General features: G+C 34.3%; 10 protein-coding genes, 2 long non-coding RNA genes, 1 other non-coding gene and 2 pseudogenes across 23 annotated transcripts; 6 read left to right on the forward strand and 9 right to left on the reverse strand.

The window, feature by feature from the left end:
* Positions 1-751: 751 nt before the first annotated feature.
* Positions 752-1,753, reverse strand: LOC106359156. Its single transcript, XM_022702478.2, has 2 exons — positions 1,421-1,753; positions 752-1,222 (listed from the first exon to the last, which is right to left on the reverse strand). Exons 1-2 carry the CDS (start codon positions 1,751-1,753, stop codon positions 752-754), a joined length of 804 nt encoding a protein of 267 aa, XP_022558199.2.
* A 9,919-nt stretch (positions 1,754-11,672) lies between these two features.
* Positions 11,673-12,788, forward strand: LOC106361640. Its single transcript, XM_013801421.3, has 2 exons — positions 11,673-11,829; positions 12,405-12,788. The coding sequence occupies exons 1-2, from the start codon at positions 11,758-11,760 to the stop codon at positions 12,666-12,668; spliced, it is 336 nt and encodes a 111-aa protein (XP_013656875.1). The 5' UTR covers positions 11,673-11,757; the 3' UTR covers positions 12,669-12,788.
* Positions 12,789-12,813: 25 nt separating this feature from the next.
* On the reverse strand, positions 12,814-13,938 carry LOC106361639 (glycine cleavage system H protein 3, mitochondrial). Its single transcript, XM_013801420.3, has 4 exons — positions 13,651-13,938; positions 13,451-13,539; positions 13,187-13,357; positions 12,814-13,104 (listed from the first exon to the last, which is right to left on the reverse strand). The coding sequence occupies exons 1-4, from the start codon at positions 13,760-13,762 to the stop codon at positions 12,976-12,978; spliced, it is 501 nt and encodes a 166-aa protein (XP_013656874.1). The 5' UTR covers positions 13,763-13,938; the 3' UTR covers positions 12,814-12,975.
* Positions 13,939-38,140: 24,202 nt separating this feature from the next.
* On the forward strand, positions 38,141-39,514 carry LOC106359154. Its single transcript, XM_048759096.1, has 5 exons — positions 38,141-38,591; positions 38,667-38,791; positions 38,904-38,995; positions 39,073-39,159; positions 39,234-39,514. The coding sequence occupies exons 1-5, from the start codon at positions 38,245-38,247 to the stop codon at positions 39,336-39,338; spliced, it is 756 nt and encodes a 251-aa protein (XP_048615053.1). The 5' UTR covers positions 38,141-38,244; the 3' UTR covers positions 39,339-39,514.
* A 3,615-nt stretch (positions 39,515-43,129) lies between these two features.
* Positions 43,130-44,868, forward strand: LOC106359153 (annotated as a pseudogene).
* Positions 44,869-44,930: 62 nt separating this feature from the next.
* On the reverse strand, positions 44,931-45,844 carry BNAC05G24630D. The gene is made up of 2 exons (XM_013801419.3): positions 45,603-45,844; positions 44,931-45,520 (listed from the first exon to the last, which is right to left on the reverse strand). Exons 1-2 carry the CDS (start codon positions 45,790-45,792, stop codon positions 45,000-45,002), a joined length of 711 nt encoding a protein of 236 aa, XP_013656873.1. The 5' UTR covers positions 45,793-45,844; the 3' UTR covers positions 44,931-44,999.
* A 70-nt stretch (positions 45,845-45,914) lies between these two features.
* Positions 45,915-49,049, reverse strand: LOC106445217 (MND1-interacting protein 1-like). The gene is made up of 3 exons (XM_048759097.1): positions 48,841-49,049; positions 47,125-48,694; positions 45,915-46,740 (listed from the first exon to the last, which is right to left on the reverse strand). The coding sequence occupies exons 2-3, from the start codon at positions 48,667-48,669 to the stop codon at positions 46,222-46,224; spliced, it is 2,064 nt and encodes a 687-aa protein (XP_048615054.1). The 5' UTR covers positions 48,670-48,694; positions 48,841-49,049; the 3' UTR covers positions 45,915-46,221.
* A 35,732-nt stretch (positions 49,050-84,781) lies between these two features.
* On the reverse strand, positions 84,782-86,358 carry LOC106447869. Its single transcript, XM_022695132.1, has 3 exons — positions 86,275-86,358; positions 85,995-86,211; positions 84,782-85,929 (listed from the first exon to the last, which is right to left on the reverse strand). The coding sequence occupies exons 1-3, from the start codon at positions 86,356-86,358 to the stop codon at positions 84,782-84,784; spliced, it is 1,449 nt and encodes a 482-aa protein (XP_022550853.1).
* Positions 86,359-89,218: 2,860 nt separating this feature from the next.
* On the forward strand, positions 89,219-99,520 carry LOC111202366 (protein LOL1-like). The gene is made up of 5 exons (XM_048759099.1): positions 89,219-91,217; positions 91,537-91,659; positions 91,724-91,837; positions 95,944-96,053; positions 96,214-99,520. Exons 1-5 carry the CDS (start codon positions 91,136-91,138, stop codon positions 96,250-96,252), a joined length of 468 nt encoding a protein of 155 aa, XP_048615056.1. The 5' UTR covers positions 89,219-91,135; the 3' UTR covers positions 96,253-99,520.
* Positions 99,521-105,550: 6,030 nt separating this feature from the next.
* Positions 105,551-107,786, reverse strand: LOC106350327 (annotated as a pseudogene).
* Positions 107,787-107,861: 75 nt separating this feature from the next.
* LOC106351779 (late embryogenesis abundant protein 6-like) lies at positions 107,862-110,200 on the forward strand. Its single transcript, XM_013791523.3, has 3 exons — positions 107,862-108,011; positions 108,114-109,302; positions 109,394-110,200. Exons 1-2 carry the CDS (start codon positions 107,937-107,939, stop codon positions 108,429-108,431), a joined length of 393 nt encoding a protein of 130 aa, XP_013646977.1. The 5' UTR covers positions 107,862-107,936; the 3' UTR covers positions 108,432-109,302; positions 109,394-110,200.
* A 3,928-nt stretch (positions 110,201-114,128) lies between these two features.
* On the reverse strand, positions 114,129-114,235 carry LOC125588144. The gene has a single exon (XR_007324538.1). It is a non-coding gene; the product is annotated as a small nucleolar RNA R71 (small nucleolar RNA).
* Positions 114,236-124,754: 10,519 nt separating this feature from the next.
* On the reverse strand, positions 124,755-125,361 carry LOC106350324 (TNF receptor-associated factor homolog 1a-like). Its single transcript, XM_048757341.1, has 2 exons — positions 124,987-125,361; positions 124,755-124,910 (listed from the first exon to the last, which is right to left on the reverse strand). The coding sequence occupies exons 1-2, from the start codon at positions 125,359-125,361 to the stop codon at positions 124,755-124,757; spliced, it is 531 nt and encodes a 176-aa protein (XP_048613298.1).
* Positions 125,362-127,404: 2,043 nt separating this feature from the next.
* LOC106347741 lies at positions 127,405-131,611 on the forward strand. Of its 11 annotated transcripts, none has more exons than XR_007324230.1 (9): positions 127,405-127,871; positions 127,939-128,451; positions 128,544-128,600; positions 128,744-129,118; positions 129,194-129,223; positions 129,313-129,387; positions 129,629-129,732; positions 129,822-130,633; positions 131,101-131,611. It is a non-coding gene; the product is annotated as an uncharacterized LOC106347741 (long non-coding RNA). The 11 variants fall into 11 exon arrangements; XR_007324229.1 differs by having other exon boundaries at positions 127,406-127,871; positions 129,822-130,589; XR_007324233.1 differs by lacking the exon at positions 131,101-131,611 and having other exon boundaries at positions 127,409-127,871; positions 128,544-128,679; positions 128,802-128,859; positions 128,932-129,118; positions 129,822-130,078.
* Positions 130,406-131,271, reverse strand: LOC111211227. Its single transcript, XR_007324236.1, has 3 exons — positions 131,155-131,271; positions 130,620-130,950; positions 130,406-130,510 (listed from the first exon to the last, which is right to left on the reverse strand). It is a non-coding gene; the product is annotated as an uncharacterized LOC111211227 (long non-coding RNA).
* Positions 131,612-144,179: the final 12,568 nt, after the last annotated feature.

The raw sequence follows: 144,179 nt of genomic DNA on the forward strand, positions 1-144,179 counted from the left end.
CTTGAGAACAAGCAGCACATGAATAATCATTAGGAAGAATCTTCTGGTTCTTCAGTGGATGCCCACATGAATTTGTGATTATCTTTCGCATCATTGTTGAACCGGGATGACCTAACCGGTTATGCCAAACAGTAATATTTTCAGTAAACTTCTGGTTTACTATGGCATTTGCCTCAATTGCACTAATCTTAGTGTAATATAATCCAGTGGAGAATGTTGGTAGTCTTTCTACTACTTTCTTAGAGCCATGAATAATACTTGTAATGTGAAGAAATTCAATATTTCCTTCATTCCTAGTCTCAATATGATATCAATTTCTGCAAATATCTTTAAAACTTAGTAAGTTTCTTTGAGACTTAGGGGAATACAATGCATCAACAATTTCAAGTTGTGCTCCCATAGGAAGTATTATGTTTGCTCTTCCAGAGCCTTCAATTATCTTTGCACTACCTGTTATAGTGCTCACACTTGCTTCTCTATTTATTAAATGAGAAAAGTATTTCTTATTTTTCAGAATTGTGTGACTAGTTGCACTGTCTACTAAGCATAAATCTCCACCATCCATTTCTCTTCAAATAAATAAATAAAATAAATTATAATCTCATATAAAATAATAAAATAGGTTAAATTCATTAATGCAAAAGAAACAACATCTTAGTAAATAAAAACCAAAGCCAATAACTAAAAGCCAAATGATTAAAAGCCAATAAATAAACTAAAACAAAGCATCTCTTAAATAGTTATTGCTCAATCACTTTTTCTCTTCATCAACGAGAAAATCGGAAAGGTCAAGGTGAGTGGCATCACCAAAATCAAAATCATCCTCTCCACCTTCGTACACCATGTTTGTGTCCACATACTTTCTCTTTTGTTTTACTGACTGTTGATACAAGGCAACAAGATGTTTTGGTGTACGGCACGTACGAGCCCAATGGTCTTTACTTCCACATCGGTAGCATTCATTTTCTTGTTTGTCACCATCTTTCTTTTCCCACTTCTGGTGAGAGTTAGAGTTCTTAAAAGAAACTCCCCGGACTCGAATTTGACCATATCCACGTCCACGTGTATCTCTACGACCATGTCCACGAACACGGCCACGACCACGACCACGAGTGTAGCCATTTCCGCGGCCAGTGTTGTTCTGTTCAGTCACATTCGCTTCAGGGAATGGAGCATAACCAGTTGGACGTAGTCCATGATTTTTCATCAAAAGCTCATTGTTCTGCTCAGCCACAAGGAGACCAGATATAAGTTGGGAATACTTCTAGAATCCATTTTCACGGTATTGTGTCTGCAAGACAACATTATTTGCATGAAAAGTAGAGAATGTCTTCTCTAACTTATCAGCTTCCGTGATTTTCTCCCCACATAACTCCAACTTGGAAGTAATTTTGAACAAGGCCGAGTTGTAATCACTTACAGACTTAAAGTCTTGTAATCTCAGATGTGCCCATTCATAACGAGCTTTAGGTAAAATCACAGTTTTCTGGTGATCATACCTTTCCTTTAAATCGTTCCAAAGGACTTGTGGATCTTTCACCGTCAAATACTCATTTTTGAGATCTCCATGGAGGTGATGACGAAGGAATATCATAGCCTTTGCTTTATCTTGATTTCCGGCTTGATTTCCTTCTAGGATTGTACCTTCAAGTCCCTTTGCACTAAGAGAAAATTCGGCATCTAATGCCCAAGCCAAATAGTTGTTTCCAGTGATATCAAGAACTTCAAATTCAAGACTAGAAATTTTCGACATAGCTCACTGAAATAATAAAATAGTAATCAAATTCTTATAAATAAAATAAGTAAAAATGAAATCATCCTTATTAAAAAGTAAATAAGCTCTATATGCATATATTTACGTACAAAATGTATAAGGCAATATCAATATTTTATAATCAATGCATAACGTTTCTCACAAGTAAAAATAAAAAATTAATTAATTAATAATCGTAGCTCCACAAAACTAAACGTGTTACCAAACTATCAATCTACACGGCAAGGCAATAATGAGTTAACAATCTACATTGTATTAGTGTGCTAAAATAAACTCGTGTCATGTTGATCAATTCGAGCGAAGCATATCTATATGTTAAAGAACAATATTATGGGATGCAGCCATAAAAACAATATTAATAAAAATATGGTATGCAGCCGTAAAGTCAAAACTATGAAATATTCATTTGTGAATGCTATCAATAATTATATGCAGCCGTAATTTTCTAAGATCAATGCAGCTGTTAAAAAAAAAAACAATCGATTCACACATGTGGGCTATATCTAATATGTCTAATCAAATAAAAACATGTGAGGAAAGAAAATAGCTAGCATGTATAAGAATTAAAATCAATGTGTACAAGCGATGTGATTAACTACTATGATTTAAAGGCATTGGTAGTTCACATGTTTAATAATAAACCATGGATCTAGAGCCGTATTCAATTTAATAATAAACCATGGATCTAGAGCCGTATTCAATTAATAATAAACGAGTATTAAGCCATATAAAAGAAGCAATAGCGTATGGTTACTCGTGATTCGGTTCATAACGTCGATACGATCTCAACGAGATTCAATGATTTTCATTCCTTGAAAACAAGGTCGAATCAATATGGTCGACTAAAAACTTATAAACTCAATCAATCAAGTATGAACTATGAATCCATTCTTACAAGCCATGAATTGATAATAAGCATGATTTGAAAAAGGATTGAACAGAAACTAAAAATATAACATAATAAGAATCTATACCTATTAGCTCAAGACCGTTAGAGTTTCGTGCTGATAACGTGTTTTGAATAAAGAAGAGAAGACAAGAGAAGAGAGGAATTTGTGTGTCTTATTCCATGAATAAAGAACTCTTTATATAGGGATACAATATGAGGCTTTAGCTTGGAGACCAAGTACAAGTAAATCTTGGTGAACAAGACTTTCTATAATTGACATCACAATAAATATAACAATTAAATTTATTTAAATTTTTTTTAGATGGCTCCTAGAAGGAAACCAGCAGCACCTACTTATGCTCAGTTGTTTGGCGATGGTTCCGGTACATCTTCTTCCGGTCCATCGTCTTCCGATGCAGTTCCAGACTCTCAGACTTCTCAGAGAGTTTTTTCGAATCCTCCTCTTCCACCGCAGATGCCTCCACCTCCTCCTCCAGCGGCTGCACCTCAGCCTGTCCCAGAAGGTGTAGTTCATCCGGATTTGCGTGTGCCTTCATATGCTCCCTTCGTGAGATATACGGTGGAGGATTTGCTTGCCCAGCCTGGACGGGAGGGTTTGGATGTTCTAGACCCCGATAGACCCCGAGGAACTTATTGGTAAGTTATTAATTTTTATTACATTAAAATTTAATTAATTTTTATTTTCTAACGGTTAAATTGTTTTTTTCAGGTTTGGGGCTAACAACCGTGTTAGCCAGAGCGTTTCGGCGACGATTACGGGTTACTACGACGGGGCATACCCGAACTGGAGCAAGACACCAAATCACGTTAAGATCACGTGGTTTAAATGTTTTGCGGTAAGATTTTTAAATTTAATTAAATTTTCAATTTTAAATATATATATATATATATATATTTTTAATATTTATTATTAATTGTAATTTTTTCAAAATTTTTATGTTTCAGCAAAAGTGGCATTGGTCTTTGGGAATCACCGAGAGGGTGAAGGCGGAATTCGTTGCAAAGGCAAAAATCCGCCTCTGCAACACAGTCTCTGATTGGAAGGACAAGTGGGAGATCTACGGGTATGAGGGAAAGCCCACTGAGCACACGATGGATGTGTGGGATGGCCTCATCGCCTATTGGGAGCACCCCTCTTCGATCAAAAAGGCCAATTCGTGCTCGGCTTCTCGAATGACGAAGGATAAAGATGGTCATTTGCCCATGCTTCACAGAACCGGACAAAAACCTCATGCAGGAGTCCGTCTAGAAGCTGTAAGTTTTGTTTTAAATATATATTTTAAAATATTCAATTAATATAATTTATAATATTTAATTTAATTTTTTTTTTGTAGTTCGAGAAGACGGGAGTCTTACCTTCTCTGTCTGACCTATTCAAGATGACTCACGCCACATCCGACGGAGTTTTTGTGGATCCTGCATCTGAGAAACTCTTCCAAACAGTGGCTGGTCGGATTGAAGAATGGGAGACGCAACTAACCCACGAGTCTCCCGATGGATTACCAGTCACATTGTCCACCGAAGAGGTCGACAGAATCTTCGAAGAGGTACAACTTAAAATTTCTGTTTACATTATTTTAAATATTTTAACATAATTAACTATATTAATATATGTTTTGATTTTATAGGTGGCTCCTAAAAAGAAGGGACGGATAGTCGGTATAGGCTCTGTTAACGAAGTTGCAAGGGCAACTTCGTCATACACTTCGAGACGGGATGAAGAGACTGCTCAGATGAAGGCTCGAATGGATAGCCAGCAGGTTCGTTTAGACTCTCTTGAGGATTTGCTAGACGTGATGGCCGTGGGAAACCCGGTTATGCAGAGAATGTTGAGTGAGAGACGAGCCGCTCTTGGAATGCCACCACGAGATCCCCAAGAGTCCGATCCAACCCGTCAACAGCCGAGCAACCCCACCAACTACTTCGAGAATATGTAGTTTTTTTTATTTTTCTGTTTGTATTATGAATTTAAATATTATTGTATGACTTTTTAAAATATGTTTTTCAATTTCATATTTCGTTTTAAAATTTAAATTATTTTAAATTCTGAATATTAAATATAAATTAAAATTTATTATATACTAATTAATAATAATATAATAAGAAACGATGTAAAATCCTCGTAAACATTACATGGAGTTTACATCGAATGTTTACGAGTGATTAACATCGAATGATTTACGAGGGTTTTACATCGAAATGTTTACGAGTGATTTACAACGAAAGTATTTACGTGTGCTTTACATCGAAATAATTACGTGGGCTTTACGACGAAAGCTTACGTGTCGTTTACGACGAATCCTTTCCCTGCGCTTTACGAGGAATATATTTCGTCGTAAACGTAACGAGTCGTTTACGACGAAACCCCGTTACGACGGACGTTTAACAACGAAACGTCTTTCGACGTTAATTCGTCGTAACACCCCGTTTACGACGAATTTACAACGAATACTGCCCTAGTAAAAAATATGTTTTCTTGTAATGTAAAACACTTATACACTGTGTCTAAAAACCTATAAAATGCATGGTATATCATGTAACTATGTTAAAAATTTATATTATCAATGATTGGTTCATAGCTCAGTAGTTTTCCAAAGCAAATTGTATAAGAAATTATTTGATTCAAGGCAAGGATGCCATGTATTAATATCAATCTTGTCCTCAGGTTAGAGAGAGAGAAGGTTAGAGAGAGAGAAAGAGAGAGGGGGGGAGAGAGAGAGAGAGTTTTTGAAACAAAATAAATTATTATAAGATAGTAACATTAAAACAAAAGAAATTATTATAAGATAGTAACATTAACAGACAGAAAATGTCGAAATTATTAACAAGAAAATTACGAAATTGAGCAAAAAATGTATAAAAACAGTGATTAAAAATATCAAAGATAAGAATACCATAACAATAATATGAATATAAAAATAGAGAAAGAAGAATAGCTAGATATAGATAAATAAAAGAAAACTATGTCAAATGCCAAGATTTTCACGAATAGACAAAGTCAAAGTTGAAAAACAAATTAATTTTTTAGATTTACCAAACTCTAAGTAATATTACTGAGTTATTATGTTATTTTAGTTGAATATATATCCGAAGAGTAAAAACATAAAGAGAAGGAGATGAAAAGAGAGAAAGAAAATTTATAGACCAAATATATTTCAAATAGTGGAAATAGATGATACATAAAAATAAGAGGATACATAAAAAATATTATGATAATAAGAAGCATAAGAATAATATATATGAATATGAAAATAGATAAATAAAATAAAATATGTTGGATGCAAAAATATACATATAAACAAAGTTTAAGTTTCAGGATAAACAATAGATAAATAAAATATAATATGTTAAATAAAAATAGGTAATTAAAATAAAATATATACCATTCAAGAAAATACAGACAATTCTGGAAATTATTTACGTAATACATATCGGTTTAACATAATTTACGTTTAGAATAAAATTCAAATAGTTACAAATTTTACTAATTCAAAATATTTTAAATTTTCGTAATTCTAAATAGTTAATCAGTTATGTACCAGATGAACTTATATTAATTAACTAGATTAAGATCTGCGCCTTGCGCGGGATGAATGTTGTATATACATACAATTTCATGCATGTATTCTTATTTATTTCCATTTTTTACTTATATTAAATTATTGAAAGGGTAAATGACTCTTACATATATAACTAAATTAGTGCGGACATATAAATTAAAATAATCATTACTATTTACAATTATTTTATGGTAAATAAATCTAAATAATAATTGTTTATAATTAAATTTAACTGATATAAACACAGATGTAGAGAGAGAGAGAGAGAGAGAGAGAGAGGGTGTGGATGTGAATGAGAGTAAAGGTGATGGTGAGGATGAGGATAAATATGAGTGAAGGTGAGGATGGTGGTGATAGTATATGTGAGAATTAGAGTAAAAGTAGAGTGATCAGAGTTAAGACAAAGGTGAGAGTGACTGTAAATGTGAGAGTGAATTTGAATATGAGTATAGTGTGAGTGTGAGTGTGAAAGTGAGAATGAAGGTGAGTAATGCAGGTAGATATTTGGCTACATCAATGAGGATGAGAGTGAGAATGAGAATGAAGATGAGGGTGAAGGTAAAAGTGAGAGTGTGAGGATGAGAATGATGGTGAGGGTGAGAGTGAGGATGAGTGAGAGTAAGAGAGTTAATATAAGTAATATATGTCTATATATATATATATAGAGAGAGAGAGAGAGAGAGAGATCTTGAGATCATTTGATCAAATACTATATGAGAGAACTTTGAAGGTGAGGTTTGGGATGTAGGCGTGCGTGTAAGTAAAAGCGAGACTGAGGGTGATGGTGAGGATGAGAGTGTGAGTGATGTTAGGGTGGAGGTGATGGTGAGTGTGATAATGAGAGTGAGGGTGAGAGTGAGGGTGAGACTTATCAAAGTGATTATGAGGCTGAGGATGAGAGTGAGAGTGATTGTAAGTGTGAGAGTGAGGGTAAAAGTAAGAATAAGAGTGAAAAACAGAGTGAGGGTTGGAGTGGGGTGAATGTGGTGATAAGAATGAGAACGAGAGTAAGCGAGTTAATGAGGTTGATTTGTTGTTGATATGATGAATGTATACTGCAAAAATTATTTCTACAAACACAAGATTGAACTAATCAAGTGTTGCTTTGTTTTCTTAAAATTTCACCAACTCAGTTTCCCTTTTTCATTTTTGCTCTAGACACGTTTTTTCACCGCAAAATGATAGTGGTCTAGTACAAAAACAATGCTCTGCAAAAAAATTCATGAGAGTGAGATAACGTGAGACTGAGATAACATGAGAATGAGGATAAGGATAAGGGTGAGGATGAGATTGAGACAATGAATGTAAGTAAGAGAGATTTTAAGATTTTTATCAATACTATGTGAAAGAGAACTTTGACGGTGAAGACGAAATTGAAGGTGAAAATGAGAATGAGGGTGAAAGTGAATGTGAGAATGTGTACATGCATGATTAACAGCCCATATATACTTTACGTTTTTCAGATAAGCATTACGAATATCAATTTATAAATTAAGTTTTAATACGTACATGCATGATTAACAGCATCCATATATAATGCACTATTGATGTTATATCTTTAAATATATTATAACTAGGATAAGACATGCGTCTTGCGCATGATAAATTTATATGAAAATTATTTAACAAATATCGTATAGAAAAAAACATTTATATTATTGATCGAATAAATATACTTGGCCCTTAAACAATTTCTTAAAAAAAAATTTGTTAATTACATAATTTTTTATTAATGAACTGATCTCATTTTTTTAAATATTTTAGGTCAAAAAATTATTTATCGCATAAAAACCTAACGTTTAGGTCGAAGAATCTCATGCCTGCTATTTGGTTACAATGAAACTATGTTCGCTAGGTTTTATATCATGATTTAGTAATTTAAAAGTTAATTATGGTTATGAGAAGTTTACGTTCACATGCCAATCCTATCTATCTTCGATATTTTTCTCCTTTTTTGTGTCATTTTGGTTATTCCTCGATATAAATATTGATTTTTGAGTTTATTCTCATTTCTTTCTTTTATTTTGGCATGAGATTTAGAAAATGTTTAAGATTCAAAATTATTAAAGAGATACATACTTAGGTTAAAATCTGCGCTTTGTGCAGAATAAATACTTATTTTATATTTTTCTGCATAACATGAAATAATAAAATAATAATTATATGTTAAATAACTAAAAAAACAGTTACTATTATGTAATAAATTGGCTTGCACATATAAATCAAATGACCGCTCTTGTTTATTCACAACCATTTTAGAATAAATAAATCAAAACAATCAATCTTATCTACCGTATATGATATATAATTAAATTTAAACGATATGAAGTATATATAATTAAATTTAAACGATATGAATTATATATATATATATTAACATAAACACCTATTAAAATAAAATTATTTATTTATATGATTTTATTATCATTGTATCTTATTATAGAAAAAAATTTAAACATTGATCACAAAAATTTATGTGAGACTTTTAACAGTTTTAGTAATTTATACTCGTTTTGAAAAATTCAAAATACAACATATACAAAAAAATCTAAATTTTTAATCTATTATTAATGTAATTATGTAATTTATTTTAATAGTAAAGAATTAAACAAAAATGATAGAAAGCATACAGATTATTAGCAAATCTTCATTATTTAAAATCATTAATTACTATATATCATAATCACATTAAGTAATTCTGTAGGTTTTATTTAAGGAAATAATATATAATAAATAGCCACATTGCTTTAATTAATATCATATAATATCATATAGTTGGTATTAAATGTTTCTAATGAGATATAAAAATCGAATTGGCCCAACATGTTTTTTAATTTCAATGTGAGGCTGACACGTAAGATTAATTAACTACCTAATTGATTGACACATAAGCAAGAAATTTTTTTAATTATTACAAAATTGAGGTTACATCTTTTTGAATGTTCCTGGATTAATATATAGAGGATTTATATAAGTGACAATTAGGTATACAAAAAAATATAAGTGACAACTATGTACAATATATATATATATATATATCCCCTATATATTATTTGTGAAACATTACAACTTCTTTTTGTAGCCACATGTCATCATTAGGATGATTTTTAGAATTACTAGAGAAATAGGTTGGTCCATCTAATTATATAATAAACTTTTTATTAAACTAACCATAAATTCATTATTAATGTCAATTATTATTTCCTTAAATAAAGATTACGGAATTGCCTAATGTGGGTAAAGTATATATGACAATTAATGATTTTGAATAAAAAAGATCTGATAAAAAAAATGTATCTTCTATCAAATTTGTTTAATTTAAAAATATTAAAATAACTTTAAAAAAACAAAATAACCATATTATAAAAATTTAGATTTTTCTGTATATTTTATATTTTGAATTTTAAAAAATGACTATAAATTACTAAAATTGTTAAAAGTCTCACATTCAAATTTTGCGATCCATGGTTTAAAATTTTTGTTATGACAAAATACAAATGATTACAAAATCATATAAGTAAAAGTCTAATTTAATTAATCATTAAGATTTAAAATATATATGTATATATATATCATTCTAAATTAAACTATAAACCATATTGAATAAATAAATATTTTAGTTTCAAAATTTACTTTGAATAATTTTTTTGATAAAAGTTTTGAACTAACATTGATAATTTTTTTTAAGTTATCAATTACTAAAATTATTAGTCCCACAATGAAAATTTTGTTATCAGTAATTTAAAGTTTTTGCTATTAAAGATACACATGATAAAAAAAAACATATGAGTAGAAAACACCATTAAAAAAAATAGACATTAATATTAAAAATATACTATGTATGTTAATATCATTTAAATTTAATTACATATCCTATCAAATTTTTTAAAAAAATTATTTGTATTGATAAAATTGATTTATACGTTCGCACCAATTTTATTATATATGTAATAGTTACTGACTTTTAATTATTTAATATATATTTATTATTTCATAATATGTAAGAACATATAATACATAAAATAATTTATATATATAATTTTTATCCCGCGCAAGGTGCGGATCTTAATCTAGTATATATATATAATTTTATACTAATCGAATTCATGTCCGCACCGTGCACCGAATTTTGATTATTTAATCTATTTTTGATTTGCTATAGCACCATCGTCGTTGCTTTTCATGAAGTTAGATACATATCACAAGTTGTCAAGCGCACATCATTACAAAGGAAAAGCTGGAACACGATATTGAATGACAGGGTTAAGTGTTGATTCGATCCTACGTGAATTTAATTGACTTCTATCCGTAATTCCCTTATAGATCTAAATTGACTATTCTTTTATAGAAACGTATATTTTTAGTTTTATTAAAATTAATGCTATCTTCACCTAGTGAAAACATAAATGCAAATTGACAAAAAAAATGAAAACATAAATACAAAAAAAAAATTCCTATTCTTAGGGTGGATGTTCGGGTAATCATTCGGGTTCGATTCCGATTTATTAATGTTTAAAATTTTTGGAATAAAGATTTCAGCTTCATTCGCTTTTTTATAAATTTTGGTTTCAATTCGTTTCATATCTTTCGGGTTCGGTTCAGATTCGGATAATTGGTTTAAATTATTTTAAAAAAATTTATAGTTCATTATATGCTTTAAAGGGGACCCTATTTTAAATTTCTCAAAACTTATTCTTAACATATAAATTTGTTTGTATTGAATATTTGGATAGCGAATCAATAGATATTTCAACTATTTTTAGTGTTTTGAGTATTTTTTAGCTATTTTATACATTTATTTTTAACTATATGTATATACTTTCAAGTATTTGGATAATGTCAAAATATCTTATATATTTTGAATATTTTTATATATACTAAATTTTAAAATAATCAATATACTTAGATTTATTAATCTATTTCAGATACAAACGGGTACCCGAAATATTTTGGCTCGGATCATGTTCGATTCCGAATCTCCAGATACCAAAATTTTGAAACCAATATTTAACCGATCTTGATACAAGTTCAATACTATGTTTTCCGGATCGGATTAGATATGTTCTTCGGATTTACATATTTTTCTCAGCCTTATCATATTATTTTACATATCCTATATTTTTCAATCTTATCTGATTGCTATAATTATTTTTTCCAATTATAACCATTGTTGATTTCTCACGTATCCAAACTTTTTTCGACATATCAAATCTAGACTTGATTACACTGAACACTAAAAAAATCTATACATTTATTATGAATTATAATAACTTTAAAAAATAAATCAGTTTTTGGTGGTAACAAATTGGGGGCAATAATGTGAAAGTATAGCATGACAAAAGAATAGTATGCTAAAATCAAACTCAGTTATCCAGAAAAGTCTATTGATAAGAAGATTGAATGCTAAAATCTAGAATAAAAAAAACCCACTTGGTAATTGAATAAAGTTTATCGACGTGGGAATTAGCTGGCAAAGAATATAATTTGGTCAAAAAAACGTGGAATGAAAAAAAATGGCCAATAAAAACCAGTTATCTAATTTTTTTTTGTCTGCGTTTAGAATTGCCGTAGTACGAAACAAAGAGGTATGTTTCTCTCTTCCTCAGCTTCTCCGTCCCTTTCGTCCTTCCTCAGTTTCATCGATCTCCTTTTTCTGTTTTTTCTTCCTTTCGCACTTGTGTTTATAATCAATTGTATCGGATTATTGTTCAATACTATTTTTCCCTGCGAGAACAAGGAGAGATTTGTTCGGAGGGAAAGATAGAATTTGGATAATTCTTTTTGTTAATATGTTTTTGATTTACTGATTCCCTCCGATAACATCGCATGGAAAAAAAATTACGAAAAAAATAAATAAATTGCGTTGACTTTATATTTGGGGGTTAAATTTTGACTCGGTCAACGGAGTTTTAGGGCTTTGTTTCTAGGTTTAGGTTATACGCTTGGTTTGTTAGTGATTGATTCGTTATATGAAATGTAAAGCGTTGACCTTTTAACATATGTTCTGTCTTAAGCTTCTATGTAATTTCTTCATTTCTTTTGGTCAAGACTTTCTTTCTAGTTAGCTTTGGAACGGATCGGGTTTTGTGTAATGTAAATTGTGTTTCTATTACATTGACAAGTATGTGTTCGGTTTCTCTACTAAAAAAAATATATGCAGAAAGCGTGTGAAGGCATTGATTGTTTGATGGAACAACCGAGTAACGATATCTCTCAAGAAGAAGCACGTGAGTCTCTCATTGCCATCTCCTACACTTCACCTGAAGAGGAGCAAGAGTCTATAACGACCTCTGATATGAAACCAACAAACGGACTCGTCACTAAAAGAAACTCTGAAGATGCGGAAAAGCTCAGGTCTGAGCTGATTTCCATCTCCTACGACGAGTCACCTTCACCCTCACCCTCACCAGCTGTAGCTGTCTGATAGGAGTAATTGTACAGATCAAAGTCTTTTCCTTTCTCATGCAGACGACTTTGGTTTTGTTTGAAAGTTAGACCCTCTTCAACTATATATGATTGAAAATTGACGAAAGTTTTTGTTCTCTGTGTTATTCTTAGTTAAAGCTCTCTTGAGACTCATCGAATGATTTTTAACCAAAACAGTATTACAGAGATACAAATTTGATACAGAGGTAGTAAACATTGAGAAGTAGTGAAAAGATTGAAACTTTTAGCATGGATTCTCTTGTTTTGCTTTTTGTTTAGGACATACTGGGAAAGACGAAGAAACCCTAGTGAGCAGCGTCTTCCTCTTCGCAGAACTTGGTGTATTCCTTTGGACCCATCAAGGATTCCAGCTCTGCAGGGTTGCTTGGTTTCACCTTCATCATCCATCCATCTTCGTAAGGGCTTGAGTTGATCTACTCAAATGAAAAACCAACATATAAGTTTTGATACGCACCACACTTAATTTAGCTGTTCAGATGAAGAAAAAAAACTTACCAAGCCAGGTGAATCAGCGAGCTTTGTGTTAACCTCGATTACTTCACCAGAGATTGGAGATATAATCTCACTTGTTGCCTTAACACTTTCCACGGCTCCAAAGTTTTTCTCTTTGGTCACTGAACTTTTTTCTTCAGGCAGCTCCACAAACACAACTTCTCCTAAATGATCCTGCACATCATCAAACATTTTTATTATAATCTCTATTTTTCAGAAAGTAATCTGATCTAAACTAGTTCTCTGATGAGCTCTGGTTTTTGTTACCTGGGCATGGTCACTGATGCCAATAGTAGCCACTGAGCCTTCATGTTTCACCCACTCATGTGAATTTGCATATTTAAGTCCTTCCAACACTTCAAACCCAAAACACCAACCAATACTTTTAAGATAAAAGAGTCCTAAAACAAGAGCAATGCAACACACAAGTTGTGTACAAGGATGATGATGTTGTTGTTTTTTTTTACCTGAGGAGAAGCATCTAGAGATGGAGAAAGCTGGAAGGAGATGAGATTTGGAGGCAGAAGAAGAGAGCTTGAGAGCGTTTGCTGTAGAGGAAGCCCACATTCTCAGTGCCATTTTGGTTCTGGTTTCTTTCTTGTTTTCGTTCTGTTTTATTGCTCAAAAGAAAGTGGGAAAATGGTAAAGAGAGGTCTTAGTGGATTTTATTTAACTTTTGTGCTTTCTATCTTTTAGATGTATGGCAGAAAACGAAGGCCTCATCTTAATGTCATCCTCAAGAAAAAAGTGACCCTAACCTTCACCACAATTCAGAAGGTTTCAGTTATAGTCCTTTTGGAGGGGAAATGTTTAAAAAGGAACAAATAATTGGGTTTATTGTATCAATATTGGAACTTGTTGGCGTTTTAGTAAATTAATGCATGACATTATATTTTTGGATTGATAGTTGAAACAGGAAAAAAAAACTAGATTAGACCGACGTCAAGCCTCTCCGTATACCAGCTCTGTCAGTGTTGTAGGAAAAGTTTAGACATGGAAAATCCTTCTACGTTTTGCTTAATTACTTGTCGCAAAAGGAAAAAGAAAATAAACCTAGACTCAGATTTGAATTTCTTGTATCAGATACTGTATAAGTCACTCAGGGCTGGGCAACCGGGTACCATTCGGGTGTCAGGTTCTGTTTATATCGGGTTCGGGTTTTCATGGTTACCAAAAATCAGCCCCATTCGGATAATTCAAAACTTCAATTTGGGATCAGTTCGGGTGCTATTCGGTTCGGGTCGGAGTTGGTAGATTATTTTGGTATTGATATAACCCGAAATGCTATCGGGTTTTGGTTTCAAATGGACTTTCGGTTCTTGAGTATATCGTTTGTACTAAATGTAACCAATACAAATCTATATAAATTGTAACTTGCAATACAAGTAAATAAGAAAAAGCACCAATTTCATCACTGACCAAAGAAAACAAACTATGAAATGATGCAAGTTTGAAACGAAAGCCAAGCAACTTTATTGATTATAAGTAAAGCAAAACAAATGAGAGAATTCAAAGAAAGCTAAAGCCAAAACTAAAACCAAATGAGAAACATATTATTCAATGAAATCAAAAACCAAAAACTCAATAAAACTTCAAGCTTCAATTGCAAGCATCATCTTCAACCTTCAACCACGAATTTAAAACTTCAATCTTCAAGACGTTGGATTTGAAACTCTGAAACAGATAACCAGAAAAGAGGGAGTTAGACATACATTACAATAGTTATTGAAAAGAAGCAAATGTGAAGAAGCAAAAGTGAAGAAGCCTTTCAAACCTTTCTCAAGTCGATCAAGCATCTCAACTTCAGCAAGCATTTGTTCGTTTGTTTTGACTTGTTCACTCAGCTTGATGTCAGCATGCATCCATTGCTCAGTACACATGAGGACTTCTATCATGTAATTTGTTAGACATCTGCGATATGGTTCCAAGATCCTACCACTTGTGCTGAAGGCACTTTCTGATGCCATTGAGGACACTTGCATAGCGAGGAGATCTCTAGCCATTTCTGCAAGAACAGAGAACTTCATCTTGTGAACCTTCCACCAAGAAAGAATGCCGTAGTCAATACCAATTATGAGATTTGGGTTTTCAACTGGCTCCTTCAAATACACTTCTAGTTCATCCCGTGTATCCTCTCCCTTTTCAGCAACTAGCTCCTTGTACACACAATCCATCCTCTCATAACCAAAATCTTCAACCATGTGCCCTGATCTTGAGACTCTTGAGTCGGCTGAGAAGATGATGCTTGATTTGCCTGAGAGAATTGTCCACATGACCCTCTGAAACGAGTGTTGTACTCAGTGAACATGCCCTTGAGAATATCACCAACAGACTGTAGCATTTCCTTAGACTCCAAGCTGTCCTTCTCATAGAATTTCTCAAAGCAAAGCTTCGCGAATTGCATCTTCTTCCTGGGATCAAAAATTGTGGCTAAGATCAGCATCCTGTTGACACTCTTGATACCATCCCGGTACTTCAGAAACTTGTGCAACATCTCCGATGCTTTAACCTTCAGCTCAGGATCGAAACTGTTGGCTAGTGCAGTGAGATTTCTTTCTATGGTCACAATCTCACCATAGCACTTGTACGAGTTCACCTTCGATGAGGCAGAAACAACCAAAGTGTTGTTGTAGAAGATTACCAAAAATCTATTCAGCTTCTTCCCAGCACTCCAGTCTCTCAAAGCAGGCGGTCCACACCTTTTAACCCCATTATCCATCTCCAAGAAATAGTCATTATACAATCTATCTTCATCTTCCATCTTATCAAATGCAGCTCTAAATTGTAGAGCTCTAGACAGCATGAGGAAGGTTGAGTTCCATCTAGTCTTAATATCCATTGGCAAGCTACCACTGCTCATTCTCCCACTAGTGACTCTCAGATCAAACGCATTTAGCCTAGTTGTTGAAGAACGAACGTACTGAACTGCATTCCTAATGGCTTACACATTCTCTCCTACCTCGGTCAAACCCTTCTTAGCAATCAAATTAATGATATGAGCAGAGCACCTCATGTGGAAGAAATTGCCATCCAAAACTAGAGCATCAGGGCCAACCTCTCTAAATTGCGTATGGAATCTCCTAATGGCAAACATATTAGCAGTAGCATTATCTACTGTAATGCAAAAGACTCTCTCGATTCCCCATTCAGCTAAACACTCTAAGAGGATAGTAGATATGGTCTGACCTTTATGGTCCATCACGTACTTGAAGCCAAGGATGAGCTTCTTGAGCTGCCATGAAGCGTCAATGAAATGGGCTGTTATTACCATATAACTAGCACCTGTTAACCATGAAAAAAAAAACAGGTTACTAAAAATGTTTTAATTCTATAGACAAGTAAATAAACAGACACACCATTACCTGTAACTTGAGAAACCCAAATGTCAGTAGTAAGTGACACTCTTTGCTTCGTTGTACGAAGCATGTTCTTCAAAGCTGTCTTCTTCCTCACGAACATCTCAACAATGTCTCGAGTAGCAGTCCTCCTCGAGTGAGGCTTGTAAAGGTTATATGGTTTATGTACACTACAAACGACGTAACATCACAAGTAGAAGCAAACAGCAACTAGTCATATTAGAACCCGTACAAGCAACAACAACATCTACGGCTAAGATCATCAAACAAGACAACAACTAGGCATATAAAACAATCTAAGAAAACTTTTGATGCTTGATTGAGACGAAACAAAATATAAGACTTGATTTTTACCACAAAAAAACAAACAAAAAAATTGATTTCCCCTAAAATACAACTGATACCCAAAAACCCGAAAGCAATAAACTTGAAGATAAGAATCGAGTAATCTGAATAAGGAGTACCTTTGAATCAAAGGTTTTGATTGATTGCTAGAGCTTTGTGATGGAAGAGACGATGATGATAGAAGACCCATTTATAGGATCGTAGACTTAGGGTTTCAGTTTCAACCGAAGAAAATCAGTTAGGATAATCGATGGAGATATCCGATAATCGGAGTTAGGAAACGAATTCAGTGAGAATATCTAGCGGAATCGAGATTTAGGAAATGTCTTAGAGATTTCGGAGAGATTCTCCTTATTGCTCAAGGGATATGAAAATCGAAAGGGGAAAAGGGGATTAGGGTTAAGTGATTATCGGGTTTCGGATGTAATCAATCGGTTCCTCGGGTTAAACCCGAACCGACCCATAACCCGACAGTTGCAAATAACTAGCTCCATTCGGTTTTTGAAGAGGATCCGAACTGGTTTTATCGAACCGAGTTTGGTTCGGGTTTTCGGGTTCGGATCATATGCCCAGCCCTAGTCACTCTAGTGCACTTATTATTTGTTTCTATGGTTTTGAATTTTGATCCATCTTCTTTTCGTAACTAGGAAGTTCTATTCCATTGGATTTACATGTTTTCACTTTGAACTCAGGTTATATGCTCACCATCCAAAACCCGGATGCGGTCCACCCTGCGTAGGCTGATCACTTCCTGGGAAGACTCGGCGTGACTCGATCTTACCGGCACCACTAATCATATCCCGTGTTACTGCCACAAACTGTGTTTCCTGTCTAGACCCTCATTTCCTTTTTAATCACATTCTTTCATTTCCATACGTCACCCATTCTCGGTGTAACACTCAATCTAGTTCACATTCAATATACATATAGTTAGCATTCATTTGTCTGGTTCTAATAATAAGTTATCCATTATCCTACTCATTCAATATGCCTAGCAAATTAGGTCGTTCATACAATCAATCAAGAAATCATAGCAACCAGTCCCTCAATCGATCCATACAAACAATCAATCAATCTTATCAAAACAAGTCAGTCCATTAGGTCATTTAATCAGTATAGGTGTTCTTATGCAACATGATCCTAATTACTCATTCAACAAGATACATGAACATAAAATAAAACTGGATTCGAGTCACCTCACCTGGATCTCAATCTGAATAGATCTAAAGACAACGGATCAACGAAACAAGAGACAAGCGGCGAACAGCCACAACGCCTCGTTGGTGACTTGGGAACGATGCTGGCTCTCGCGGGAGAGCTCTGGCAGTTTGGACGGTGAGGATGTAGAGAGATGTCGTCTGGGGAAGAGACAGAGAGAGGCGCGACGAGAGAAAGAGAAAAAGGTCTTGATGGCTATGGTTTCCTATCTCCGAGAAATCTCTGCAAGGCTTTGCTCTGGTTTTTCTGATGGGAGAAGAGGGGAACGAGACCTATTTATAAGAAAAGGAAGGGGAAACTTAGGTTTAACCCTAACAAACCATAACCTGACATGCTTTCCCTTAAACCCAAGAATTTTTTTTTTTTTTTGTGATGGGTTTTGAGATGTTACAATTCTCCCTCTGTTAATCGGAATTCACCCCGAATTCCAATCTTCAGGCTTCGGTTTTAACATCCATAACCCAAGGAACATCAAACACACACAATCAAGTGGAGCACTTAATACGATATTGACTCTGCTAAAATATCTCGTTTAAAAAAATAACAAGTAAATAAAGAAGCTCATGTCCTACTCCAACGAAATGATCCTAGAATCTTAGCTAGCTACTACGAATATGAGAAGCGCGTTTTGCTTCAAATCCAGGACCAAACATGCGGGCACCTCTAGCTGACGGTTCTAGATAATCCTCCCATTGTAAATCTTCTGATGGATCCTATTCTGGTTCAGAGCTCGAGACATCAACATCCCGTTCAAAAATTCACTCATTTGCTAAAATGCATGCCCCTGCCATCCTTGCCACTACGGAAAACTACAGAGGTTCCATGGAATCATCAGCTCTCCCCGAATGTCCCTATGGAGTCCCGCCTTATACAACCGTCAGCACTCCTTAGCAGGCTTCGGCTTGTACTTCTTGGCCTTATCCAGGAACTCCTTAGTTTATTATTGGATTGAGCGAGGCTTCTGCACCATTTGAACCAGGATCTCACACTTGAACGGCTCGGAACTTCCTCCCCAGGTGCCTTCATTCGCAATGGGTGTCTCCTGCGGACGACCATGCTTCTTCCATGGCGGCCATTCCACAAATTTCATTATAAAAATATTATAATACGGTGAAATATCCAGATTATAAAGCCAACATCAAATGATAAAAACAAATAAAAATCTAACATATTAAATAATAACTAATTCAAAATCCTATAACATTATGCTTAATCCAACCATAATGTTCATCAACGGATATGATAATGAATACATATTTCATTCCTAGTTGATGAATCATTTTAACCGCATCATAACGTACATGTTCCTCCAAATCAGAAACTTCTTTGACAGCTTCTCATAAGTTATTCTTCTTTTTATCTGCTTCAATTTGTTCAGCTTCTTGTTTTTGTGCTGATTCTCTTTCTTCTGTCAAATTGAAAAGTTTATGAGTGAAAGCGTTAATCTCAGTGCAAGCTTCAACTACACCTTCTTTTTGAATGAATGGATCATCAGATTATGAAGAGAGTCAGCTTTTTTCTCTTTTTAGTAGGATTTTTTCCAAATCAGCGTTTGAAGGACTGCCAAAAAGGATGATTGTGATTCATAATTTTCTTGGACACTAAAAGAAAATTCTGTACCATAATGTTGGTTGTTCCTTCTCTGTTTCCGCAACTCTGTTCCGCAACTCTAGTTGCTCGAGCATCAGTGGTATCACCTAATCCAATTGCACTTTTGGCAGTTGCCAAATTCGTTTCGAATGTTATTTTGAGATAATCATATTTTATAAAAATTTCATTACAAATTTTTTTGCAACTTGTATTTTCGTAAAAGTTTTTTAAAAAGTTAATACAAAGAAAAAATATAATAATATAGTCTTGTATAACTTGTAACCTTTGTATATTCAGTCCATACTTCATCTTGAATCTCATCCAAACCCAGAACTAAAGCGAAGAAGTTCAGGACCACTTAGATACTTTGTTTTCAAAACTTATTTCTGTTTGTGTCATGTTGAAATATTTTGGTGCTCCCATGTATTCGATTGAGAGTATGTAGGATTCTTCTCTCCATTGTGAATTTGATGAATAGACCATTACTATCACGTAAACCTGCAACAATACAATTTAAGGAGGGATTATTGGTAAACAAATTTTAGGTGAGTTACATAATTTTAAGATTCCATGGTTATTGGTTTATGAATTTTTAAAATCTAACCATAATCCATTGTTATTGGTTCGAGGATTTTTAAATTCCATTCAAATCATTTGATGTTCAAAAAGTGTAGTTATCAAAGCATAATCCATAATACATCTGCTCTTGCCTTTTAAAATTATTTACATTGCTATTCCATTTCTTTTACTAGGAATCGTTACCCGCGCCAAGGCGCAGAATTTTTGCATTTTAATCTATTTTTGTCTCTTGCTTACTTATCTAGCATTCAGTTTTTCAAAGCATTTTATCTTCACCATCTCCTCTTGTCTTGTTTACATTTGTTTTCACGTTCTGTCGTTTGATTTGTCTTAGTTTTGGCTTGTGTAATAACTTAACCCTGCTCATTCTTCTTTCATTCTTTATTGATTGATATTTTTATCTCGTTTAGCTCTGTGTTGTCACTAATTTGCTCGAATCATTTTTCATCATCTGCTTCGTATTCTTTTCATATTCATTAACTATTGTCTCCAATCTCTTTAAATCCTAAAAATCCTACATGTTCTTTTGTTTATTAAATCACATATTAAATATTGTTGAAACTGTTTATTTATTCTAATAAATCTTTACGATTATAACTAAGATGATATGGATAAAAGACTGATTATAATTTAGTTGAAATTAAAGTCTAAAGTAGAAGTTATTAAACTTGCAATCCTTCTTTTTTTCATCCAAGATAGCTTTAGTCAAATCAATTATATTGATTTAGAAAACCCATAAGCTATTTCAATCCTAAACAACCAAAAAACAGGCACATTTGTTATTGACGCTGCGGCGGGTTTCCTTTACTATAAACATAATTGCTTGTCACAACTGTTAATAAACCCAAATGTGTTTACAAAAGCTACTCATATAAGAGTTTCATACTCATTTCTCTTTCTCTAGTCATCTCCTATGTTAGTAGCTATCATAATACAATCATCAAACAAAGGACATGTCTCTTGGTTCCATATAGAATATGCAAAAGAACTGTTTTCTGCAGACTCTATGATCACTGAATATTATAAATATCAAACTATGTCTATGGTCTATTTATATGTTGAGGAAATGCCTCGAAATGTAGCTTCCAAATAATGATTTCCAGGTCAACACATTGCATGTTAACCTCCACAATGGGATCAACGGATCTGCAGATACCGCTACATGTCGAGTCGAACGCAGCTACACATATGTTCCATGCTTGTGCCTTTCATTCACAATCTGCAATTCTCCCAAGAACCAAAATCAATGTTAAATGAGGTAAAAGTTTTAGAGTCACAACAGACTTTGTATAGCCAAGCCCAATAAACCAAGCACCCAACGTAACATCCCCACTTGCCTATTTGTGCATAAAATGACTTGATCATTATATAGTAGCACCGAGAAGTTAGATGGAGAATGAGGTATGAATGCAAAGTAGACAAAACAATTAAAATCTTACTGATTATGGGAAATATAAAAAATGAATTCTCTTGAAATGACGAATAACTGTCCAATAGCGTGACAGAAGTACTTGTTCCTGTTCTCACCAAACTTTCAATTCTACATGTATATATAAATCTGTTAGAGTTATTGCCAGCGCTCTGTTGCGATATTTGTTAGCTAAAATAATCCATCCAACATAATGGGAAAAAAAACCAACGAAATTGTAAAGCTAACCATAAGCTGAGATGCTTTTGCTGTCCTGACACATTGCAAACTTAGTGATTTCACTGTCAAAAGCAACAAACTAAGCAATCATATACATCCGAGACATTTATTTACAAACGGTTCCTAGCACAGAAAAAACATATTATTATGTTATGGATGATAAGTTTGATGCATAAATACAGTTTAGAATTTTTTTCAACTGAACATTTGTGCCTACTGAATTATCTTACAACACCCACTGCATTGTGATTTTGGCATGTTAAAGCTGAGAATCAACATTGGAGCTTGCGTTAGCATTTGGAACATGAAATATAGCACCATCAATTTTCAGTGTTAATTTCATTGACAATAGCTGTGCAAAAGAACTCTGCTAGTAAGGTAATCGTGATTAGTAATTCTTTACATCTTAGTGTCGTACAACTTCAAAACGATAGACACTTACAATCGACGGCTCTCAAAGATGGACCGCAAACCATCTAATGATATGCTCGTATAAGTAATCTATGTCACTTCCCTCCCACGGGTAACGTTGCTGGTGCAGATCAATTCCCTCCACTTCTTCCTCATCATTAAGATGCTCTGCAATATACCCTCTGTAAGGTTCAAATTTATGTCGCTAGAATTATCAGAGAAAGAAATATAAAGTACCCTCCAAATCTTCAGGAGCATCGACATTTTCTTTATTCAATGATCTTCATTCAACCTAACAACCATCAAAATAAAAAGAATGTGAGGCACATAATCTTCAAAATCCAAGTTTAATGAATGGAAAAAAAAAACTCAAGAAGACAGAAAATGTCAAACACTCACTGGCTTCTTCTTCTTTTACTTCTTGGCTCCCATGAATGAACTGTCAAAGCCATCATTATTTGCAGGAAAAAAGATTAAACAAAGCAACTGATGGAAAGAAACAAATATGTTTCACAGCACATAAACTCTTCTTGAACAATCAGGCAACAGATAGTATGTTTCCCGTGTGACTCAGCTGAGTCCTCGATGGCATCCTGAACGACAAATGTCTTCTTCTTCTTCTTGGTTAGATCAAAGGGTGCAAGCTAAGGATGACCAAAGAAAATTAAAACCACACAATCATGATTTATCAGGCAAAATAAAATAACCGATGATGAATTTATTAAAGATGGGGAGATGTAGAGACTAAAGAAGAAAAACTGATTCATGAAACTCAAAGAGTCAATCGGTGTTTCTTAGATGAGTCATGAACCGATGATTAAAAATTGAAAGCCCTAAACTTCCATTGAAGAGAACGCTTACAGACCAAAGAGGTTTATTGGGCTTTTTTTCAACGAATTTCATTTCAAAACGTGAGTTATAAAGTATTTATTAAATCATTAGATAAAATAAATAAGTGTGGGTCCCACAGAGAAAACCGAAGAAGCAAAGTTTTCTGACCTTCATGAATATATATTTGTTTCAGCCATCAATGTACAAAGAATCATTTAGCTCAGTGGTATAAATGTTGTTGTTTAGATCTTAATATCCCGGGTTCGAGTCACAGACTTGACACTTTTTCACATTTTTTAAAAGTGGGACCAACATATCGCTGACGTGTCGCATCATAAGTGATGCAACTGCCATATTATAATGTAGATTTGTATTTTTAAAAAATATTTTTATCCACATATTACTCAACCAATCAGCTGCTTTCATTTTAAATAATTCAGAAATTACACCGAAAATGGGCCTGGGCCATTTCTTACCAACATAAATATGAATGTAAAGCCATCATTAAACATATTTTTTAATCTAATAATTTTTTTAGGAAACGAATGCATAATGACAAAAAAATCGTTTTCAAAAAAAATATGTGAGTATTTATTTCTTTTGTCAAACAATAGGTATGTAAAAGAATATCTTAACAAACAAGCTATTAATGTGTATAAATTTCTTTAACTTAACATATCAATAACATTTTTTGGCGGATTTGTCAGAACAAAATTATTTTCCTCGAAAAATATTGTCAAATATATTTTTATCACTAAAAATGAGATCTAGTTTTAAAACATTTAAAATCTTTTAAAAATATTGGAGGACGGATCTAAACAGACAAATTATACTGTATTAATTCTCATATATGTATACTTATATAAAACTTTGAATACATTTTTAAAATTGATAATAGTATCAAATTATATATGTTAACATATGCTAAATACAGGTTATATACGAATTGTTAGGTCTATTTGTTCGACCACAGGTCTAAATCAGATATGGAAGCACTGCTTGAAATTCAAACATTATAATAAAACAACTTTAAATTTATTTGTTTTCTAATAAAAAATTATAGATTCATGTGTATTTTATCAAAATGGTCAATAGAAAATGTCTGCGCTTTGAAAGCACGGATCAAAATCTAGTCTATACTATTAAAATATTAATAGAAAATCATTTTTGATAGAGAAATTCCCTAGGATAGAACTAAAAAATGTTTTTGTCACAAATATAGACCTTAAAAATAAAAATAACCAAAATAGACTTAAATGTTTTACCAAAATAAGTAAATATACATTTATACCCCTAGGATTAATTAATCTAGACATTAGGGTTTAGAGTTAAGAGGTGGAATTTAAGGGTTTATGATTTAAGGTTTAGGGTTTAGGGTTTTGAATTTAGGGTTTAGGGTTTAGATTTGAGGAGTGGAGTTTTGGGAATAGGATTTAAAATATTAAAAATTTAAAAAATTTAAAATTTTTAAAATAAAAAATGCTATTTTGGTCATTTTAATTTTTGGGGTTTACTTATGTGACAAAAACTAAAAAAAGTCTATATGAGAATTGCCCTTTTTGATATCTCGTTGATTCTCTTTAGGTATTACAAGACTGTCATCGCTATTAAATTGATCATTAAGCATTTCATTAAATGACTCAACTATATCCTTATATCATGTCTTGCATCTAACCAATTAATTATAATAGGGAATCTATTCTTTGTTAATTAATATTAACATATGCATCAAAAATATACATTTTAATTATAAGATACTTCAAGTAGAACAATATACGATTCGTCCATACTTACTGGTACTTCTTCATCTAACAAATCAATTATAACTGGATTTCTATTATTTATTTAATGTGCAGTTAATTTTTTTTTTTTTTTTTTTTGATAATCCAGGGGTTCTCCGCTTCGCGGGTCATTCCCCTGGGTCCGGTCAGGCAGCGGTCCACTTCACCCGGAAAGGCTTTACCTGGGCTGGATCGAATCCACTACCGCTTTGGTGTCCAGAAGAGGCAGGGTAATGGGCAGTTAATATTTGCACCAAAACATTAATTTAATTATAAGTGGGTCGCATAACATCATACAATATCATATAATTTTATCAAGATTATTTACCTCTTTCTTAAATGAATATGCCACGACTAATATATATATAATCATTAAACTGAATTTATATCATACTCAATTGTACACCATTGAAAATTAGTTTGATGTTTTAAATTTATTAATAAGTAATCATATTTGTAACCATGAAGACCCAAAAAAGTTTAAAATTATATGATTAAAATAAAGTATCAAAAATCAACTTCCAAATTTGTTATACCACAATACAGAACATTTTTTGAAAGAAAAAAAAAATCAATCCCTAGATTTTATCAATACCTATAATAATAAAGTAGAAGAAAAAAGTTCCACAGGCTGCCACATCACTTCTCATATTTCCATATCGTGACACGTGTCGATCAGAGACAAGAGACAGCTTCTTCTTTACTTTTTTTGCTTCGAACACGCGGTTCTTCTCCTTTTTTTTTTGAGCTTTCTGTTTATTTATTGATCAGCCCGTTTTTTAGAGTTAGTTTTGTCGTCTTCATCTTAAAGCCATCGCCTTCCATCGTCCCCAGTCGTGCATTCCTGTAACGTCTTCAATATTTCTTAAAATCAAGCTTTAATTCAATCATTAAGCTTCACCCCACCTCTCTTCCCACTCCGTCTCATTTATTCTCATTAAGAGCAGCGTTTGTAACAGATCCAATGTCGAGCTATAAATAAGTGTTTTGGAGCGATGAAGATCTGCGCCATTGAGATCTACGTTAATAAGTGGGTTATTATCTCCTTTTGGAAAAGGGATCAATTCCACCAGTTTATCTATTTCCTTGCTTCAAAGATTTTAGACTCTAAGCTTTCTGTATTTTGATGTTAAAGATTAAATGAAAAACCAAAAAGAGGCAATTTTAATTTGTCCAAATAAATCTATGTTGTTTTAACTGTCTTGAATAATTAGCAAAACATATATGAAAATGTACATATCACAGATATAAAAGCACAAATAAAATAAAATATATTCATAATCGTGTATTGAAAAGTACCAAAACACAAGTTAAGCTCCCAAAATACCTTATAATTTATATTCAAACAATTCTCTTTAATCTTTCTCGCAGTCCCATGAAAAAAGTAGTATCTCATATTTACAGATAACGCAACTTAAAAAATGACAAAACAGTATATATATCAATCACCCATCCCCTGCAAAACAAAGCAAAAATATTCCACTACGACCATGAATTATATAAAATTCATGCAAAGCTTAGCTATGACTCAGTTGGTTATAAAACAACACCCCATATACAAACTTTACAATAAAGAGCACAAATGGCTATGGTTAGCTAAACCATATACTGCTTAACAATTTAAAATTAAAGTTATATTATTACTAAAGTCGAACGCTACATAACAACTAATATTATGAAAGTCTCTTTAAAATAAACATAATATGAAAATAATACATAGTCTTGATAAAAAAATCTGTAAAACATTAAAAAAAGTCAATTCAACACAAACAAATAACTCCAAAAAATTTAACACCCATGAATAAATGATCTTTAAAACCAAAGTTAGAAGAAGACAATAAATTCATCTTTTTAACCTCACCCTATATAATACATTTCTACAATACCTTATGCTCCCATAGATACTTCAAGAATGAGTAACCAACCACTTATATCTCATCGGCTCTCACATCAAACAAGTTGTTCAGGTGAAAACCCAAAGCAAACACTACAAGTCTACATCCACAGATCCAACACAGAACAATCCATCATTGATTTTCAGCTACTATCTATCATCGACAACCGAGATAATTTTAATGACTTAATAACTGAGAGCATGAAATACATGTTAACATACCATGACATTCATTACCTCGATTCAACATTCCTCATTGAAGAAACTATCCAATACGTGATGAATGAAGTAAGAGACGGCATCAATATCTTAGCTAGTGATCTTCAAGTTACTCTAACTATCAAAGACTATAACCAAAACGCAACATCAAGACTAGACGTTGATCTGATCATCACCGATCTAGAGGGTACTAATAGGACTCCAACTACGGAAGAGGAAAATGATATATGCATTGTATGCTTCAGAAATTACAAGGATGGAAACAATCTTTGCTCTCTTACTTGCGGCCATAATTTCCATTTTGCCTGCATTGATCAATGGCTTCGTACAAAAAAAAGTTGTCCGGTATGTTGAGAAAGTAATCTATGATGCCAACTTAATTAAAAAAAATTAAAAATGATTTATTGGGTACTAATTCTAATATCATTTCTGTCCTACTCTCTACTTTGATTTTAATTTTAAAAAAAAAATTATAAATGATTTGTCCTCATTAATATATATTTTTCTTTCTAACCATTGCTTTCTCATAAAAACAACAACAACAAGTAACACTTTTATACAACATTCTATAGCTCAAAATATGGCTACATCAACTAATACAAATTACACCAAAAGACAATCGCTCCGCGCGTAGCGCGGACACGCTACTAGTTTTCAATATAATAACTAACATTTTGAATAGGGGTGGGCATATCGGTTTAGTTTCGGGTTCGGTTTGGGTTCGGTTTGGTTTGGTTAATTTGGGTTTTATAAAACTCAACCCAATTAAAACCAAAGTAGCTTTGGTTTGGGTTCGGTTTTGGTTTAGTTTGGTTCAGTTTAGTTCGGTTTGGTTTAGATTTAGTTTGGTTTTCTTTAAAAATCTATGAAAAAAAAAACAAGCTCGATGACAAAACTCTTAACCACGTCAAAGGAAGAAATACATAATAAGCAAAGAGCAGACTATTTGTAATCTAATTAGCGTAACAAAGACTTGTAAGCATTCCAAAACCTATTAACTAAAAGACTATTTGCATCAACCTTTTTGTTTTTATTGATCCTATAATAACTGTTTAATTTTTAAAAAAACTTTCTAAATTTGTGAAATGTTACAATATCTTTGAATATGACAATAACCCAATATTTTATTAATCTGTATATATATAGTTACGATTTTAATAATGAAATAATAATCCGAAAATATATACATAGAAGAAGATACAAATCTTATATATTAAAACATAAATCACAACCTTGATTCATGTGTGTTTTTTAAAAAAATGGACCTATTACTAGAAATTCATGTTACATTTAATCTCTAATCTTATCATTTAAATTTTGGGCCTATCAGAAATTTTTATTAGGCTATCAATAATTGGATTTAAACAATAGACGATCCATTGGATTTATATATAGTATAAATTAAATAGATATAATTTAATGTTGTAATACTATATCTCCATATGTTAAATATTTAAATATTTTTCGATGTTAACTTTTAAAATTATAAAAAAAATTTTAAATAACAAAAATTATATTATCTAACAATGATTAATATTTACTACCTTAAACCAATGAAAGCAAATTTTAAACTATATAGTTTATTTTAAAAATTAAAAAAAAAAAACTAAATGTTTAATTATTTACTCGATAATATAAATCTATAAAGCGAAAGTTTAATTTTTTAAAAACTTTCTAAATTTGTGAAATGTTACAATATCTTTGAATATGACAATAAAATAATATTTTATTAATCTTTATATATATAGTTATGATTTTAATAATGAAATAATAATCCGAAAATATATATATAGAAGAACATACAAATACATGTTAAAGTTTGAAAGAATCTATTTAATGAAAAAAATATACCGTAAAATTATTATGTTTTAAAAATTGATAGACACATATATATTATAATATATACTAATTTAAAATTGAAAACAAAATATTTATATAAAAATAAATGAAAACAAAAATCCGTGCGGTTGCCTCTGTACCAAAAAATCAAACATCTCTGTTTGGCCCATATAGTTTGGGTTTTAAATTATGTTTTTTTTCTAAGTTCGTAGGCCGTAACAATGTGTAAGCTTTAACGAGAAAATAAAATTGTGCAAGTGTGGTTGCGCGGGTTGAGATCTAGTTATAATGTTAACAAAAATTGAAAACAAAAATCCGCGCGGTTGCGCGGATCGAGATCTAGTTACATAATTAAAATAGGTACTCGAATTCGAACCCGAACCGAACTTGCAATGATTCGAACCAAATCCAAATCCAAACCAAATTCAAACCAAAATTTGTAAGTATCTGAATCATATTTAAATTTCTAACTGTAAAAATTGGAAATGCAAATAGATCATCTGAATCCAAACAAATATCTGAATGCTCATCCCTTGAAAATTCTATACGATAAATTTCTTATGACAACGTAAAATAATTAATCTAATTAATTATTTTACCTCGCGTTTAGCGCGGATTACATTACTACCTAGTAATTTACTATACGGAATGTATGCAATAAATATATGAAACTTGGTGCAGAATAAAATATTAGGAAAACCAATAATACAGATTTATCAAAATAATAATGTTGTACTCAATATTTTTTCTTTTGTATTTATAACTTAAAATCACTCTTAAATTCACTCAAATCCAATTGTAAATCAATTTTTTTAAAAAATCAATATTATTAAATAACAATTGATTTTAAAATCTAGTTTGAAATCAGAAAACCGATAACAACGAATTTGAATATATATTTAAAAATCATAAAACTAATATATAAACAGAAAGAGGAAGAACCAATATAGTGTTGTAAAACTTAGGATTGGAATCAATAAGTTCTTATTTCATTAATTATAAAGTGTGCCCTTTATATACGGAATTACAAGATAGATAAAAGGAAATACAAATCATAAACACAAAGGGAAAAGAAAAAAGAAAAACACAAGGTAGTCGCCTCTCTCTCTTTGGCCGACTCTCTCTCTCATCTCTCTCACTCCTGCGGATTGGGCCTCTAATTGATCAGACCGGTTATGGACATCCATCACATGATTTATAACACTCTCCCTTGGATGCCATAACCATACAGAGTTCATAATACGCTTTAGATGCTGCCTCATTAAAACCTTATCAGGAAAACCCAGTGGAACAAAACCATGATGAAGGAAAAAGAGTACAACACGTATTGCTCCCCCTGATGTGAACCTCAGTGAAGGTCTTTCAGTCGACGCATCCCAATCTGATGCGTGAGCTTCCTGAATGTAGAAATCGGGAGTGACTTAGTGAATAGGTCAGCTGAATTTTCGTTGGACCGTATCTAGACGACATGGACCTTGCCGGCTTTCTGAAGCTCGTGCGTGAAGAAGAACTTAGGCAATATGTGCTTCGTCCTGTCTCCTTTGATGTAACCGTCTTTGAGCTGAGTAATGCACGCAACATTGTCCTCATACATCACGGTCGGTTCCTTGCACTCGACCATCCCACAATCTGATCGGACATGTTGGGTCATCGACCTTAACCAGACGACCTCGCGGCTGGCCTCATGAATGGCCAATATTTCCGAGTGATTAGACGAAGTGGCCGCGATCGTCTGTTTCATGGAACGCCATGATATGGCCGTACCTCCATGTGTAAAGACATATCCTGTCTGTGATCGAGCATTGTGTGGATCTGATAGATAGCCTGCATCAGCAAAGCCAACTAAACCATCTTTGTTATGGTTAGTATAAAATAGACCCAAGTCGTTTGTTCCTTGCAGGTAACGAAGAACATGTTTAATCTCGTTCCAGTGCCTTTGGGTCGGACATGAGCTAAACCTAGATAGTAGGTTCACGGCAAAGCTTATATCAGGCCGTGTGTGAGTTGCCAAATGCATTAAAGCTCCTATGGCACTGAGATATGGCATTTCGGGACCTATGACATCTTCATCGTCCATTTTGGAACGGAAGGGATCAGTGTCCAGGCCGAGTGACCTCACGACCATGGGGCTGGACAAAGGGTGTGAGTCGGCCATGTTAAACCTCTTGAGTACTTTTCTGTATATGCCATTTGATGCACAAGGATTCCATCATTTATGTACTCAAGTTGTAATCCCAAACAGAATTTCATTTTCCCGAGATCTTTCATCTCGAATTCTTTCTTAAGGTATTCAACCGTTTGAGAAATCTCTCCAGAGGTTACTAGGATATTCAGATCATCAACATATGCTGCTATGATCACGAATCCTTTGTTTTCGAATTTCTTAACGAAAATACATGGACTGATAGGGTCATTTCTATATCCTTTTTTCACTAGGTACTCACTTAGTCTATTGTACCACATTCGACCTGATTGTTTCAGTCCATTAAGAGATTTTTTCAACTTAATACAATGTTGTTCTCGAGAACTCTCTTTGTTTTTCAATTCGATACCCTCTGGGACTTTCATGTAAATCTCATTATCCAGTGGACCATATAGGTATGCGGTTACAACATCCATTAACCGTAAATCTAGACCTTCTCTCACGGCCAGACTTATTAAAAATCTGAAGGTTGTAGCATCCACCACAGGGGAGTATGTCTCCTCATAGTCTATTCCTGGTCTCTGTGAGAATCCTTGTGCCACAAGTCGTGCCTTATATCTCACGACTTCACGATTTTCATTTCTTTTTCTCACAAGACCCATTTGTATCCAACTGGTTTGATATCATGAGATGTCCGGATTATTGGACCAAATACACCTCTTTTTCTCAATGATTCTAACTCCACGTTTATGCCTTCTTTCCACTTAAGCCAATCTGGTCGTTGCATGCATTCATATATAGACGTGGGTTCATGATCCTCATTATCCATAAGTTCAAGCGCTACTTCATAAGCAAATATATCATCCATGTCGACATGTTTTCTGTTCCATCGTTTCCCAGACAAGACATAGTTTATTGAGATCTCATTATTATCTGGACCACCAGTACCATGAAGCTTGGCGTCCCAAGCAACATTGTTAGGCACATCAGGGCCAGCCACATTAGTGTCATCAGGTCCGGTTATGTCTAAACCCGGAGAGTCGGGTACGGCCACATTACAGGCGGGATCGGCCGCGACCATGTCTGGTATCTTATCAACCTCGGTTTCATTTTATGCACCTTTCTTTGTTTTCCGAGGTTTCTTATCTTTGGAACCTATTGGTCTACCACGTTTCACACGTTGTCTAGACACTGTAGCAACATGATTGTGTTCCTCTTGAACATCAATTTTTATTGGTGCATTAGCAGCTGGTATGTATGACTTAGTCACACTTTTCGGGTCAGCAAAGGAATCTGGCAATTGATTAGCTAGCTTTTGTAAATGTATGATCTTTTGAACTTCTAGATCACATTCTTGAGTTCGAGGATCTTGCCAAGATATGAATGTTTTATTCCATGAAATTTCTTTTACCATTTTACTGCTATCTCCCCCTAATGTTGGAAGTTCGGATTCATTGAAATGACAACCCGCGTATCTGGCCTTAAATAAATCACCCGTATTTGGCTCAAGATACTTTATAATTGTGGGAGAATCAAATCCAACATATATCCCCATCCTCCTTTGAGGTCCCATCTTTTTTCTCTGTGGTGGAGCAATTGGAACATAAACGGCACAGCCGAATATCTTAAGATGGGAAATGTCTGGCTCATGACCCGTAAGCAATTGTGATGGGGAATACTTATGTTCACTAGATGCCCTGATGCATATGAGCTCGGCTGCGTGAAGAACGGCATGTCCCCATGCAGAAACCGGCAGCTTTGATTTCATAAGCAACGTTCTAGCAATGAGCTGTATGCGTTTTATAAATGATTCGGCTAAGCCATTCTGTGTATGTACATGTGCCACGGAGTGTTCCACAGCTACCCCCATGGACATACAATAATCATTAAACGCTTGGGAAGTAAACTCACCAGCATTGTCAAGACGTATAGTCTTCAAAGGAAAATCTGGAAAATGAGCTCGTAATCGAATTATCTGAGCAAGTAACCTGGCAAATGCCAAGTTTCTGGTCGAGAGAAGACAGACATGCGACCATCTAGTGGACGCATCTATGAGGACCATGAAATATCGAAATGTCCCACTAGGTGGGTGAATTGGTCCACATATGTCTCCTTGAATTCTTTCCAGAAAGTTTATCATTTCCTTAGTGACTTTAACTGGTGATGGCCTAGAAATGAGTTTCCCTTGGGAACAAGCAACACACAATAGGTGCTTAGGGATAATTTATTTCTCTTTAAGGGTATGGCCGTTAGTGTTCAATATCATTTTACGCATCATGGTCGAACCGGGATGGGCAACCCGGTTGTGGCATAAAGTGAAGTTGTCGATTGCCTCTTTATTAAAAGTGGCATTGGCCTCGATCATACTGACTTTAGCATGGTAAAGACCAGTAGATAGTGCGGGTATGGATCGATTTCAATGGTCTGAAGGGATTCTTTGTTTCCTTCGCCCGTGGTTTCAATATGAAAGCCATTCATTCGAATGTCTTTAAAGCTTAATAGACTTCTCTTAGATTTAGGTGAATACAAGGCATCTGATATCTCAAGATGTGTACCCATAGGCAACAGGATGTTGGCCTGGCCGTGACCGTGACCCTCTATGAGACTAGCTATACCCGCAATGGTGGAGATGTTGGCATTTTTCAGAGTTAGGTTTATGAAGTATCTCTTGTCTTTTAAGATCGTGTGGCTTGACCCACTGTCCACAACGAGTACATCCTTGTTCTCGTTCATTTCTAAAACAAGATTCGAAAGGATGTTACTTAGAGACTTCATATATAAAAACCATTCATTTATTATTAAGTTTTAAGTTCAAAGGAATGACAACATAGAAATGAAAAACACCAAATCAAAGAACACCAAAATTTAGATTACAAATGTCGAAATCAATCTTCAGTCTTTAAGACAATCTGAAGTTTCATAGTCCATAAGATCGTCCTTTTCATGATCGAAGTCATGTTCATCATCTTGATAGGTCATATGGGCTTCTGGATTCTTCCCTTTCAAACTCTCTTGACAGAGGTCAACTAGATGCTTGGGAGTCCTACAAGTCTTAGCCCAATGATTACTCATTCCACACCTATGGCACACAGATTTATCTGATTTGGTCGAGTGTTGGGGTTTGAATGAAGAGCCACGGCCGCGACCATGACCTCTTCCAAATGAGCCACGGTCATGCCCATGGTCTCTACCATGTTGATTCCCTCGTCTGCGGCCAAAGGAGCTTCGGCCACGTCCACATCCGTTCCATTTTCCTCGACCACGGCCATGATGGCCTTTTCCTTGGACGTGGTTGGACTCTTTATTGTCCTCTGTCGTGTGTGCTTCAGGTAGTGGAGCTGATCCAAGAGGTCTCATCTGACTGTTTCTCATCAATAATTCATTGTTCTGCTCAGCGAGCAAGAGACAAGAAATAAGATTAGCATAGGTCTTGAAACCTTTCTCACGGTACTGTTGTTGTAACAGCACATTGCTTTCATGGAAAGTGGAAAAAGTTTTCTCAAGCATATCCTGATCCGTAATACTTTCACCACACAGTTTCAATTTAGAAACAATCTTAAACAATGCAGAGTTATACTCGTCCACAGACTTATAGTCTTGGATCCTGAGATTCGTCCAATCAAACCGAGCTTTTGGTAAGATCACTGTTCTCTGGTGATCATATCTCGTTTTCAATTTTGTCCAAAGATCTAGTGGATTCTCAATGGTTAGATACTGATCCTTGAGACTCTCAGCTAGATGATGACGAATGATCAAAATGGCTCTGTATCGATCTTTCTCATTAGCATTATTGTTCTCGGTGATACATTCACCGAGTCCCTTGGATTTCAGGATGATCTTAGCATCAAGCGCCCACTGAAGGTAATTATCTCCAAAGAGATTTAGGGCAGCAAAATCAAGGTTGTTGATTTTCGACATCTGAAATCATAGATTAATATTTTTAGATCTTTTAGAAATAGTTTCAATGTTTTAAACGAACAGGTTTTAAGTTTAAACAATCAATCAAGCCTCACGGCCAAGATCTATGCCTTACGGCCAAGTTAAGCCACACGGCTATGTATTCAAGGTAAGCCACACGGCTATGGATGCAATCGGTTCAATCTTATACATTTAGTTTATCATGTAATTGCAATCCTAACATATATTGTTTCTATCAGTTCATATGATGCAATCAATACAAACAAAACTCTCGGTCAAGCAAAAGAACAAGCCACACGGCTACTTGATTTTAATTCAATACCATTCCTAGAATAATGTTCTAAGTGTAATTTGCAATCAATCAATTGTGATCAATTAGGGTATGAATGCAACAAGGTCACACGGCCACGAGGTATGATCTAGAACAATTAACCTAGCATGTAGTTTCAGATTCGATTTTAAAACAATCTAGACTAGGTTATTAGGATTTCAGTTTAAACAAGCCAAACAATCTTAATTTATTCAGATTCGAGTTTAAACAATCTTTAGAAACAGTTCAAGGTGATCAAATCAATCAATCAATATTCAAATTTAAACAATCAAAACCGATTCTTTCAAATTAGGGTTTTAGGATTTCGATTTGATCTTATATCAAAGGAGTTTGATTTGAGATTCAAAACCATTAAAGCTTTGATTTTAATTGATCAATAGACCAATCTCGATTTTAGGGTTTGGGGATCGAACTTTTAGAGCTTCGATTTACTCATTAGGGTTTGATCTATTATCCTATGGCTTTTATCATAAAGATTATATTTTATGGTTTCATTCTTTATCAATCAACCCAATTCGATTCATATGTTCTCAGAATTCGAATTACCTTTAGCTTAGTTGTTTGATGAACCGGACCACCAAAGAATGAACCTCGAGCTGCAACACGAACGAGAACGATCTATACACGAGCTGGACACGAGCTGTTTGTTGTCGGATCACGAACGGTTGATCGTCGAACGGGAGCTGTTGCTGTCGAATTGCGAACTGTCATGGTCAAGAGCTGAGGCTGAGTTCGTCTATGATCAGGAACGCCTTGGGGCTGGAGCTGATTGGATGAAGTTGAGACGGGAACGCTTGCAGGAACAGGAGACGCGATCGGGTTAGGGTTCGTTGGGTAGGATTAGGGTTTTCGATTTCTGGTTTTTAGCTTTAAGGTTTTAGAGGCTATCGTGCTGATAAAGTGTTGTAAAACTTAGGATTTGAATCAGTAAGTTCTTATTTCATTAATTATAAAGTGTGCCATTTATATAGGGAATTACAAGATATATAAAATGAAAGATTACAAATCATAAACACAAAGGGAAAAGGAAAAAGGAAAAAGGAAAACACAAGGTAGCCGCCTCTCTCTCTTTGGCCGACTCTCTTTCCTCTCTCTCTCTCTCCTGCGGATTAGGCCTCTAATGGATCGGACCGGTTATGGACATTCATTACATCATTTATAACATATAGTATATAATAATATTTTCTCTTTTCATTCTTTTCTTCTTCCTTTTGCTTTTTTAACTCTTAATTGTTTTTTTTTTATTCTTTCTCAACCTCTCCTCCTTCTTTTTCTTTTGATTTTATTAATTCACATCTCCTCCTTTTTCTTTTGATTTTATTAAATCTTTAAGATCTTTTTTTCTTCATGCTCTACTCTTTTGCTTTCTCATCCTTTTTTTTTGCTTCGTCCTTCTCTTTTTTTTTTTCTTTCTCACTCTTCTCCTCCTTTCTTTCTTTTTGTTCATTTTTATCTTTCGTTTCCTCTCTTCCTTTGCATCTTCTTCCTTTTGTTCTTTTTCTTTTTTTCATTATCCACTTTCTTCTTCTCTTTCTTCATCTTTCTTTTCTCTCAGCAAGAATACAAATAATTTTTTAACAATTTTTTTATAAAGTTTATTGTTATATTATATTTTGTAATATTTCATTTACGATTTCTTCGTAAATAAAAATCAACAAGACTATTTTATAACAGTCACATAGTATATAATATTTAAAATTATATATCATATTACTAATAATATTAAGATATTTAACCATTTAACTTAAAATAAATAATTTTTTTTTAATATATTTTACTTTCAAATAAATAGAAGAAACATAACTAACAACAAAATAAAATAAAATAATATGAATATTATACACTATCATCAAAATTAAAAAAAAACTACTTATGATATTTATAAGGTTCGAAAATAATAATATAAAAATTATTGGATTAGGTCTTCTACATTTTATTGTGATGTTTGTTTTACGTTTAAAATGAAGATATTATTAATTTAATGTCAAATGATGATTTTATATGTTTTATAAATTAGTAATCGAGCTAAATAAAACTAAAAACCAACTCGATTAAAATGAACAAACAAACAAAACTATAATAAACCGAACATAAACTAAACTAAATCGAATACAAACCAAACCAAACCAAACCAAATTAATTGTGGTTGATTTCGGTTAAAGTTTTTCTTAGACTCAAACAAATCCAACCAAAGTGAAAGGAACCCGAATTTCAACTGAAAAGCCCATCCCTAGTTGAGATACTGGTTAAAGAGATATAGAGCGGTGGAGTTAACATCACTCAAGTGTTATTCAATACTTAGGCTACAAAAAGGTAGGATTGATTATGAATTGTGGGTTTATGATGTGATGGAGAAGAAGTGGTTTCGAGCTGATGGTTCTACTTATAACACGATTGCTAGAGGCAAAGCAGTGGTTGTTCTTGATGATTGATAGAGACGTGAATTAAGCCTAACACAATTACTAATATTAATTTGATCGATAGTAACTACAAAGAAGGTAGCTAAGGAGGCAAAGAACACATTCGAAGTGATTGACATCAAGAGAGAACATCAACCTAAATACCTACAGTGCGATGATCACAATGCGTAATGCAAACATGGGAAAGTAAAGTAAAAGAAGCTAGGAAACTAAGCAACAAGGCGATTGATGTTGTTGAATCAGAAGCGTTGCTGTCCATGTGAATCAACTAATGTACATTGATCTCGCCTTGGTAAGAAAGTAAAGCTGCTGACTTTTTGTTCAACCTCTAGTTAAAAGTCAAAAGAGCCAATCTTCTCATCTCTTCAACCTTGATCTCCAAGCCTAAGAAATCGATATTTTAATCCTCTGTTTATTTCTGATTAAAAAAAGAAACATAACTTTGGATTGGACCAAAGAGGATAAAGATGATATATGTGTATATAAATAAATTAAATAGAGACGAATCAACAACAGCAACATACAAGAAAAAGAGAAGATGAGTTTTCTGGGAGGGAGAGTCGCGGGAAAAGAAGCAGCCTACTTTTTCCAGGAATCCAAACACGCCGTCAACCGCATCGCCGAGAAATCTCCACCCACACCGACCGGCAAAAAGCTTCCACCTCCTTCTCCGGGGGAAATTCAACCGGACGTTCTTCCGGAGATTCTGCGCCATTCTCTTCCTCCAAGACTCTACGGTCCTCCTCCGGACCCTTCTTCCCTCTCCCAATTCTCAAAATGGAATCTTCCGTCCGACCCAAACGCAGTCGTTTCTATTTCCCCTGACGTCTTGAATCCTCTCAGAGGCTACGTTTCTCTTCCTCAGGTCACCTTTGGCCGCAGAAGGTTCGAACTTTATCCAACTCAGGGTTTCCTAGTATCTAGAAAGATTTTAATCTTTGATTCGGTTTTGGATTGCAGATGGGATATACCGAAATCTGAAAGTTCGGTTTCGGCATCAACGGCTAATGAATTGAGGAGAGACAGATACGGAACTCCTGTTAATCCCGACAAGTTGAGAGCTGCTGGTGAAGGGCTTCAACATAGTATGTTCACTTCTCTCTCTCCTTTTTTTTTTTTTTTTTATTTTTTATAACAATCAGAATTTTGCAATTGATAAGATTCGTAAACCGCCCTTTTAATTTCTTGTATCTGCAGTTGGAAAAGCATTTGCAGCCGCCACTGTTATCGTCTTTGGCTCAGCCACATTGGTTTTTGGAACGGCAGCCTCAAAGCTTGACATGCGTAATGTAAGTTTGTAGATGATTCTTTTGTTCATAGATAAATATTTCACATTTGTAAATCTTATCATTTTGCTTTCTGGTAGGCTGATGACATAAGAACCAAAGGCAAAGATCTGTTTCAGCCTAACATGGAGTCAATGAAGGAAAAAGTAGAGCCCTTAAGAACTTGGGTAAATGTTCTTCTTCTTGCCACAGAGTTGGGTCGTAATCTTTAATACTAACGCTAAAGATTTTATAATCTCAGGCCGAAACCATGTCGAGGAAGTGGCATATTGAGAGTAACGATAGTACGATCAAGGAGAAACCAATCTTCAAGGAGCTTTCGAGGATTCTGGGACCCAAAACTTGAAAAGGATGGGACTTCGTATATTATTTTGATAGAGAATTCCTATGTAAGATGAAATAAAATCTTGTAAAATATCAGATTGTGATGTAAGATTGTAGCAAGTTTCAATGTTTGATTAAAAGTTGATGTAGTTCTGTATACCATGATAAAGTTTTAATTAGTTTGCAGTGTTTCTATAATAAATGGGATCAGGCATAAGCTAACGGATCTTGGTGGTAGTTTTAATCACTTACAAGCGTTGATGGGAAAGCTGGAATCCTCTGGATGACTCCTCTTTTGAGAACGCCATGGAACTTCTTGTACATGAGCGAGCATCCCAGCCAGATTCCATTTTATGTTCTACGAGGTTCTGATATAGTATTCAGCTTTAATCGCCTCTGATCCAAGGATATATCATGGAGACCGTTCAGAAATGTAAGAGATCAAGACTAAGATGTTCCGTAATTGCGGTTTCTGCAGAAATGTTCATATCCAAGAAACCGGTGGATTGTACTCCGTTGCAGTAAGCTGAGTTTAGGTACCTTCTAAATTATCTAGTGTAGCTGTCCCACATAGTCCTGATTACTGTAACTGAAAGTCATATAGAATATGTTTAAGACTTCTTTTTTATTTTTCTTGAAACACATGTTTAGACTTCATGGTCCATCTTTTTAGTATACAAATTACAGACTTCATAGTCTTCAGCTTATTTGTCGACAGTCTTGTTTCTCTTCCATTTACTCATCCGGACCAAATTGAGATACTTCTGGCTTTTAGAAACGAGTTTCCAATCCTCAAACGAGACTTCAGTGTTGGAGCTGGGTTTCATCTAGTTCATGAACTCAAGTTAATTGATTGCATCAAAAGTTGATATGATTGCTTGAAAATAATCCATGTGAGCAGCGCGCTTTTTGAACATATCAAAACTCGAATTTATTGCATGTTTAATATTCTAGGCTTAGTTCTCTAGGTTGTTAGATATAGAGTATGATTGGAATGAGCCGTAACTTTATATTTTTACTTTAGAAATAAAACTGTAGATTTTTTTTGCTGTGACTGTAGATAATTTTGTTGTAGAATATTAGCTGTATGTTTAAAATAATTCAATGACTTACATATAAAATTTTTAAAGCAAAAAATAAATATTCTAAATTTATGGTTTTCCATAGTTAAAAATAAATAAATAAAAAATAAAAATCTGTAGCTTTAAAATATATTTACAGATCATCATGATTGATAAAAAAAATGAACTGTAAAAATAATTTAGGCCGTAGAGAAATCTCAAGAAATTTCTAAATCACTTGCCCATCAAACACCATAATGACCCAAGTTACGAAAGTGGAAAGATTGTATATTTGTCTTTTAAGTTCTATAAGGGTGCTTAATTTATTTTCAAATCTACATTCATGATCGGATTTCGTGCAAAATCTATGATATATCTAGCACTTTTCATTCATCGTTTTATTTTCCTTATTTTATTTAGTTTTACTTTTAAATCAATAATCTTTGTGTCATTTACCTTCATCTAAAATTGAGAAGCTGTTTTACTTTGATATTAATTTTAATGTTTTATATTTGAAACAATATAAGATGTTTGTAATTTATTTTACATTAATCAAATTTTGTTTGAACTGTTATAGAAAGGAATGAATTAATATGATTTTAAATATTCTTGTATTGATTTATTTATTTTACATGTTTGATGGAAATTTCCAAAAACTATCATCTTAAAAAAATTATTCACAACAAACTTTAACATAAATCCTTCTACGAAAAAAAAACTCTAACATATAATCAAATAATATACTTTTTACTAATTTTTAATATATCTTGTCGCATCCAATTTTTAGTATTTGTTTTTAACAAGTTAAACTAGATTTTGATCCGCGCTTTGAATGCGCGGGATATTTTTCGTTGAAAAATTTATTAATCCATGTATTTGTTCACTAATATGTTTAGGCACGTGCGTTCAATTTTCAGTTCGACTGTAATTTGTTTTTTTTTTTGTTTTCGGCTTCGGTTGTGATTTTGTTTTTTTTTTTTGAATTAAAAAATATAGGGAAATTAAAAAATATAGAGACCATTCGATTATTTGTTAATTTAGGTTTGGTTTCGGATTAATTAGTTTAGCTCTCAGTTTGATTGGGATAAAAATATTAAAAACTCGATAAAGTTTCGAGTTTAATTTGGTGCTGGTTTGGTACCTCTTTTTTTGGATAATACGGTTCAAAATCACATTTTTGTATTTTTAGAACAAAATCGGCTAAATTTAAATATTTAACATATGATATTCTTGTGATTTCGTTGTATTGAGAAATTCGTATCTTACATAGTAATATTTCTTATCTTTTATAAATCAATTTATATTGAAGTTGATTTTAATAATGAAAATAAATTATATTTAAAACTCTTACAATATATAATAACTTCCCGAAAACTATCAAGATTTTTTATTTTAAAATTAACATTTATAATACAAAATAAGAACCATTTTAAAATTAATTCATAAAAATAACCATTTTTAATAAGAACAAAATTATTCATGTTTATGTTAACGAATATAAAAAAGTAAAAACTGAGCTTTAAAGCCTATAGGATCAAAAATTACATGAAGAGTTACTGGTAAATTGAGCTTACAAATAAACAACCAACTTTTGTTTTCTATAACCTAACCCAAAACAGGTTTAAGTATCTTAAAACTAACAAAAGAGAATGTTTAGGTTTTAGGAGAAAGTTGGGGGATTTTTCTTTATTATCGAATATCTCTATCTTTTAAGATTAGTATTCGAAAAATTCAGTTATCGTGTCAAACAGAATATATTCTCTGTGTGTTCATCAAGTTAATTTAGTTAAATCGGAAAATCTTGTTTCTATATATTATCTTTTGAATTTATTGTATGTAGCAATTACGAAAATGGATGTTATACAGAATATTCTTGGAATTTATTTCATTTGAATCCGAAAATCTATGAGTTTCTATTTATTACGTTTTATATTTATATTTATATACCAAATTTGGTAAATAAAAATATTTAATTATTTAAATATTATTGGCTGTTTAAAAGGTAAATAACATTGAAAACCAATGATTTCAAAATATGCTAACCCTATACTATAATAGTATAATTAATATTATTGAAAGATAATATTTAATATATTTCGGCAACTTCATATAATTTTTTTTTAAATAAGACATAGATATTATAATAAACTCCAATTTATTTGGTATAGTTTTTTGGACAATGGGTTTTTGATGGTGTTAATAGGGTTTGAATAGAGTTATGGTTTGAATAGAGTTTTAGGGTATAGGATTAGAACACAAAATAGATGAGTTAGTAAACACACACGAAATGGGCTTAAAAAACGATGGATAAATTGTTTAAATTATTGGGCTGTTTTGTTTAGTTGGACAAAAACATGCTACTTTCTAATTTGTTGGGCTTTTAATTTCCGAAAACCATAAAAAATAATTGAAAAAAGTAATGTAAATTTTTGTAATTAATCGAAAAAATCAGGGCCAGAATTCTACTTTAATAGTATAGATAGACATAGATTGATTGATTTTTATTTTTGAACATCATTTTCGTTTTATAAATTAGTACTAACTGAATATTAACCCATTAGACGAAAAGTAACTATAGTGGATTGGTTCGGTCGGCCCACAAAAAAAGAAGGATTGGTTCGGTCGGAACAAAACCGATTGGTTTTAATCATGAAGCCCTAGGTTCTTAAAACTTTCGATTTCTTTTCCTCTAAGTACTTTTTGTCTGCGCCCAGTTGTTCGTCTGGGAAGGAACGAATCTGAAGTTGGAACAATGGTAAAAGTTTCTCTGTTGGACTGTCTTTTTGCTCTACAATCAATCCTACTTTGAACAGTAAGCTAAAAACTCTGCTCATAAATCTTAATATTTTCCTTGTTTGATTTTAGTTTGAGGAAGCGAGATGTTGTGAGGGAGGACAGAATCAGTGAGTTACCGGAACCTTTGATTCTGCAGATATTGTCTTTACTCCCAACAAAACTTGTCATATCCACAAGTGTCCTCTCTAAGCGATGGCGGTCTGTTTGGAAAAAGGTGCCGATTCTCGAGTTCGAATCTAAAGGGAACATAAATAAATTCGCAGAGAATGTTTCCATGTCTTTGCTGTCACATAAAGCTCCGGTCCTGGAGGCTCTTCATCTGAAAGTTAGCGATAGATGCGAGGATGTATACATTGGAATATGGGCTGGAATTGCAGTTACACGCCATGTGCGTGAGCTCGAGCTGGATCTCCGTTTTCTTTGTGGCAATCCAGTCAGGTTCCCGAGCTGCTTGTTTTGTTTTGACACACTTGAGACGTTGAAACTCAAGCACTACATTCTTCTCTATGGTATCTCTCAAGTTCCTTAGAACTCTTCACCTTCATTCTGTGGTGTACAAAGACAGTGAATCGGTTCGTAACCTTTTCGCTAGCTGCCCTAATCTTGAACATTTGGTCGTCCATCGAGGTTTCCACTATAATGATGGAGTGAGATTCGTTGTTGAGTCTCCATCACTCAAGACACTATCGATTTCTGGCGGCGAGACTTATGGAAAACAGAATGGGGGCTATGTGATAAACGTTCCTTCTTTGCAACACTTGTCTATTCAAATGTTAAAAGGTTATGAGTATTGTCTGATTGAGAACGCGCCTGAGCTAGTAGACGCGAATATTATAAATGTTTCGCATACAACCAATGAGACTATTATGGGGTCTCTCAAGTCAGCCAGACGTCTTTCCCTGGACTTATCACCTTTGGAGGTAAATTATTTGCGGGCTTGTTCCCTTTTTTTCTTTTTTTTCTTTTTTTGTATACTACTAATAACTGTCCCATGAATAGATTGCATATCCTACGGGAATGATCTTCTATCAGCTGGTATCTCTTGAGATGTATACACATAAAGTGGCGTGGTGGAATCTACTTACGCTCATGCTTGATAGCTCTCCTAAACTACAAGTTCTGAAGCTTATTGACGTAAGCCATTTTATTATTAGTTAGCTTAACTTCTGTTGATGGTCTCTCGTTGGGGTTAATTTTGAAGGTATACACATTGAATTTCCCTTGTGTAGCATTCGTCTCATCAGCCAAAGCTGGTTTCTGACAAGAAAGATATGGACCCCGGGAAATGGAATCAACCAGAGAGTGTCCCTGAATGTTTGGTGTCCCATCTCGAGACATTTGTGTGGACAAGACCTGATTGGATAAGAGAAGAGGAGAAAGAAGTGGCTAGATACATTCTACGCAATGCACAACAGTTGAAGAAGGCAACTTTCATCATCGATCCCATTGAACCGAAAAGGCTTTTCAGGTTAGCAAAAAGACGAGAGATGCTCAACGAATTGCCTGCTGTGATCATTGGCTTCCAAGTCATGCAACCTTGTTGTTGTTGAATCTGAATGATTTTATATGTATCACTCTTTTTAATCGCATACGTTTGTTGTGTTTAGATGGATTTATATTGCTGGAGACCTCTCATCATCCTTTTCTCAACATGCAAATTTTGAGAACTTAAAATGTCACGTTTTGTTTGTCACACCTGAGTTATCTATACACGTCATGTTTGTCATATCACATTTTAAAACCAAGCACATGTCACGTTTTAAAACCAATCAAATTCTGACCTTTTTACTTAAAATTTGTCCTCAATTATTAGTGTAAATTGTAATCTAATACAAAGAAGCAATATAAGGGCTACAAAAGACCAAGACATCGTCAAGAGTAACCTTACTTTCATCTCCAAAGATAGATTCCTTCCCATCTTTCCTCTTAGCATATGACAAACCAAGTCTTGATTTAGCCATCCTCAAATCACCAATACCAGAGTTCGTATCCGGACCCGCAAACCCGCCCATCACGGGAGCTAAAGGCGGTCCAATAAGAAGCCCGTCAGCTCCAAACTGAGGCCCTCCGCGTGCATAATCAAACAGAGCCGCTCCACTTCCTCCAACCTTAGGAAGTACGATTGGTTCATCGCTATCGTCGAGCCAATAGAAGAGGAAAGCGTCGAATGTATCGTAATAATCATCAGTGCTTCGATAGCCTTCAGGGCTAAACCCGCCGAACTTGAAGGACATGTCTTTGGTGTAAGCTATGATTACACATGGACCTTGGAAATCGCAACGTTCGTGGAACTTTGTTGCACTAAACCCATCGATGCTTGCTTTGTAGCAACATTTTAATTCTCTTCCTAACGATTAAAAAGAATTTCAGATAAAAACAAACTTCTTCACACGGATTCAACGAGTCTTATAGAATGAAGAATATATTACCCTTTAGGAAGGTCTTGTTTACCAACGAAAGAGAGAAAGGAAGTTGGACGTCGTCATGGTAGACCAGTTTCTGCGGCGACCGGGGATTGTCTATTTTCTCGCCAGAGTTCCAACCAAACAAACTGTTGTAAGGACTTCTCTTCAAGATCTTGAAAGAATGAATTGGGTTTGAGATGGCACACGAAGCCATTTCTTGAAAATAACGGCCACAAGAACAAAACTAGAGAAAGTAAGCGTTCGTGATTGCGGTAATCTAGAACTTGTGGTTGTCAATTGTTTTTACTAACAAGCGTCGGTTCGACCAAACCAAACTAAAACCATAATCTTAATCACGATTTAAACAAAACAAACCAAACCATTTCGAGTTTTTACTTATTTGTTTCCTTCTACTCTAATTGAAGATAACCTTTAACAAGATTAGGTCGAAAATGTTTCCATCACGATCACAATTTTTTTTTTTGTACATCGTAGAAAACCTTTTTCCAAATAAAATAAAATACCAAGTATAAAAAGCTTTGCCGAAGAAGCTAAGCATTTATTTTTTTTTTGAACTTGCAAAGTAAAACCTGAAGTTGTGATGATGCTCTCTTTAAATCCCAAAGAGAAGCTATCTCAGTTTTCACGAGGTTGCTCCAAAGATATGGATTCGCTGCTGAACCACAGCTCTGCAGCAAGGACAAGTGACTTTGCCTCCGCCACCGTTGTTGCTCGAGAAGAAATTATCGCTGCAACTACCACACACTACTTGATGCGCACACGGAAGAAACACCACCGAGACTTCATCTTTCATACAGATTATGCATTCCCTATCATTGTTTGCTTCACTCTCATAAGACCCTTCAAGCTTATCTAGTTCTTCAAGCAGCTTAGCTATGTTTTCTCCTTGAGATCTTTCGGGTTCCCAAACATTGCTGGATAAGTGGCTTGAGTCAGTATCTGAAGAGGCTTTGAGCAGAGACAGCTCTTGCTCGAGCCTTTGGTGATCGTCTTTGCGCCGTTGGAAGTCTAGTTCGATCTTTAACCTGAGAGTCTCCAGCTTTCTCTTGTTGTGTGCCTCAGCTGCTTCTTTTGAGCGTTGTTCTTCCTCCACTTGTGCCAGAGCTTGCTCCTTTGCTTTCTGTTCCTCTACCCTTTTCGCCTGCCAATAACATATTAATCTAAACGTAAAGAGAATTCTCGATAGACTAACTAACGTTTCAAATAGAGAATGTACCCACAGCTTAGAGAGAGATAAACCTATCTTATGAATCTTATTAAGAGGCATAACAAATCCTTTAGCCAGGTTTCAAACTGATTCTCCCAAAGATGGTATTCATATCACATACCCCTAGCCAAAGAGAAATGTGGGAGATGCAGACTATACCTCTTGAATGATCTTTGACGTTAATTTGGCATAAGTAAACGACCTACCATCTAAAGACAGTACCAGATTGGTAACTAGATGCACGTCTCAAATGAGAGTTGTAACGATCTAGAGAACTTGCAGGGTACTACTGAAGATATTACATGAAAACTACCGTACCTCAATTTCCTTTTCATCTTGTGTTATCTGAGCTAATGACTTATAAAGGGCTTTGATCTTTTCTTTCTCAGCTGTAATCTCATCCTGCAGCTTCAACTTCTGCTTCTGCCATGCCAAATGCTTCTTCAAGCATTTCTTCTCCTTCTTTGATTCTTCCATGCACGCTTTCATTGATTCTGACGCACTTAACTTGAGACCTTCCCTCTCGGCTCGGATCTCTGCATTTTGATTCTCAAGCGTTCTTACAATTGCATTAGCTGTGTCACGCTGACAGGTAGCTTTTCTAACAGCGTTTTCCAGCTCGGACAATCTTTTCACGGTCGATTCGTCAACAGCTTGTTTCCCCTTTTTCAACATCTGGATACTTTCTCTCTCGCTGTTCAGTGATTTGAGCTCGGTCAGTTCATCGCTGACCTTTTGGGCAGCTTGCATTGCCTTCTTCTGAGCCCACTCTTTCCTTTCCTTCAACTTCTTCTCGAGATCCTTGACCTGACGAAGCAGTGTGACTATCACACCATCCTCACCAACAGATTCCAGATTATCATCAAGGTTCAGGTCGCGAAACTTCTCCAACACCGAACCCACACTTTCTTCACTCTCCACATGTGTAGGATCGGCCCCCTCACCACTAGTTCCATCATCTATCTGCTTCTGCTTCTGCTTCATACTAGCACGAAACCCAGCAGCGAAGGCCGCGACGTTCCGCTTCAGCAAGGACTTCATGGTTGGAGAAAGATTAAACCTCCTGGGACACTCAATCTCCCTCTGCAATTTCAGCTCAGCATTGTTCATAGAAAACCACCCTTTACCAGAAAACTCAGGCCCTCCTCCGTTCCCAAAAGCCCAACCTCCATGGAAACGACACAAGGCAGGCGCCATAAAACCAGCAAGATCTAAGGTACCTTCTCCATGGCTATCTTCCTTAGCACAACAGGTTCCCCTGTTTGGAAGATCCATAGTACTAGCCTTACCAACATGAAGCTCACTCATCAACAAACACCACATAGCATCACCTTTACTGAAACTAGGCCTAACTTGTTGCAGCAAATAAACCATACCATCAAGGGAATACTCCTCCAAATCTCTCAAATCGGTAAAACCAGCCTCTGACTGATCACCATTGCTGCTGATGTTCAAATACGACAATGAGTTATTCACAATGTTCTTCAAAACATCAGATTCACCATAGCAGTGGCCGTTACTCAAAACGGCTCTCATCGCCACGCTTTCCTCACAGCCCAAATCAATGAGATTGGAGACAGCTTGGTCGTACAGAAACTCCAAATGTTTGAGCAAGATCTCTTGGAGATTCTCCTCCGTGCAGTAACCCCACACGCTCTCCTCGAAACTAGTCCCGCTATGGACGCAACAGCTCCCTGAGGTGGAGCCAGTGAGACCTGGGTGATACACAAGGTTCTTGAGGCTCGACTCAACGATTGATTTCGACAGAGCAACCCTATCGAGATCGAGCTCGAGCTCGGGTTTGTAAGCGGGTCGGATCTTCCGGGCCGCTCTCACGTGCTTATCTCTTACCGTACAACCCATCTGAATACTCCTTTCCTTCCTCTATCTGCATCAATTGAAAATACACACGGAAAGATACGGAAATTGAATGGTTACCAACCACAAGCATGACCAGATTCAATAATTATCAGATAGAGATCGATGATAAACGAAGATTCGACGATGGAGCTGCAGAGATTCGAAGAAACTTACTGATCGGCGATGGCTCGGCTGAGAAGATGAGAGAGAGAGGCAAAAAGGTTAGCCACGGAGAAACTTTGTTCGGTTTCTTACATTTCTGGCGGCGTGACCGGTGCCACATTATATATTCGTGGGCCTTAGCCCATTCAATGACCGAATTTATTTGGCCCAAAACATGCAGACTAAACCCGACACCGGTTCATCTTATCTTTATCCAATCCAAATTGCTATATACTTCTGTAATTAATACTACAATAAATGAGATTTTATCGGTCCAGAATTGAATCATTATATATACTAGGCAGTGTTTTTAAAACCGGACCGGCTAGCGAACTGAATATTTTATGGGTTATGGATCATTGTGGTTCGACCGGATTTGAATCGCGATCGATTAGGTTTGACTGCATTAAACTAAATTTAATGATATTTTGTAAATAATATGCATATTCTTACAAAATTGATCATATCAAATAAAATGTTTAAATAGCCACAATGTTTAGAAAAACTTTAAAATAACAGTTAATATGTAACAAAAATAATAAAATAATTTAATAGTTCAAATCTAAAATCAATATGAAAACACATTTAAACTTTATTCACATATTTTATCACTTTAAATCTTCACCACCTTTTTTTTTAAAATATATACATACTAGGTAAAAGTTATATTTTGAAATAAAAATTTCACAAATGTAAATATTTCATTTATTCAAGTCTTCAAAACAAGCAATTATGAAATTAAATTTAAACAAAGTGAGAAGTAGACAAAAACTATATCTTCAGGTCAATATTAAAATTTGTGAATCTTCAGTTGTACAGACGTCAAAAGAGAAAGACGAGAGGTGATGCTTTATTAATTTTTAATAAATCCTATTTTTACATTAAAAAAAAATTAATTTTTTTCGTTAACAAAATTTTGGTTTATATACGAACCGGGGTTTGGCCGGTTCATTGGGTCGGCTGTTCCCGGGTTTTTTACGGTTCAATATGGATTTTTAACCGGTTCAACTTTTAGTTGGGTTTTGGCATTAACCCAACCTGGATTATTGTCGGTTCATGGTTCAACCCGGTCCGACCGCCGGTTCGGTTCGGGTTTAAAAACACTAAAACTATGTGATTCATCCATGATCATGCAAAAATGTATAAATATTTTAAAAATAATATGTCATTTTTAGTTTTTAGCTATTTTATATTATATGTATAATTTATATAAATAAAATTATATGATTTTAAATAGTCATACAATTTTGTATACATAATGTTTAGTCATTTTAGAGAAAGAACAACACTGAGAAACTAGTATTAGACATGGATCTTTATCCTCGGAAAATCAGGTATATATGGAAAACTCGGAATGATACAATTTTTTAGGAGAATAGATAGGGATCTTTAGATCTAGTAATTTCAAGCCTGGTTCAGTGCAAATGAGATGATACCTTCATCTCCTCAAGAACAACCGGTGAGGAACCACAAGTCTTAAGCTTAGGTAATATTTGTATGATGGATGGTTTGTGACCTCTACAACTCAGTTCAGTGGATGCGGATCGGTGTTGATGGATAGCCTGGGGAAATTCAACTTATGGGGATGCGGAATTTGAGACGGTGAGAGGCAGCATTGCATACATAACTGGAAGCATTGAGATGGGCTATGGAAAGTATGCTCCAATATTCGAGATATCATAACTTTAGGACATATTGCAAGGACATGTTTACAATTTTAAAGGAGCCTAACGTATGGACAAGCTTCACAACAGAACTGGAGGCGATAAAAAGATCCAGCTATACTTTCCGGAGTTCAAGATCTCACACATCCCAAAAGCGCAAAGTGGAATATCTAATTCTTTAGCTAGGATTGTAAGGTCTTTTCATAGTGAGCTTTTCTTTATTGGTTGTTCTATTCCGATCTCATTACCCATACCTAGGCATGGGCAATCGGGTGACCATTCAGGTTCGGGTCGGTTCTACTTGGGTTTTGGTTTTTCGGGTTTACAAAAATGAGCCTCATTCGGGTATTATCAAAGTTTGGTTCGGTTTCAGTTCGGGCTTTGTCGGGTTCGGGTCGGATCTTGTAGCACATCCTAAACCCGGTTGAATCCAATTAATTTTTGGGTTCAGTTCTAGACCGGGTTTCGGGTGTCCACAGTACTCATATTACCCGAGATACCTCATATTACCTGAAAAGTTGAACCTGTTATTTTGCTTCATGAAACACTTACAAACTCTTGGTTGCTAAAATATAATTACAATACAAAGGAAACACTTACAAACTCGTAATCGTGGATACAATACACGTCAAGACTAAGCAAGACAAAGTTTCAGGTTCAACGTAAATGAACACAACCTGAAACACACTTTGAAAACACAATATAAAACATGCATTACACTTAACCTGAAGAACGGTTAAGTTTGACAACTACTCTTCTGCATCTATCTCTGACCCAGTTCTAGACCGTTCAACGCGTCTTGTTTCTCTACAACTCCATTGGCAGATACCAAAAACACTTAACCTGATACATAACTATCTGAAAACAGAGACGAAGACTAGAACAAGTACGCAAAGTAATTTGCAGTAGTGAAAATAAAACTCAAAAGCACATGTATTAAACTTCAAAAGAAATCAAACTTGTTCCTAATAAACCTTAAAAGCAACTATCAAAACAGAATACATCTCTAATGAGATCAAAGTTGAAATAAAAACCAAAGCCAACACCAAAACATAAACAAAAAGATTTCAAAATTCGAGAGCAATCTTCAGTCTTCAATTTTCACACTCCCAAACTCTGAAGCGACAAATAAAACATACCTTTCTCAAGCTTGTCTAGCCGCTCAACTTCAGCCAAAATCTGCTCATTTGTCGACTTTTTCAGAGAACTTAGTATCAGCTTTCAGCCACTTCTCACTACACATCAGAACATTGATCAAGTAATGGGTTAAACAACTCCTATATTGTTCCAAGATTCTACCACTTGTGCTATAAGCACTTTCCGAAGCCACTGATGAAACCTGCATCGCAAGTAAATCCCTCACCATCTGTGCCAGCACAGAAAACCTGATTCTGTGGACTGATATGTTGTGTTTTTGATACATTCTAATAATGTATTCTAAAGTGTTTTTGAGTCTTTATCGAGTCTTTTTAGTCCTTTCGAGTCATTACAGGTCTGGAGTTGCATTGGGTAGGAGATGGACCAGTTAAAGCAAAAGAGGCAGAAAACACTGCAATTTGGTGATTTTCACGCAGAAGAGTCTGAAGTGACTGTTCCCGATCGAGCGGAGCAACCCAAGTGCATGTTCCAGCGGCAGAGATTTTAAGGAAACTTCTAATATTTTGGGATTTTACTTAAGGTTCCCTGTTTTTACTCCCAAGCCGCCATAGACCTGCATATCTATCTTTTCTTATTATTCTAGACATACTACATTACTTTTAGAGAAATTTTAGAGAGAGAAAACTTGTACTCTTGTTAAGGGAGAAGAATCTCTACATCCTTTGGAGAAGATTTCTAAACCCTCTTTGCTTTTTATTATTGATTCATACATGTTTTCTTCATCTGTTATCTCTATGTTTTCTCTGTCCATGGCTGAGTAATCTGCTTGCTTAGTCTAGGGTGTTAAGGTGTTTAGATCAATGAACTAAACACAAATAAGGTTCATTGTTGATTGTCTCCATTCATGTTTACTGCCTGCATTAAACTAGTTATTTATTGTTTGAACCTAGGTTTAATCTAATCATCAAAAGTGCTTAGGTTGCTAGAAACAACATGAATGGGCAGCTTGTCCCTAACCAGCAAAAGTAGATGTTAGGGCAATTTGTGAACTAATCAAATATGTGCTTATTGTTTGTCTTCATGTTTTAATCCAAACGAGAGTTTAGGTATTAAGACTGATTGATGAAAGGAGAGATACCACGAAAGTGGATCGATCTACTTGTGTAATTTGAGTTCTAGACGGGCGCTTAATAAAACCTTGAATAGATGTTTGGCTCATGATCGTTTGACACTCGATCCTTCACCCTAGGCTAGCTCTTTAATCAATTGAAAACACCAAACCAATCTGTTACTTGTCATTCTTACGATTTCTCAACCTTTAAAACCCTATATTGTTTTAGCTTAATATTGATCCCATAAAGATAAAATGTAAACTGGTCCCGTGGAATTGAATCTCAAATATTACAACAACACTGTTTGCTTGCAGTAGAAAAGACACAATTTTAGTGTATCATGGACCTTCCACCAACCGAGTATGTCAAAATCAAATCCCATCATAAGCTTTTGATTCTCAACAGGTTCCTTTAATTACATCTCTAGCTCATCCCTTAGCTCATTTCCTGAATCATCAATAAGATTCATGTACTCAGAATCCATTCTAAAATACCTGAAGTCTTCAACAACCAACTTTAGCCTATCCAATTGATCCTGACTCTCCTGAACAACAACATATTTAGTCTGCTTCGACTGAGAATATCCAGTACTAACCCCTTTGAATCGACCAGCATACTCATTGAACATGCTTGTAAGGAGATCAAGCACAGATTCACTCATTTCTTTGGCTTCTTTACTGTCTTTTCCATACAGTTTCTCAAAACATAAGTTTGGGTAAGTCATCTTCCTCCTGTGATCGATTATTGATGCAAGAATCAACATCCTGTTCACATTCTTCATGCCATCCCAATACTTCAAGAACTTCTGCAACATGTCTTCAGCTTTCAACTTCAAATCTGGGACTAAGTTGCAGGCCAATGATGTGAGATTCCTCTCAATAGTCACTATCTCACCATAGCATTTGTAGGAATTCACCTTTAAGGAAGCTGAGACAACTAAAGTATTATTATAAAAGATGACTAGGAACCTCTTTAGCTTCTCCATAGCATTCCAGTCACTAAGACCAGGCGGTCTGCACCTCTTAACACTATTTTCTACTTCTGAAAATTAGTCATTGTACAATCTGTCCCCTACTTCCATCCTATCAAATGCCACTTTGAACTGCAAGGCTCTAGATAACATGAGGAAGGTTGAATTCCACCTAGTCTTAACATCCATCGGCAGACTTCCTAGTGTCATCTTTCCAGTAGTAACCCATTGGTCAAATGTGTTTAGCCTATTGGTAGAAGACCGTACATACTGGACTGCATTGCGGATTGCCAACACATTTTCCCCTAAGTCACCTAGACCCTGCTTAGCTATGAAGTTGATAATGTGTGCACAACACCTCATATGAAGAAATTTACCATCTAAGTCTAAAGCATCATGCGAGACTGATCTAAACTCACTATGGAAACACCTAAGAGCAGAGGTGTTAGCAGTAGTATTGTCTACCGTAATGCAAAACAGTTTCTCAATTCCCCAGTCAGCTAAGCACTCTAGACGAACAGTGAAAATCGTCTGACTTTTATGATCCATGACAAGTTTGGAACCAAGGATGATCTTCTTTAGCTGCCAAGTTGGGTCAACAAAATGTGCAGTTACAACCATGTAACTTGCACATGCAAAAATTGCAAAAAACAATGATATTAGAATGAATAAAAAATGAGATTGTTTTCACTTTTTCAAGAAGAAAGAACCTTACATGTCACTTGAGAAACCCAAATGTCAGCAGTGAAGGAAACTCTTTGTTGGTTAGTGTACAACCATTTCTTCAATGCCTTATTTTTCAGGAACATCTCCACAATGTCTGTAGTAGCAGTTCGCTTAGAGTGAGGTTTGTAAAGATTGACCTTCACGGAAATATACAAATATAACATTAGTTTCAGAAATCAGAGAAATAATGTACAATACAACGCTTTACCTTATTGCAGAAATACTTCCATCATGTACTTTCTCTGAAAGAAAGAGGCAACTCAGCTAACCCCAAGTCACCAATAACTCATTCGCAGCTTCTCTGTCAACTTTCTCAGGTACTTTTGATGACTTCAAACTCCCTTCATCATCGATGGAAGTTTGATTCTTCCCTTTGCTGATTAAGTGTGCCTAGTACTCTTTGCAGATGAGCATGTGCTTCTGAAGATTGAAAGTTCATGAATTTGTTGCATATGAAAAAACCTTTTCGCTGTAGTGGTAAATGCATATGTCACGGCTTTGCTTTGTTCTGGTGTAATGGTTCCCTACATCAGACCTTGGCAAAACAACTTTTTTAAACTTCTTCGCCTGAGAAGTTTCTTCATGTGGGCTCTCTGCTTCCTTCCTCTTCCCATGCCTATCAGTAATTTGGTTGTCTTCATATCCAACTTCATTTCCTTTGTTAACTGACTCAGCTCCATTGTTCTAAAAGACATTAAGAGCTGTTTCAGCTGAGGAACCTCGTACGCGTGAAACAGAAGCAGCAAATGCATGGTTTTAAAATTCAGGTTAAATATATACTGAGAGAATGTTAGAAAAGGTAAGAGTGAGTAGTGAAGCAATTTTTTTTACTTATAAGAGTGACGGAAATGAATAATATCTTGCAAAACATCATGAGGGACGCCACAGATTGAGACTATATGCCACTTGCCATGTATTTTGGCTTGCTTTTGATATCACAGTTGATCCCTGTTAATTTTAAAAACCTTAACAAAGATAACTTTAGTCTGTATTTGGTTAATTAAAGATCCAAACTACACAACTATCACATAAGTTTTATAAGGAGAGAGAGAGAGAGAGAGAGAGAGAGAGAGAGAGAGAGAGAGAGAGAGAGAGAGAGAGAGAGAGAGAGAGAGAGAGAGAGAGAGCTTTACCATAATCTTTGCATGATCAAGAGGGCTTCAGCCCTTTCCAAGAGACCTGATTCTGCAGCAACTTTGATGGCTCGACAATGAGACTTGAGATCAGGCTCGAACCGGAGATAGGTTTTGGCCCAGTCGAAGAAATCGAGAGTGGTTTTAGGGGACTTTCGAGTCTCGCGGAGGATCTGGAGGAATTGAGGCGGTGTGAGTGTTGCTCTTGGGAGCTTGGATTTGACATAGCGGAGATGAGGGTACTAGTCGCGACGTTGTAAGAGGATCGAAGAGTTCTCGGTGTCTGATCGGAACAGAGTCTGTTGTGTTTTCCAATCTGAAGCAGAGGATGTCGCCGAGGTCGAGAATCGTTAGAAAAGTACGACCATTTTTTTTGATAACATAGATCAGAGTTTAGAAGCTCATTCGTTTTAAAAAAAAATTAAAGATGAGACTCACAAAGTGTACATCCCTTTTAAGAGAGAGTAACTCTACTATTATAATATAGATTTTTAATAAGTTCTTGAACCTTTAATTCATATATCATATGTATATTTTGTGATACTATGAGTTTGATTACCTCTGTTTTTGCTGATGCAGAGTTGCGTTTGCCATTATTTTTAAACAGATAAGTGTGATTCTTTCATTTGTAATTATAGGTTTATATTATGTCCTTTTCAAAAAAATAAAAAAATTATCGGTGTATATTTAAAGTTTCCTTATTTCTTACTAATATGCTGTTCATGTGGGAAAAACGAATGAACCTAAAAAGGGTTTTGTATGCATCTCTTCAGCTGAGGCATCGCTATTTTTAAGTTAGATGTGGACAATTCCATAGCCTCTCTTTAATGGCTATGGCTATCCAAAGGTCTCTAGAGTTGACGTCAATGTCTAAATTGTTATAACATTACCGTAGCTTTTAGTGTTTTCTGTACTTTCTATTATTTCAAAATCCTTTGTTCTTTTATTCCTTTTCTCCCATTCTTAAATCCCCCACACACAAAAGTCATAAATATGCATACATGTGTTGGCTTGGTGGTGATGGGATGAGATTGAGAAATCCTCCTGGGTGTTTGCTTGCTTCTGTAAATGGCATCTCCTGTTGATAAGTCTTTTGCAATTCTTTGGATAAGATGTTTGGATTTTCCACTGTGAGCTCAAATCTATTTATCTCTAACAAATTGGACCCTTTTCTCTCATTCCATCATATCTCACATCTGCATACCCATATTGCCTCTTTTTTTGTTTTTTTTTTTTCATATTGCCTCTTTTCGAATGGGCGAGTATGTTCATTTTCGTAATACTCTTTTCATTTTTAATCTCAGGCTGTCGTATTATTCATTTTTACGTCTTTGAATTCATTATGATGTATCTTGCAAGAATATATGTGAGATTTGGTCAAGCCCATCAGACTTGTTTAAGTTGGACCAGCTTGCACAAGTTACACGCGTATGAACTATGGGCCTAGTCGACAAAGCCCATTAGGTTAAGTACTGATATTTCAGGAAGTAGAGGTCACAACAGAAGACTTAACACAAGATATGACAAGGGAAACACAGAGGAGAGCACGGAAGAGAGAGAGAGATCGAGACCAGGGCTTGGGTCTCAGAAAAGGGAGCTAGAGACAAGTAGGTTCTCGTTAGGTTAGCTAGGCTCTTCCCTATATACATGTATCACTAGGTGATTTGTAACAGATATCAAAGAAGTTAGACAGTAATTGTAACCTCAGGGTATTGTACTCTCGTGTTCATATAATGGAGGGTTGAGAGACCGATTTCTCTCTCAGGTGAGTATAGCTCCTTCTTCACATCGGGAAAGGGAGGTGAACACCAAGCTAACAAAAGTGTCTTGCGTTCCTTCTTTCTTGCTTGATTCGTATTTCGCTATGCTTGATTAGTGAATAGGTTTGTGATACAAACTACTCTAAGCTTCCATGAAACAGATAAATCCTCTACATACTAATTTTTGCTGATACATCCTTCCTGATTCTTTTTTTTTTCCTTCGTTCATAACTTGAGCTCAGAGAAGGAAGGTATAAAAGGGGACTTTTGAAGAGTAAAACTTCATATATGAAATTTTATCTTTTATTTGCAATTTGGTCCTTATAATTAATTAACCATCACATTTATGATTATTAAGTATTTTCTCATTTATCGTTTTAATCTTTAAAATTTTATATGTTATAAATATTTCAATTTTTCTATAAATTCAAATTTTACACATAAAATTAAATAAAAATTTTAAAATAATTTTCTTATAATTTCATAATATTTTAGACAACAAGAATATTACAAAAGAAACTTAATAATTTTTTTAAAAAAGAAGATATATGAAGACATAATTATTACACAAATTTAAATATTATAACAACACTAATAGTCTGGTAAATTTGCTCTGAAACCTCCAAAATCTCTAAAATATTGTCCAAAATGTTTTTGTGTAGCCGAAAATATAGCATTACGAAAATAATTTTGTTGAATAATATGGCATTTTGCCTGTAGTTTAAAATCTGATTATGTATTTCTAATTATAATTTTATATTTATTGTAATTTTTCATTAATTAATATTATTAATATATTGTTGTATATGTGCTAGTTATTTATAAAAGTTGTATGGATTTATATTATTTATGAAAAATATAAGGTCTATAGTGTAGAATATAAATAGTTTTGAAGTTAAGTTTGAATTTTTGCTTTTGAAAAATATCACTTAGGGTATGAATAGTGACCAAGGAATGAAGCGGAACAATGTATTACTTAACATTCGTAAGAAATTTTACTATTCATAAGGAGTATTTTTTTCTTCTCCTTCCTTCTTTTTCTTTTATTTTAGAGAAATATAGAACAAATTTGTTCCTCAATAATGTGTTGGGGTTGCGTCGAAAATAATGTTTTTATCTAAATTATAAAGTTTGGTGTAACAAAAATGTTATGTTTTTCATTCTAAAATTCTCCAACCTCTCTCTAATCTCTTTGAACTTAAAAACACCAAACTTTATATCAATTTCACATTTCTATCTCATGTCCTTCTCACTGATTTATTTTATTTTTTGCATATTTTTCATTACATGGTTCTCAACTTCTGCTCCTTTAAAGGTAGATCTATAAATCATATTTTTCATTTGGTAACCTCTTGTTGCTAAAGCTCTGACCTTTTGAAAACTCTTTTTGTTGTTTTAAGTTCTTATCTTATTTTTGAAGTTTTTCAACGTTTTGAAGTCATTTGAATATTTTTGGATATACATGTTTTTCATATATAAGACAGACTTGTAAGACTTCCTATGAAGTATTCTCTGAAGTCTTCTAACATTTAATGAACTAGAAGGCTTTCTTGAAGTCTTCAGGCAGATTCTTCTCTCATGTATCCTTTTTCATAACATATCTGAGCGTTTTGGTAAGTCTCTATGTCTGATTTTTCTTCATTTGGTAATATTTTGTTGATTAAAACTCTTATATTTTAAAAACTATTTTTTTCTTAAAGCTCTTACCTTATTTAGATGCTTTTCTCTATTTTAAATTCATTTCAATGTTTTTGAATATGCTGGTTTTTCAGATCTGAGCCAAGCTTTGGAAGACTTCTAGGGAAGTCTTCTCGGAAGTCTTCTAACATATAATACACTAGAACACAAGAAGTCTTCCGACGGAGTCATCTCCTATGCCAAATGGATTACAAGTTTGTCTTTGTGGAGGAATGATCTATAATAGTTTTGCTTATGATTTGTTTTGTGATTTGTAGTCTTTTAGTTGTGAATTGTTTTGTAAATTTGAAGATATATTAATGAATAAAAATTGGTAAATATGTTTATGTTTACAATATTATCTTGCCAAAAGTACTTGACATTATAGGAGTTATTGATACAACTTCAATAACAAAACACAATAACACAGAAAATTAGTCAAATTTACTACAACTAAGAGAGAAGACTTCTCAAGAAAACTTAGTCAAATTCACAAAAGATCAAACATTACATAAGTTCAAACATATAACAGTTTCACTAGAAGTCTCCTGGGAAGTCTTCCAAAAGACTTTCCAGAAGACTTCTCGGAAAACTTAAATTTTAAACAGAAAATTTAAAGCGGGAAATTTAAACATATGCAGGAAATTAAAATTTAATCCGAAAACTCAAATTTTAAGTGAAAATTGAAATTTAAAATTTCATGAAAGTTAAAAAGTATATCTTATGATCTAAGAAAACACATTAAACCATATAACTTGATATTCTTGAAATTACTTAACACTTTTGAAAGTTAAAAAACATATCTTAAAGTTACGTAACAAGTTTTCAAAAAATGACGTAGAAGGCTTCCACAGAAGTATTCTCAAATTAGCTAGAAACATTAATAAACATGAATGTTGGTAACCTCATAATTAAAACCAATTAAGTTATGAATTTCATTCAGGAGCCCCAATATCGACTAATATACATGAATTAACAAGAAATTGTTAAAAAGTCTTTGGAGTTTTAGAAAAAATGAAACATTATTAAACTTTGACATATAAGATTCCACGAAAGTCGTCAAGAAAACTTCTTTGGAAGTCTTCATTTGTAAATATCCAGGGAAGTCTAGTCTACAGCAGACTTTTTTAAAAGTCTTCATTTGTAAGAAATAAAAATACGAAGATGTAGATGTTGATTTTAAGTGCATTTAGAGCTTTAAATTGTTTGTTTATGGTGGTTGATGTATTCGAAAAAATAAATTAAAGAAAAAAATAATGGTATTTTCGTGAATAATCCAAATATTTGGGGTGAATAGGGCAAAAAAAGTTCCAAAAAATGTCATTGGTTAGTTTTGTGTTTGACTTTGAGTTTTGAGTCATTTTTGCAAAAAACCCATAATTTTTTTTATAAGAAAGTACACATTATCGGTTATAGACTACATTAATTTTGAAACATGCCCAACAATATTGACACGACGTCCAACAATTTTTAGTGGTACTCTTAAAGTATGGTCCAATAATTATGTATGTAAAATAAGCCCACAATATTTGTTTTACATTTATTTTGTTTTTCTTTATATTAGTAGAAGAAAATATGTCTGAAAATATCTTGGATTCAAAAAACCGAACCAAACTTGATTTGAAAGTAATACTAAAGACAAACTAAAATTGATTAAGTACTCAGATGAATCTAAATTTTAATATCTAGATAACAAGACCCGAATCCGATCCAAACTAAAATATTTTGGATACCAAAAATATCTAAATCACAATTATATACTTAAATATATTAATTATTTTAAATTTTATATCTTTTACATATTCAAATATGTGAAAATATCTAAAATTATCAAAGCAGTCACAAGTAAATATCTAAAAAATGTTCAAAATACTGAAAATATCTATTTGTTCTCCATCTAAATATTTAAATTGAACTAATTTTTATATAAATTTAAGTATTTAGTCTTACATTATTCAAAATTTTATGTTTTATATTATTTTTATTTTTGGATTTTGAGGACTTAAGTATATTTGTATTTTTGTTAAAAATTACATAATTAATATGGATACCGGAACTTGGATCTGAATCCGAACTCGCAATGATCCGAACCAAATCCAAAACAAATTCAAACAAAAAAATTGTAAATATCTGAATCATATTTAAATTTTTGACTCTAAAATTCTGAAATCCTAATATATATATATATATAAATAAAATAGACTTTGTTCTCTTCTTATGACATGTGGAATGGGGGTTTGTTGACATGTGTTTTTTTTTTTTTGTCTTTTTACATTTTAGATCTTTCTTCTTTTATATTATTGCAATATGGTTTACTATTTTCTAATTATACACTATCTAATCATTCTCACACTAAACATCATCATTTGAAGTTTGATAATCTATTTTATTGTTCAAAAAATTACAAAACGAATAAAGAAATAAGTAAAAAAATATAAATGTATTTTAATATTTAATTTATTCACAGCTAAAAATAACATAACATTTCGCTATTGTATTATTTTTACTATATTCTATTATTTCAATTACAACTATATATTTATCTTAATATTAACCAAACTAAAACTAAAGCAGAACACATAATCTAAACATAAAACCTCCATAATCACATAGAAAAAAAAATGTCAAAGTAACACTAACTCAATAAAGGTCCAAAGCTCAAAGGCGATCAAGAACGAAATCTAACTTACCCAAATTTATCATAGAGTGTCTTGGCCAGAACAATCAAAAGTCAGTAAAATGTAGAAAGATAATCTTGAGATAAAGCAATCCCTCGAACACAAAGGAGTGTGATCAAGGACCAATGCAAAGAACCAAGAAAATAGGTTAGAGGAAGAATAATCAACAGAAGACCAAAACCACCACGAAGCAGGAAGAGACATACATAACGAACGATAAGCACAACCACCAGCTAAGAGGTAAGAAGCACCTCACAAACTAACACACCTATGCCGGTGAAGAACCACAAAGCTCTGGATAGAAGGGACCAAAGCTCTAAGAGACTAATACCGCACACTTATACCAAGGGAAGCAAGGGAAGAAGAGAACAACATGAGTGAGGGAGAACGGAAGCCAACCCCCGAGAAACCAGAGCCCAGACTTGAGACCAGAAATAATCATCTAAATCTACATAGCACACTCGGAGGAGAACACTATCCAAACCTGAAGTGGCAAACATGGCGAAAGGGAGAGTCACAGAGACGCAAGCAGCGATTAAATCTGCAGCGAGATGTGGGAACATAGATGGAAGGGTAGACAAAACGAAATCATTAAATCGTGGAGCCGTCCCCGAGCTATAGAAGTCAGATCATCAAAAACCATATCTTGAAAACCAAGACGAGAAGGGACTATCGATGGTAAGCCAACGACGAGGAAAACAACTTCAAAGACGACTAAACTCTGACCCAACCCAAAGAGATGCAGTTCCTAACATGAGATGAAATCTAAGGAAGAAGAAGAGAAAAATGTGAGGAAGAATACAAGCACATATGTGAGTCTTTTTCGGTGATGGTGAGAATCACAGCACACCCGAAAGGTAAACGAAATGCATAGATGGTGACGGCTTAATGTAGTAATATAGGAAAAGAGCACATAACATCTTTAAAAAGTAATGTTCAAATAATTGAAAAAAATATTAATTTTTACCCTGAAACTATTAGCCTTAGAATCAACAAATGCATAAATGTAAAATTATTGAAATTCAATATACATTACATCACAAACTCACTCCACCACTAATAAGTACTATTATACCCACAACAACACACTATTAAAAAAACAAACACATAATATTTTATCTTATCACCTATTACTACATAACATAATAAAATATCAAATAATGCTAACTATATTTGCTAAGAGCATTATTTGAAATATGTTTAATTATATGGGTAATGATGTTATTACATAAAAAAATATGTAAATTAAATATATTTTTTAGTTTGTGTACACAAATCTAAAATGAACATATGGAGTATTATGTTACTGGGTGATTATGAAGTTTTCATTCATTGGACGCATGGGAGCAGCGGAAATAGTTATGGTTTTCTGTACACACATTACTTGGACTCAAGTGGTACAGAAATTTGGGACGAAGGTAATGTGGGGGTAGAAATTTGGAAATAAGAAGATCTCCAAGTTCCGTTGGTGCTAGAGGATAAATTAGGAGAATAGATTGGTATTAAATACAATGTTGAATGACACTATTAGTACTATACAACTAGGTCAAGATCCGCGTCTTGCGCGAGATCAACATTATATATATATATAAATTAGTTTATGTATTAAATATTTTTACTTATTATGAAATAATAAATATATATTAAATAATTAAAAGTCAGTAACTATTAAATATATAATTAAATTGGTGCGAACATATAAATCAATTTTATTAATCCAATTTTTTTTTTATATATTTGATAGGATATGTTATTAAATTTAAATGATAGTAGCATAGATAATATATTTTAGTATATTTTTAATATTAATGTCTATTAAATGATGATTTCTACTCATATAGTTTTTTATCATTTTTATCTTTTATAGAAAAATATTTAAATTACTGATAACAAAATTTTCATTGTGGGATTAATAATTTTAGAAATTTCTAATTAAAAAAAAAATAAGTTGTCAATGATCGTTCAAAACTTTTCTTAAAAAAATTATTCAAAGTAAATTTTGAAACTAAAATATTGTATTTTATATGGTTTATAGTTTAATTTAAAATGATATATATATTAATCTTAATAATTAATTAAATTAAACTTTTTACTTATATAACTTTTGTAATCATTTGTATTTTGTCATAACAAAAATTTTAAACCATGGATCATAAAATTTGAATGTGAGACTTTTAACAATTTAGTAATTTATAGCCGTTTGTAAAAATTCAAAATACAACATATACATAAAAATCTAAATTTTTATTATATGGTTATTGTGGTTGTTTAATTTATTTAATAGTTTAAAATTAGACAAATATGATAGAAGATACACTATTTTTTATCAAATCTTTATTATTCAAAATCATTAATTGCCATATATACTTTAGTCACATTAGGCAATTCCTTAAATTTTATTTAAGGAAATAATAAAGTACATTAATGATGAATTTATTGTTAGTTTAATAAAAAGCTTATTATATAATTAGATGGACCAACATATTTCTCTAATGATTCTAAGAATCATTCTAGTGATGACATCTGGCTACAAAGAGAAGTTGTAATGATTCTCAAATAATATATATGGTGTTGTGAAACAATAGATTTAGAGCTGAATGTTTCTGTCTTTCATTAATGAATAAGTGTTCCTTTTATATAGGGGAGTACAAAATAAGTAAAAAGGAAAGTATCCAAAACCTAAACCAACTAGAATTTAGGAAAGACTACAAATACATAATATGGAAAGATTACAAAGAAAGGAAATTCCTAATCATACAAGGAAAATGAAACATGTGGCCGCCTCTCTCTCTCCTCAATAGGCCGACTCTCTCTCTCTTCTCTCTCTCTCCTGCGGATGGGCTGGTTTATGACCGAGCCGGTTATGGACATCCATCAATTGATTTATAACACTCCCCCTTGGATGCCATAACCATACAGAGATTGTAATACGCTTAATGTTGCGTCATTAAAACCTTATCATGAAAAACCCAGTGGGACAAAAACATGATGAAAGAAAAAGAGTACAACACGTACTACTCCCCCTGATGAGAACCTCAGTGGAGGTCTTTCAGCCTACGCATCCCAATCTGATGCGTGAGCTTCCTGAATGTACAGGTCGGAAGTGCCTTTGTAAATAAATCGGCCGAGTTATCACTAAACCGTACTTGGATCACTTTGACCTCTCCGGTCTTTTGCAAATCGTGGGTAAAGAAGAACTTAGGCAAAATATGTTTTGTCCTATCCCCTTTGATATAACCATCTTTGAGCTGAGCAATGCAAGCCGCATTATCCTCGAAGATAATAGTCGGTTCTTTGCACTCAACCATCCCACAATCTGATCGGATATGTTGGATCATCGATCTCAACCAAACGACCACGCGGCTGGCCTCATGAATGGCTAGTATTTCCAAATGATTGGATGATGTGGCCGCGATGGTCTGTTTCATGGAACGCCATGATATGGCCGTACCTCCATGTGTAAAGACATATCCTGTCTGTGATCGAGCTTGATGTGGATCTGATAAATATCCAGCATCAGCAAAGCCAACTAAACCATCCTTATTATGGTTAGTATAAAACAGACCCAAGTCTTTCGTTCCTTGTAGGTAACAAAGAACATGTTTGTTCTCGTTCTAGTGCCTTAGGGTCGGACATGAGCTAAACATGGACAGTAGATTCACGGAAAAGACTATATCAGGCCGTGTGTGAGTTGCCAAGTACATTAAAGCTCCTATGGCACTGAGATATGGCATTTCAGGACCTAGGATATCCTCATCGTCCATCTTGGGACGGAATGGGTCAGTGTCCAGGCCGAGTGATCTCACGACCATGGGACTGGTCAGAGGATGGCAATCGGCCATGTTAAACCTCTTGAGTACTTTCTCTGTGTATGCCTTCTGATGCACAAGGATACTATCACTTATGTACTCAAGCTGTAATCCCAAACATAATTTTTTTTTCCCGAGATCTTTCATCTCAAATTCTTTCTTAAGGTATTCAACCGTTTGGGAAATCTCACCAGAGGTTCCAAGGATGTTCAGATCATCAACATACACAGCTATGATCACGAACCCTTGATTTTCGAATTTCTTTATGAAAATACATGGACTGATAGGGTCATTTCTATATCCCTCTTTTACTAGGTACTCACTGAGTCTATTGTACCACTTCCGTCCGGATTGTTTCAGTCCATAAAGAGATTTTTCGAACTTAATACAATGTTGGTCTCGAGAACTCTCTTTGTTTTTCAATTCTATACCCTCTGGGACTTTCATATAAATGTCATTATCCAGTGGACCATAAAGGTATGCGGTTACAACATCCCTTAACCGCAAATTCAGACCCTCTCTCACGGTCAGACTTATCAAAAATCTGAAGGTCGTAGCATCCACCACAGGGGAGTATGTCTCCTCATAATCTATTCCAGGTCTCTGTGAGAATCCTTGTGCAACAAGCCGGACTTTATACCTCACGACTTCACCATTCTCATTTCTCTTCCTCACAAAGACCCATTTGTATCCCACTGGTTTAATATCATGAGGTGTTCGGATTATTGGACCAAACACACCTCTCTTTCTCAGTGATTCTAACTCCACGTTTATGATTTCTTTCCATTTAAGCCAATCTGATCTTTGCATGCATGCATATATAGACGTGGGTTCTTGATCCTCATTATCCATATGTTCAAGTGCTACTTTATAAGCAAATAAATCATCCATGTCGACATGTTTTCTGTTCCACTGTTTCCCAGACAAGACATAATTCATTGAGATCTCATTATTATCTGCACCATCAGTACCATGAATCTTGGCGTCCTAAGAATCATCGTTTGGCACATCAGGGCCGGCCACTTTAGTGGCATCAGATCCGGCCATGTCTAAAGCCGGGTTGGTCGCGGCCACATCACGGGCTTGATCGACCGCGGCCGTGTCTGGTGTCTTATGAACCTCGGTTGCACCTTTTTTTATTTTCCGAGGGTTCTTATCTTTGGAACCTATTGGTCTACCACGTTTCACACGCTGGCTAGACTCTGTAGCAACTTGATTGTGTCCCTCTTGAACATCAATTCTTATTGGTGCATTAGCAGCAGGTATGTATGACTTGGTCACACTTTTCGGGTCAGCAAAGGAATCTGGAATTGATTAGCTAGCTTTTGTAAATGTATAATCTTTTGAACTTCAAGATCACACACTTGAGTTCGAGGATCTTGCCAAGAAATGGATGTTTGATTCCATGAAATTTCTTTTATCATTTTGATGCTATCTCCCCCTAAGGTCGGATGTTCGGATTCATTAAAATGACAATCCGCATATCTGGCCTTAAACAAATCATTCGTAGTTGGCTCAAGATATTTTAAAATCGTGGGGGAATCAAATCCGACATATATCCCCATCCTCCTTTGAGGTCCCATCTTTGTTCTCTGTGGTGGAGCTATAGGAACATAAACGGCACAGCCGAATGTCTTAAGATGGGATACGTCTGGCTCATGACCCGTAAGTAATTCTAATGGGGAATACTTATGTTCACTTGATGGCCTGATGCGTTTAAGCTCGGCCGCGTGAAGGACCGCATGTCCCCACGTTTAGACCGGAAGTCTCGACCTCATGAGTAATGGTCGGGCTATGAGCTGTATGCGTTTTATAAATGACTCGGCCAAGCCGTTCTGTGTATGTACATGCACCACAGAGTGTTCCACACTTACCCCCATGGACATACAGTAGTCATTAAACGCTTGGGAAGTGAACTCACCAGCATTATCAAGACGTAAAGTCTTTAATGGAAAATCTGGAAAGTGTGCTCGTAATCGAATTATCTGAGCAAGCAACCTGGCAAAGGCCAAGTTCCTGGTCGACAGGAGACAGACATGCGACCATCTAGTGGACGCATCTATGAGGACCATGAAATATCTAAACGTTCCACAAGGTAGATGTATTGGTCCACAGATGTCTCCTTGAATTCTTTCCAGAAATTTTATAGTCTCTTTAGTGACTTTAGCTGGTGATGGCCTAGAAATGAGTTTCCCTTGGGAACAAGCAACACAAGACATGTGCTTAGGGATGACTCGTTTCTCTTTAAGGGTATGGCCGTTCGAGTTCATAATCAGCTTACGCATCATGGACGACGCGGGATGACCCAACCGGTCGTGCCACAAAGTGAAGTTATCGATTGCCTCTTTATTAAAAATGGCATTAGCTTCGATCATACTGACTTTAGTGTGGTAAAGACCAGTAGATAGTGCGGGGATGCATTCTAAAACTTTCTTATTGCCATGGACAAGTTCAAAGATTTGAAGAGATTCTTTGTTTCCCTCGCCCTTGGTTTCGATATGAAATCCATTCATTCGAATGTATTTAAAGCTTAATAGACTTCTCATAGAGTTGGGTGAATACATGGCATCTGATATCTCAAGATGTGTACCCATAGGCAACAAGATACTAGCCTGGCCGTGCCCCTCTATGAGGATAACAATACCCGCAATGGTTGAGATGTTGGCGTTTTTAAGAGTTAGATTTATGAAGTATCTCTTATCTTTAAGAATCATGTGGCTTGAGCCACTGTCCACAACGAGTACATCCTTGTTCTTGTTCATTTCTTAAAACAAGATTCAAAAGGATGCAACTTAGAGACTTCATATATATAAGGAAAGTTTTTTATTTCATTATATAGGTCTTTAAAACAAGTTTAAAATAAAAGACAACATATAATTTAAAAACACCAAAACATAGAAATCAGATTATAATGTCGAAATCACTTCAGTCTTTAAGACAATCCGAAGTTTCATAATCCATAAGATCGTCCTTCTCATGATCGAAATCTTTTTCATTGTCTTAACAAACCATATGGGCTTCGGGATTCTTCCCTTTCAAACTCTCTTGATAAAGCTAAACAAGATGCTTTGGAGTTCTACAAGTCTTAGCCCAATGATTGTCCATTCCACATCTATGGCACACTGATTTACTTGATTTGGTCGAGTGTTAAGGCTTAAACGAAGATCCTCGTCCACGACCATGGCCTCGTCCAAATGAGCCACGATCATGTTCATGATCTCGTCCATTCTGATTACCTCGTCCGTGGCCAGAGGAACCTCTGCCACGGCCACGTCCGTATCTACTTCCTCGACCACGGCCATAATAGCCGTTTCCTTGGACATGGTGGGACTCTTTATCGTCCTCAGTGTTGTGTGCTTCAGGTGGTGCTGCTGAGCCAACAGGTCTCATCTCACTGTTTCTCATTAATAACTCATTATTCTGCACAGCAAGCAAAAGAAAAGAAATAAGATCAGCATAGGTGTTAAAACCTTTCTCTCTGTACTGTTGTTGTAACAGCACATTGCTTGTGTGGAAAGTGGAAAAGGTTTTCTCAAGCATATCCTGATCCGTAATACTTTCACCGCACAGTTTCAACTTTGAAACGATCTTAAACATGGCCGAGTTGTACTCGTCCACGGACTTATAGTCTTGGATTCTTAGATCCCTCCAATCAGACCGAGCCTTAGGTAAGATCACCGTTCTCTGGTGATCATATCTCGATTTCAATTTGTTCCAAATCTCTAGTGGATTCTCAATGGTTAGGTATTGATCCTTGAGACTCTCAGCTAGGTGGTGACGAATGATCAAGATGGCTATGTAACGATCTTTCTCATTTGAGTTGTTGTCTTCGGTGATACATTCACCGAGACCTTTGGATTTCAATATGATCTTGGTATCAAGCGCCCATTGGAGGTAATTGTCTCCAGAGACATTTAGGGCAGCAAAATCCAAGTTATTGATTTTCGACATCTGAAATCATAGATAATATTTTAGATCTTTAGTAATAGTTTTTATTGTTTAGATAATTAGGGTTTTAGGTTTAAACAATCAAACATAATCAAACAATGCCTCGCGGCCAAGTTTTATGCCTTACGGCCAAAGAGAAGCCACACGGCCAAGTTGTATGCCTCACGGCCAAGATGAGCCACACGGCTATGGATGTAATAGGTTAACTCTTATGCATTTAATTTGACATGTAATTGCAATCCTAACAATCACAGTTTCTATATAATGCAATCAAACAAACGGCCAATCAAAGAAACAAGCCACACGGCTACTTGATCAAATTCAATACCATTCCTAAGATGAAGATCTAAGCGTAATTTGTAATCAATCAGGAGTGGTCAAATTCAGGTATGAAAACAATAAGGCCACACCGCCATGAGGTGATATAATCAAGAACTTATCAACTCTAATTAGGGTTTCAGTTTGAGCAAATCAGATTTGAATTTAAACAATCCTATCAATAGTTCTAGGTGATCAAACAAACAATCAAGGTTCAAAACACTTAAAACCGTTTTTCCAAATTAGGGTTTAAGGGAACAACTTGATCTTAGATCAAGGGAGTTTTATTTTTGAGATTCAAAATCATTAAGACTTTGATTTTAATTGATCAATGGATCAATCTCGAATTAGGGTTTAAGGGGATCGGACTTATTCGAGCTCCGATTTACTCTTTTAGGGTTTGATCTATTATCCTAGGGTTTTATCTTTAGAGATTAGTTTTTAGGGTTTCAATCTTTACAAAATATCCAAATTCGATTCATGTTCTTAGAATTTGAATTACCTTTAGGTTTTGAAGATTGTAGAACCGGACCACCAAGAGAACCTCGAGCTAGACGAACAGACGCGAGCTGGCTTGAATGGGTTGATGCTGAAGTCGCTAGTTGTCCTTGCTGGATCGGGTTGGAACGATCGCGTGCTGAGGCGGGACGCGTCTGGTCGGGAACGCGAGCAGTCTGTCTCCTATCGGGTTCGGTTCGTCGGATCGTGAGCGCTTCTCGCGAACGGGCTGAGGCTGAACGTCTGATCGGGATCGGACGGTATGCTTCAGTCGGGTAACGTTTAGGGGCTGAGCTAATCGGATGGACACAAGCCGGAACGCGAACAAGAACGGATTAGGGTTCGTCGGGTTAGGGTTTAAGGTCGCCGGCTGGGTTTTAGGTTTAGGGGTTTTTCGATTTAGGGTTTTTGGCTCAGGGTGTTTCAGAGACTCGTGCTGATAACGTGTTGTGGAGCTGAATGTTTCTGTCTTTCATTAATGAATAAGTGTTCCCTTTATATAGGGGAGTACAAGATAAGTAAAAAGGAAAGTATCCAAAACCTAAACCAACTAGGATTTAGGAAAGGCTACAAATACATAATATGGAAAGATTACAAAGAAAGGAAATTCCTAATCATACAAGGAAAAGGAAACATGTGGCCGCCTCTTTCGCTCCTCAATAGGCCGACTCTCTCTCCTCTCTCTCTCTCTCTCCTGCAGATGAGCCGGTTTATGACCGGACCGGTTATGGACATCCATTAATTGATTTATAACATAGGGGATAATATTTTCAATTGAAAGATACTCTCCGCTAGCATGAGGACCAAACATTTACTTTATAATGTGCCTCTCATATCAAATTTCAAAAACAGTTGTTTGAGAAATATTTTATAGGAGTTTTTCAGACGTGCTATTGATGCTACGGCGAAAAATAGTTTGCGATGTGTTGCTATTGCATGCAGAACACACATGAGCTAGATAAAATTCCCATGAAACATGGTTATGAGGATTTAAATAAATGGGTTTTAGCGGAAGATGAATTGACTTTGCTTTTTATGTGGTTGGTATAAAAGGTAGACAGGCCAAAAGCTTTTCTGGATAACTTAAAGTTTTTGTATGTGATCACTATGTGACGATATTCCTTTCTTCCAAAGATTATGATTTTCCTTGCTCTTCTTTTTCATACTTTGGTCAGGACTTTGGACTAAGCAATTTTAGAGGATGATCTCGAACAAGATCAGCATTTAGAAGAGACACAACAAAAAATCCAACTTCATCTCTGACATCAATTCAACCAATCTTTCTCTATTTTGCTAGAACTTTTGTTTGTGAAAAAACTGAAGAAATAACAAACAAAACATTTTACTCTTTTTTTGTAAATAAACAAAATATTTTACTTTTCAGTTTAAAGTCTTGGTATGTCTTTTGTTCTCACTTTTCCAGTGTAATTTTGCTTTGTGTGTCGACTAGAATATCTTGTATAATGAATATTTAACCATTTCTATTATTTTTGAAAATTTAGGATTTCTTGTTATCATATATTTAGTGTTTTATTTATTAACTAGTTTGCGCGGAAATGTTGTTTCAATTGTATATATATGTTGTATTTTATTGTGTTTTTAATGTATTTTATCAAGTTGGGTTATTGTATTTTATTTGTTCTATTACAATATGTGAGTTTTTTTAGCAACTTCTAAGTTGTGTGTTTTGTGTACTTATTGGTAATTGTTATTTTCAATGAAGGTTTTTGTTTATCAATTCCTAAGTTGTGTTTTGAAGGGGAATCAGATATGTGAAGGCTGCCCTCCTTTAAAATATTTTTGTGTGAATCTATGTCAAACATTGAAGCTTCTTGTAAATAGAGACTCTAATAGTTAAATCTATGACCATTTACGGTTTTGATGAATTGAAGAAAACAGTGCGAGATAAATGATAACCATTACAGAGACGTTGCTCGGATTTGGAAAGATCCAAAGGAGGAACGCCATTGATGCAACGGAATGAGGAGTTATGAGGTGAAAACCCTTTAAATTAATGGGTCTGGTTCAAATATTCATAAGGTCCTTAGAAATCAAAAATGATATAAGAAATGGGCTCATTAATACAAACAATAAAAACAAAATAAAAACAAAACGAAAACAGAACTTGCCGAAAGTTTTTTCAGAAGTGGACATGTGGCGAATTTTAGATATAGGAGTGATGAAGTGACAGCATGAGAAGTGAGAAAACTCAACTTTATTGTTATAGATTAAAACCAAATATTTTTGAGAAAACGTATAAACTATATTAGCATTGACACATGTAATCCGTAACCACATTTGTTTTCGTCGTAAACTTATATATTAGGAGGAAATCAGAGTTAAAATTTGTAGCCATATAGCCATACATAATTCTTTGCTAATCCGTTTTGAATGAGCAACATAAGAAATTGTAAGAGCATCAGCAATGGTTGTATTCTCAACACATGTTCTTACCATAAATATAATAAGACAACGAAGAAGGATGAAAAAGAGTACTAAAAGAAGAAGGGAGGTGAGAACTAAAAGAAGGATGAAAAAGAGTTCTAAAAGTTGTTAGCTTTTTATTGGTCTGTTTTTTTAATGAAAATTTTATTATAAAAACAAACTAAACTAGTATTATATTATGGGAAGAGCTTGTGTCGAGAACACAACCATTGCTGATGTTCTAAGTTCTAACTATGTCCTCATTACTGGCTATGTACCGGCTATAGATTAACATTACTGTCGAAGCTGAAGCAACATAATTTATATAACGTCACATAGCTTATCTAGTCTTTGCAGAGTCGGTCGGGCCTGCGTTAATGGGGGCCCCATTCCAATCTTTTTCATAATCTTGTTTTTATTGTATTATAAATTATATATAAAAAAGCTATACACTAAATAATTAAAATAAACCAAATGAAAATATTTAAAAAAAATTATTTTATCAAATAAATTATTTAATTTTTAAAAACATTATTTATGTATTATATATATAAGTAAATATACAAAAATAAACATTTGTAAAAATTTGGAACCCTTTATATGTTGGGGTCCATTCAAATGTTTCATAATAATTGGGTCAGACCCGGCCCTGAGTCTTTGCGATGGATTAGGCCTGGGATTTCAGGTATTCGGATCGGTTCCGGGTAAGACCCGTTCGGGTCCGGATATTCGGTTATTTTCAAATTGTATCCAATGAGTACTTGGAACAGTTCGGTTCGGTTTCGGATCGGTTTCCGGTCGGTTCCGGGTCGGTTCCGGGTATTAAATTATTAAACCGAAACTAATATTTTTATTTATTTTATATTTTCTATTTTTATTTTTAATTTTAATTTTTTTTAAAAAAAGTTTAATCCAAATCGGGTATATATGTATAGCTTGAAAGTAATTACAATGAAATAGAAGTGGTGCAGTGGTAAAAGTTGATGTACTTTCAACTTTCCCACCCGGGTTCGAAACCCATGAGGCGCAAATCCATGTTTTTTAAACATTATTTCGGTTTAAACGGGTACCCGATCGGGTCCGGATAAAAACCCGAACCGATCCGGTACCCGTGGATATTCATAAACATTACCCATCGGTTAAATATGCCTTATCTGAAACCGATCCGAACCGGTCCATTTCGGGTCGGATCCGGTTCGGTATTCGGTTCCGGTTAAAAAGTCTCAGGCCTACGATGGATAATGTCTTATTGCTATGGAATAATTAGCAGCTAATTTAATGAATATTGTAATGTATTTCTATTTGCACCGTAAGTTAACATTCTGTAATTTCTATGTGTAGATTAAGAATTTACTTAATCTCTTACCAAAAAAAGGAATTTATTTAGGACATATACATTTAACTAAGTAATTAGTATGTGAATTAAATACTAAAACTAGTATTCTCCTAACAAAACAAAAGAAGGTTTTAAGATGGAGATCGTGACACACGAAGTCGCATGTGAAGTGTAATTGACATAACACAGTCTGCAAAAGCAAACATAAGTGAAATTGAGCCCGTCAAAGAACTATATAATCTAATCTATTAAAACAGAAGTACAATTAATACTTAACCAAAACTTTTTCTTAATATTTACATTCAAATGCCACTGGTATTAATTTTGCACATTCACTAATATTTAAAAAAAGCCTTTCACATATGACAAAAAGATTGGGCCCATTAGCATTTGTTTGACCCCAATGTCGTGAATTTGTAAATCTCTAACCATAAAATGAGATTCATCTTTGTATCATTATAATCCTAATATCTGCATGAAAACATTTAAATAAATTAGTAAACTGAAACTTTAAAATTTTAAACACAATTGTTCCATCTTTAAAGTGAATTAATCATACTAGATGAACACCCATTTGAATTTAGAAACATATATAAAACCCTCCAATGATATAAAGAGAACAAAAAAACAAATCCAATTGTAAGTCAAAAAGATCTTTGTAGCTAGAACAATAATCAAGGTGATCTACAATTAAATAAAAATAAGGAGACCTATCAAATTTTAAAGTACAAGATTATTTGAGATGAGATTTACACAAAACACTTGCAAAAGAAGAACGATTCAATCATGCTCGGCTTCATAGATCATATGCATGTAGATCACTTCCCCAAAAAAAATCTTCAAAACATTGAAATCGTTTTGGATTTGACCTGCATCTTACCATCTAAGACATTCGAGATCAGTTGGGAATATGGAGATACACAATAGTGATCAATCGGTTGGACTTTAGAGAAAGAACATCCGAGCTTGGAGAAAGAAAAACAAAACCCTTGACTTTTATCTCTAAGAAGAATCCTGCATTTTTTTTACTGTGAATCCTAATTCTTCTATGCGCCAACTAATTGGTTAGGATATTGGACATATAATTAATTTTAGAGTAACTAAAAGTAGCCTAATTCATTTTTAATATGTAGGCCCATTATAATTGTAATGCTTATGTTGAAAACCAATTCAAAATAAATCCCAATAATTATTTCAGCCTTAAATAATTCAGATTTTCCATAATAATAAATATTAAATATATGTAACACAACTATGTAGTTAAAATTATTTTGGTCTTATATTATTGAATTTTTATAATAAAATAATAATAATTAAATATATGTAGATATATATAATAGAATTCTAGATGAAAAAATATGGATAAAATGTCAAATCATATATTATAAATATTAAAATTATTAAAAAAATATTAAATCATTTATTAAATTATTAAAAGAACAAAACATAAAGAACAAAAAATCATTGTAAACTTACAAAGAAGTCTACTCATCATCAATTTAACCTAACGAAATTTAACCAAGTCAATTTTAACATAATTGAATTTAAACCAAAACTTTTTAGCCTTATTACCCAACATAAAAATATGACTGTTATGCTTTTGGGTTAAAAAACCCTAAGCGAGCTGTTTTTCTCTTTTGATGATTTCTAAGAAGATTAATGGCAAACTTTAGCCCATGCTGTTTCTGCCGCTCAAACTAGATGATCACACTTACACAAATTTAAAACAAATAGGTAAATAATAATAAATATAAAACACTGGAAATTGAAAATAAACCCGTGCGGACGCGCGGATCAAAATCTAATCTAATCTATTAAAACAGAAGTACAATTAATACTTAACCCAAACTTTTTCTTAATATTTACATTCAAATGCCACTGGTATTAATTTTGCACATTCACTAATATTTAAAAAAAGCCTTTCACATATGACAAAAAGATTGGGCCCATTAGCATTTTTTTGACCCCAATGTCGTGAATTTGTAAATCTCTAACCATAAAATGGGATTCATCTTTGTATCATTATAATCCTAATATCTGCATGAAAACATTTAAATAAATTAGTAAACTGAAACTTTAAAATTTTAAACACAATTGTTCCATCTTTAAAGTGAATTAATCATACTAGATGAACACCCATTTGAATTTAGAAACATATATAAAACCCTCCAATGATATAAAGAGAACAAAAAAACAAATCCAATTGTAAGTCAAAAAGATCTTTGTAGCTAGAACAATAATCAAGGTGATCTACAATTAAATAAAAATAAGGAGACCTGTCAAATTTTAAAGTACAAGATTATTTGAGATGAGATTTACACAAAACACTTGCAAAAGAAGAACGATTCAATCATGCTCGGCTTCATAGATCATATGCATGTAGATCACTTCCCCAAAAAAAATCTTCAAAACATTGAAATCGTTTTGGATTTGACCTGCATCTTACCATCTAAGACATTCGAGATCAGTTGGGAATATGGAGATACACAATAGTGATCAATCGGTTGGACTTTAGAGAAAGAACATCCGAGCTTGGAGAAAGAAAAACAAAACCCTTGACTTTTATCTCTAAGAAGAATCCTGCATTTTTTTACTGTGAATCCTAATTCTTCTATGCGCCAACTAATTGGTTAGGATATTGGACATATAATTAATTTTAGAGTAACTAAAAGTAGCCTAATTCATTTATAATATGTAGGCCCATTATAATTGTAATGCTTATGTTGAAAACCAATTCAAAATAAATCCCAATAATTATTTCAGCCTTAAATAATTCAGATTTTCCATAATAATAAATATTAAATATATGTAACACAATTATGTAGTTAAAATTATTTTGGTCTTATATTATTGAATTTTTATAATAAAATAATAATAATTAAATATATGTAGATATATATAATAGAATTCTAGATGAAAAAATATGGATAAAATGTAAAATCATATATTATAAATATTAAAATTATTAAAAAAATATTAAATCATTTATTAAATTATTAAAAGAACAAAACATAAAGAACAAAAAATCATTGTAAACTTACAAAGAAGTCTACTCATCATCAATTTAACCTAACGAAATTTAACCAAGTCAATTTTAACATAATTGAATTTAAACCAAAACTTTTTAGCCTTATTACCCAACATAAAAATATGACTGTTATGCTTTTGGGTTAAAAAACCCTAAGCGAGCTGTTTTTCTCTTTTGATGATTTCTAAGAAGATTAATGGCAAACTTTAGCCCATGCTGTTTCTGCCGCTCAAACTAGATGATCACACTTACACAAATTTAAAACAAATAGGTAAATAATAATAAATATAAAACACTGGAAATTGAAAATAAACCCGTGCGGACGCGCGGATCAAAATCTAATCTAATCTATTAAAACAGAAGTACAATTAATACTTAACCCAAACTTTTTCTTAATATTTACATTCAAATGCCACTGGTATTAATTTTGCACATTCACTAATATTTAAAAAAAGCCTTTCACATATGACAAAAAGATTGGGCCCATTAGCATTTTTTTGACCCCAATGTCGTGAATTTGTAAATCTCTAACCATAAAATGGGATTCATCTTTGTATCATTATAATCCTAATATCTGCATGAAAACATTTAAATAAATTAGTAAACTGAAACTTTAAAATTTTAAACACAATTGTTCCATCTTTAAAGTGAATTAATCATACTAGATGAACACCCATTTGAATTTAGAAACATATATAAAACCCTCCAATGATATAAAGAGAACAAAAAAAACAAATCCAATTGTAAGTCAAAAAGATCTTTGTAGCGAGAACAATAATCAAGGTGATCTACAATTAAATAAAAATAAGGAGACCTATCAAATTCTAAAGTACAAGATTATTTGAGATGAGATTTACACAAAACACTTACAAAAGAAGAACGATTCAATCATGCTCGGCTTCATAGATCATATGCATGTAGATCACTTCCCCAAAAAAAATCTTCAAAACATTGAAATCGTTTTGGATTTGACCTGCATCTTACCATCTAAGACATTCGAGATCAGTTGGGAATAGGGAGATACACAATAGTGATCAATCGGTTGGACTTTAGAGAAAGAACATCCGAGCTTGGAGAAAGAAAAACAAAACCCTTGACTTTTATCTCTAAGAAGAATCCTGCATTTTTTTTACTGTGAATCCTAATTCTTCTATGCGCCAACTAATTGGTTAGGATATTGGACATATAATTAATTTTAGAGTAACTAAAAGTAGCCTAATTCATTTTTATTATGTAGGCCCATTATAATTGTAATGCTTATGTTGAAAACCAATTCAAAATAAATCCCAATAATTATTTCAGCCTTAAATAATTCAGATTTTCCATAATAATAAATATTAAATATATGTAACACAATTATGTAGTTAAAATTATTTTGGTCTTATATTATTGAATTTTTATAATAAAATAATAATAATTAAATATATGTAGATATATAGAATAGAATTCTAGATGAAAAAATATGGATAAAATGTAAAATCATATATTATAAATATTAAAATTATTAAAAAATTATTAAATCATTTATTAAATTATTAAAAGAACAAAACATAAAGAACAAAAAATCATTGTAAACTTACAAAGAAGTCTACTCATCATCAGTTTAACCTAACGAAATTTAACCAAGTCAATTTTAACATAATTGAATTTAAACCAAAACTTTTTAGCCTTATTACCCAACATAAAAATATGACTGTTATGCTTTTGGGTTAAAAAACCCTAAGCAAGCTGTTTTTCTCTTTTGATGATTTCTATGAAGATTAATGGCAAACTTTAGCCCATGCTGTTTCTGCCGCTCAAACTAGATGATCACACTTACACAAATTTAAAACAAATAAGTAAATAATAATAAATATAAAACACTGGAAATTGAAAATAAACCCGTGCGGACGCGCGGATCAAAATCTAATGTCATATTAAAACTAAAGTTGTTCTTGATATGATATCCAACCAAATAAATCAAAATTATTGTTACCCTTACCCACTATATTTTCATGTCTTTATAATTTAATTTGCACATGCATATAAAATTTAACTTTAATGAATTAGAATGTACATGAATTCATTTAACTGCCAAACAATAAACTGTAAACAAAAGAGACAGGAACTAATTAAGTTTCCAGCTTTCACTGATTGGGTAACTGAATTTCCTGTGTTCATGGCCCATGGTAAGTTTTTATTTTATTCTTTTGCCTAGTCTCGTCCGTGGTAGTTTGATTTACGTGTAGCATATCTATTATTATTATTTTTTTTGTAAAAAGACTTTCTATTAAAATGCAAGTGACAATACAACTATGACAAAAGTCATACAGTTTTTGAAAAGAAATTGAGAGAAAGTTAGAGTTTAACCTAGTGTTTGGAAGCATACAAGTTTGAAAGCAATACTAGTGCTTAACAAAGCTAGAAAAGAAACAGAGAATTAGTAAAGAGTTTTGAAAATGGTTTCGGAGCAGGATCTAGATCTCCGATGGGGGATCGAGATCGTCTACTGTCTCCGATGAAGGGGATTCAAGGCTCGGAGGTTGTGGTTACGAAAGAGGGTGATCAAGGTTTGGGGATTAGAAACTCGGTGACGGTGGAATCTACGGGATCGGGATCGGAGATGCAGAAACAAAATCTATCAGCGCCTTCGACAGTGTCGTTGGAAGGAGGTAATCAGTCTATTCCGATTAATTCGGATCTGAAAACGGGGGAATGGATTAACGTGGTTAAGGGAAAAAATATTTTGAAGAAATATGAAATGGAAATTCAAATGGAAGATGGTGTGAGATCTGTGAGTGTTCCAGATGAAGTTTTCATGGATGCTGCTCCTTTGTGGGAAGATTTTCTCATTGGAAGATTTTTGGATAAAGCTCCGCATATAGGCAAGGTTCATGCGATTGTCAATAAGATTTGGGCGCAAAGTGACAAGTCGCAGATGATTGATGTTTACGTGATTAACTCCACAACAATGAAGTTCAAAGTGAGTAATCCAGTCACGAGGAACAGGATTGTACGAAGAGCAATGTGGAACATTGCGGAAGTTCCAGTTATCATGGCGAAATGGTCTCCATTAACAGAGTATATTGAGCAGGAAACGCATTCCATACCTCTCTGGGTCCACTTGAAGAATGTACCAATGGATATGTTCTCCTGGAAGGGCTTAAGCTTTGTGACAAGTCCGGTTGGTATACCTGCGAGATTACATCCGGAAACTGAGCAATGCCTAAATTTGAAGATAGCAAAGGTGTTTGTCAAAGCTGATTTGTCGAAGGAGTTGCCAAAATCAATGAACTTCACATTTCAGGGGAAGAAAACTAGGGTGGAATACACTTATCCATGGCTCCCATCAAAATGTACTCACTGTGGCAAATGGGGACATCTTATGCGAGCTTGTAGAAGGAGGAAGGAAGAGAGTGAAGTTGAAATGGGGAATGTGAAGGAGAAATGTACAGAGGTGATGAAACCGAAAGAAGTTGAAGTTAATGGATCGGAAACTAGTCTTGATGTTGATGTAGAGGATAAGACGACAACTAGCAAAAATGGGAATATTATGAAGGTTCTAGAGAAGACGATAGAAGGAAGTAATAAAGATAGTGAAGGAGAGAAAATTTGGATGGATGTATCGCCAGGGAAAGCTAGTCGTACCCCTGCAGCAACAAATAAACTCAAGTTTGGTCAGGTATCAATTCTTTCTAAATCAAGGTTTTCAGTTCTGAGTTTGGATGAAGAAGAGGGAGAGATAACTGAGAATAATGAAGTAGAGGAGGTTAACAAGGAGGTTTCGGAGGAAGCTGATTCGGAGGAGCAAAGTGATAAGGAGGAGTCGGAAAAGGAGTCAATGAAAGAAGATGAAGTGGTCAGAAGGAAGTTTTTGCCAAGAGGATCCAAGGCTAAACATAAATTCATTTCAGATGTGTCTGTTCAGAGAGTGCGGGATGATGGCCCGTGCGATCCAAATAAGAAGAAGAAACCCCGCAACGCAAGATGACTGGGTTCTTCTGGAACATGCGCGGCTTTAATAAACCATCAAAACATGAAGTAGTCCGCGAATGGGTCAGGAATCAGTCTCTACAGTTTGGAAGTTTGATAGAAACTAGAGTGAAAGAAAGGAAGGCAGATAATATTATGAATTCAGTTTTTCAGAATTGGTCTCACATGGCCAACTATGAGCATCATCATCTTGGGCGTATATGGGTTGTTTGGGGGCCATCAGTAAGGATGACACCAGTGTTTAAAAGCAGTCAGTTAATTACTTGTTCAGTTCTGCTAGAAGGGATGGAGGAGGAGATGTTTTGTTCCTTTGTGTATGCTTTGAACACAATGGAAGAAAGGAAGGTTTTGTGGGAGGATTTGAGAAATCACAGCGATTCACCAATGTTTAGGAGGAAGAAGTGGCTAATTTGTGGAGATTTCAATGAGATTCTTGCTGGTGAAGAGCATTTAAGTTATGAAAATAGTCCTAATGTTACTGCAGGGATGAGAGACTTTCAGGAGCTTTCTCAACATTGCGCTTTATCAGATATGGGATCTCATGGGCCTATGTTTACATGGTGTAACAAGAGGGAAGGGGATTTAATTTGTAAGAAGCTGGATCGGGTTCTAATTAATGATGTTGCTCTTCATGGTTTGGGGAGGGTGTATAGTGTTTTTGAACCGGGAGGATGCTCTGATCATCTCATGTGCAGGATACATTTCGATATTGAGGACAAGCAGAAGAAAAGGAAACCGTTTAAATTTACAAATGTGATAGCAACAATGGATGAATTCTTGCCGACAGTTGAAGAATACTGGAGAGGAACTGATCGACTCTTTCATTCAACCTCAGCATTATACAGACTTGGGAAGAAGCTTAAAGGTCTTAAGCCTGCGTTGAGGTCTCTTAGTAAAGATAAACTGGGTCAGCTCCATAAGCAGACAAAGGAGGCGCTATCACTTCTATGTGATAGACAAGGAGAAACCTTAATGAATCCGAGCTCAGATGCAATGAGGAGGGAATGTGAAGCATTGGAGAGATGGCAGAAACTTGCTGATATAGAAGAAGAGGTCTTTAAGCAGAAGTCAAAAATGCACTGGCTGGAGGTTGGTGACAGGAATAATAAGTTCTTTCATAATGCAGCAAAAATTAAAGAGGTGATGAATGCCATCAGAGAAGTAGTCTGTCCTGATGGTAGTATAGCTACAACAGAGGAAGATATCAAAAAAGAAGCTGAGAGGTTCTTCTCAGAATTACTCACTCATAGGCCGCTGGATTATGAAATACCTAGTGTGGAGAGCCTACAAGATCTTCTTCAGTTTCGTTGTAGTGAAGAGGATTGTGGAAATTTAATCAGAGACGTTTCAGCAGAGGAAGTGAAGGAGGTGATATTCAAAATGCCATCAAATAAATCGCCGGGACCTGATGGTTACACAGTTGAGTTTTTCAAAGCAGCTTGGCAAATAATTGGGAATGATGTGGTTGTAGCAGTTCAATCATTCTTCATCAAAGGCTTTCTTCCTAAAGGTATCAATTCTACTATCCTGGCTCTGATACCTAAGAAAGATATAGCTAAGGAAATGAAGGATTATCGGCCAATTTCTTGCTGTAATGTGTTGTATAAGGTCATATCTAAGCTTCTAGCCACCCGTCTCAAAGATATAATGCCTACTTTCATCTCATCTAATCAGTCAGCATTCGTTAAGGACCGGTTGTTGATGGAGAATCTGTTATTAGCTACTGAATTAGTGAAAGATTATCACAAGAGTGAGATCTCTCCAAGGTGTGCTATGAAGATCGATATATCTAAGGCTTTCGATTCGGTGCAGCGGCATTTTCTCTTAGCAACACTTGAAGCTTTGGGGTTTCCAGCTAAATACATTCACTGGATCAATCTATGTGTTTCGACAGCTTCATTCTCTGTTCAAGTTAACGGAGAACTAGCTGGTTATTTCAATAGCGCCAGAGGCTTGCGACAGGGTTGTGCTCTATCTCCATCACTATTTGTTATCTGCATGAATGTTCTCTCCAAGTTGTTAGATAAAGCGGCTGCTGACAGACTAGTGGGATATCATCCGAGATGTAGAAATGCTCTTCTCACTCATTTATGCTTCGCAGATGATATAATGGTTTTCACGGATGGGCAGAAGAGATCTGTTGAAGGGGTTCTCAAGGTATTTGAGAAGTTTGAGAAGCTCTCTGGATTAAAAATCAGCTTGGAAAAATCGACATTGTATATGGCTGGGATTTCTGAAGATAATCGGAAGGCTATACTTGAGAACTTTCCATTTGAAGCGGGTCAGCTTCCAGTTCGTTACCTTGGTTTACCTTTGCTCACTAAGAAAATGACAGTAGCAGATTACTTGCCGCTGATGGAGAAGGTTAGGACAAAAATGTGCAATTGGAATGGGAGGTTTTTATCGTATGCAGGGAGACTGCAGTTAATTAAATCTGTCATCATGAGTTTGACAAACTTCTGGCTCTCAGCTTTTAGGATTCCTCGACAATGTCTAAGTGGGATAGAGAAACTTTGTGCTGGATTCTTGTGGTCGGGGCCTGAGTTAAATATGAAGAAATCAAAAGTGGGATGGGCAGAAGTTTGTAAAAAGAAAGAAGAAGGTGGGCTGGGGCTGAGAGTCTTAACAGAGGTGAATGAGGTTTCTTGCCTCAAACTAGTTTGGAGACTTCTTTCTGGTCAGAATTCATTATGGGTGAAATGGGTTCAGCAGTATCTGATCCGGAGAGGATCTTTCTGGTCTATTAAGGAAACCACCACAGTTGGCTCTTGGATGTGGAAGAAAATCCTTAAGACTAGAGATTCTGCCAGAAGGTTTCATCGAATGGAAGTAAAAAATGGTGAGGCTACTTCTTTCTGGTATGATCATTGGTGCAATATGGGGCGTCTGAAGGATCTGCTGGGAGCAAGAGGGTTTATGGATTTGGGCATTCCTGAAAATTCAACAGTGGCTGAAGCTATACAGAAACACAGAAGAAGAAGACATCGTGTAGTGATTCTGAATAGAGTTGAGGAAGAGATAGAAAAGATAAAATCTGCAAATAATGGTGCAAAGGACATTGCGGTCTGGAAAAGTAAAGCAGAGATCTATAAAACTATGTTCTCCTCCAAACATACTTGGCTGTTGATCCGCAAAGAATACGCTTTGCAAAGATGGAGTAAATATATATGGTTCAAGCATGCCACGCCGAAATACTCTTTTCATATGTGGATTGCGACACTGGACAGATTGTCGACATGTGATAGGATGTTGAGATGGAACCTTGCTATAGATCCAACTTGTGTATTGTGCAAACAGGAAGTGGAGACAAGAAATCATCTGTTCTTTTCTTGTACTTACTCGAGCCAAATATGGAGAATGCTCATGCGAGGTTTGCTTCGTTCGGGATATACTGAGAGATGGGATGATATTGTTGAGCTTATTCTTGATAAGGTATACATTTCAAGCAGCAGCTCATTCGATATGGAGAGAGAGGAACTGCAGACGGCATGGAGGGAAGCAGCTGCCTCATATTTTGCTGGCTAAAATCATTGATAAAAATGTGAGGAACAGACTGTCCACAATTCGGCGCCAAGGAGATCAAAAGATGGAGAAAGGGATGCGAATGTGGTTTGGTACAAGATAACAAGTTTAAGCAATAGTTGTTGATTATTTGCCTTTTAGCCTTTTGATGCATCTCATGTAAAAAAGTTTTTTGGATGAATACAATTTAACATTTATTCAAAAAAAAAAAAAAAAAAAGAGTTTTGAAAACTCAACCAGTTGGAGAGGACAGACCTCCACAACGACGTCACAAATTAGATTAGCCACGACCACCTCTATTACGACCACGATTACCACGGTTACGGTTACCACGTCCACGAGCTACGGAATGCAACTGCATCTCCTTAGCCTTTGTAGAGGGTTTAACAGGCCTTTCCTGAAGAAAAACTTTACCTTGAGGAGACAAATATTCCTTTGGGTCCAGCTCGTCAGATGAAATTAAAGTTTCATCTTCATCATCCGAAAATTCTAAAGAGCTAAATCGATTGGTGAGTAAATTAGAGCTTGATAAGCTCATGCGGATTGAACAATCAGCTGGAGCAGAATTGGTAGAGACATGATTGGAAGAATATGGAGTTTCTTTTGAAGAAACCAAAGGTGTGTGAGAGTTGCTTGTAGTATTACATGTGATTGAGTGTGTAGACAAGTGTTCGGAGTTAGTATTTGGAGAGCTCTGTTCAACCTTTCCTTTTAGTGAGAATGTGGTATCTTGCTTTGCTTCCATCCTTGATTCATCCTTGATCTTATCAATAGGCTTGTTTATGGTAGCTACTAGAGCCAGAATTGGATCAGAAGTAGCTTCCACACTTGGAGTTGGAGGGTGTGAGACCGTTACAGTAGCATCTCTGTCCTCTTTGTCCCTGACCATATTATTTGCTTCATTTGCTAAAGTAACACTTGATTCAACATCTCTTGATACTGGAGATGATGTCTTGGTGCTGCTAGTTGGATCAAGCGGCTGTCCCAAACATCCTGACGCTTTATGGCCCATCTGACCACATCTTGCACACTTCGAAGGCAGCCAAGAGTACACAACATCAACCATTGAGACAGACCCACTCTCATCCTCAATAGCTACTCTCTGAGCAAAAGGCCTATGTAACTTGACCTCAACCAAAATTTTTGCTTCTCCCATTAAAGTAGTATCAAGCCAAGGTTTGTACGTAAGCATCGACTCACCAATACCTGAAGCGATCCATTTGATTCCTTCAAAAGAGTAGAGTTGATTTGGTATGTTCTTGAGAGACAACCAAACTGGGATAGTCTTGATTTCCTGTAAAGTAATTGTTTCAGTCGGAGACCAAGCAGAAACAAACATCAAGCAGTCATCAACATGCCATATCCCCCTTTGGATAACAAACTTGCGAGTAGCATCATCCGGAATATGAAACAAGTATGTTGATTCTCCTAATATTTTTGTGAAAATATGACATTTTTCCCCCATATTCTAGTTACCACAACATGAATCAAACCTCCAGCAGGCGCAAAGCAATGGCAGAACTGACCAACCACATATTCTCTTTGATTCTGAATTCCTTGAAGAATTACATGACTTGGAACAGTTACCTTAGGGGTTCCATCCTCCAAGTATTCAGGGACAGTAACCCTGTTGAGATTGCAGACTGATTTCATCTTTGCTGCCCATGGATATTCTTGTGAAGCAGCCTTGATAAAAGGACTAGGCTCATACTGTCACAGAAACAGAAGTGCCAGAAGGTGTTGGAAGCTTTCTATCCCCCGTCTTAGACAAACAAGGCCATTGGGAGTCGTCTGAGAAGCTTGATTGAGATGGCCCTTGCCTTTTTTGTCAGTTCCCATCGAATTAAAAGAAGCCATCTTAAGCGGAATCGTCCAGGCTCCTAGAGATGGAGAAGGCTAGGATGTAGTTGGAGATAAGCTAGAGTCAGGTTGTAACATTTGTTGAGGATCAATCATACCCTCCCAAGCATTCTTATGGTCTTGAACCGTCACCTGCGAATGGTTATGTATCAAGGAGACCATCTCTTTAGAGGAAGTGATGATTTCCTCTCCCGATTCTGGAGAACAAGAGGAGTTCGTTAACGGCTGCGGTACATCCTCTTCCGGTTCAAGAGTTTTTTTATTTCAGAAGAGGAGGAACGGAGCGGGGAAGTTGAGGAGAAGGAGAGGCAGTGACCGACCACTTCTTTAGATACGGCCAGCGGGGATCTGGCTCTAGAGGCATTTTTTCAGAGGAGGCAGCACTAGTATCATGGAGTTCCTCTTCACACTTAACATTAGCGTGAGAAGAATCCTTTAAATCCATGGAAAGAGAATAAGGACGAAAGGTGAAAAGAGCTTAGATCTCTTTGACTGAGTTCACTAGAACAGACGGCGACGAAACCGCGGCGGAGGCGGCAGCTTCGTCGAAGAAGAAACAGAGATGGAGTAGGGCTTTGTCGCCTGAAGAGAGAGATGAGGAGGACCGCGTGCAGCGCGTGTTTTATATAATTTAGCCACTAGCATATCTATTATTAGTTAAGCCATTTAACAAAAAAAAAGAAAATATCTATTATTGGTTCAACTTAGCCTACCTATTATGATGCGAAAATATGATATACAAATGTACTGAAGTTGATAGTAAAATATATTAAATGTGAGCGAAGTAACTTATTTTTGGTACGAAATGTTAAGAGCGGACTTTATACTCTATTATATTAATAACACTAGGATAAGACCTGCACTTTGCGCATGGTGAATTTATTTGTATATATTATCGATAATTTTTTTATATATTTGATCATTTTATTTATACATATATAATGTTTTTGGTTGTTATTATATAATTTCTTTCCGATGACCGGATCAATTTAATTTTTATTAAAAATTGTGGAATTAAACTATAATTAATATATCATGGGTTGATCGGATTGGACATTAAACAAATTATGACACAAAAACTTTATTTTGTCCACCGAACACATTCTTAAAAAAATTCAACAGTACTGTTTCCACAGTTGAATTATTTTGACATTTATCTTCCTTATGATTTTGAAAGGTTTCAGATCAACCATCGAATTGATACATGTCATTTTAATGTTTTTAGTCATATTCTTAAGGAAAACTAACATTTTTGTAATTTAAAGTCGTTTAAAAAAATTAAAAATATAACATATAAAAAAAATTAACATATATGAAAAGTATAACATATAAGGTTTACTCATTTTTGTAATATAAAGTCCTTTTAAGAATTTAAAATATAACATATAACGTTTCCTCTTTTTGTAATTTAAAGTTATTTTAGAAAATTCAAAATATAACATAGAAAAAAATCTAACTTTTATTATATGGTTAATGTCACTGTTTATTTTTTTTTAATAATATAAAATTAAAAGAAATTAGAAGGATGCAAAAATTGTTATCAAATCTTTATTATTCATAGTCATTAATTGTCATATATATGTTAATCATATTAGATAATTCCGTAGCTTTTATTTAAAGAAATAATATACGCTTCTTATATTTTGGGTTAATATAATGTTTTCCAGTAATTGGATTTGGACCAACATTTTTTCAATTGATTTTTAAACTGCCACATAACTTAAATTATTATCCTAATTAAATGACACCTAATCATAATCTTTTTTTGAATTAGTACAAAAAAAGTTACAATTTTTTAAATGATCTTCGATTAATATAGATGGGAAACTAAAACAGCTTGTTATATAACTACCGAGATATTTGATCAGATTCGCATAAGTAATATTTAATAGCCTTGGCCGCAAATTCTCAATTGATACGCCCTCACATATAAGCTCTATATATTATTTAGTTTCCATTAGTTCCTTAGGCTTAATTAATAGTCTTGGCTACGAAGTCTCCCACTGCGTAGAATTTCCATAGGTTAATGTGTTAGTTTATAAAATATATTAATAATACAATGCCTTGGCCAATGGCCACAAAGACTTAACAAACATATTTTTATGGACCAGTCTCACACGGTTATTAATCTTTCCATGGGCAGCTTTCCCTTGTAGAAAAATGAGAAATAAAAAAATTGATTAAATTCGTTTAACATAAATACCAAAACTGGTAATGATTGATTTAACATATCCCTAAATTAATTTGTGATATGCACCGGTTAAATTGTAAAGCAATACTTTTTGAAACACATGAAACTCAAAAGTAATCTGCTTTTTTTATATACCTCACTTACGGTAATAATTACATGATTTTACAACAAAAATTATATACCCCCCAACCATTCATGCAAACCAGGGCCGGCTGAGCAGGGGGACAAGCGGTGCGACCTCTCCGGGCCCAAGCCCGTGTCCCCCTGTATATTAATAGTTAAGGGTCCAATTGTTTTTAAAAAATTATATTTTTATATTAAAAAAATTATAAATAAAATAAATAAAATTAAAAAGAATCCAAAAATATTTGATATGTATATAGTTTTATTTTCATCACAAAATATACAAAATATTACTAATTAAATTTTAGAAATATTTTAAATATTATCTGAATATAAATTTTATAGGGTAAAATTTTTTTTTTTGCCTTAAGGCACATAACAATGTTAAGCCGGCCCTGATGCAAACAGACATAGTTATGACATTTTAAACAATATCATAGTACATATTATAAGGTTTTTTTTTATCAAGTAACTGAATTTTTCTGGTTAAACACGTTTGCTACATATACAATATAATTAATAAAGTTGATATGAGAAAATCATGAAGATTAACTGAAACTTGTGTAGCATAGTTCTATTACAGCGGTGAATGTCCTTATTAATCAAGGTAGATAATATTAACTGGCGATAATGTTCCTGTCAATAATTTTTGTAAGTGATGTTGGTCTGTTTATTTTCGTACATAATGCATAGAAAATTACATGCTCTATTTTCTACAAACTTGAAGTAAAATGAGAACATTTGATAGTTATCCCCTATAAAATGTATTCGTTGACGTTATTAAATAGTTATGCTTACATGATAAGAATAACATATACAATAAATAATACTGATTGATTACACTATGGTTTGACATAGCATAGGCGCACATGACGTTTTATTTTTAGACTATGTATATGTGACTGTCGAAAATTGTATTTCGCTAGGGAGTTAATTTATAAACTATGCTATTTCTTAATGTGTTATAATTCTGCCACGTTAAACTTTAGAAGGTTTTTTGATCAAAAAAAAAAAAAAACTTTAAAAGGTTTAAACAACTGCAACATAGGATAGGATGAAGTCTTTTTTTAATTTTAATAAAATTCAGGTTATAACTTTTTTAAAAAATTTCAATTAATATATAGAGGATGTTAACATCATCGCAACATGGTATTGCATGTAAAAATAAAGTATGTGACATACATATTGTCGATTTGTCACCTTCCAGATTTTATCTTCATTGCTCGTAAAACCACGATAATATAAGTTACAATACATCATTATTCATTATATAATTTAAATGTGATGTCTGTAACATTTGATCTTTAACTAGTTTAAAAATTACTATAGATTGAGAGAAAACTGTCTCAACATATTTCTTAATTTTGTTTTGGCATCCATATTTCTTAATTTTGTTTTGGCATCCATATTTCTTAAGCTCTAAGATATCATATATATTAAATATATTTTTGTAAAAAAACATATATTATCATTTGTGATTGGCTGTTGATAGAAATGGTATCACTAGTTATTTATATTCAAAAAGAGCTTTTTATATAAAAAAAATCATTTTCTAAAAGATATGCCTCTTTTCCTACTATAATTTTTTTTCTTTACATTTTTATTTATTCTTGTTTATATAAATGATAAAGCAAGTTATAAGAGAGGGTGCGTGTTTGCCCCCACTCCTCACATAATAATACAATCTTCAAAGTTTTTCACAATTCACATCCCTCTTTCCGAGTTCTCAAATACACACACACATATTATGAAACTGGAAAGGTATACCAAACGAGATTCTACAATTAGCCTAGTCAAAGAGCATCATGGTGATGGTGTGACCCCAAAGTCACCATCACCCCAAAGTTAGTTTCACATGTTTCTTAAGCTTCAAGCACTGAGTTTTTTTTTTCAAAAAAAAGAATTGTATTTTTTCCTTTTTATTTTTATAATTTTGTTGAGGATTTATTACCTTCGTAGTTAAAGTAAGATTTATTCCCCCTTTTTGTATCAATGTTTCCGTGTGTGCTTGTTGTTTGCATTGATGCTGAAAGTTAGGAAACGGGAGAAGTGAAGAATAGAAGATATGTCTTCTTCTTCTAAGACCATGATAAACCTCAGTCTCTTAACTGGGGTTCTTAACTTTGGCTAAGAGATGGTTCTTAACTTTTTTTAGATTTTAACTAAAAGCTAAGAACCGTCTCTTAAATAAGAGATATAAGAACCGTCTCTTAACCGAAAAGTGTAAAAAAAAAAACACACAAAAAATGTCAAATCATGAGTTAAAAACCCCGGTTAAGAGACCGGGGTTAATCACGGCCATTAAGTACATCAAATAAGGAGAGAAACCATTAATGTTTTAAAAAAAGGAGAGAAACCATTATAGATTTTTATTTTATATATATAGACACAGAGAGGAAGAAGAATTAGATTTTATCCAATTTCATTTTTTTCTTTTTGGAATTATTCTTTGAGTGAATAATGCCACTCCCTCTTGCACCATATCCAACACCTCCCGCGCCAGCACTGTCTCCGTCGTACACTCCTCCCCCGCTGGCAAATGGTATAATCTATTTTCAAATAACCAACGGCTTAACCAATATAGATCCTCTGTTTTCAAAACCTAACCATCCAAAGTTTAAATTCTAGAAAGAAAATTAAAATATATTCCAACGAATGATTTTAATTAGCTTTTACAAAACCGATCAAAAATTTTAGATTCCCCTTTGTTTAAATCATTTCTTTTTACATTGTGTAAACACAAATGATTGATCTCCAATATGCTACCTTTTTAAATTCAAGATTCTTCGCAGAAGCCCATTTGTCTATTCCACATGAGTTCATCGTTAATCCAATAATAATAACAGTTTTGAGGTTTGTAGGTAGTACAGGTGGACAGAGCCAGTTAGTGTGTTCAGGTTGCAGAAACCTTCTCATGTATCCCGTCGGAGCAAGTTCTGTCTGCTGCGCCGTCTGTAACGCCGTCACGGCCGTTCCTCCGCCCGGTAAATATCTTGTTATTAAAAATCTGATCAAGAGATTTGGGTTTGTAATCACTGAACAATGCAGGAACTGAGATGGCTCGGTTAGTTTGTGGAGGCTGCCATACACTTCTAATGTACATTCGTGGAGCTACAAGTGTCCAATGTTCTTGTTGTCACACCGTTAATCTTGCCCTCGAAGGTTTGCATTTGATATATAAACATTTACACACATGCATATATATTCATGTTAAAAGCCTATGTTCAAATATATATATATATATATATATATATATATATATATATATTACTATGTCGAATCGCATTTCGAATTTATTTTGTTTCGGGGGGGGGGGGGGGGGGGGGGGGATTTATATTACGTGTCAGCTTGTTTTTTGTTTTGTTTTGTGGGTCTAATTTTTCTTTTGTTTTTTTCAGTAACATGCATTTATACGGATTTAGACCCGAGTGGTAACATAGTTAAAACACTATTATAAACCATTTGGCTAAAAGTTATCTTGTCATAGTGTGGCTCTCTGTTAGGAGTGGGGGGTAGTTAGGAAGCAAAAAGAAACCAAAACCAATATGAAAATAGGTCTTTGATGAGATTTATATTACGTATTTATTATATGTTTATTTAGGATCTTTTACAAAAAGAAATTGAAGTGTCAGCAAAAAGAAACCAAAACCAATATGAAAATAGAAAAAAAAAAGAAAACAAAAAAATTGATGTTTATTTAGGATTTTTAGTTTGGAAGCAATAAGAAACCAAAACCAATATGAAAAATAGGTCTTTGTTGAGATTTTTTTTACGTTTATTTAGGATCTTTTACAAAAAAAATTGAGGTGTCAGCTTGTTTTTTATTTTGTTTTGTGGGTCTAATTTTCTTTTGTTTTTTTCAGTAACATGCATTTATACGGATTTAGACCCGAGTGGTAACATAGTTAAAACACTATTACAAACCACTAGGGGGATTTGCCGGTGCTACACACCGGTTTTGCTAATATTAATATGGTTTAGTTATAGTTTTATAATTTAGAATAATTTTTTACAGTATGAAAACAAAATATGTATAGATGATATGTTGATATATTAATTTAATTATAGTCACTGTATAGTTATCCAAGTAGTTGTTTATTACTGTATAATATCGAAGTGTATTTTGTTTTGTGTCACCACAAAACTTGAACTTCTATGTCGGAGTGCTAGCAATCGTCTCTGTGACCTCCACAAAATGGGTATGTTAACACCGAATTTTCTAAGCTAATATAATCCCCTTCCTTAAAGAGGTGTTTGAAAGTGATGAGGTATTTGAAAGTTTTTAATCTATGGAGTGTGACGGATTCATGGATCAGGGTAGACTGCAAATATAAAACGTGATTGGAGAGCTGTAAATTAGGGAGGTTTTGAGTAAATATACAACAGATGAAAAGATAGAAGCTTGAGTATGATAACCTTATGGTCGAGCAAAACCCTGTATAAACTCATAAGCTCCCATCCGCTCTTAATGCTGCCTAAATGGGAGGGGAAGTGCAGCTGGTCGCGGTTACGCATCATCATTAAGAAAAGTGGTAACTTCCATCGGCAACGAAGAAGACGTCGCCTGTATGTAATAATGTTACACAAATATCTAGATTATATCATATTATCGTAGAAAGTGTAATTTTATTAGTCGTTCAACTTTAAGTAATAGATTAGTAATTCTAAGATAAAAATGGTTTAACAGATTAGATTTTACTGGTAAAAATTAAATAAAATTTAACTAAAATAAATAGCATTATTGTCTTACATTTTTTTAGTAAACTTAAGTAAAGATAAGCAAAAACTGCATATGGGAGAGTTTCTCAAAAAAAGAACTGCATAGAGGAGAGACTAAAGTAAGAAAAATCAAAAGTTGAAACATATACTGAACAAAGCCATCTCTAGATGTTTTGACCTTAATCTTGTACTTGCCGTGAAATTTCCTTCGACCATCTACGGTTTGTCTGTAAAAGAAAGTAAAAAACACTTAACTATCTTGAAAAAATTATAAAATAAACAAAACATCATGAGGGTTTCAAACAAAACTGAACGCATCAATGATCTCTTTGCTTTACTCCCTCATAAAAAGCATTGGCTTGCCTCATCAAATCGCTGGAGATTCATTGAGAACTCAGTGAATTATAATGTTTCAGTATTCAGAATCAAAGGATTTTTGTAATAGAATTGAGATTGTTTTTATCTGTAGCAAACTAAGAGTGGGACCATCTCAGAAACATCATTTAGGCCAATCAGGTTTTAGTTCTCTGCAGACTTTGGCATCAGATAAGGCATGGTCAGCTTGTCCTAACCCAAAACCAGCAGCGGCTTAAGTTTGGGAAGAAGGTAAGATCAGTGGGGTCAAATCAGTAGCCGTTGTTCAAATAAAATGCCACAAAGTCACAAATTGGAAATAAGTTTGAGAATCTCCCTATGAGTAGTAGAAATACATAACAGTCTGTTTAAGAAAATTTCAGAGTATGAAATACCTCAAGAAGGTCTTTCTTAGTCACAGTCTCTCCAGATTTCTTGTTTGAGTTTCCCTATTGTTCTCTATTTGATTCTATATGAGCGAGAACTCAAACAAATGTCCAAGCTGAAACAGTTTCAGGTTTTGTTGTCAATGGAAAGAGAGTCTCAAAAATCTTTATGTTTTCTCTCAGAGCTGCAATTTCTAATAGCCTATTGCCTTCCTGAAAATTACAGCCATATGAAGTTTTGTGCTCATCGCTAAAGAGCTGACTGTTACGTTGAGGTTACCTCGTCTTTCTGATTAGGTTGAGCTCCAGCTTTAAGTACACAGTTTATTAACTCAAGTCCAAAATAGGCAGCAAGGTACCAGCAAAAACATCAAGCTTTGGCCAACAACTCCTTTAGCAACTCCATTTCCCCTACTGAAAAGTAAAACATAACACTTTGTGATCTTAGAAAGTGAAATGAAACAGGTTTGTCTTACGGCAAAACTCTATTTAGATTCGTGCAGTCGTTGTTGTTGTTGTAGCGAGTTACTCTGGGAAGAGAAGAAGTCAGAGTGAATGCATAGTAGTGGGGAAAACACAAACACGCATTAACAGGAAATAAAGGAGGAGAATGACGAACCGTTGTAACGTCATTGGCTTTATCGTCATTGGCTAAATCTCCAATCTATAGAAAAGGTTAAAAACAGAGATTTTTAAGACTGATAATTAACGTTTGTAGCCATGTCATGATTTTATCGTTAATCATGGAAAAATGAACAATCCTAATTTCAGATCATATTAATGGATAATCAATAGAACCTGAAGAGAATTGTCTAGATTACTCGAAAACAGACACAAAATATGAGAAACAGAGTCAAACCCTTTACGAAAAAGCATCAAATCATTGATGGAGAAGACTGTAAAGAAGTTCTAGGAACCACGATTAAGATTCCAATATCCTATTAAAACAAAGATGTCTTAATAACTCAATTTTCATAATAGAGAAAAAACATGCTTTCTCTTAACCATTTTCTCCATGTGATTTGTGTTGAGCCGACGGTAGATAAGCAATCGAAACCAATCCGTAGTGTTCATCAAAAGTTCTTAGAAGAAAGAGAAAACAAAATCCTTCGTTTGATAAACACAAATCAAAATGAAACTGAAAGTTTATTATTTAATATGAGTAAATAAGATGATTCAGATGAGAACAAAAAGGCATTTTGCGAAGGGCAAAGATTGGTGGTAAGATGTTTATATAAGGTGACAAACAGAAGCAGTCGGAACGAAAACATTTCTTCGAATGAAAAGAGTAAAGAAAAAAATTGAATGATGATCGGGAGTGACTGGGTGTTAAATTCGAATATGCAAGGAAGTGGAAGCGCTGGAGTCCATCTCTGCTTGCGTCGAAGATTAGGTATGGCCGCATGGGAGATGTGGAGTTTAAACGGGCCATGACGAAATATTATGAGCCCAGACAAATAGCATTTTTTTTATATTCGACTGAAGCAAATGTGACATGGAAAAATGGAAAGTTTTTATTGGATGATTTTTTAATCTTATTTGGCATAGCTCTCCTTGCACCATATTCTCCTTTTAATAGAGTAAGATTTGGCTAAAAGTTCTCTTGTCATAGTGTGGGTCTCTGTTAATTTCGATTTTTGGATATAATATATAATACAATTCTGTTTTTCTTTTCAACATCAGCAATTTTGATTTGTTTTAGTTATTTTGTGGTCTAGTTTAGTTTTGGCTTTTGGATGTATATATATAAAAAGAAAACCAACCAGACTCGTGTTTTGAGTAACGCTCGTGTCTTGCATCTGGAATCAGCGAATCAGGTGGCGCATGTGAATTGCGGAAGCTGCAGGATGTTACTTATGTATCAATACGGAGCAAGATCTGTCAAATGTGCTGTTTGTAGCTTTGTCACACCAGTTGAGGTTAGTTCTCTTTTTTTTCAACTAGTTTATTATTGAAACTAAAATGCATACTTACAATAGCCCAAAAAAGGAAAGTAAAACCAAACAAAAATTATACTGGTTACAAATATTATATAATGTTTTGTTTTTGGTTGGTATGGTTTTGATGATATGCTTGTAGGGTTCGACTAGCACGACTGATCTAAAGTTCAACAGCTAAATTTTTATTACGGTTCATTTATGTATTGAATTGTGACAATATAGAGGAAGAATCAAATCTTTTTCTCTCTCTTAGATCATCCTCTCGTTCAAGAATCCGGCAGCAAGATGTTATGAGTTTGAAACTTTTTCCGGAGTAAATTAATATGTAATTAGTCAAAATTTCTGATTTTAGTCTCTTTGTTTGGTTGTATAGAGTTGTCTCCCTTCAATGTATCTGTTTTTTTTTTTGATAAATTGATTCATCAGTTTGCAAAAGTGATATTCAAGAATAAACGCTTAAGGTCTTACAATCAATTGAAGACGATTAGTTAATGATTCACCAAACCAATTTTATGTATGAACATTTTCTTCAATTTTTGTTACCATACAATAGTCATCGAATATTTGAGATGTGAATCCATCAATATTGTCTAACCTAACTCTTTTAATAGTATAATAAGAGAATTGTGTTCGCTGTTTGATTATTTGAATTAAAAATTTCACAAATATCATATTTTGAGGTGGTAATAAACAAATGCGTAGACCATATATATTGCTATGAATTCTTTCACGAAATTTTAGTGATTCTTTATTTGACCAATTTTTGTAGTGAACATGCAACACATTTCATTTTATTCCCTTGAAAAATCTTTTGGTTTTTCAGTGAGTGAATGAACATGTGAGTTCTCTCTGACTTTACAATCCACTGTGGTGTATGGGAGACTGAGGTAATTATGTCATAATGCGAATCTTCTGGATTTTGTTTCATTAACAGATTCTATTTGATTGCATCTATATAAGAATGATGAAATCACGAAATAAGTTCTGGAAACTTTTCCGATATATGACTTTGGCTATATTTATCAAATGTTACATATGTGTAATTATTTTCATCCTCAGTTACATACTGAGTATCACATCTGCGAGACGTATATGTCTATGAAACTCAATACAGATCCTTGCTTATCTAAAATTTTGGTCCATTTGGCAACGATAAAGTTGGCCTTACCAATTCCTTCAATCAATTATGCAAGATGTGATATCTTATTGACAATAATTCTTATATGTTTTATATTATAGATATATTTATTTTGTCTCATAATAGTGTGTGTTGTTCCACTATCAGATGTAAAAAATTCTCGAGTCTGCTTCTTGGATTTTGTACTAGCATTTAGATCCAATCTTGTAATTATCATAGATATCAATAAAGAGAAACGTGAAATCCATTCATAAATAACATACAATAATTATACATTTAGGTGATGTTAAAAAAACATTAGTCACTTAAAACTTATAAACATAATAATTATATATGGCAATACTAGACTATTCAGTAGTCGCTTTACAAATTTTTCGGTTCTCTTCATGAGTGGTCTAGTCAAGCTCATTTTCAAAATCAGGAAATTCAAGGTACGATGTCCCCTAAAAATCTAAATTTATTTATATGATTAATGTGATTGTTTAATTTATTTTAATAATATAAATTAAAAAATGATAGAAGATGCATAAATTGTTATCAAATCTTTATTATTCAAAATTATTAGTTGTCATATATATCTTAGTCACATTAGATAATTATGTAGCTTCTATGTAAGGAAGGAATGAAGAATATTTAGTACATTAATAATTAATTTTATGGTTAATTTAATGAAAAATATAGTATATGTTTAAATGAATCAACGTAATTCTCTAAAAAATCGATGAATTATTATGGTGATGACCATGATATACCTTAAATGTTGTAATGTGGCTCAAATAATATATAAGGGATAAGCAGTAATAATATGGCGGACCAAAAAAAACTTTGTAACAACTTAGCACGAGACAATATGGCTGCTAGTAGAAAATAAATAATATTACGCTTCGGAAAAAATTTAAGGAATAAGTTTTAAAGTTAAAATCCATTTAAATTGAAGATAGTCGAAAACCAAATAACTTCAATACAGACTCTTCATTCAATGACAAAATGCCTATAAACATTTTTTTAACCCATTTAAATGAAGTGAAAATAGATATTTGAGTTTACTTTTGAAAAACAAACTCAACACTTAGAATTCATACTTTTCAGGTTTTTTAAAAAAAAAAATCTAAAACACATCTTTTCCTTATTTTCTTATAAACTAGATTGAAATTCTTAAACAGCATTTTTGAAAACGTTTTTAAATGTAGTTTGTTTAAATGAGTGTTTTTACACCTGAAAGTCAGTTTGTGTTTCCAGTCCAAATTTTTTTTTATTAACCATTATTTTGATTAAGGGAGGAAACAGATACATGAAATCTTTAAAGGGACATAAGTAGAACTGCCATATATTGATCTTCATGAGGTGGTAGCATAAGTAAAAATGTCAGACACTCATAAAATACGTAGAATTGTCGATTATAGAATCGTTTACACAATAACTTTTATAATATGAAATATAATAATAAATCTATGTTAAAACTCAATTTATGGAGTGTTACTGATTGTATAAGTTCAGTTCAAAACTATTAAATTGTAAGTAAATCAGATTTTAATTTTTAATTCATTTTACAATTCAAGATATAAGATTTACCTAGACATATTAATCTATGTCAATTTATTTATTAATTCAACATCATATCATTTGATTTATATAATAGAACTAGGTGTTTTTTCCACACATGCATGTATAATCTTCTTATGAATATTTATTAATGCAAACATTATAAATTTAAAGACCAGCATCATAAATTACTATTTTATACTTTTAATCATTATCATATGAGCAAAGCTTAAGTAGCTTAATTAAGACTAATCCAGGTAATTACTGTCACCAGTTAAAATTTGGCAATGGCCAAAAGTACGTTGAATAGGTGAAGTGTAAACCCATCCTCTACTGGCTCACGTAGATTTTCTGATACATCATATTCATAAAATTATAAGTTAATTTAAATAGTCAAATTAAATTAGGAGAAGTAACTTTAATCACTTTTTAGAAAGAAAAAAAAGTAACTTTAATAGAACCAGGAGACAATAGTGGGAAGACAATAGTGGGAAGACAACAGTGAGAATTAACGAGAGGGGATTAAGAGGAGGATTAAGGTAGTTGATTCAATAAACCTTTTGACAAATTGAACTCGCAGGCCAGAGCTAAAAACAGAGTTGCTAACAAATGCAAACTTTTGGATATTGAAAATTTGTAAATGTTGTTAACTGATGGATGGGTAATAGTAATATACATATTTCATTTTATTTTCTAAACTTTAACTTTTTATGACTAAAATATTATTTTTGGATAACAACACAATATTTGAGAATTATATTATTATTTTCAAAATACCTTTAAACCTATTTTATTTTATTAACTTATAATTAACTATATAATCTAATAATAATTCTAAAGTTGTTAATATAAAATTTGTTGTTAATTATATGATAAATTATCGATAAATATTCATTAGAGTAAAAAATATTTTACATCATAATATATAATATTTTTCATAATAATAATAATATTTTACATAATAATATATAATAATTTACGTAATGATATACAATATTTCACACAATACTTATTAATTTTGGATAATAAAACTTAAAACCTTTGTGAAGAAAGTTTGGATAAAAAGACAGTAAACAATATTGGAAAATTGCCACAAATACCACATTCATAGTACCACTTTTCATGTTTATACTAATCACTTTTACTCTTATTTTTAGTGAAGAGTAAAAGACATTTATACCACTAGGATTAACTAATCTAGACTTAGGGTTTAGAGTTGAGGGGTGAGGTAGGGTTTTTGGAATGTGAAATTTAGTATTTTAATAAATATATAAATAAATATTTAAAAAATATATACAATTTTTTTAAAAATAGTTTCAAAAATAATTTTCGATTTTCAAAAAGAAATTTTTAAAAACAATTTAAAACAAATTTGGAAAAACAATTCAAAAAACAAATTTATAAAAAAGTTCGAATTTGAAAAAGTATAATTTGAAAACATAAAAAAAAATAGTTTATTTATTTATTTATATAATAAGGATATAAGAGTCTTTTGCCACTTAATGAATAATTTATTTTTGAAAATGCTCATTTAGTGGGTGATAAAGATGAAACGTTGTGCCATGAAAGTGGTAAACATAAAATTTCTCCAACAATATTTAACATAATAATATATAATAATTTTAAAATAACACAGTAAATAATATTTTCAGATTCTTATAAAATGATAAATAAATCTAATTGATAAGTAAATATAATTAATAAAATTATGAATGATAATAACAACTACAACCACTCTAATTTTTGACGTGAGAGCTTAGAGAGATAAAATCATTTAACAAATAATAATATAGATTGAACTTTATTGTAAGAAAATTCCAATTTAAAATGTAATATCAAAATTTAAAGAACGATATAAAATATACATAGAACTAAAATCTAGGTTTGGTGAAAAGATGAGAATTATATTTAATTTATGAAGAAAATTATGTTTTGGGTTTGAAAATAAAAATGGGGAAATTTTATGTTTACCAATTTGATAGTACCACTTTTCATCTTTACCACCACTAAAGAGACATTTTCAAAAATACTTTCTTCATTAAGTGACAAGAGACTCTTATACCCTTGCTATATATATATAATAAATTATTATTTAAATAAATAAAAACAAAAAGAAATATGTTTTCAAGTTATATTTTTTCAAATTCGAACTTTTTTATAAATTGTTTTTTTTTTAATTTTGTTTTCTAATTTTTTTTTCAATATTTCTTTTTAAAATCGAAAATTATGTTTGAAACTATTTTTTAAAAAAAAAAATCTATTTTTTAAGGATTTATTTATATATATATTAGAATCCTAAATTTCACATTCAAAAAACTCTACCCCACCCCTCAACTCTAAACTCTAAGGGCCCGACTGGTTTAAACGCATTGGTTGGGTTGCGGGAGTTTGCAGATGCGGGTGGTTGCGGCTTCAAACGTTATTAAGCGTTTTGTATGATTGGTACAACGTTTGAAAATTGTTGCGTTTGCAAGATATTTGTGACTGGTTGATTATAAGATATTGCAGCGGTTTAATAATAAATTACCCATATCAACATATTATAACATTAAAAAAATATAAAAAACATACTATTGTAATAAAATATAATAGTTATCAATATAATATGATTAATAAAAATATTAGGTTTATTTATAAAAAATTCAAATTAGTTGAAAGTTGTAATTTTAATAAATATTTTTGAAGATTTATATTAAAAAAAATTTAAAAAATTTTTATTTCATTTTATATATGTGTATATCTTTATATATGTGTGTATAGAAATGTTTAAAAATTCTAATAAATAGTTAGTTTAAAGTTTTTATAAAGCAAATTATGATACTGTTTGTGAATTTTAATTAATATATAAAATATGTATATATTTTTATTTATAATATTTCCATTTTAAATTTTAAATTTTTAAATTTTAAAATATTTTTGAAAATAATTTTATATTTATTTTTTTTCACCCCCAACTGCCCGCAACCGCAAACGCTAGCTGGAACCATCTTTTGATTTTAAGAGGTTCGGAGCGATTTGGAGCGATTTGTAACGATTTGTATGATTGTTTCAAAACGCTGTAAACCGGTATCAACCGCAATAGCTGCGTTTGCGGGTCGTAGCAGAAAAACCAGTCAGACCCTAAGTCTAGATTAGTTAATCTTAGGGATATAAGTGTCTTTTACCCTTCATTAAAAGGGAAGGTAAAAGTAATTAGTGTAAGCATGAAAAGTGACTATAATATGGTATTTGTGGTAATTTCTCAATAAAAATGTGATAAAGGTTGAACTTTATAAGAGATTTCTTAATGAAAAGATTGTTTGGTCAAATAATGAGAAAATCATTTTTCTTAGGAGGTGAATGTTGGGTTTTAATGAGACCACAAACTTTTTCCATTTTTTTTTGTCAACCCATTTGATTTAAGCCCAAAGGGCAAATTTATACAAGTGATTCAAGTTAAATTAAATTACATTCAGCCCAAGATAAGTCCGAAAGAAAAGATAACTAAGTTGCATGAGTAACACGTGTAAAAGACACGCGTCATCCTTTAGGGCTTCACCGCTTCCAGAGACGAAGAGAGAGAACATGCCACCAGAACTTCTTGCCGATCTGCCATCGTTCACCATCTCCGACTCACCTGAACCACTTGTTTGCTTCTCTTTCTCTTGGTCGCTGTTAATCTACTCAAGACTGTTCCTCCAATCGCTAGAAGTCTTCTCCCAAAAAGCTTCAGAGGAATCGACATAGAACCTTGCCGGAACACTGTCCATTATAGGAAGCTCCGTCTCATCTAGAGTTCCATACCGAGTCATCCTAGCTTAATCTATCTCTTGATCCTTAAAATTTCGAGGAAATTCCGCTTAGACTCCATGAGCGAAGATTGATACCTACCCAATTTAAGATTCAAGCATGCTACCGAAAAGAGAAATCAATATCTGAGAGTTAACAGAGAGTAGAATGAAAGAACTAGAGAAAGGAAGCTCATCACAACAAAAAACACACACGCAATAGATCGCCTTGCAAAGGACCAATCTGATTTAGAAAGATCTAAATCATAAACTTTTATTATTCGCCGAGTGAAAACCAGAAGTCCGATAAACGGAAATATGATACAAACCAAAACATCTGATCAAAAGACCAGATGATTAAACAAAATCTTTCTTTCTCATCTCACTCTCCGTGAAAGATTTCAGTGAGAGAACGGAGAGGAGAGAGGTATGACCACAAACTTTTTCACAACAACGTAAATTTATATAATAAGCAATGATTATAAATTTGAATTGTAAAATGTCAGATTTTGATATAGTGTATATATGAGATTATATTCAAACTATTTTGATATTTTCAAATTAGTTAAATTATAATAATCTATCAAATATGAATTACATAACTTTTTAAAAAGTTATATTCAAATCTTTAGTTGAATAATAGTATATTTTAAAAACAATTAATGAAAAACAGTATAAAGAACAATCAATAACATTAGATTAAAAATATTTTGATAAAGTTTTCTAAATATAATAAAACAAATTTAAAACCAATCAATTTTCTAAATATAATAGAACAATCAATTTTCTAAATACCAATAGTACTAGATTTTAATAAAACAAATTTAAAACCAATCATTGAAAAGAAATTGATTATGGAACCTAAGATAATTAAACTTGAAATCCACTATTGAATAACATTCTCTCTAGTAGATCTTTTATATATAAAATAATGATATTTGAAAACTACATATAGGAATAGAAAAACAGAAATAAACGCAATAAAATATAGCTATGATTTCAGTTCATACAATTCATCTGTTAATCTGATAACAAATTATCGGAATATTATATAAAATAATTCATAAAAAAAAATTCAAATTTCGTTCAGACACTATGGTGGTCCTTTTAAAAAAAGTTCACACTATATCACTAAGTGCATTTCTACAAAAATTGATAAAAAAAAATATTTTGGTTAAACAAATAAAATAAGGCAATTCTCTCAGATAGCCTTTTTAAGTTTTTATTACAAAAATAGTCTTCAACAAAAAATGACCAAAATATCTTCTTTTTATTTCAAAAATTTTAATTTTAATTTTTTTATTTTTTAAAATTTGAAACCCTATGCTCAAAACTCCACCCCTTAACTCTAAACCCTAAGTCTTAATTAATTCTAAAATATATATGCATTTTTACTATTTAATAAAATTTCTTTTGGTCATTTTTCTATGCTATTTTGTGACAAAAACTTAAAAAAACTTAAGAAAATAATCGGGGACCCCAAACTACTATGGAGGGGAATACATCACACTCAAAAAGTACATGGATGATGAAACATCTAAGAGTCCATTGAAAATATGAGAGATGTAAACAACTGCCAAACCAAGGAAAGGTTACTGGGAGATGAATTTGTGTAGAGTTTGTGAATTTTGAAAGTTGATAGATTTAAAAAAGTTACGTGGATTGTGAAAATTTATATACATTGACTTATGAAATTTGATCATAACTTTTTTAGATTGATATAGATTTTCATGAATTTGTATTACCTATTTTCTATCATTTTTTGTAAAATAAATATAGAATATATTTATTTTCTAAATCATATAGCATGATTATTTATTTTTTGCTTTCAAATTAAAAAGAAAATAATATTGATACATACAAAATTGAACAATTTTCTTAAATAGCTATTTTAAAAGATTTTGTCACAAAAGAGCATTAAAAAGGAAAATGCCCAAAGAAGTTTCATTAAAAATGTAAAAGACTATTTTACATCTTACGGTATAGATGTATAAGTATTAAAAAAATAAAAAGTTGTTTTTATATTTTATTTTTCAAATTCGAACATTTTTATAATTTTTCTACTTAAATTTTTTTTTTTTTGAAAATTTTCTTTTCTTTTCTTTTTAAAATTCGAAATTGTTTTTTGAAACTATTTAAAAAAAAAATATTTTAAAATTATTAAGATTTGTAAATGTAATTATTATTATTTATATTAAAAATATAATATTTTTAAAAATAATTATATATTCAAAAATGTAAAAGTATATAAATGTAATGAATTATTGTTTTGAACATATAATTTGGATTTAACGTGCAATAGATATTTGGTAAGAATAATTATTTTGTTTTCTAGTATTTTTATCATAAGGATTTTGAAAATCACATGGATACATATGATATTTTGAAAGTTGAGTCTTATGAATAAAAATGAATAGAATTCATCTCCCAATAACACTAGATTTAGTTAGAATTATAGAATCAATAATAACTAAACTTTTTGAATAACAAGAGATTTGAATGGATTTTGAAAATTCTTAAACCAATAATAATGGATTCTACTAAGATTTTTGAAATCCAAAAACTAATAACAATGGATTCTTAAAATTCACAAACTCTACACAAATTCATCTCCCAATAACCCCCTAAATCAGACCAGAAATTTTCGGTGTTTTTGCACACAAAAATTGAGAAAGTAACATATCACTATGGAAAGGGTTGGTGTGTGTTCTTCTTTCGGTTGTGTCGTTAGGTCAAAAGAGGTCCATCCTTGAGAAAACATCAATTAGGTATATTCTGTGCAAGGGTCTAGCCTTAACTAAAATAAAATCTATATGCATGTACAAGAGCAAAGGAACAAAAGCACATCAAATGCCCACACACTATTATCTCATCTAGTCTCTTATGGTCACAAGAGCATTACATTCCCCTCTCAACCAGACCACAAGCATGTGATCATGTATTCAAAATCCAACATTGAAGAATACAGTTTTATACCATTACTTAGGAATTAGGACAGGACCAAATGTTGTAGTTCACTAGAGGCTAGAGATATGCAAACATATGTTATGTTTTGAAATTTGGAGTTCATGGTGGGAAGGTTCATAAGCTTTCATAAAATGTTTGATTTGTTGGGAAGTTTTCTCGGAATATATATAGTCGAGTTCATTAAGAGATTACAAGGATGCACCACGAGATTCAGGACTAAAAAAAGTAACACTCCCTTCTGTAACTCTTATTGTTTCTACTCGTCTCCCATGGCAAGTTCAAGGGCGTAATCATCTCTCTCCTGCAATGGAACGTTGATACAACTGTTCTAATCCCAAGACTAAAAGAGTTATCTACTATTGTGCGTCTTGATAAGATAATACTATGTTTTGATTTTCTTTGACAACATCAATTATATATAGATAGTCCTAGTAAAACTGAGTTTCTTAACAGTCAATCTATCTATACACTTCACCATCAATCTATCGACTTAGATAGAACTACTTCACCATCTCGTTAGTTGGTTAGATTTAGAAGATTCGTAACAAGAAAAGTGAACCAAGGTTTTTTGTTTTGTTTTTTTGCTGTGAGAACTTACAATCGGTCCACGAGCGATGTATCTTCCAAATTGTAGCCAGTAGACCTGTGTGATCCATAACATACAGAACTGTGTCACTAGAATGAAATGAAAGAAGAATAAAATATTGTTGCAACTTGCAAGCAGTTTTGGACTTTGAGAAGAGTAATTTTTTATGAATAAGTTACCTCGTCCTCATTTTGGGTTTCTACTTCAAGATCAGATGTAGGGAAACCCACACACAGAAGTGCATATCCCTACATGTAAAAACCCACATAACTTATATATTGGATGCAAGATAAACTTGAAATAAAAGATCTAAGACCCAAAACCACTATGCTTTGTAAAGGATTAGTACACCCATTGGTTTAACCATATGCTTCAATATAATTTGATTTCTAAGAAGAAGAAGTTATTCCACCTCAACTACGCTAGACATTCTCTCTTTGACACTGTATAATGTAGGGAAAATAAACATTACAGTTGAGTAAGTGGTTAAGGCTTCGCCTTGTTCTCGTTGACTCAATAAGGGTTGCTAGACAGCTAGTCAATGAAGTTGTAGGCTCCCTGAAGCACTAAGGTAAAGGGATATTATTACCTGGGACTTGAGTTCAGCTGATATTCCCAATGCTTGTGGCTGCCTTAGGTCTCCAGATTTAACACGTACGGCACAGCTAGTACAGCAACCTACCAACATAAGAAGGGACATTCGAAGACTGCATAACTCAAAACTGTAGACGAGTTGAAGCGCTTAGGCAAAGCGACTCTAAACAGGTAAACCTCACCAACACATTTGGACTGCCAAGGCATTTTATTAACACGTAAACTATACGTCATGCATATCATCCCTCTAACAAATCCTAATCATCTACATTACCCTTGAAAACAGTAACACATATGCAAACTTTAGAAGGTGTTTCTTAGGAAACAAAAAAGAGAGGGGGTGAAGAGAAGAGTGTACCATGCCTGCAAGCAAAGGGAAGATTAATGTTCTGAGATTCAGCTGAGTGCAATATGTACTGTTCCTGCATTTCCATAATAGATTCTCAATTTGTATCATTAGCAAAATAAATATATCCAGATGAAATAGCTCTAATCATACCAAAGAATACAGGATCCAGAGGATATGGAGTTCTAAGTTTTAATCTAAAACATACAGTCCAATTGTATAAGTAACCTAAGCTATGAACTGATTCAGCTTCTAATTTGATATAACGAAGGAAGGAACATCATACTCTCTAATCGCGATTCAGCAAAGAACAGCATACCTCTGGAACCTCAAACTCATGAACAACTCCTCGTTGACTATCGTGTACAGTGAACCTTGTGCGAAGGAACAGCCAAAGCTCATCTATCTGCTTGACTGGAGATTTCTACCGGAATTCTAAACTCACACGTCGTAGCTCTTCGTCGGATGTTTGGTGAATATCTCCGATTAATCGGAAAAGTCTTTCGCTGAAGCCAAGTACAAGATGTACAGTGAAAAACCAGAGCCATTTTTTCTAGGGGCTTTACGTTGAAAGGTTGAAGATGAGAGAGAGAGAGAGAGAGATCATAAACCGGAAGAGAGTTTCCGGTTTAACGAATTCAGTGATCTTGGTTGCTAAACCAACGATTTACGACCAATTATGTTGGATAGATCCCGTAAATCAAATCTGGCCAACCAATCATTTCTATGTGGCAGCTATTTGGAAGCCTCATGATTTTAAGCAAGACACGTAACGACATCAATAACACGTGCCATTTATATCATTATCACCCCCATTTGAAACCGACGAGGCTGCTCATACATTTTATTTAAATGAAACAAAAACCCAATTCACTTGTACACCACCTTAGAGAGAACAAAAAGAAAGAACCTAACGAGAAAAATGCAATCGGCGAAACAGAAGCTAAGCGATATGGCTAGTACCGCCAAGGAGAGGATATGTGAAGCAAAAGCAGCTGTGAAGGCTCTAATCAAATTATTATTATTATTTTATGTTTAGTGTTTGATATGTAGACAACTATACGACTCGTTTGGTTAACTTGAATGTTAATCATGACAGGTGGAGCAGGCGATGGCACGTACAAAAGAGGAAAAAGAGATAGCACACCAACGTCGAAAGGCCAAGGAAGCAGAGGCTAACATGGATATACCCATGGCTAAAGCTGCTCATGCCGAAGAAAAGCTTATGGCTAAGCAATCTCACTACCACCTTTCTCAAGGTCACGTGACTCATGGCGCTCCTGTGCCGGCTCCTGCGCCAGTTATAGGACATGGTTACCGGCATAATCCTCCCGAGGTCACATCTGTACCACCTGCGGCGTACCCTCCTCCGACGGGACCTCATCATCATCATCATCATCCTTATGGAAACGTTTAGTGACTTTTTTATAAGTTAAAAAGAAAAAACTGGAATACTATAGTTAGTAAGACGTTGAGATGACTTACTTTACGAGAAAAAAAAAATATTTTAATATTTTTTTTTGGAAAAGTGTGAACCTCTGGATTGAACCTTCAATGTAGATGTTCTCAACGTTTTAATTACTGAATTTATCTCATAATTAGGAGTGAGCGCGGAACCTGAAGTTCGTAACTTCAGATTTGGGTTCGTGTCTAGATAATTTTTTACCCGATTTGGGCCCGCTTTTTTGTAAGTAACAAAAATAATTAAATTGAAAAACAACTAATATAATTAAAATAATATCACATAATACAATAATCTTTGTAATACGTACCATTTGAAGAAGTGATTTACCAACCAGCAGCATCGTTGACAAAAAAAAAAAAAACCAGCAAACCTCCATTTTTGATAATCAATGATTTTGATAAAATATGACAACTAATCAAAAATTTTAACTTATATCTCCTGTACAATGTGGAGGGTTTATAGTGGATCCGGGCTCATGATAGGCCGAGCTTTCTACGGGCCAGGCAGCAGGCTGAGTAATAGTAACCCTAATTATTAATTAACAATTTAACATCTAAAAGTAAAAACGCTAACCTAGGGATACCGGTTCTTTCCTAAATTTTACTTTAACCGGGTTGGCAAGTCTAAACCGTCGCTTAACCGGCTTTCTTATCTTAGCCTGTAATTATAAAACCGCTCCTCCACTCAACGAACTCTATTAGGGTAAAGCGGTACGCCGTTTACATTGTTACTCACGAAACAGAGCTCTGGATCCATCTCAATAAGCTCGAGCAAGAATCGATCCATTGAGATTGCGAAGAAAGAAACTTCATAATCTGAAAAGGTAGATCCTAAACTATTCTTGATAAATCTTGATAGTCTGGCTTTTCAATTCTTTTCAATTGAACTACGATGATTTGATCTTATATCTGCAGGTGGGATGGAAAAGGATCTCAGGGTATTTGGATCCGGTTAAGTATATAACAAAATGTTTATGCAGATATCATTTACTCTCTCTCTTTCTTGATTTATCTTTTCTTGAGAAGTTGCTGAAGATTGTTTTATGAGAGTATTATAAGTCACCGCATTTGGTAATCAAGTGTTGCTTTCCCAAACGAAGTGACTTATAAAGATCTCATGATTAATCGATTTTTTGCAAGGTCTTGAAGAGAGTAAAGGACCATGATGTCCTGAGTGAAAATGGATTTATCTTTCTTTTTTTTGTCTTATAATGTGCCAGGTCTCTTTGTGTGTTACTGTCCACTCTTTCTTTTTGTCTGGGTGATAACAAGATAAATCCCAAGCATCATCCACCTTATTAGCTTTGACATAAACGAAGGCTTGTAAAATGGAAGATTCTTGGGATTTATCTTTTTGTAGTCTCCTCTTCTAAAAGAGTAATGTCAACATACACGGAAATGATTTCAAATTCTAAAAGTGTTGCTTAATGTTACAACATACACGACAATGATTTCAGGCTTGTGGAGGAACATGATGCTTCTGTTTATGGATTTGTAAGCCAGAAACTTGATATTTGCTAAAGAAGTGTTAACCGTTTGCATGTGTTATAACTGAGTGTTTACACCCACTTTATGTATAAATGGAATAAGGTTGCTTTCCCCCATCAGATTAAAGACTAAGTGATCAAGATTTTATCTTTTTGTTTCTTAGTTTGAACTTTTTTATGTTCTCGTAATGTATTGATCAATGTGATATAAAATAGATAACAATGTTGTGCCAAACAAAACTATGTTGATAGGTACGGTTTTGTGCAATTAATGGACAACCACTTCATGTTAGCCATTTTCAAAAACGTTAACGAAAAGATTGGTAAATACTTATCCACTAGGTACGTGGAAAGAGATTATTAATTTTATTATTTTTAGATAAAAAGATATTAGGTCTCTTTAATCTAGATATTGGTTCAGTTTTAGGTTGGTTTTTTTTTTTTAATCTCCTAAAATATCACTATTAGAGATGTCAAACAAGTTTACCCGTCTCGTACCGCGGCGGGTTAGTCATCAAGCGGGCCAGCTGGCTTTTTCCGCGTGGACTGCGGTCTTCAGAATGTCGGCTCAAACCCGTACCGCAGAACATATAGGCCTTCGCGGGTCGTCCCGCGGGATGCCTCCTTGTCAAACCGCCTACTACAACTTCCTTCATGAATGTTCAAATTGAAGAGTTGTGTAAGAGAGTTGAAGATAGCTCATTAAGCTTCACTAAAGTCTTATCAAAATCAATGCCATAAAGCTCTGTTTGTGCTTGTGTTCTTGAGTTAAAAGCCTTTTCTTGTTATCATCATAAGATTTTATTAAATTTGAATTTGATTGAGTTGTTGTCTTTGTAATAACTTGGCTCAAGTGTTGTATGTTTTCATCAAACCATCTTTCTTTGTAATTCTTTGGATTTCAAAAAAAAAAATCGTTAATCATTTGTCAAATTATACAAGTCACATGATATACAACTAACTTTTCTCCTAAACAACATCATTGTAACCATATTTAATTTAAGAAAAATACCATTTCACAATACTGAAAACGAAACCAAGCAACTTAAACAAGAAATCCCACATTGTAATAAAGCAATTAATAGTTGTGTTTAATAAAAAGAGAAAACCAAATCAAAACAACACCAGAGCTCGAATCGTCATCGCTGAAGCTGGAGTCGTCATCGCCGGATCTCGAATCATCATCACCGGAGCTCAAATCATCATCGCCGGAACTCCTTATGTTTTCAAGGGGAAAAGTCACAAGAATCGATTTCTTCTCACTATCTCTCTCGTTCTTTTCAGGTAAAATAAGAAATGAAAAAAAATGCGGGTCCATATAATCCCGCATGACCCGTTTCGACCCAGTCCCGCAAAGACCTGTCCCGCGAAGCCCGCAAATTTACGGGCCTAGAAAACCTCGTCCCAATACCGTCCCGCGACAGGCCTTTACGAACCAGGCCCGTGGTCCAAGTCCATGATTGCCATCTCTAATCACTACCATTCTAAATCTATATTTATTTTGGTTTGTTCGGTTAAAATGCTTAAGGTTTTTGTTTTCTTTGGGTGATAAACAAAAAACTATTATTATTGGTTTGGTTTCATGTTATATGAGTTTTAGACTGTCGAACCAATAGTTTGAATTCATATTATAATTTATAAACGTATACAAAATCAAATCAAATCTAGATAATAGTTAAAAAAAAAATTATTAAGACAAATCATTTCTCTACAATTTGGTCGATGGTGAAAGGAAGCATTAAAAAAAATATATTCCAATTTCAATTATTATTGAGTAAAAAAAAAGTATGCAATGATATTACTGATTGACTCAAAGTTGTTTATGAGTTCAGTTGTTTTGATATGGAACTCTAAACTAATCTTTAAAGTGTGAGATTATTTGAGTTGCGTTTTGATAGACCATGGATTTAACCCACTCTCACCCATGAATTATCAGTGTTTTAATTATTAATTATTATATTATAGAGTTTATTTAGTATATTTATAGGATCAGAAGTGATTTGGAGACAAGTGATGATTTTGGAGCATTTTAGAGATATTTGGAGCAAGCACCCGAGATGACCATCGAGCTCGACCATCGGTCGATATTGAAGAGGAATAATCGATCAATGTTCACATCAGAGCATCGATCGACAGCGAAGCGCGCAAAAAGCCTGTTTGGTCACAGCCGACTTGAAGCCCAAGTCTTCACCAGTTTACAAGATTACTGATATATGGTGTTTTTGGCATCTTGTATATATGTTTTCTAATTGGTTTTCAAGTCATTATCGAGTCTTCCTAATCCTTTTCGAGTCATTACAGGTCTGGAGTTGCATTGGATTGGAGATAGACCAGCTGAAACAAAAAGGACAGAACACAATGCAATCTGGAGTTTTCACGCGGAACCGTCTGAGTGACTGTTCCCGATAGCGGAGCAACCCGAGTGACTGTTCTGGATAGAGAGGAGCAACCCGAGTGCATGTTCCAGCGGCAGAGATTTTTAAGGAAACTACAAGTCATTACGGAATTTGCCCTAATTATCCCATCTTTTTCTCCCAGCCGCCAGTGGCTTCCATATAACTTCTCTTTCTGTTTTTCTATATTTTATTACGCTGTTTTTGAGACAAGGAACCAGACTTGAGTTTTGAGAGATTTGTGATTTGATACTTTGTAAAGGGAGAAGGCTCCATCTCTCTCACCATAGAGAAGAACCCCCTGAACCCTTATTATATTTTATCTACACATGTTTTATTCAGTCTCAGTCTCTGTGTTTTCTCTGTTCATGGCGGAGTAGTCAACTTGCTTAGTCTAGGGTGTTAGGGTGTTAGATTCGTGAGCTTGACATAAATAAGTTATAAATCGATTGTCTTCATTCACTGTTGTTCTTAAGGCTTGCATCAAGTTAACCACTTAGTGCCTGATTCTAGGTTTAATCTATTCATCAAAAGTGTTATAAGTTGCTAGACATAACTTGAATGAACATCATATCCCTAACCAGCGAAAGTAGATGTTAGGGTGTTTTGTGAACAGATCGGACTTGATCTTAATGTTTGTCATCGCATCCCAGTCCAAACGACAGTTTAGGTACTGAGATCGATTGACAAAAGGTGAAGCACCACGACAGTGGGCTGATCTATCTTAAGTGTCGAGTTCTAGACTGGTCTTTAATCGAACTTGAATAATTGTTTGGCTCACACTTGTTTAACACCCGACCAAACCATCCTATGCTAGCATTTTAATCATCTGAAAGCTTTAATTAATCTTATTACTTGCTTGTTACGAAACCTTAATCTCAAAACACCATCATTGTTTTAGCTAAGTATTGATCCCATAAAGATAAAGTGTAATCGTTGGTCTCTGTGGATTCGATTCTAAAGTGCTACATCGACATACCATTTGATTGTGGTAGTGTGCACATTAGGTTAATTGGTGTGCGTATACACGTAATATCAATTTGGTGCCGTTGCCGGGGACCATCTTTTTTTACCTTTATTTTTCGGTTATTTATTTAGTCTAAGACCTCTAACTTGCTCTATCCTTTTTGTTGTGACTAATGTTCCAGGTGCATGACCAGTAGACATACTCGGAGAAACGCACAAGGAGAATTGGTTACACTTACCAACCAGGAGCTAGCAAGGTTAGAAAGAACAAATCTTCAACAGCCAAGGCAAACCGACACCACTATGGGTGAACACGCCAATCAGGATGATCTAGCTGCACCAATGCAACTCATGCAGCAGCAGATGCAACAGTTGCAGCAGACCATTCAAGCGCAGGAACAAACTGCTCAACAGCAGCAGGAACAGCAGGCGCAAACTGTTCCAATCGGGCAGAGAAACCTTCCGTGCAACATCCCTACTATGCGCTCTGCCATTGCTCCTCCACCCTGCACCAGGCAGGACTTCGAGATCAAGCCTGCTTTGATCGGTCTAGTACAGAGAAAGGTGTTCTCTGGTCTCTCTACATAAATTCCAATGGAGCATATTGAGAGCTTCGAAAAAGTCTGCAGTTTCACTCGCGCGAATGGTGTTCCACTAGAGTACATCAGGTGCATGTTATTCCCATTCTCTCTTGATGGAAAAGCTGCACGGTGGTTGAACTCTCTCCCTACCGGCTCTCTCACTTCATGGGAACAGGTCCGATCAGCGTTCCTCAGCCATTTCTACTCGAAGGCGAGAACAACTGCATTGAGGAACAAGATCACCTCCTTCAGACAGCTCACTGATGAGCCTTTCTGCGACACATGGGAGCAATTCAATGACTATCGCAGGGAATGTCCTCACCATGGATTTGATGATGACTACCTCTTGGAAATTTTCTATGATGGAGATGACTGGGAATTTCAGAGTGTTATGAACTCTGCCAGCAATGGAGACTTCTTGACTCAGACCACTGATGGAGCGTTTGAGTTGATTAAGAACATGGCTGCTACTTCAGCCAATAAGAACGAGTAGAGTGATTGCTCCAAGAAAGGGAACAGTTCTGACACCCAGAAGATAGATGAGCTGACTGCCAAGGTTGATCAGCTACTGAAAAACAACCAAGGGCACGTTTTCAGCATGGAGCGCGCTATGGCCGGGCAGATTCAGAACCTGAACCAGCAACAACTGCAGATCAATCGGCAAGTTGTTCCAGCTACCGTGAACAGTCAACCAGATGAGCTGAAGGGTCTGGGTATGATGATGCGACAACTGTTGCAGGGTCAGAAGGTTCAGGCCAAGTCGTCGAATCAGGTAACCACGAAAATGGACACCAGGATGGGCAACATGTTCACTGAGCTGAATAACAAGTATGACACTCTTGCGATCCACATAAGAAAGATCGATGTTCAGCTTGCTCAAACAGTTGAGAGTCTCAAGAGGCAACAAGGGACGCTCCCTGGAAAAACTGATTAAAATTCTAGGACTGAGCACTGTAATGCAATAGAGCAGCCGTTCGCTGAGACTGTTCTAGGCGCAGAAGAGAACACAGAGCAGTGTGCTAGCTCTAGAGCGACTGGTCCTAGCGAACTTGCTGAGATTTTACCAGTGCCAGTTTATGTTCCTATGGTTCCCTATCCAATTCCACCTAAACATCTGATGGATCCTATTAGTGCAGAGCAGCTGGCTGGGTTTAGGAAGATGGTAAGAAGGCTTCCTCAAAAGATCTCATTTGAAAATGCTTGGGAGATTCGGCCATTGCATATGTTCTTCAGAAATTGTAGAGAATCTCAAGAGGAAATCAAGGCACTCTTTACTGAAGCACTGACACCATCGCTGAAGGTACTGCCTAAGGTTGATGACCCTGGAAAGTTTGTTTTTCCTTGTTCCATTGCTGGAGTAAAATTCAAGGAAGCTCTTTACGATTCTGGATCTAGTGTGAACCTTGTCTCAAGAGCGATTGTAGACGAGCTGGGCATTGTTGATGTTAAGCCTTCTCAGGTGAATCTGGCCTTTGCAAACTCTTCCATGACAGTCCCTTATGGAACCATTCGCAATCTTCCTGTCCAGGTTGGGGACTGTGTGCTCCATACAAAATTTCAAGTTGTTGAGATGAGGAACGATCATGAGATGCCTTTGATCTTTGGAAGATCATTTATGGCTACAGTGGAAGCAATCGTCGACATGCCTAATAAGAGAGTCTCCTTCTCCAACATCAACAAGAAGGTTTTCTACAAGGCTGTCCCAACCAGATCACAAATCCGATATGCCTCATGCATCTCAGTGGTTAGTGGAGAACAGCTGGAAATTGTTCCTAAGAAGGAGCTTGGTAAAAATGGTGAGATCAAAGAAGTCCTGGATCGAGATCCTCACATTGATACCAAGAAACTCAGTGGGAATGTAAAGCTAAATGAAAAAGTCCAGAAGAAAAAGGTCAAGGGTGATCCTATGATGACTTTGATACCTCGCTTGTGTGATGAGAAATCCATTGAGTATGAGGTAAAGTGCAAGGGTACCTCTAAACCTTTCTCTAAAGTCAGAGCTATTCTCACACATGAGCTGAAAGAGAAAGGGGAAGCTGCTGTAAAAGGGTTGTTGAGTAGAGTTTTGAAGCTGAACATGTCTGATTGTGGAGCTTGTTTTGGAACAAGCCCTCATGCTCAACCCGACTGATCCCAGTCACCAAGTCAAGCTAGTGACTTAAACCAAGCGCTTGGTCGGAGGCAACCCACTGGTAAGTGTAAATATACCTTGGTTTTGTTTTTGTTTACTTATTTTTCGTTTTAGTTTATTGAGTTTCAGGTCTAAAAGCAGAAAAATCCGAGATACTTAAAAATTCTGGGTTGCTGAAGGAACGACTGCTCCAGGCGGAGATCTTGCGATGGAACACCCAGAATTTTCGTGGAGCGCCCGCTCCACTCAGGTATGTATCTCACAAAAAAAAATGTTTATTCTTGTTTTCACCTTCTCTCTGATTTATTTTCACACCAGGGACGTTGTGAAGTAAGTCTGGGGGAGGGTTTTCGTTGTTTGCTAACTCGTTTCTTTCTTTTGTTTTTCTTTTGAGTCAGTTTGAGTCAGTTTTTATGATCGAGCCAGTCAAAACTTTGTGGAAATTAGGACCTTATTCCGTGTTGATCACTAATTACCTCGTGCTTTAGTTATCTTATTCAGTGACCTTAGCAGTGGCGAAAGACACACATATGGACCTGGAACACCCTGACATATCTCACTTGATTCTCCAGAAGTTCTAAGCCGATCAGGTTATACCAGGTAGACTTAACTCCACCTAAATTGAACCTAATCTTGACTGAAATTCTTCTTGTTATGGGCATTAGATCAGGGAAACGAGAACACACTCAGGACTTCTTATCCTTTTTATCCATCTTGCTGATCATGCTCATCTTTAGCTAGTTCCCACCCTGCACCTTAGCCTTTATTCCATCTTCATGCATTAGTTTTTCAGTGTCATATGTGCAGATATGTACAAAAAGGTCGGAGACGAAAGGATCAACGCAGCCTCCTACTCGTTACTGCTGCAGAAATTCAGTCAGAAAGGAGAACAAGCAGATTAAGGGAGCAACCGCTCCATAACCAATGAACTGCGCAAGAGCGGGGGTGGAGAACCAGAATTGTTGCAAAATCAGAACCACCAGTGGCACTCATAACCATCATGTATGACCTCCTTCTTCGTCACATCACCATATCAGTCTTAAAAAAAAAAAAAAAAAAGAACCAAAATAAGGTGATGAAAAAAAAAAGAACCAAAATAAGGTGATGGAGAAGGGGAAGAAATCAAAGAAACATAGCCACTGGGAAGATCGAGCAAATGAGTGGGTACCAAAAGGAAAGTGGAACGCAGAACAATCAGTTGCATGTTCCGTCATCAGAACAGTCGCACCAGATAGAGCAAAAAAGAGTAGAGGCTGTGGACATCAATAGATCTATCCTCTCTTGCCATTTTGTGCGATATCCTGCATCCTCTTCAATGAAATGGTAGCCCCTAAACACTTTTAACTCCACCATTAAATAACCTGTTTCACACCTAGACCGTCTACCCTGAATGATGTCTGTGATGAGAAGCTCACGCTACTCTTAAATGAATGTAGGGAGTTTTGTCTCGATAGTGTTGCTTTTTCAGGTTTGAGATGAAGAGTATGGAGCCGATTTTTGAACAGCAGTCAGTGGGGTTCTGGTAAGGGTGTATTGTCCTAGTTTTATTGCTTGCATGGTTCATAGATTCGTTGTTAAAGTATGGTTGCTGAGAATAGGAGAGTTCTCACACTTTCAAACCTTTCTCCCTGTTCTTGATACTTGACATTGTTTGAGGACAAACAAGGATCTAAGTCTGGGGGAATTGATATATGGTGTTTTTGGCATCTTGTATATATGTTTTCTAATTGGTTTTCAAGTCATTATCGAGTCTTCCTATTCCTTTTCGAGTCATTACAGGTCTGGAGTTGCATTGGATTGGAGATAGACCAGCTGGAACAAAAAGGACAGAACATAATGCAATCTGGAGATTTTCACGCGGAACAGTCTGAGTGACTGTTCCCGATAGCGGAGCAACCCGAGTGAATGTTCTGGATAGAGCGGAGCAACCCGAATGCATGTTCCAGCGGCAGGGATTTTTAAGGAAACTACAAGTCATTACGGGATTTGCCCTAATTATCCCATCTTTTTCTCCCAGCCGCCAGTGGCTTCCATAAAACTTCTCTTTCTGTTTTTCTATATTTTACTACGCTGTTTTTGTGACAAGGAACCAGACTTGAGCTTTGAGAGATTTGTGATTTGATACTTTGTTAAGGGAGAAGGCTCCATCTCTCTCACCATAGAGAAGAACCCCCTGAACCCTTATTCTATTTTATCTACACATGTTTTATTCAGTCTCTGTCTCTGTGTTTTCTCTGTTCATGGCTGAGTAGTCAACTTGATTAGTCTAGTCAACTTGATTAGTCTAGGGTGTTAGGGTGTTAGATCCGTGAGCTTGACATAAATAAGTTATAGATCGATTGTCTTCATTCACTGTTGTTCTTAAGGCTTGCATCAAGTTAACCACTTAGTGCCTGATTCTAGGTTTAATCTATTCATCAAAAGTGTTATAGGTTGCTAGACATAACTTGAATGAACATCATATCCCTAACCAGCGAAAGTAGATGTTAGGGTGTTTTGTGAACAGATCGGACTTGATCTTAATGTTTGTCATCGCATCTCAGTCCAAACGACAGTTTAGGTACTGAGATCGATTGACAAAAGGTGAAGCACCACGACAGTGGGCTGATCTATCTTAAGTGATTCGAGTTCTAGACTGGTCTTTAATCGAACTTGAATAATTGTTTGGCTCACACTTGTTTAACACCCAACCAAACCACCCTAGGCTAGCATTTTAATCATCTGAAAGCTTTAATTAATCTTATTACTTGCTTGTTACGAAACCTTAATCTCAAAAACCCATCATTGTTTTAGCTAAGTATTGATCCCATAAAGATAAAGTGTAATCGTTGGTCTCTGTGGATTCGATCCTAAAGTGCTACATCGACATACCATTCGATTGTGGTAGTGTGCACATTAGGTTAATTGGTGTGCGTATACACGTAATATCAATTACCCTTGACGAGTTTTAACCTAATTATATAAGCTTTGCCACCATGTTAGAGGCAAAGTGTGCTTTTCGTGTGTTTTCTTGCTTTACTATTTTCACAGCAAAGGTTTTCTAGGATTTTGATAGATTGGAGAGAAAATCCAAAGTTATATTTGTGATTGGAACTCCATTGATATCTATTTACTATTCTAATGAAGTTTTCTTACTTTATTGATGTTATGAATTGCTTGGCCATGTTTGAGTAGTTTCTTTGTTAGATTTTAGGGTTTAAATAGGTTATGAGGGATTAGCCTCAACTATAGATTGCTGAGTTGTGATAATAATCATTAGGATTGTCATTAATGTCTGATTCTAGATTAGCTACCTAGAACTTGCCCTAGGAATGTTAGATATAATCGATAGCTTTAATCTCATCCTGAAACCATTCTAACTGAGCTAAGATTCTTGCTAGAGTAAGGCGAGAGCTGATCTAGTGAGCTTAGTGAACACATTCAACCCGCACATTAACGCTTGACCAATAGCGTCGATCGATATTCAAATAGAATAATCGGTCGACGTTTCGAATAGTGTATCGATCGATATTCATATAGAATCATCGATCAGACACTGGTCAATAGACGAACCTAGAAAGCGAGAGCCTAGTGGTTCGTTTATAAGTGTTGAGCTCTACATTATCATGCATGCAACTCATTAGGCATCTGTAGGATTATAATTCCAAGTCTCCTGAATAAAAACCCTAAGTCTAGCTATTTGCTCAACAAACTTTAATTTTACATTTAAATCAATTAAACCACCTTACATAATAAATCCAATTATATTTATTAGGTTTCCTAGCTCCTTGTGGATTCGATCCCTAAGTACTACAATTGAACCTCTTATTTGAGAGAGTAAAATCACTCCTTAGGGTAATTTGAGTAAGATCTCGTTTTTATAAAATGTGTCATGTAATATATTAGCAAATCGAAATTGTATATGACTTTAGTTTTGATAAAGAACATTGGAGTATATTGTGTAATCGAATTTGAGAGGTTTATGAAGGAGAAGAAATATCAATTAGCTTCTTGCAAATTGCATTTCTACGTGGAACCTTTGTATAACCCATGGAACCTTGTATATATTTGAATTTTATATTGACAAAAAACCGTAAAGGATTATATTAGGAAAGCGATTTTGTTGAGGTTTATTTAGAAAAGAACATTACAATAAATTTGTAAAGTTAGTTTGAGAACCTGCCACGTGGCGAAGGTAGTGTGAATACATTAGTGTCAAATGTTTTTCTTTTAATATATAGAGGTTTTACGAATCTCGAAGTCGGTAGATTTTGAGGTGAAACAAGAGATTGTTACCTTCTGGAACCAACAGACATGCATGCAATCACATACCTTGCCTTTCTTAAGTTTCTTTTCAAGTACTTATCTCTCTCCCACCGTGCATGTGTGTCATCTTCATAGGTTTGGGAACGTTGCTGTGTCTTCTTGCTTCATTTAAGTTCAGTTATATGTCCTCTTAGTCTCTTCTGTCTTGTCCTTTTCATTATACACCACTTCCACGTTGGTTTTTGTCACTGTTGCATCTGTTGTGAAGTGTAACGCCTTGGAAAGGTTCCAGTGATAAAAGAAGATGCATTATTCTCAATGCAAGAAACTTTGTTTCTAGTTACGACAACCACACCGCCCTTTCCAGAAAGCTTATGCTATCTCCTGGTAACTCAGACACTGCTTGGTTGCCTTAATATATCCATTAAGAGCAGAGTCTCTTTTTGTATGTTTTATGAAACCCCAAAGACACCTATTCAAAATCTTATCACATTTCCTAACAATAGTAAGCTTCACCTTCACGTATAACACAAGTCTATGTTTTATGTTTTGAGGATCCCCAGACAAATGTTTATATCCATTGTTGGCTTCACATATCAGTTAAAAAATCAATATCCGTGTTTTTATGTTGTAAGAACCCTAAAGAGAAATTATCAGAGACATTTTTCATGCATACATTATTTCACCGAAATCAAAGATATATCTTTGTTTTCATTTATAATAACGTGAAAGACGCATCTTCGGGGGATAATTTCAGATATTTGCGACGGGACAAAAGGATCGAGACAAGATTGCTCAAAAGATGATATTAGCCATTTTCGTTTCTTCGACGCCGCGGCAAAAGATGAGCGTCTAAAAAATAACAAACGATGGATAGAAATAACGACATGACAGTTGCTGACGTAACTGACGCTAAAGCTCTTTCATCCATTTTAATGGTCGCCGTAAAAAACAGCGACTTCGTTACTGCCAGTGGCGGCAATTGTTCCGTGTATAATTGAGTCGCAACATCTTCAAACAAGCTGTTTTTAATGAAATGCTGACGTGGCATTTGATATTTTTGATCGCACGTTATTGACGCCGTGTCTAATAAAAGAACAGGGCTATTGTTGTCTTTCAAGGCTCAACGGTTCCACTTCCAAACGGAATTCCTGCTTTCACAGTTGAGATCTTCAACACCATGTGTCTCGGACTGCAAGATCATGGAGATCAACGTCACTTGTGGCTGGTTTAGCTCAGTCAGACTGGTTAACCCTAGAGTTTTCAGGCGACTCTCCTACTACGATTGTCTGGTTAAAGACGGTCAACCTCTTGCTCCTGGACAGACGCTCTCCTTTCTGTATGCTAACAGCTTCTCTTACCCTCTCTCTGTTTCTTCAGTCTCTTGCTTCTGATTTTAGACAAGTAACAAATCGTGTTTTATCAAATCAAGGTCTTGGTTAAGCCAAAAGTTTCTGGTTATGTTTTTTTTTGTCAACAATTTCTGGTTATGTTTAGAAACTGTTTAGTAACAAATTTGTGATGAGGATATGGAACAGATTCTAGTGAGTCACCTTATTCACACTCTCTAATGTTAATGATGATAATTACAGAGGAGATACTATAATACTTGTTTGATTTAGTGATAAGCCAAACAAAAACTTCATAGTACAAGAGATTACTGATGATCTTCATATCATAATTAATCATTATTCGAACATAAAATCTTATAGAATCTCTCTAAACCTCTCTTATTCTAAATTGCTCCTGTCAATGTGTGGTGGAGCCTTTCTATATTTAGGTTTATAAATTATAATGGTTTTGACGACTGATTCCAGATGCACTTTTGTCCTTTCGTATCAGTTCGAGGCCTCTTCCCTACGGATAAAACCCATGCTAGAATTGTGCTAGCCCAACAAGGGCGGTGGGGTTAGGAAGGATATACGTTATTTCCTTTATATCACATCATAAAGTACTAACTCGGATTCAACCAACTCGGATCGGAAGACATCGTACTACACACTTTGGGTTGCTAAGTAACCTAGGTTCGAAAAAACTCCACTACATTTCATATTCTGGACACATGGATATGAGGTAATGTTTTAGGCCATACATTACGTTAATTAAAAAAAAAAAACTTAACCAGAAATTTAGTCCATCCGTATACTGGCCTGAGTGGGCAAAAAAACCAAACTGATCCAACCGAACCCAAACTGATTCCAACGAAACCAAAGTATATGTCTAATCCATTTGGTTCAAAATTTTATCAACCCAAATGGTTCGGTTTGGTTTTAAACCGAACCAAACTGAAAAACCGAAGTGTTTTTAACTAGATTAATTAAATATACAAATAATATTAAGATTTAATATATTTAACTATTTAACCTAATCAACTAAACATAATTTTATACATTTTACTTTTAAATGAATAGAATAAATACAACTAAAAATAAAATAAACGAATATAAATCTCATATATAAACATCAAAACGGAAAGTTATTTATGATATTTATATTAGGTATATATTAGGTTTGAAGATAATAATAAAAAAATTATTGAATTAATTTTTTATATATTTATTGTGATGTTTGGTTTTACGTTTAAATATGAAGGAAATAATGATTTAGTATCAAATGGTGATTTGTTTATGTTTTTATAAATCATATTTTTGTAATTGAACTTGAACAAAACAAAAAAATCAACTCAATTGAACTGAAAAATACAAGAAAAACCAAATTAAACCTAACCAAACACGAACCAAACAGAACACAAACCAAACCGAAGTAAAACAAAACCAAACTGAACATAAACCAAACCATACAAATTTGGGTTGACTTTGGTTCAAGTTTTCTTAGACCCAAATAACCCAACCAAACCGAACCCAAACCAAACCCGTAATTAAGCTGAAATGCCCACCCCTAGTGCTCTGCTATCTTCGACATGGACCCAATGAAGTTAAATTTAGTCTACTAATAAATATCTCTTCTCATCTCTCTATCAATAAAAAAACATTTGTAAAATTTTATGAAATTTCACGCATCTCTCATCCTCTTAATATAATAGACTACCACTATTTATTTTTAATATTACCTTTAATCCAATTAAATCATGAATTATAAAATAATAAATAATTTTTCAATACAATTTTCTAACAAATAATAAAATTAGTAATTTAATTATATATATTTATATTTTAAACTTTTAAGACTAAATTTTCTTTAAAAAAAATAAACTCAGTAATAACCTGTATCATTATTTACATATATATCAAATCATATCAATATTTTATTTCAATATATATTAATATTAGTTTGAAATGAATATAAAATGTTATTAATCATTTTAATAATTTAGATGTATTATAAATATAAATACATCGAAAATAATATGAAATGTCATATGTCACTTAATTCTATCCTAAACCAGAAAAATTCAACATAATATACTAAATAATATAATTAATAAATTTAGTTATACTAATAAATTTATATTAGTCTTAAAAGTTATGTTTGCAAGAGAAAATTTAATGAGAAATTTTATTTAATCCAAAATAATAAAAAATAATATTTATATAATTTATTTATTTTAAAAATGCAAATATTAATATATAATTTTTAATATTTAATAATAAAATATAGTAATTTGTTAATGTATTAAAAACTATCTAAATAATTGCGTTAGATTCTTATTTATGACTCAAAAGCTGTTTTGTATCATATTTTTATCATTTCGCCAAAAGGATAACAAATATAATTGTGACCGTGATACTCTCTCTATTTTATAATATAAGTAACTTTACAAAAAATGTTCCACAGTATGTAGTTTTAAAATTTCAATACAACATTTATATTTATTTAATATTATGTGATCAATTAAATTATGTATTTTTTATAATTGGTTGAAATTATATATTAAATGATGCTTTTAACAAGTAACCACATTCTTAATATGAGTGCTTTTAACTAAACTACATATATTTTGAAACATATGGAGTGTGAAAAGCTTCATTTGTTTCTAATGAGTTTTTGTCAGCAATGAAGGATCTAACAAACTATTTTCTATTTCAAATTTGTAGTTTTTTATTTTTCATATTCTTACATTTATTAAAAGTTGATTCTAATGAAATTTTTTTATAATTAACAATTTTAATTACTTATAACCCAATATATTCAATTATTTTTTAAAGTTTACAATTTACCATTATTAACTAATAAAATTGCATTAAAACATTAATAATTTAATATTTGAAAAAAATATTTCTGAAAATGGAGAGAGTCTATAAAATTGAGCAAGAACCAACATATTTTATCGTATCTTTGCTTATATATAGAGAAAGACTAAAATCCAGAACCATATTATTTGTTAACAAGGCATATAGAAATCAGACACTAAAATAAATTTAGTAGACTTAGTTTTTCCAACAAAGCAAAAACTTCTTTATTCTTCACGAACTTTTAGTTGAATTTACTCTTCTCTTCTTCAGATCTTCTTCTTCACGAATGCTCCTCATGCATTTTCAGTGCAATGGCTTCTTTATATGCAATTTCAATTTTGTTGCAGAAGATATAATCAAGAACAAATACCTCCAGAGTGTGTCTAGCATATTCAGTTAACAGCTTCTCATCATCACTCTCTTCGTCATAATCAACCTTAAAGAATTATATAAGACCATCATACAAATAATTTTTAATCGATATGGAGCCGTATAAACGATGTGAAGCTAACCTCTATACGGTTTGGAGGAACCCTTTCACCTGGAAATGGCTCAAGAACGGCTTTCTCCAGGAGTAACATCGCATCATCAGCTAAAACAAACATATCATTGTCCACACTAACAATGGGAACTGCCAATTCTTTGGTATCAAATGCTATCTCTTTCTTAGGCTCGTCTTCAAGAGTCTTCAATGTATTTTCCGAAGCATTCGAATCATCCTTGAGGAGCCTCACAATTTGTTTTGAGATTGTGATTATTATTTTTTCCTTGTTGGTATCCAAAACAAGAGAATTTAACCCCTTAAACAAGAAATCCATCACCAAAGGGGATGTAACGTTTTTGTTGATGAAAAAGTGTTTCACAACTAGTTTCTGAATCACATCCATTTTCTCTCGAGACATCGCTCGCCTTGATTTTTGGTCCATCCCTAACCAGAATGCGCATATGCTGCGTACCAAGGTATTAACAGGATACATTCTTTGTTATATATGATGCAATTAATCTACTTAAAACTTTTTGAGAAAATTTATCAAGAATTAATTAACAAACATGAAAAAACGTACTTTGTCCATCTTGTCTTGTCGTCCATCAACTTGTTTCGTTTTTCTTTCATAAACCTCAAAAAAATCTGATTTACAACTGTAAAATAAACCCTAAGAAGTTCCTTTCTGTACTGACTATCAAGGCAGGGAAAAGGTCCGTTCACACTCTTTCTGCAAGGATCAACTTTAAAGATAAGTTGGTTGTGTGTTAATGGTGCCATGAAAAAATGGAATCACTCTAGATATACTCAAAATCTTCGCAGATGTACCTAATGACCTGTACTTGAGCCTTAATTATAAGAGAGAAAGAGTCGTCTATGAAACCATCCAGTAATCTAGGTAACACTATAAACTTTTTCCATCCCCAATCATGCTCTCTCTTATAAAACTTGTGTAACGTATTTGCAAGAAACCTGCACTACAAGGGAAGTGAGTAGAGATAGCGCATGAAGATAGCATTTTTTACGTAAATGCTATAATTGATATAACACGCAGTTTAAGATAGCGTTTCAAAATGCAAATGATATCTTTGTTTTTTACGGATTCTAAAACTTTGTTTTAGATAGCATATGCATCGTTAAAATGTTGTGTTTAATCTAGGCAGAAAAATTATTTCATTTCCCGGCAAAGACTTAGCAAAACTTATTTCACTCTCCCTCCTAAACTCTCGAAATTCACAACCAAAATTTTATTAATTCTTTCATATTCTTCTTCTCTCGATACAAAATTTTCTTAATTCTTTCATTTTCTTAATCTCTTTTTTTTTTCTCAACCATTTTCATATTCTTCTTCTTTCATTTTCTCAACCCTAATTTAAAAACAACGGAGGAGAAATCAACGCCAAGAATCTTGGCCGTAGCTGTCTCCAATTCCGAACTCTCCCCTCTCTCACAGTTACGGTAGCTCATTTCTTCGATTCTCCACTTCGAAATCTCTCCTCTCTTGTATATCTCCTCCGATTCAACATCTCCAGCTGCTCATGTCTCTGTATCTTCTCCTAGTGCTCCTGTAATTTCTCTCGCTCCCTTAAAGCATGATTCTTCATAAGTGTTGTTGATTTTGTGGTCTCCAATGATTTGCCTTGTTTGTTGGTTCTCTTATGAATTTCCAGATTTAGTCCCTTCAGTTCTCTCTGGCTATCGATCTCCTCAAACAAAAGACGAAGCTTGTTTAAATCTCTGTCTTTGTAGATAGTTTATTGTGTTTTTACGCGAGTGTTTCATTTGGCAGGCATTGATTACACTGAAGATCTTGTGACCTATAATGCCGCTGACCACAAGGTTGAACAAGTTTGTCTCTTTCTATATCTTGTCTTCACTACGATGTTTATGGAGCAGAAATTTTGTTTCCACAAAGTTTGTATGATGCTCAAAGTTGAAGACTTTGAGACACTACAAGGGAAGGTGGTAAAGATAGCATAAAAATATGGCGTTTTGGTTTAAAATGCTATCTTTGACATGATCCAAAATTTAAGATAACGTTTTTACGTGGATGCTATTAAAAGGAGTATATACAATAGCATTGATAAATTTAAACGCTATCTTTAGTCTAGGTGGAAAATAATTTCACTTTTGCGATAGGTACTTAGAGCATGCGCAATGGGAATCCTTAAGTGGAAGTCTTTAGAGAAAAAATAATTAAATAATCAGTAGACTCCACCAAAAGCTAATGATTCAATCCTTAAAATTTCTAAATAAGGACTCTTTCTTAGTGAATCCTTGCACTATTTGCGGGTCCCCACGACTACGTGGCGGCCCGTGAATGGTCATCTTTTTAAAAAAAAAAAAAAATCCAAAATATTCGGGATTAATCCGAAATGCTCTTGTCGATAAGGACTCCAATGAGTTTTATCGTTGCGCATGCTCTTAGTGAGAAATGAAGCTGCAATTTTTTTTCGTTTTCCCACTCAAGTCTCGAATAAAATCTGAAAAAGAAATGAAAAAAAAAAATCTTCTCACGTTTTTAATGATAAAACAAATAAAAAATCTCCATCTTGTTTCCCTGCCTTCAAACTCGATTCAGATCTAGATTTCACACTTTCTCTCATTTTCTTTATCTTCTTCTTCCTCCTCATTCTTTGCTGAGTTATCAAGGTTTTCTTTATACTGTTGATTTCTTTATTGTTCAGACTTTCGATTCGGACATAAATCAAAAGTTAGAGAAGAGAGACGAGTAAGAGAAGAGAGAATAGAGAAGAGATAGAGTTCGGAACTGGCAAAGAAAGGAGAAGACGTGACGGCCGGAATAAGCAGGGACGTCGCTCGGAGATGGGAAGAGGAAGAAGAGGAGATGACAGAAGAAGAAGCGGAGTGGTGTCGGAGATGGCTGGTGAAGAAGACGCGACGGCAGCGGAGGTGATACCTGAATCTCTTTCGTATTTGTTTCTTTCGGATTTCGATCGATGTGTTTTCTTTGTTGCAGATCCTTAAACTAGGAAGAAGAAGAAGATCCGGTGTGGTCAGAGCCGGTCTTGAAGAATTGGGGCCCCTAATCTAATTTTTTTTACTACAAGTTTATTTATATTCAAAGTTTTAGCAGAAAAAAGTTTATTTATATTCCCTTTATATTTTTTCATAAATTTTACTAAAAAATATTTTATATTATAACCATAGTAATGGTTTTACTTAAAAAAAATAATTTACAAAAAAAATTATGTCGACCAAAAAAAAAATCTAAGTAACAATAGGTTTAGTTTTTTAAAACGTATTCTTGTAAGTGAGTTTACAAAGAAAATTATTTCTGATGACTGATAACAGAGTTATTTTCTTCTGTAATATTAGTTTAGTTTAGAAAAAATAACTCAGTTTTTTTGAAAATGAGGGCCCCTTGAGGTGGAGGCCCCATTCAAATGTTTCACCCCCCCCACCCCACAAGCCCAGCTCTGGGTGTGGTGACAGAAGAATAAGAATTTGGTCAAATACATATCTCGATAAGGTAAAATGATAAGAGAACATGAGCATAAAACTCAGGTTTTGTTGTGTTTTGCTTTGTGCTGATTCTTGACTTTCTTTCTATGGATTATGTAGTACGCGAAGCCAGAGTATGAGATTGGATTTCCAGGAGTACTAGAGCTTGTTAAGGAGGTGAGGAACCATCAAACTTGTATGAAAATTATGAAAAGGAAACGCAAAACCAAAGAAACTCCTAAGAAGTATCGAAAATGTTAGATTTCCTGAATCTTACTTCCAAGTTTTGAATACACAACCGGTTACTTTTTTCGTTACAGCTAAATAATTTATGGTTTCGTTGAGATTCCATATACCAACCGGTTCCTTTTGCCGTAGATTGCTTTTCAAGAAGCCACAAGGTCTCTACATCAGCTTGAAAGAGAAGAGTGTTTTAGTATCTCTCTCTTACCATCTCACTTCCCTTTTCTTTTTTTGGAATACTAAGGTGAATATATATGTTATTTAGGGGCAATATTCTTAAAGTGTTGAAAGCTATTCGTGAATCCACTGAGTGGTCATCACTTAGTGAAGCTCCTCAGTTTAGTTGAAGGCAAGTAATTCTACACTGGAAGCAAGTTTCTTTTATTCTCTTTGTAACTTTTAGTGTTCCAGATGTGCTAACATTACAGTGATCGACTTCTTTGCCTTAACAAGTGATTTCTTTACCTTTGACATTATGCTGTTTGAATTCTTTTGCTTTTCAGTAACTTCTTTTGCCGTGACTTCAGGTTGCTTCTCTTTCGGCTCTTCAACAACAGGTGCTGTTTCAGCAACCTCTTTTACTTTCTCTGTTATTGATTCCTCTTATTTGTTTGTTTCAGTTCCTTTCTCTTTGATTCTGTATCAGATTCTTTCAAAGTCTCTTCGCTCTTGACATCTGCAGTAGAAGTCGTCTTCTCTGTCGAATCCAAAGAGGGAGGAGGTAAGATCTTACGAAACCCTTTCGAATGGTGTAATCTTCTGTCTCCTCTCTTTCGCTTTGTACCGTTTTCTTTCCGTCGTTAGCGATTCAATTCCGTTTCTGGTTTTTTTTTGCAAATTTCCGTTTCGTTTGAAATTTTATGTTGATGGGTTTATGGAATTCGACATGGGATTTTGTAATTTAGCTGAAAATTTCGATCTTTGGGTTTCGTTGATCCTGGGTTTTCGTCTACTTGTTGCAGAGATATTTCTTCACTGGTAAACAATGGTGAAAGCAGTAGTTGGAGAAGAGGCTAGGCTCACCTCTGCTGAAGATCGTCTCTCTCACTCCGCTATTCCTGCTGAGGTACTGATTCATGTTATGTTAAAAAATGCATGTTTTGATATTGTTTCGGTTCTAAGTGTGGTTTTTGATTTGATGATTTGGTGGACAAGGTGGGTCTTGTGATAGGGAAGCTTAGCTCTGTTTTAGATTGTGGATTTGTGTTTGAGAGAGCATGCTCGGTTCTGGGGACCAGAGATGATAAAAGGAAGCCATCCAAGTCAAAATCTCAGTCATCGGAGTCGTATTCTCTGTCGATTGATCGTGATAGTAAACAATCGCTGTAGTGCATTCCTGGTTTAGACTTTGGTTTAGTTTTGGTTATTTTGTAAACAATTTTTATATATAAAATTTAAAATATTTTTATTTATATTTTTTTAGTTTTTTTAATAATCTATAATAGCGATTATTACGTGCGATTATAAGAAATACAATTGCACAACTAATGAAACGCTTTCAAAGCATATATAAAACGCTATCTAAAGTGCTCGAGAAAAGATTGCGGGGGAAGATACAACGTTTGCCATAACGCTGTGCTATTTTGCAATAGTATTTTCCTCATGCTATATATGAGACATGTTTTTGTAGTGAGAGTGTTACTTGTTCAAACTTTGAGATGCAAGCGTAATGTGATGTAGCAAACGATGCTACTTGTAGCTAGTTTCTTGTGTTCTTACTTGTTCCTTTTGAATTTTGGCAGGCATTGATTACATTGAAGAAGGGCTTTCAGCTTTTGATATATGGTTGCAAAGGAAAGGCAAAGTTTTATCCTTTTAGATTGTCTAGTCGTTTTCTGCTGTATCTGAGAAAAGTATTCTCGTTGGTGTTAGTTTTGCAGGATGATAAGCCTTTGATCTTGATATCTAGTAGCAGCGAAAAGAGTAAGTTAGCTTCTGTATCTAAAGTTGTACCTGGAAAAAGAACTGTAAGAAGACATTTTTCATTTTCTTATGAAAGTTTGTTCTTTTTGGATCTTGTTCTGAAATATATGGTTTAAATATTGAATCTTTCAAAGCTGTCTTCTTTCAGATTTGATCTTTTGTATGAGACAATCTAAATTTCTATGTCGTTTATGAGAGAATCTAAACTTCTATGTCGTTTAACAAATTGCATCCATCCTTCTATTTAAAAAAAAAAAAATTTGCAGGTCTTGCAAATCTCTTAGTTACAGGTTAGATCTCGATCCAGAGCTTGGTTTTGTGTAGCCGCTATGTCTATGTTGTGTCCCTTTACTGTTCTTTTCTGCAAGTCACAAAAATGGTTTGATAGTGATATTGAAGAGTCTTCATACCTGTCTTAGGGAATCAATGTGAATCAAAATAGGATTTTGAGTTATTGAGTAATGAACTTTGCATTGAGGTCTTGTGGGTTTGATTGTTTTGTGTTCTGTAGTTACTTTGGTTTAAGGAAATGTGCGGGGCAAATTACAATCAAGTATGGAGATACCTGTTTTGCGGACTCCCAGCAAACGGAATCAAACCACAGCTCCATCAACAGCCACGACAAGAAGCAGATGATGATCAAGGAAGTGATGTGGAGGAGATCACACGAGTAGAGTTCAGACTCTCCATGGGATACTTTATACGTGTTGAGGAAGCGGAAGAAGACATCGATCCTATGTTCCGGAGAGTTGTCCAAAAACTCAAAGACAATGCACGCCCAAAACGAGAACAAGGAGAGTCCTCACGAGGCAAGTCTCGTCGCCGAGACTAAGGCATTGTACCAACACTTTTCATGTGAGATAGAGATCAAAATAAATTGAGATGTTTGCTTGTAGTTGTTTCTTCTCACTTTATTTTTTACTAGTGATTACATTTATGATTTTCCTTTGACGTTGAATGAAAACTTCGAGAACAAGGGAACTGGAATATACCCAATTTTTATATATCAAAATTTTAAAATATTTTTATTTTTTAATTTTTTAATAATGATATAATAGCAATTATTATATGCTATTATAAGATATACAATTGCATAACAAAATAAACGCTATTGAATGAATAATTTCATATAGCACCTAAAAACCGCTATATAAAGTGTCGAAGAAAAGATAACGGAGGCAGACACAACACACTTAAAAACGCTATGTATCAATACAATATTAAAATGGATATATGAGGAGTAGAGAGGGTGTCCACGTCGGATAATAAAATCAACCAATCAGGAGATCCCGTTTTGACACGTGAGCAAACTCTCTCCTGCATTTTGTTCATTTACGGTATGTATTATTTGGGCTTTCTAAATATTGAATTGTGTGGGTTTGTATAATATTTATATTTGGGCCCTCGGTTAGTATGGCCCAGAGTTAGACGTAGAAAACCTTTCTATATTGTCTTCATCGCCGCTTTCCTTTGAACCCTAATCACAGTTCTTCGTCGAACTGCAGATCTTTGTAACGGCTTCACCTTCGTGCCATTAATCACAGTTAATTCGATCTCCACTACGACTGTTTACTTCAGAAAGTTCTAACTCTTCAGATTCTTCGGGATTATGAACCTATAAATAAACGTCTCTGGCTTGATGGTCCTCACAGATTCATCGCTCCTTCCAGCTCATAACTCATACAAAGTCCTGCAAGAACGATGGCTGCTTCCCATATCTCCCTTTCCGACTTGAAGACAGGATGTTGTACTCGAACCATTGTCACACGCTTGCTTACTCTGATTTTGGGAAGCAAGGAATGTTTAGAAGGGGGGTGAGCTAATGGGCGTCGATAAGGTTTTTTATTTTTTTCCAGTTTCTGTCTTACGTCTTCGTTGTCATGTCGTCCATATTTTTGGATTCTAGCTTCTGATCACAAAACTATCCTTATTTTGTTGTCTTATCTCATCGAAGCATCTGTATATGTCCATCGCCTGAACACATTCCTAGAACTTCTTAGCGAGAGAGAGCTATGTCTGAGCTTAGTGGATTCGATGTGACTAGAAGCAACAATTATTTCAAGCTTTGTGTTTCTCCTGTGGCCATCCGTCTAAACGAGTTTACGAAGATGGTTGAAGTTTCTGCTGTTGCTCATCTGATTTCTACTGAGATGTTTAGGTTTCGATCTGTTGAGAAACTCATGTCTTTAGCTAATACTAACGTTGAGCTTCCAGGTATGTCTTCATCTGTACTTCGTCGCTATGAATTTAACTTTTGTATTCACACACATCTTATACCATTTAACCCTTCTTCTGCACCACATGTATGTCAACAAAACTTATTTATTTACTTGACTCCTTATATAAGATAGTAATAGGTAATATTGTTGATCGACAGGGTGGTGGCCACACCCCTGATGATGATATGCATGGAAAGAGAAGTGCTTCTTCCAAGTTCAATGTTGGTGTCTCATCTGGCGGTAATCCCGCCGAGGGGGGTGAAGACCCCAAGGAACCATCTGATGCTGAGGAAACCATAGCAAGTCGTGAGCATACAGAATACAATTCTGAGACTGTTTATAACGTCTCACCAGATTCACCTGAAGGGGAATCCACCGAAAAAGGGTCGGAATGCAAAGTCCTTTAAATAGCAGATATGAGAAACTATGCCAACGTGACACGCTTTGTCTTTTGTCGCTCCACTATCTAATTTAAAATTCATTTGTGTTTGTTTCTATTTGCTAGCTGTTTGAAGTTTTTAATATTACTCTTTTCTTATTTTATAATGAACCCACTTTTATGGAATACATGACTTGATACGTATATGAAACATATATTAAAATCATGCAGTGTTCTGTCCTCATTATTAGTCAACTAAAGGCACTCAAACATAGCAGTATAGCGAGAATCATATCAAACCTTGAAGACTCGAGACCTGAGCAAAATTATGGTTAATAAAAGAAGAATAATAGCTACAAAAAGTCAGTAAAGTTATGGTTAATACATTGATATTAATACACTAATTGTCACCAAACGAGTCTGTTAACCCCTTTACCTTTCGCCCCCGTCAGTAGGTATGTTATGCAATGATCTGAAGCTATATAAAAAGGTAAATTGTAATTAGCAAAAAAGGATGCGTGACATTATAAATGAGAATATTTTAAAAGCAGTTTTTAAATTTTTGTAGTACGTTAAAAAAAACATTTTAAAACACCATATTCAAATTGAAAATACATAGTTTCCTTTCATTGAAAAAAATTAAACTATTATCTGTAGTAAGAACCCATAAGAATTTAAAAATATACTAATAAGAATTTATTATTACAATAAATTTGTGGGAAAAGTTATACAGTTAAATTATACTGAAATTATGTTTAAAAATATATATTTGAAGGAATCTTTAAAGAAATAATTTTTAAATTAATAAAGCCCAAGCTTAAATAAACTTTTATCATTTATTAGTTTTTATATTAAATAAATTAAAATTTTGAGTCATAAATTTACATACATAATTATGATAGATATTTGATGGCCAATTATGATATATTTTTTTGTTATAAAGAGATAAAGATTCTTCTATATATTTTTTTTGAAACACAGATTCTTCTATGTTACAATGTGGTTTTCGATATAATATTAATTTCACATTTACATACAAAAAGAGTAATGACTATTTATTAAATAAATATGTTGGATAAATTATCGAGATATAAATAAAATACAATATAAAAATACATATGATTAATAAATAATCAAATTAAATATAATTATATTTATATTTATTTTAGAATATATACTCCGCGCGTAGCGCGGAAAAAAGATCTAGTAACTGTAATAGCGTTTTACAGACGCTATATATGACCATTTTTCTTGTAGTCCTGTTTAGTTTTGTCTAGTTATAATGGGATTTAAGTAAAAGCGTCGAACAATAACCTGAATGTTTCGATTTATTTGGATGTTTATTCATCAAAGATACAGTGAACACAGCAAAATGATTCCAACCTGTCTCCAAAAGCTGTTAACCTAAATGATAAATTAGTTTAAATAGGTTTGCCGATCGAGACAATAATACTCACCTGGAAGAAGTTTATGATGGTTTGCAGCACAGAGAAACACAGAGAGATGGTTGCATATTTCACACCCTTGTCGATAGAATAAAATATACCTATGATAGGTATAGACAAATAAGAAAAATAGTCAGCTTTCCTAAACCGTCAAGGAGTCTTCGCACGGGTACAATTACAAGAACAACGGCCACATGCAACATCAGCTTGCAAACAAGGAACATCGGACTAATGCTAGGCCTACTCAATCATTGGTTGCCTACAAGGATCACAATGCTAAACGCTTTAGCGGCTCGAGGTATGACAGTAGTGAAAGGAAATACGAATTGGAGGCTCCTCGTGCGAATTACAAAGGCCATGCTGATAGGATCATACGTAGTCGGGATGACTCTTCTCGGAGCACCCGTTATGGTGGTTCGCGAGTTGGTACAGGTCCTTACGACCGTCACAACAGATTAACCTAGAGGGAAAAGAAAACAAAGAGTTGTCATGGAAATGATTCTGTACGTGATCATGTGGAAAGAGCAATTGGTGATCGACATGCTGTTTCTTATATATGGACATGCAACGTCGGTTAGCTACAAAGACTCACCACCTCAAGAGCGTAAGAGCTCTGAGAAAAAGAATACGGGCGAGGCTAATAATACAAGAAGACTAGCCAGTGCTATTGTTACACCATCTCGGAGTGATCACGGAATGGATGAGAACGTAACTAAACGCTCAAAAGGGGCTCCTCGGTCTCTAGTGTTTAACACATTGACTGAGCAAGACCCTAAACCTGTTGCGGAAGATGATCAGTTTATTGAAGCACTGAATGATATGGATATTGCGGATCAGCCAGATGGTGGGTTGATGGATTGTGAAATGCAAAATGATGATTTAATGGGTTTGTAACTTGCGGAGATGGAGGATAAGGCCGGCCATGGTGTTGAACACAAGTCCCAAAAATCTGCTGCTAAAGCGTCGAGGAGTAGCAAGCATGGTTCCAAATCGAGTGCTCCTTTGGGCATTCAGACAAAGAAATTTGAGATCCTTCTTCGAGGATCTCCACAGAAGAGATCATCTTCGTCTCACGTAGCTCGTACGGCTGGTGGATCTGGAAATTCAAGATGCCACCTCCCCATCTCGAAGAAACAAAAAACAGGTTCGTCCAAGAGTGATGGTTCGATGGGGTCCAAAAATCCATCCCACCTTTATCAATGAGGACGCTCAGTTAGAACTGTCGAGGGATTGGAAACGACTTCACAGTTCGACGCCATACGGAGATGTGTCAAAAACATCGCCCATGACTTGTGTTTCTTTTTGAGACGAAGAACATGAGGCTGCTGTTGCAAAACATTCAGGCCGACTTAAGATTTGATCATTTGTTTACCGTTGAGCCACTTGGTCTTAGCGGAGGTTTAGCTCTTTTATTTATGGATGAATTTCAAGTTAATGTTTTATTTTCGAATAACAGAATGATTGACATTGAGGCAGTCATTGATGGAATAAAAGTCTTTATGACATTTGTTTATGGAAACCATGTCTTAGAACGTAGAGAACATGTTTGGGAACGTCTTACGCGTTTCTCAACAACACAAAATGGACCTTGGTTCATGATAGGTTATTTTAATGAAATTACTGATCATAGCGAGAAAGAGGGAGGCAGAAAGCGTTCTGACAGCTCTTTCTTGCCCTTCAAGCATATGCTAAGTGACTGTGGTATGCTAGAATTTCCATTTACTGGGAATAAGCTTTCTTGGGTTGGAAAAAGATCAGGAGGGACAACTGTTAAATGCAGATTGGATAGAGCAGTGGTTAATAAGGATTGGCATGAAAAGTTTCCTCATTCAGCTGTCAAGTATCTCAGGCTTTGGGGATCGGATCATGGTCCGGTCCTAGCGGATATTCTCACAAAACCAGTGAGGAAAAAAAAAGAAGTTTAAATTTGATAAACGTTGGTTGGACAACGAGGAGCTAAGGCAAGTCATTCTGGAAGAATGGAAGTCAGAGGATCTGCCTCCTGAAGCGAATATAATGGAACATATTGCTAGTTGTCGGAAAGCTTTGAGCCAATGGAGGAAAAGCAATACGAATTCAGAAAATCTAGTGGAGGAGCTTAAGGAGAAGGTAGATGGTCTTTATTCGAATGATGATGCTATTTCCGAGGAAATATCAGAAGCTCTAAAGGAACTATCTACTGCTCTTAAGGCAGAAGAGCTGTTTTGGAAACATAAAAGTAGGGTTCTCTGGTTAAGGGAAGGTGATACGAATTCAAAATACTTCTATGCGTTAGTGAAGCAAAGGAGAGCAAGGAATAGGATAACACAACTCCTAGATGAAAATGGAAATGTGGTGGAGGATGAGGAAGGATTAGTAGCCATTGCTACTAGCTATTTTAGACAAATATTTGAGTCTTCCAACCCAGAGGATATAGCTGATGCGCTCACAAAGGTATCGACGACGATTACTGGGGAAATAAATGAAGATCTTACAGCTCCAATAACTGAATGGGAGGTCAAATTAGCGTTGTTTTCTATGCACCCATAAAAAGCCCCATGACAAGATGGAATGACAACTCTTTTCTACCAGAAGTTTTGGGATATTGTCGAAGATGACTTAACTCGTATGGTTAATCAGTTCCTTTTTGAAGGGACAATGGCGCATGGCCTAAATGACACAAATATATGTTTGATCCCTAAGAAAACGAAGCCGAATGAGATGACAAAGTTTAGACCTATCAGTCTATGTAATGTCAGCTATAAGATAATATCTAAGGTCTTATGCCAAAGATTGAAGAAGATTCTGCCACAGAGGATATCTGAAACCCAGTCAGCCTTTGTTGCTGGAAGACAGATCACAGATAATATCATGATAGCTCAGGAGATGTTCCACGCATTGAGAACAAAACCGGGAGGACAAGTTAAGAGAATTGCCATAAAAACTGATATGAGTAAAACATACGATAGGATGGAATGGTCATTCATTGAGGCAGTCATGAGAAAGATGGGATTTTCAGACATATGGATTGATTGGATTATGAGATGTATCACCTTGGTCAAGTATAAGGTTCTAATGAATGGTGAAGCGAGGGGAAATATTGTTCCTGGGAGAGGTTTATGTCAAGGAGATCTTTGGTCTCCTTTCATATTTTTTCTATACACGGAAGCGCTCGTTAGCCTTCTTAATCATGCACATAATCAAGTGAAGATAACATGGATGTGAGTCGCACGCGCTATCCCCTCGGTATCACACCTTCTCTTTGCTGATGATAGCTTTTTCTTCTTTAAGGCGGAGCCTCGTGAATGTGAAGAAGTTATGAAAGTAGTCAGAAAATATGGGAAAGCATCAGGCCAATGTATCAATTTTGATAAAGTGTAATTTATTTGCTTTTTTAAAAGAAAAGCTATTACACAGAGTGAATGGTTGGACTGGTAGATGGCTATCTAAGGGAGGAAAGGAAGTTTTAATTAAATCTATCTTGCTAGCTCTTCCGACTTATGTCATGTCCAGCTTCCTGCTTCCTTTGGAGATATGTGAGAACCTAGCAAGTGTCATTGCACAATTCTGATGGAGCTCGAATCCACCAAAAAGAGGAATCCACTGGGCAAAATGAGAAAAAATGTGTGCACCTCGAGAGGAGGGAGGAATTAGTTTCCGAATGATCCATGAATTCAATCTAGCTCTTTTAGCTAAACAGCTTTGGCGTCTTTTTCAATTTCCAGACTCATTAGTGGCGAGAGTTCTTCAGGAGAAATATTACAGTCTGAGTTCGCCATTGCGAACTGGCGTAGTGGATACCCCATCGTATGTATTGATGAGTATTATAGCTGCGAGAAAGCTACTACTTTTGGGTATCAGAAGCAAAGTGCACTCAGGATATGAAGTTAATGTGTGGGAGGATCCTTGGATTCCATCGACGCCAGCAAGACCGGCTCGCTCTCGGGTACTAGTAGTACACCCAAAGATGACCGTCAGCACTCTTATTAATTTCGAATCAAAGGAGTGGGATGCAAGACTATTGGAACAATATGTGGATCAAAAGGATATACTGATGATTTAGAGTTTTGGCCATAAGCCCTACTCATCGACGTGATACATTTTGCTGGAGTTACACTAAAAATGGTCAATATACTGTCAAGTCTGGATATTGGGTTGCTTCAAATTTGATGAGAACAGACGAGGATTTAGAAGTTCTACAACCCAGTATAACGAAACTTCAAGCTTTTGCTTGGACCGTGAATGCACCACAAAAAAATTTGCCATCTTATATGTCAATTAATCTCAGGACAAGTAGCGGTAACAAGGAATCTGGTACGCCGCAATATGCGATGTGATAATTACTGCCCAAGATGTGGAGAGCCAGAAGAAACTGTTACTCATGCGATCTTTGAATGCCCACCGGCCTTACAAGCATGAGCATTATCATCAACACCGTCGAGCTCTCAAACTTTTCATGTACCAAGGTTTTACGCGAATATGGACTACCTTTTTTGGAGGAAGAATAATATTATGAAGCGAGAAGAAGATAGAGACCCTTATCCTTGAATAATTTGGTACATCTGGAAAGCCAGGAATGATAAGTTGTTCAGAGGCATAGACAGAGACCCATTGGAACTAGTCAGGTATGCAGAGAGTGAGTGCTAAGCTTGGTATAATGCGAAGGAAACTATACATGCTCCTCCACAGGGACAATTTTCTGAAGAAACATTGGCCTTAAGCTTGGGTAATATTTGTATAGTGGATGGTTCATGGACCTCCACAGCTCAGTTTAGTGGAATGGGATGGGTCTGGAAGGATAGCATAGGGAAGATCCAACTTATGGGGACAAAGAACTTAAGGAGGCGTGAGACAGCGTTACACTCGGAACTGGAAGCGCTAAAATGGGCAATGGAGAGTATGATACAACACTCAACCTGTAAGAGATTTAGGACGGATTGCAAGAACTTGATTGCAATGATAGAAGAGCCACAAGCTTAGCCCAATTTATCAACTGAGCTGGAAATATTCAAACTCTTAGGTTGTGTTTTTTGGACTTCAAGATCAGTTACTTCCCAATGACGCAAAATGAGATTGCAGATTCGCTAGCTAGGAATGCACGTTCTTTTCATAGATCTTTATGTTTTATTGGTTGTTCTATTCCGGTCTGGCTACCCAGACCACCTCAAGTTTGAGTAATAGAATAGCCGTTTGCTGCCACAAAAAAAAAAGATATAGATTAAGAACATTTGAAGTGTATTAATATATCCACCCGAGAACAAAATGTCATTTACCACTGATGGACACCAATTTCAAAAACATTGCTACGGATCTCTTTCTTACATATTTCTGAAAATTTTCCAATATTCCATGTATATGTCCCATATAATTCCAGCGTGGGATAGGTATAAAAATTATTAAAAAAAAAAACAAATTTGAATAAAAACGGACCATGAAAACATAGAGTAGGACATAGCAAGAAAAAGGAGTATTTTGAGATTAAAACAATTAAAGAACGAAGTGCAAATGAAAAGAAAAATACTCAAACGCATACCAGAATCTTCATTAGTAATCTCAGACATTTCCCTGGAGTGTTTCGTCTCCTTCAAACTAAAAAAAGGTTAGGGACAAGGCCGTTAAAACACGAAAAAGTGCTTGTCTATCAACTAACGAAAGATAAGAGAGACAAGGGAAGCAAAACCTGGAAGAAAAAGCAGAGAGGAGCAATTGTTTCGGAACGATTAAGAACGAATAATGGGGAGTAATACTCTTAAATCGGTTATGGAAGATATACAAAATTATTATAATATACGATTAAAGATCTTCCAAACAAACAAAAAAAGTAAAAAAAAAGTCAAGAAAGAGTGAGAATAGTCAATTGACTCAATTCCTCTTTATTTCTTAAATTTGATATCATTTATAAGGAATATTTTTTTTAATGTTCTTAGTCATTCATTTAATTTAAGGAATTATATAGGGTTCAAATGGTGACCAAATGAATGAATTGGAATAGTCATTTCCTCTTTATTTCTTAAATTTGATACTATTTATGAATAATTTTTTTTAATGTTATATTTAATTTCTTTATCATTCCTCTTTATTTCTCTCTTAAACTAAAAGGAACGAGAAAGAATATTAAGGAAAAATATTTATAAATAAAGATCACATGCTGCTGAACATTCTTCATTATTTTTAAAAATATTTTTATTCATAAATATCTTTATTTCAGAACAAGATCCAGAAAGAACAAACTTTCATAAGAAAATGAAGAATATCTTCTTACAGTTCTTTTTCCTGGTACAATTTTAGATAAAGAAGCTAACTTACGCTTTTCAAAGGCTTATCATCCTGCAAAACCAACACCAACGAGAACACTTTCTCAGATACAGCAGAAAACGACTAGACACTCTAAAAGGATAAAACTTTGCCTTTCCTTTGCGGCCATATATCAAAAACTGAAAGCTCTTCATCAATGTAATCAATGCCTGCCAAAATTCAAAAGGTAAAAGTAAGAACACAAGAAACTAGGTACAAGTAGCATCGTTTGCTACATCACATTACACTTGCATCTCAAAGTTTGAACAAGTAACACTCTCAAAGTCTTCAACTTTGAGCTTCATACAAACTTTGTGGAAACAAAATTTCTGCTCCATAGACATCGTAGTGAAGACAAGAGATAGAAAGAGACGAACTTGTTCAACCTTGTGGTCAGCAGCATTATAGGTCACAAGATCTTCAGTGTAATCAATGCGCCAAATGAAACACTCGCGTAAAAACACAATAAACTATCTACAAAGACATAGATTCAAACAAGCTTCGTATTTTGTTTGAGGAGATCAATAGCCAGAGAGAACTGAAGAGACTATATCAGGAAATTAATAAGAGAATCAACAAACAAGGCAAATCATTGGAGACCACAAAATCAACAACACTTATGAAGAATCATGCTTTAAGGGAGCGAGAGAGATTACAGGAGCACTAGGAGAAGATACAGAGACATGAGCAGCTGGAGATGTTGAATCGGAGGAGATATACAAGAGAGGAGAGATTTCGAAGTGGAAAATCAAAGAAATGATTTACCGTAGCTGTGAGAGAGGGGAGAGTTCGGAATTGGAGCCGGCTACAACAAAGATTCTTGGTGTTGATTTCTCCTCCGTTGTTTTTAAATTAGGATTGAGAAAATGAAAGAAGAAGAATATGAAAATGGTTGAGAAAAAAAAGATTAAGAAAATGAAAGAATTAAGAAAATTTTGTATCGAGAGAAGAAGAATATGAAAGAATTAAGAAAATTTTGGTTGTGAATTTCGAGAGTTTGGGAGGGAGAGTGAAATAATTTTTGGTAAGTCTTAGGCGGGAAATGAAATAATTTTTTGGCTTAGATTAAACACAACGTTTTAACGATACATATGCTATCTAAAACAAAGTTTTAGAGTCCGTAAAAAACAAAGATAGCATTTGCATTTTGAAACGCTATCTTAAACTGCGTGTTATATCAATTATAGCATTTACGTAAAAATGCTATCTTCATGCGCTATCTTTACTCACTTCCCTTGCAGTGCAGGTTTCTTGCAGATACGTTACACAATTTTTATAAGAGAGAGCATGATTGGGGATGGAAAAAGTTTATAGAGTTACCTAGATTACTGGATGGTTTCATAGACGACTCTGGCTCTCTTATAATTAAGGCTCAAGTACAGGTCATTAGGCACATCTGAGAAGATTTTGAGTATATCTAGAGTGATTCCATTTTTTCATGGTACCATTAAAACACAACCAACTTATCTTTAAAGTTGATCCTTGCAGAAAGAGTGTGAACGGACCTTTTCCCTGCCTTGATAGTCAGTACAGAAAGGAACTTCTTAGGGTTTATTTTACAGTTGTAAAGCAGATTTTTTTTGAGGTTTATGAAAGAAAAACGAAACAAGTTGATGGAGGACAAGACAAGATGGACAAGGTACGTTTTTTCATGTTTGTTAATTAATTCTTGATAAATTTTCTCAAAAAGTTTTAAGTAGATTAATTGCATCATATATAACAAAGAATGTATCCTGTTAATACCTTGGTACGCAGAATATGCGCATTCTGGTTAGGGATGGACCAAAAATCAAGGCGAGCGATATCTCGAGAGAAAATGTATGTGATTCAGAAACTAGTTGTGAAGCACTTTTTCATCAACAAAAACGTTACATCCCCTTTGGTGATGGATTTCTTGTTTAAGGGGTTAAATTCTCTTGTTTTGGATACCAACAAGGAAAAAATAATACTCACAATCTCAAAACAAATTGTGAGGCTCCTCAAGGATGATTCGAATGCTTCGGAAACTACATTGAAGACTCTTGAAGACGAGCCTAAGAAAGAGATAGCATTTGATGCCAAAGAATTGGCAGTTCCCATTGTTAGTGTGGACAATGATATGTTTGTTTTAGCTGATGATGCGATGTTACTCCTGGAGAAAGCTGTTCTTGAGCCATTTCCAGATGAAAGGGTTCCTCCAAACCGTATAGAGGTTAGCTTCACATCGTTTATACGGCTCCATATCAATTAAAAATTATTTGTATTGATGGTCTTATATAATTCTTTAAGGTTGATTATGACGAAGAGAGTGATGATGAGAAGCTGTTAACTGAATATGCTAGACACACTCTGGAGGTATTTGTTCTTGATCATATCTTCTGCAACAAAATTGAAATTGCATATAAAGAAGCCAGTGCACTGAAAATGCATGAGGAGCATTCGTGAAAAAGAAGATCTGAAGAAGAGAAGAGTAAATTCAACAAAAGTTCGTGAAGAATAAAGAAGTTTTTGCTTTGATGGAAAAACTAAGTCTACTAAATTTATTGTAGTGTCTGATTTCTATATGCCTTGTTAACAAATAATATGGTTCTGTATTTTAGTATTTCTCTATATATAAGCAAAGATACGATAAAATATGATGGTTCTTGCTCAATTTTATAGACTCTCTCCATTTTCAGAAATATTTTTTTCAAATATTAAATTATTAATGTTTTAATGCAATTTTATTAGTTAATAATGGTAAATTGTAAACTTTAAAAAATAATTGAATATATTGGGTTATAAGTAATTAAAATTGTTAATTATAGAAAATTTTCACTAGAATCAACTTTTAATAAATGCAAGAATATGAAAAAAATCTATAAATCTATAAATTTGAAATAGAAAATAGTTTGTTAGATCCTTCATTGCTGACAAAAACTCATTAGAAACAAATGAAGCTTTTTACACTCCCTATGTTTCAAAATGTATTAGTTTACTTAAATGCACTCATATTAAGAATGTGGTTACTTGTTAAAAGCATCATTTAATATATAATTTCAACCAATTATAAAAAATACATAATTTTATTGATCGCATAATATTAAATAAATATAAATGTTGTATTAAAATTTTAAAATTACATACTGTGGAACATTTTTGTAAAATTAGTTATATTATAAAATAGAGAGAGTATCACTGTCACAATTATATTTGTTACCCTTTTGGCGAAATGATAAAAATACGATACAAAACAGCTTTTGAGTCATAAATAAGAATCTAACGCAATTATTTAGATAGTTTTTAATACATTAAC

This window comes from Brassica napus, chromosome C5 (assembly GCF_020379485.1).
Source record: "Brassica napus cultivar Da-Ae chromosome C5, Da-Ae, whole genome shotgun sequence".
Classification (NCBI taxonomy): domain Eukaryota; kingdom Viridiplantae; phylum Streptophyta; class Magnoliopsida; order Brassicales; family Brassicaceae; genus Brassica; species Brassica napus.

Coding starts and splice junctions, on each gene's coding strand:
- LOC106359156 (XM_022702478.2), bottom strand. CDS start 1,753: ATGTCGAAAATTTCTAGTCTTGAATTTGAAGTTCTTGATATCACTGGA. Junction 1,223..1,420: donor GATTACAAGACTTTAAGTCT/GTAAGTGATTAC, acceptor GTGGCTGAGCAG/AACAATGAGCTTTTGATGAA.
- LOC106361639 (XM_013801420.3), bottom strand. CDS start 13,762: ATGGCACTGAGAATGTGGGCTTCCTCTACAGCAAACGCTCTCAAGCTC. Junction 13,540..13,650: donor CTCTAGATGCTTCTCCTCAG/GTAAAAAAAAAC, acceptor TTGGGTTTGAAG/TGTTGGAAGGACTTAAATAT. Junction 13,358..13,450: donor GCATCAGTGACCATGCCCAG/GTAACAAAAACC, acceptor GATGATGTGCAG/GATCATTTAGGAGAAGTTGT.
- LOC106445217 (XM_048759097.1), bottom strand. CDS start 48,669: ATGGGTTGTACGGTAAGAGATAAGCACGTGAGAGCGGCCCGGAAGATC. Junction 46,741..47,124: donor AAGATGAAAAGGAAATTGAG/GTACGGTAGTTT, acceptor TGTTATTGGCAG/GCGAAAAGGGTAGAGGAACA.
- LOC106350324 (XM_048757341.1), bottom strand. CDS start 125,361: ATGGATGTGATTCAGAAACTAGTTGTGAAACACTTTTTCATCAACAAA. Junction 124,911..124,986: donor TTCCTCCAAACCGTATAGAG/GTTAGCTTCACA, acceptor TAATTCTTTAAG/GTTGATTATGACGAAGAGAG.
- LOC106351779 (XM_013791523.3), top strand. CDS start 107,937: ATGCAATCGGCGAAACAGAAGCTAAGCGATATGGCTAGTACCGCCAAG. Junction 108,012..108,113: donor TATGTGAAGCAAAAGCAGCT/GTGAAGGCTCTA, acceptor TAATCATGACAG/GTGGAGCAGGCGATGGCACG.
- LOC106359154 (XM_048759096.1), top strand. CDS start 38,245: ATGAGTTTTCTGGGAGGGAGAGTCGCGGGAAAAGAAGCAGCCTACTTT. Junction 38,792..38,903: donor TGGTGAAGGGCTTCAACATA/GTATGTTCACTT, acceptor TTGTATCTGCAG/TTGGAAAAGCATTTGCAGCC. Junction 38,996..39,072: donor CAAAGCTTGACATGCGTAAT/GTAAGTTTGTAG, acceptor GCTTTCTGGTAG/GCTGATGACATAAGAACCAA.
- LOC106361640 (XM_013801421.3), top strand. CDS start 11,758: ATGGCCAATAAAAACCAGTTATCTAATTTTTTTTTGTCTGCGTTTAGA. Junction 11,830..12,404: donor CCGTAGTACGAAACAAAGAG/GTATGTTTCTCT, acceptor AAATATATGCAG/AAAGCGTGTGAAGGCATTGA.
- LOC106447869 (XM_022695132.1), bottom strand. CDS start 86,358: ATGGCTTCTTTTAATTCGATGGGAACTGACAAAAAAGGCAAGGGCCAT. Junction 86,212..86,274: donor AGACGACTCCCAATGGCCTT/GTTTGTCTAAGA, acceptor TTTCTGTGACAG/TATGAGCCTAGTCCTTTTAT. Junction 85,930..85,994: donor TTGCTTTGCGCCTGCTGGAG/GTTTGATTCATG, acceptor CAAAAATATTAG/GAGAATCAACATACTTGTTT.
- LOC111202366 (XM_048759099.1), top strand. CDS start 91,136: ATGCCACTCCCTCTTGCACCATATCCAACACCTCCCGCGCCAGCACTG. Junction 91,218..91,536: donor TCCTCCCCCGCTGGCAAATG/GTATAATCTATT, acceptor TGAGGTTTGTAG/GTAGTACAGGTGGACAGAGC. Junction 91,838..95,943: donor CGTTAATCTTGCCCTCGAAG/GTTTGCATTTGA, acceptor ATCTGGAATCAG/CGAATCAGGTGGCGCATGTG.
- BNAC05G24630D (XM_013801419.3), bottom strand. CDS start 45,792: ATGGCTTCGTGTGCCATCTCAAACCCAATTCATTCTTTCAAGATCTTG. Junction 45,521..45,602: donor AAACAAGACCTTCCTAAAGG/GTAATATATTCT, acceptor TTTAATCGTTAG/GAAGAGAATTAAAATGTTGC.